At 41.4% G+C, this 140,048-nt stretch overlaps 5 protein-coding genes and 3 long non-coding RNA genes across 23 annotated transcripts; 5 read left to right on the top strand and 3 right to left on the bottom strand.

The window, feature by feature from the left end:
- Window positions 1-19,766: 19,766 nt before the first annotated feature.
- LOC116735033 (uncharacterized) lies at window positions 19,767-36,385 on the top strand. The gene is made up of 3 exons (XR_004342315.1): window positions 19,767-19,778; window positions 25,321-25,323; window positions 36,236-36,385. It is a non-coding gene; the product is annotated as an uncharacterized LOC116735033 (long non-coding RNA).
- wizb (WIZ zinc finger b) lies at window positions 30,044-65,870 on the bottom strand. Of its 8 annotated transcripts, XR_004342314.1 has the most exons (19): window positions 65,153-65,870; window positions 64,489-64,666; window positions 64,223-64,409; window positions 63,387-63,462; window positions 59,374-59,522; window positions 57,862-59,298; window positions 56,274-56,708; window positions 51,763-52,167; window positions 47,728-47,853; window positions 46,749-47,300; window positions 45,664-46,104; window positions 44,998-45,495; window positions 44,331-44,906; window positions 44,026-44,237; window positions 38,195-38,501; window positions 36,394-36,559; window positions 32,970-33,785; window positions 31,430-31,494; window positions 30,044-31,171 (listed from the first exon to the last, which is right to left on the bottom strand). XR_004342314.1 is itself a non-coding variant. In XM_032586618.1 (17 exons), exons 2-17 carry the CDS (start codon window positions 64,594-64,596, stop codon window positions 33,443-33,445), a joined length of 6,018 nt encoding a protein of 2,005 aa, XP_032442509.1. In that variant the 5' UTR covers window positions 64,597-64,666; window positions 65,153-65,870; the 3' UTR covers window positions 30,044-33,442. The 8 variants fall into 8 exon arrangements, 5 of the variants coding, with proteins under 5 accessions (XP_032442509.1, XP_032442510.1, XP_032442512.1 ...); XR_004342312.1 differs by having other exon boundaries at window positions 31,430-33,785; XR_004342313.1 differs by having other exon boundaries at window positions 30,044-31,494.
- Window positions 65,871-67,892: 2,022 nt separating this feature from the next.
- Window positions 67,893-72,789, bottom strand: pglyrp6 (peptidoglycan recognition protein 6). The gene is made up of 5 exons (XM_032586624.1): window positions 72,146-72,789; window positions 69,921-70,736; window positions 69,609-69,819; window positions 69,237-69,531; window positions 67,893-67,989 (listed from the first exon to the last, which is right to left on the bottom strand). The coding sequence occupies exons 1-5, from the start codon at window positions 72,210-72,212 to the stop codon at window positions 67,987-67,989; spliced, it is 1,392 nt and encodes a 463-aa protein (XP_032442515.1). The 5' UTR covers window positions 72,213-72,789; the 3' UTR covers window positions 67,893-67,986.
- Window positions 72,790-74,336: 1,547 nt separating this feature from the next.
- Window positions 74,337-76,968, top strand: trappc5 (trafficking protein particle complex subunit 5). 3 transcript variants are annotated; one of them, XM_032587662.1, is made up of 3 exons: window positions 74,337-74,439; window positions 75,307-75,582; window positions 76,461-76,968. In XM_032587662.1, the coding sequence occupies exons 2-3, from the start codon at window positions 75,313-75,315 to the stop codon at window positions 76,755-76,757; spliced, it is 567 nt and encodes a 188-aa protein (XP_032443553.1). In that variant the 5' UTR covers window positions 74,337-74,439; window positions 75,307-75,312; the 3' UTR covers window positions 76,758-76,968. The 3 variants fall into 3 exon arrangements, with proteins under 3 accessions (XP_032443553.1, XP_032443554.1, XP_032443555.1); XM_032587663.1 differs by having other exon boundaries at window positions 74,341-74,439; window positions 75,310-75,582; XM_032587664.1 differs by having other exon boundaries at window positions 74,358-74,434.
- A 1,029-nt stretch (window positions 76,969-77,997) lies between these two features.
- mcoln1b (mucolipin TRP cation channel 1b) lies at window positions 77,998-86,143 on the top strand. 4 transcript variants are annotated; one of them, XM_032587658.1, is made up of 13 exons: window positions 77,998-78,214; window positions 79,041-79,279; window positions 79,642-79,803; window positions 80,299-80,455; window positions 81,800-81,881; window positions 82,366-82,462; window positions 83,271-83,370; window positions 83,451-83,557; window positions 84,099-84,248; window positions 84,738-85,052; window positions 85,397-85,603; window positions 85,697-85,827; window positions 85,946-86,143. In XM_032587658.1, coding segments are annotated over exons 1-13 (1,791 nt in total). In that variant the 5' UTR covers window positions 77,998-78,171; the 3' UTR covers window positions 85,947-86,143. The 4 variants fall into 4 exon arrangements, with proteins under 4 accessions (XP_032443549.1, XP_032443551.1, XP_032443548.1 ...); XM_032587660.1 differs by having other exon boundaries at window positions 85,989-86,105; XM_032587661.1 differs by lacking the exon at window positions 85,946-86,143 and having other exon boundaries at window positions 78,000-78,214; window positions 84,738-84,839; window positions 84,930-85,052; window positions 85,697-85,865.
- A 10,460-nt stretch (window positions 86,144-96,603) lies between these two features.
- Window positions 96,604-96,994, top strand: LOC116735219 (uncharacterized). Its single transcript, XR_004342352.1, has 2 exons — window positions 96,604-96,831; window positions 96,907-96,994. It is a non-coding gene; the product is annotated as an uncharacterized LOC116735219 (long non-coding RNA).
- Window positions 96,964-125,130, bottom strand: LOC116735220 (uncharacterized). The gene is made up of 4 exons (XR_004342353.1): window positions 125,119-125,130; window positions 114,279-114,287; window positions 110,196-110,197; window positions 96,964-97,053 (listed from the first exon to the last, which is right to left on the bottom strand). It is a non-coding gene; the product is annotated as an uncharacterized LOC116735220 (long non-coding RNA).
- On the top strand, window positions 99,868-133,877 carry prr36b (proline rich 36b). Of its 4 annotated transcripts, XM_032586947.1 has the most exons (6): window positions 99,868-100,162; window positions 100,860-100,970; window positions 117,736-118,465; window positions 119,406-119,493; window positions 128,378-128,583; window positions 128,826-133,877. In XM_032586947.1, the coding sequence occupies exons 3-6, from the start codon at window positions 117,844-117,846 to the stop codon at window positions 132,128-132,130; spliced, it is 4,221 nt and encodes a 1,406-aa protein (XP_032442838.1). In that variant the 5' UTR covers window positions 99,868-100,162; window positions 100,860-100,970; window positions 117,736-117,843; the 3' UTR covers window positions 132,131-133,877. The 4 variants fall into 4 exon arrangements, with proteins under 4 accessions (XP_032442838.1, XP_032442836.1, XP_032442839.1 ...); XM_032586945.1 differs by lacking the exon at window positions 100,860-100,970; XM_032586948.1 differs by lacking the exons at window positions 99,868-100,162; window positions 100,860-100,970 and adding an exon at window positions 115,678-115,833.
- Window positions 133,878-140,048: the final 6,171 nt, after the last annotated feature.

The following is a 140,048-nucleotide window of genomic DNA, read 5'->3' as shown; positions in this document are numbered from 1 at the left end:
GAGACCAGATGCGGCAGAGTCAATTCTCCACTGCACATGTGAACCGAAACCCAACGGGTCACCAAGTTGTCGCCTTACCGGTCACTAGTGTGAGATAACCTGCTGACCACACACACGAGATTTGGATGGAAGAAGAGGATTACGTGGTTTTGCAGCATGAAGGGGACTATGGAAACTCTTTATGTGACCTGAGATGACTCTGGGTAACCGGAGATTCAGACGATCTTAGATTATCCAGAGTTCCATTCAAAATCATTAAAATCCCACAAATCTGACCATAGAACAGGGTCAGTTGGATAATAGCCTGATATTTTATGAGGCCTTGGGATTCCCCTGGAGGAGCTGGAACAAGTGGCAGGAGATGCATATTGTCAGTAAAGTCACCTCAAAAGATTTGCAGTTCTACAAAGCATTGGATGGGTGCAATGGGGTATCACACTTTCCAGATTTTATTTGCAAAACCTTATAAAAACAGTTAATACTTTGCCGTTCTATTACATGAAATCACAGTAGAATATACAAAATGTATCTAGTATGTTTGGAGTTGTATTAAAACAAAATGTGCAAAAGTTCAAGATGTACAAATACTTCTGACAGCCTCTTTAAAAATAAATTTCAATCCTGATAAATTGATCCGGTTTACGGTAATTAGAGGGTGAAAACAAGAGGGGAGGCCGTCCAAATCTCTTCACAGCATCAAAACCCCAGATTAAATCCTAAAACCTGAAACCCTCCTCCAGAAATTAAAGCTCACCAGATTTCTTTCTGTCAGCACTCTTTATCTCGCAGAACTAATTAATAGGTGAAGTGCTGTACTTAGCGTTCACACAAACCCATCCCCGGCCTAATGCTTGGGTAACATAAGCTACCATTTAAAGCCACAATCGATACCCTGACTGTAAATTCACCAACATGGCGGATATACTTCTTTGTATGTGCGTTTTAACTGTAATGCACCCTAAGCTTCACCCGCTAATGCAGACTGCCTTGACCAGGTGAAGTGTGAAGGCCGGATCATGTAGAAACACGGTCCTTCATGGAGCTGAACTCATTCAGTGCAAACAGCTGAGCACAATTGAAGGGTCGTATCTTCCCTAATTCCTTTAGTGTCCTTGAAATTTCAAACAGTAATAGTTGTCAAGTTTATTTTCCCATTCACCTTTTGGCACTTCCTCAGGACCTTGAGAGGTAGAAGGCAGAGAGAAGTGCCCGTTCCCTTGAGCAAAGCAAGAAGTTTGGCACTCCTCCAAATTTCCTCTGTTTTTATTCAGCCAAGACGGCCAAGAGCTTAGTGTAATTCTGTACACTCAGGAGAAAATATTATTGCACCGGTAGCAAGAAATGTTCTTAACACGAGGCTTAGAAGCAACTACTTAGAAGTCAGCTACTATTGATCAGCAAGGAAGAGCTCAGTAGCTGTGTTTCCATTGACTAACTAGCTGAGCAAATTGGAATTATGAAAATCTATTTGATTAATGGAAACACGGCGATTTAGAAAAAAATTCATGTTTTTTGATAAAAGGTTTTGGTGCTAGGATGAGGTGGCTCTCTCGAAATTAGCGTATTTCACAAAACTGCCATGGAAAAACTTTTTTCCCCATCACACGAGTCACTTGTCCACCTGCAGGGTTTTACTACTGGTGGAAAAGACGAAGAAGACGACAGGAAGTGGCTGGAAGATGATGACTCGGCATGTTTTTTAATGACGTCGCATGAACAACCTTGTCTGCTCACTCACTTACAGTATTTTTCACCCGTGATATTTTTTTAAACCTGTTCGCCGTAAGCTAAAAAAAACAGTGGTACAACGTTTGAGGCTGAAAACACAAACCTGAATACAGGATGTGACTTTGATGTCACATTGTGTTGACTTTTGAGTAATTTGAGTAATGGCCTTGTTTACCCTCCAAATGTCAAGAATCCTGGCGAATTCAGAGCATGACTGACGGACCAGAATGAGATTTGCACACTATTAAAACCTTTAGTAAAAAAAAACCAAACATGTTTTCATCTTTTAACACTATCAACCGTGAGTTAAAACAAAAGTGTAAATCATTGCTTTTATTTTAAACAACTGGTGCTCCATTGATCGGCCATTCTATTTTTTGTAATTTTTTAGATGCTGCTAACCACCAGGTTGTTCACATAGTCCTTCAGTCTCACAAATTGTGGTCTGTTTGTGAAGTAGTTATTGATTGGGGTATTTGTTGAGGCCTCCACCTGTATTCTAGAGTTTTTGACAAAGCAAATCTATGGGGGAATTTCACTGCCATAATTTGAGAGCACACATTTCAGTCTGAAAGCAGTCTTTGTTTGGTCGTTTCTTCCTACATCCAGTGGGCGGCACAGGCTGCTGCAATCAATAGTAGCCACACTCACTAGAAGGAAGCAAACGCACCCAGTATAACACTTTCATGCTATTGGCTGAGAGGTTGCCAGGCGATGGCACTTATTTTCTAGAGGTTGATAGGCAACCGTGCTTTTTTTGAGAGAGAGAGGAGAAAAGAATTCATGAGCGAGCAGAGAGGTTTGCAAGCGGAGATTTGATCCGAGCAGAGAGACGTTTTGAGCGCGAAAAGAACGGTTTGAGAGAACGCAGAGAATATTTGAAAGAGTGCAGAAGTTTTGAGTGAAAGCATTACAAGTTTTGAGAAAAACAACATGAAGACCTGCTTTCGGACTGAAAATGTGTGCTCTTGACTTATGGCAGTAAAATTCCTCTGTACAAATCATCCTGAATTGGGTTAAATGCACTGGAGAAATCAAAGAACGTGATCCTCACAGTCCAACAGCCCACTGGGTCGTCTCAACGGTACTAGCCTGGTAAGTCAACTTTCATTCACAGGAGCTCATCACACATTTTACTTACCAGGTCAGTCTACTTGTGGCTTTTGATCCTCTTCCACCAACATGATCTGGAGATGGGTTCACCTGCAAAGGACAGACATGGACACACAACTCACCACCCACCACCTGTCCGCCATTTGGTTCACCCACTTTGGTGAACTCTAACCCATAAATCTCAGCTCTTTGTTGCCAACAAAGCAGATGTAATTTCCTTCACTGGATGCAAATAGCCTGGAAAACTTGATAATGGTTGTTGTCAGCACATTCCGGATGACTTTAGCCGAGGAAGCACTTACTGCTCCAATTCATTAAATTATCCCACACTATTGAGACCATTTGTGCTCAAAGCTGACAAAAGTTTAGCACTCAGAAGCAATCAGATATGTCTTTGATTTTGGCACATAAGTAGCCCACTAATGGCTTTTCTGTGTTTCATTTGTAAGGAAATGGCACCTCTAGAACAGTCATCAGAAAGCTTAAGAGCTCATGATGGATGGAGGGGTATTGTTATCAGCAGTGGCTGTTGCTGTACCAGGGATCTCCAACTCCACTCCTCGAGATCCGGTGTTCTGCAACTTTTAAATGAGTCTCTTCAAGGTATGTCGAATAATGAGGTCAGTAGCAGGACTCCAGAAATCTGACTGCACAGATGAGGTAATTATTCAGCCATTTGATTCAGGTTTGCTGGAACAAAGACGCATCTAAAAGTTGCAGGACACCAGCCCTCAAGGCCTGGTTTGAAGACCCTCTGTGAAAGAACCTCCAAAAGTCAGTGAAAACAGCGAGTGAAGATCACAAGACATCAAAGACGCCTCACAAATGTATGAGAATGAATTACCGTCTGTTGACAAAGCTTGACAGAGTTCCTATGGAGTTTTCATGTGGTCTAGTGGCTGGTTTGTGAAACTGTCTGTCATTTTGACCAGATGTGTCATAGTGACCGCATGGAGGAACCGTGTAGTCACCCAAACATGTTATGAAAGAACTGGTCACTCAAGATATAACAGACAAAGGGAAGGGGGGTTCGTCACAAGCAGACACATCCAAACACCGGTCCTGCAGTTCTGTCTGAAACACTAGAATTAACCTTTGGGCTTTTATGGTGGACTGACTGAAATTAGATCTCTGTTTTGAAGTCATATTGACCCTTGCACTAGAGAAACATTCATCCATCTGCTCTCACAAACCACCACATGTCCATACGCCGATACTCTGGTCAGTAGATGCCCAGGGCACATTGCCTTATGACAGGAGGAAGCTGGGATCAAAACCAAGACTTTTTGAATGCAAGATCCCTACCACTGAGCCACAATAGCCTATTAGGATGGGACTAAAGACTGGATCTAGAGGAAAGGAACCAATGTTGCCAATAACATGATGGGACACAGCAGTGGTGCTCTTTTACTTATTGTTTGGGAACCCATAGGTTACGACTTTAAGTCAGCTTTGATTGGATTTTGGACAACCCTCATGGCACAGTGTCCAGCATCTGACCTCTTTCCCCTTTAGAGGCAGCACCACGATTCTGTCTTTCATGTGGAAACGTTTGTCTGGTGACATCGTTTCCTGAAACATAACATGTGATGGTTTAGCTTGAATGTCAAATTCAATTTAGGCAAAAAATCTGAAGGACAGTTACAAGTGCAGATACGGCCTTCCTGAGGGATGATGATTCAGCTCCACCCTGAATCACTGGCGTATCCATCCCAGAGCGAGTGACATATCATGCTGAGATGGAACCGTCACATCAGAAACAGACAGTTTCATAACCTTTGAAATGATTCAGTTTAATAAAAAAAAAATTCTACCTCATCAGACTGTGTTTTTGTAGAAGCAGGTCAAAGATGAGGAAATATAATTGGATGAAAAGGGAGTCCTTGCTTTCCAATGTCGAAACATGTTTTCTATAGAGGACGAACCCTGACGAAATTTACAATAAACAGAGAAATAATTAAATGTCTTGATAAAGTAATTAATGTGCCAAATATTGTATCCAGAAAAATAAAAGATATAAAGTCTCCAAACTTATTTTATTATTCAGATAGGTTTGGATGTACTGTCAATTTCTTTTTACTTTTTTTTTTTATTGTCATACATTGAGTAATTTTCTCCTCTAATATTTCCTCTTTGTATATTTTTTTGAAAAAGAAAGAAAATTGATTGTAAATTAAAAAAATATTGTATTAAATAAATAACCAATTTAAAACGAGAAAAAATATAAAGGATACTAATAAAGCAATAAAATATAATAGAAAATGAAATGATGATTATGTTAAATTAATATTGTCGAAAACTATAAACATTAATTTATTTTACACCTTATAATCAAATAAGTTTCGAAGATGTTTTTTTAATTTTTTGTATGCAATATTTGGTCCATTAATTACTTTGTCAAGCCATTTATGTATTTAAGTGTTTATTGTATAGCCCCCTAATTTAAGTGTATAGATTTTAAACAACAACAAAAAATACTTCTGTAACATGTTTCATTTGAAAATGGTACTTCGAAATATTTATCCAGGTATGTTTACTAATTCCCATATTTTGTCTGTTCTTGAACTGTTCATTTCAAAAATTTCTCTACTCTCTTAATATGATTGGGCAAGCAGGTGTCCGTCTCAAGATGTTGACCAATTGGGAAAAGCTAAGGCCCAGTAATGTAACCTATCAGGTTAGGGGGCGGGATCTTGAGTTTTGGTAAAGAGAAGGTGATTGGCGGCGCTTAACGGGAGATTTAAAAGTTTGAGCTCTTAGTAATTGGTTTTAATGTTAGCGCTTTTTATGTTGTGTTTTATTAGGCAGTACTTAGTGTAAGATGGAGAAAAAAATATTCAATGACTGGCGCCGAAGTTTAATTATGTCTGTAAACTCTGTTATGAACGAGACATGGACGCTGTTCCGCTAGCTTCTCAGTTAACGGATCAGCCGAGAAGCTTTGAACTCATGAACCAAAGGTTTCTGCACCGAGTTCTTCAGTAAGTAGAAATATTTCATTAGGATTTATTTGGGTCTTTGCAATATGCGTTATGAGCTAATTTGGGATTTGTATAATATCTAAATAGTGGACTATGATGAGCTGCCACTGAACCTGCAGCACCGGAAGCGCTCGAGAACGTTCTCTGCACTGCCTGAGGTTCATCTTTCCGCGTGCAGACAGCGGAGTGAAGGAGCCTGAACGTTCATTTGTCCAGACAAAAGTGGGTTTCCATCGGATCATCCTATCATAGCTGTGAGTTTTTAAGGTAACCGAGACTTACGCATAAAAAAACACACACACACACTTACGAGCTTCAACAAGCCCGCCAACACAGTGGTACCATCCATCCATCCATCCACCCATTTTCTTACACCCTTGTCCCTAGTGGGGTCGGGAGGTGCTGGTGCCTATCTCCAGCTAACGTTCTGAGCAAGAGGCTGGGTACACCCTGGACAGGTCGAAGGGCAACACAGAAACAGACAGGACAAACAACCATACACACTCACACACACACCTACCTAACTGTCATGTTTTTGGACTGTGGGAGGAAGCCGGAGAACCCAGGGAGAACATGCAAACTCCATGCAGACAGGGAGAACATGCAAACTCCCCGGGAATTGAACCCAGGACCTTCTTGCTGAAAGGCAACAGGGCTACCAACTGCTCCACTGTGCAGCCCCATAGTGGTACCAATAAATAGTAATAAAATCCTAAAAATCCCGGGTATTTTGGTTTAACAGTAAGAGGTGTGATTCTCCAGTATATGTTGTTTATTTCTTTCTTGGACAGTAAATATTGTTCTGCTAATGAGTTGAAGATTTGGGTTTGATTTTAAAGCAAAGTATTAACAAAATGTTTACGCATTTTTCTAAGGGCATTTATGGGAGTTTGTCATTTCTGTAAATATTGATTAGCTAACCCAACTATTTTAAGCACTTCTTTTTGTCAAAGTCAGACTTTAGGTTGGTTGAACTACATCAATTTGCATGTATATTGTAGACACTCATGTTCAGATGCATAACATGATTTATTTAACCTATGGTGCTTTGGGAAGATAAAAATAAAGTTGAACTGCAGTGGATGGTCTATCATTACACATTTTGTCCAGATTTGTACTCCATAGACTGTTGCGAAATCTGTGACTTAATGTAATTCTTGATTCGTCCACTGGGCTTCATATACTGAATTTCACTTGACCATATTATATAGACAAATAAAATTGGGATTAACTTAATTGAAAATGAATCTGACTGGATAAATGTGACGACGTATTTCTGTGACGCTGTGTCTGAATTTGACCCGTTTGTCTTAAACCGGATAAAGATGACAACTGTTGTGACGTGGCTCGATATAAATAAATGGAACTGAATTGAGTCTTTATTTTTAAAGATGGAGAGCGAGTTCAGAGCGACAATAACCCGGAGAAGAAAAAAACCCATTCAAACAGATGCCGTCGTTCCAGACCAAGTTACGACATGGAAATGATTTGACTTGAAAAGACACTCCAGCGAAACGAGGTGAAGCTTTGTGGAACGGAGCGCTCCATCCGCCTTGTCTTTTGCGAAACCGAAATTTAAACAAAGTCTCAGTGATGCTGCTCCTGTAGCAGTAAGCTGCGGCAGAAGTTTGAAATATGCGTTTCATGTTCGGCTCCACCAGACCCCCATTTTTTATTTTTTTTTTTTTTATCCCCCAGTCACGGTTTTGAATAGTGGAAAACATGATGTTCTGCTAGCTTCCAGCTATTCTAAAATTCAAAACATTGAGCTTTGAACTGTGGAAGATGAAGGTGGGATGGTGTTTATAAAAATATAATTCATGTATTTTATTTGTATTTATTCATGAAGATTACTTAAGAGATCAAGGCCCACAAAAGCCAGATAGACGAATAATTTTTGTTTGTTTACACGCCAAAGATCCTTATCAACATTTTGCATCTGTGAGTGTAAACATGTGCAGCAATAACTGTAGCCAGATGTTTTTGTGAGCATACTGGTATAAGTTTGTTTTTTTTTAGAATATTAGCAGTTGTTTTCAACAATTACACTCAGCAGTAAACAATCTAACCTTTTAAATATTAGTGAGTTTCTTACAGGGGCAGTCTTAAGTGTTTTCCAGGAACATAGTGGCATTTCATAGCATAATCAAATAACTGTACCTTTTAGTTGTTCCTGTATATATCAAATATGACTTATAAGAAATATGACTTCCAATTTTAACTCCTTGAAATTGGGTCTCTGTCTCTTTAAAAACTTCTGCTCTTTTTGAAACTCTGCTCTCAAGAAGCCTTCACATCATTGCTCCTCTGTAAACCTTTTAGCAACGTTTTTACCAGCGTTGAACTGAGAAGAAGCTCCTATAATGAGCTCATCAGGTGTTTGCTAATTGCTGCTGGCTAGTCTGAAGGAGCTGAGTGGCGGAGTCATTGGGGAGGGCTACTCTGTGAGTGGGAAGCTTGGAATTTGCAGCTCTGACGAGGAGCTACGTCTCGAAGGCGGGGTTAGGTCTACCCAGGCGTTTTGCAGAGCTGGATGGTTGCCTTGGAGATTAAAGGATTTATCAAACATTCATTAAAGAATCTAAGCAGCACTCCTTGCATGTTTTTGATGAGGGAATAACATTATAGCATGACATGAAGATCGTATTTAACTGAAAAGTGAGTTTTTCAGTTTTCCTCAATTGGGTTTTATTCAACAACCAAATATTTTTACCATCTTCTGTTTTGTTGATAGACTGAAAAATGTACAAACAAACAGCTGAACATTCAGAAAGATGGCCGTCTCTCCTTGTGCAGAGTGTGTCTGGGAGGGAGCTTGGATTAGCTCAAACTATTAAAATGGTTCTGTGGCATTTCCAGTCACAATTCTTTTTTCTTTTTCTTTAATGCCGCGATAAACAAGTCTGTAAATCTGAGCATGATGAATGAATGTAAGCAAGATTCTGATTTTATCTGCAAATTTTACAGGGGGAGTCAACTTGATACCCATTAGAGGTTATAAATCTCAGGATACAAAGGAAAACTAAACATTTATTTTTAGTTTCTTATCTCCTGGCTTCTCGTAACACGCTGTCAGAAATATTCTCAAACGACGTTTTCTATAGAATTTGGTCAGAATTATGGTTACGAATTCTACATGATCAGGACGGGCTTGGCCATGTGCAAAAGTATTCATGATTAACTTTTTCAATTTTTGCAAAATCACAAATGCCACTGTACTTAATCGAGATTTTGTGTTTATCCATTCTGAGATTCTGCAACCTGCAGCTCTTTAGACATTTCACATTTCTTAATTACTTTGGCCAGAAATCCTAAAAAATGTAGCAATGTTTGTGAAATGTAAAGGCCATTTAAAAAAATAAAAAATTCTAGGTTTAATGTGCATTTCCACAAAGAATGACACCAGTCAGGTAAGGAGTATTCTATTTTATGAAGTAATTATTTGACATTAGGTTGCAAAAAATTAAGTCTTATTAAAGCAAATATTATTTAAGTGAAAAATAAGAACAAGTTTCTTGTAGCATAAAAGTAATTAATTTTATTATGTCCTATAAAAACAAGCTATTTAATTTCTAGGAGTTGCTTTTGTGGCTTTGCACACGTTTTGTTTAGCTGGACTGAAGTGAAAAAATGGCTCTTAGGTTCATAAAGGTTGCTGAACCTCTGGTGTATCAGTTAGAAAAAACAAAGCATTAAATAACTGGGAAGTGGAAAGAACATTCTATATGGTTTTTCCACCATTTTTGCAAATGGAAAAACTAAAAAGTGTGGCGGGCATTTATTTGTGTATAGCAACCCTGATCCATTAGAGTCCAACCACCACCTTTTTCTGCAATTACAGATGCAAGTCTTTTGGTTTATGTCCCAACAACACCCACCTTCACCTCCCCCCCAAAAAACACACAAAAAACTACTGCTCCTATTCCTTTAAAACAGATTGGATGGAAAATACATAATACTTTCCCTTTAAGGTTATCAAAGGGGAAGGACCTACACAATGCAAATGGAGAATTTGGTAAACGAGGCACAAGTTTTCTTCCACATAAAAGTATTTTTCCACTGTTGGCAAGTCACATTAAATCCCCCCCCCCCAAAAAATAGTTTATTTTTGGACAAATGGGCAAGGACACTTTTGTAAAGTTGTCAAAAAAAACTTTACATGAAAGCACTCTTTCTCCTGTATCTAATTTAGTGTCCATTATTTCTGGAAGGCATTCTTTATTTGTTCTGACGCTGTTGCCGTAAGGAGAAGAAAATTTGCTCCACGACGACCCGCGAGCTGGAAGCGACACAAAGGAATTGCAATTTTTAAATCTACGACGAACTGTTTCACCTCTGTCTTGGGGGACTCAAGGGAAGTGTAAAACAGTTAAACAAGAGACCACCAACAATGGCCATTATGCTAGAACAATAAACACTTCAGAAGCAGACTGAGGCCAGCAGTGTCCCAGTTTTCCCAGCTCACTTTAGGACTCTCTTGTTCCGCCTACAGCACCAATAAGTCACCATTAATAATTCAACCTCCAGATATGGAGAGAGATTAAGAAGGCAGCGTCTGACATGTCACTTAGCACTTCAGCTCTTTGGTCCCTGTTGAGTCTTAAAGATCAGATCTTTAAAATGTCAGAACATGTACTAGTATGAAGGAGTACAAAACATTTCAGTGGAAGACAATACTACTATGACTGCCAGTATTTTGTGCACTTTTAGGAAAGCAATGCAGGTTTTATTTACAACATGATTAATGCTGACCAACTGTGCTGGTGCAGTTTTGTTTGGCGCTCACAGTTTGGGAATTCACTGAAAATAACCTTGGTGCAAGCAGGCCTGATGAGAACGATAAGACTTCGGGCCAAACTGTTGAGCTGCGAACCGCAAAAAGCTAAACAGTGAGCTGAGAGGTCCCAGGGGGCAAATTAAACTAAACAAATCCAATTGTCAAGCAGCAACTGCAACTTTCTCCCAGAATGAGTTTCTGCTGCCTGAACTGTGCGGTGATACTGGTGAAGAGGGGAAACTTCTCACTGTCGTTTTTTTCCCCCTACTAAACATGCTTCTCTGCTCGTGTGTTTGGATCCTAAAGTATTCCTACACATTTATCTTGATCTCATTTTGTCAAGTTAGAACCACAAACTTCTGTGGGATTTTATGACACCTGTTGCAACAGTCAACATTTGTATAAACAAAAATCCAAATGTGGGGCGTGCCGTGGTGGCGTAGGGGATAGCGCGACCCGTATTTGGAGGCCTTGAGTCCTCGACGCGGCCGTCGGGGGTTCGACTCCCGGACCCGACGACATTTGCCGCATGTCTTCCCCCCTCTCCTTCCCTGTTTCCTGTCAGCCCACTATCACATAAGGGACACTAGAGCCCGCAAAAGACCCCCTGGAGGGGTAAAAAAAAAAAAAAAAATCCAAATGTCCTGCCCTAGATTCTTAGTTAGACTTTGATCTGGTCTTTGACTAGGCCATTTTAGCTCATCAATATGCTTACAAACCACACTTCTGTTATAGCTCTGGCTGGATGCTTAGGTTCATATTCCTCCATCTTGGGTCAGACCTCAACACTTAAAAGAGGAAAAATGGATGTAAATTAAAAAGTTTAAAATGATAAAAAGTGATTTTCTGACGTTTTTGTTAGATTCTGTTTTTCGCAGTCGAGTTGAGGAAAATTACAAACCTCTCCATTGTCTGGAATCTTGGGTTGTTTGGGGATTTTTGTTTGCTTGTTTGCATGTAGTGTCCTCGTTTATTCGTTACCAGCCCCAGTTTCTATATTTACTTTTTAGCACCACACAGTTTAAGGCAAAAACATTGCTAAATTAAACAAATGTACACAAAAATGTCAAAACTCACACAGAAATGTAAAGATAGAACCCCAAATTCTATTGTCTATTAAGACAGTTTATCTGCAAAAAAATGTTGAGTCGAGGGTTGGCTACACGTTAAGGTTTATTGATGTGATGTGACACTACAGCTAGAGATTTTTAAAAAATTGTCATTCTGCAAGCTGCTTCTGTTTATCCTCAGAAATACCAAACTATCTCTATCTGGTTTTGTGTGCAAACACGGGAGATATTAATGAGCTGTGAGTGTGCGACCTGCTCGCTAGCATATGATATGATTCATATAAAACATTGCTATTTGTAGAGATCTAGCACTGACCGTAACTGAGGCCTCACCTCTTCCTCTGCATGTACTCTTTTAGACTTACATGGTGACTCTGTCTCTCCAACTTGATACTCCACACAGCTGCAAAGTCTCACTGCAGACCATGTCCCCTGCTCCTCCAGCGCATGAAACTGTCATAAAGTGAAAGCTGCAGGCTCCGTTAGTCTGAATCAGCTGCACATCATGTACTTCCTGTTTGACCGTTTTAGTGTCAGCACCGTGTAATAGTCTGGGGGAGATTTGAATCGGGAAAGGCAGAGCAATGACAAGTAAACAAAGGCTGCAAGTCGTCCAACTACAACTTTACAAACATTACGTGTGGCTGTCATGTCAGTGCATGAGCGGACCATTTCTGACTTTTACTGTAGGCGTAATATGGAAACAGGAACAGCACATTATGTAAGTTTTAACTTTGGAAAAATAAACAGGCCAGTGTGAGACTATGATTACAGTGTATTGACTTCAGTGATTATTAGTGTCTCTACAGTGAGGCTGGACTTAGAGCTGCAGTATGTAACTTGTATAAAAAGAAAATCATTTTTACATATTTGTTGAAACTGTCACTATGTCGTGACTCTATGGTATGAGACAAATAATCTTAGAAAAATTGAGTTTCCCTTCCTTCTCCCATGACTAACTACAGACAACCAATCGGAGCCAGTAGAAGGGTCTTAGTTCTGCCAATCTTGCTCGTGTACGCGCTGCTCACACACCCACAGCTTCTTTCTGATAGCAGATTCTGCCACGAATGCTAACGCTGGTTAGCATGGCCACAGATGACGGCGGATAAACGGTTTTCCTGTAACAGGAAGTAGTTTCACTGACGTTTGCACATTTAGCAGTGCGTACACAAGCGTGATGACGGTGCTAAGTCCCTCCTCCTGGCTCTGATTGGTTGTTTCTGACTGCATTTCTATAGACGACAATAGTGGCACATCAAGGAAGGAAGTGGAGGAGCTCAATCTTTTATCTGTTCTCCGTCTCATACCATACCGACTCAAAATGGTGACAGTTTTAACCACTATGTAAAAACAACAAACATATTTTAGTTGCATTCTGTAGCTTCTTGGCCCCTCTGATGAAATCACACAAAACTCTTAATATTACCATGGAAATGGTCAGAATGAAGAACTGTTTATACTTTCAAAAGAACGACAAAATCTCAACTAAGTTTGCTCAGTATAATTTATTGATGTATTGAATTCTAAATTCTCTAAATTGTCCTTTGGAGTGAATCTGTGCGTGCATGTTTGTTCGTCTTTAATACCTCCACTACAACACAATGAGATGACAGATTCTTTTTGTGGTGCATATTGGTCTTAAAATTATTTGCGTCCTTATTTACTGGAAGCCAAAAAGGCTAGTTGCTAGCTCTGGACTGGTCAGCATGGAGGTCTTGAGAAGAGCCGAAGCAATATTTAGTAATGGGCTCTTTGCACCTGCTGCGCCGACGTCTCAACCGCATGTGCAAATGCGGCTCTCTTTTTTTCCGCTTTGAGTTACCATGACAGCTAGAAAAGACAAAGTCTTATTTCAGACGCAAATAAAACAATACTATGAACATTGCTGTCTTCCTAATATAATGGGCTTTTAAGTTTTCATGGATTTCCAAGCGGTCCTGAATTAAGAAGACGGTGGCTTGTAAATATTCGTCGCTACCAGTTAAAGCTAACGCCGCACAGCAAAGTTTACAGCCTTCACTTCACTCTGGATCAACTTCTTCAGCCTAAAGAAGAAGGTAAAGGAGCCTTCTGTGTTATTTCCATGGAATCACTTCTGTATTCAGCCTGCAAGAGCGAGTGTACGGGAACGAGAGAGCAGACCAGAGCCAGACAGCCGAGCTACTGATCTGCCTGCACACACTGCTGTAAACACTGTCCTGCTTCACAAGAAGCATGAAAAACTAATAAAGTGAAGTAACACGGAGACCTTAAGGAACACGGCCATATTTTTCTAAAAGCAACAACTTTGAACCTGAACAGTCAGCTGAACTAGAACTCTGACACCAGAGCTGCTCTACTGTTAAGCTATGGGCTTGTTGTTCCTCAGGCTTCAGAAGCAAAAAGCCTGAACCGTAAAATCCCCCTTTACTTTGTCTCTGACACTAACGACAATAAACGCACGTAATATACTTGAAAACAAGGTAAAAACATTGGCCGTTAGAATGGATGAAAAATGTTTAGATACTTAAATAGCACATTTTTACAAGAAAAATGTCTAGCATAAGCTAAAGCTAATGTTAGCCACAAAGTTTAAAGAAAGTAAAACTCACCTTCGTATCTGTGTATAACGAGGCGAACATGTTAAAACCTTTCTCCAGCTTATTGTCGGGGCTTCGGATCGATGTACATCATTAATTGTTACCTTGGACAAGCCCTGCAGACGCCCAGTGTAAAGAGCCTTTTTCAATAGATAGGAAAAGATTGAGCCGCTTTTCCCCGAACGCGGAAGCTGAGGTGCAAAGAGCCCATTACTGGCATTAAACGTTACAAACCTACTCTCTTGTCGGTACCACATTTCTTAATAATAATTTTGTTATCTTGGCCATTTTTAACCTTTCCATACACTAGTAAAAAAAACAAAACATGTTGAACAAAACCCAAACAAAACAGAGCAAAACTAGTTCAGAAATAGATAAACTATTCAAAGTGTAGATGGAAGTCTAAATGCTGAACAAATAATTGCTAACCGAGCCAGTGGCGAAGTCATTAGTGAGAAGTGGTCATTATAAATCTTTAATAAGCAGCTCGAATCACCTTTAGCAGCGTCCACTGACATGTTGGGACAGGATGCAGACCTGAGAGAGACGTGATATTTTGCGGTAGCCAAAAACCCGTACACAACTTGCAAACATTCTGTGACGTTTTCAAAGCACCGTCACTTCTAATAAAGCTGTTATTTTTAATCTTCTCCCCTGCCCCCCTTCCTCCAGTGTTTAAGAAAAAAAATGAATAAAATCACCGTCCTGTTCCAAGTCACATTTAAAGCACTCTGACTGAAACGCCAAAAGCTTCCATTACAGAGCCATTAGTTTACATAACTTGTTATTCCCAGCAACCCTCACAGTCTCGCCTCTGTTTGGCGCTTCCGCTCTGAGAGACGCCGCCGCCGCATGTGAGGCAGGAAAATGACCCTCAAGCAAGCGGCTAACTACAAAGCGCTTCAATGTGTCGTGTTAGAAAAAAACGGACAAAGGATGTTTTAAGTTTCCTCCGTCCTTTAGGAAATCTCGTCTTTACAATTTGTGCCAGTGTCGCTCAAGTCAGCCATTTGTGATAAAAATCAAACATCCTTCTCCTTAAAGGAAGCTCTGGTTGGCTCCTCCCTTCCTAAATGCGGGTTAGTGGGGTTACCGGGAGTGTGTCAAAAGAAATGTTACTGAAGTGGCTTTATTTCTGACCAGTCCTCAGAGGGCTAACGTGAGAGGCTGTGCGGGAAGTTCATGAATCCCCCAGAGCCCGACTGACTCACCACTCCCACTGACAAAATCCACAAACATTTGGTAGGTTGAATAACATGTTAATAAAGTTTGATCAAACAGCTTTCGGTCAGACAGACGTGAGGTCAGCACTCTGATAAAGTCTTAATGAAGACGAAATTTTAGCAAAAGCTGATGGAAAATGTTTAATTGCAAAGTTTCCTTTGTAAATTTGGCAGAAAACCCGTTTTATTCCAACGTGATGACTAAACGTTTGGGCACCAGCTCAGAATGACTTCCACCGAGGCTTTAAATGGTTCAATCGGCCAAGGAGAGAAGAATGTGTTGCGTGATGATTTTGTTGTTATAAAAACTCCGGTCTGATTACATTATTAGACAACGTATGATGCAAAAATCCATTCATTTTTATATGTATTTAATAGCGTTTGAAATGTGTTTAAAGAAGCAGAGCCAGTTTCCAGGCTCGCGCTGATGCTCTTCGACACCTGGAGGTTCATGACGAGGAGAAAATGAAAACACCAATAAACCACATGTGTTCAATGTGTGTTTCTTTTCTTCCTCCCTGCAAATGGCCACAGATGGCTGAAAAGTCCAAAACCATAAAAAATGAGCTTGTAAAAAAACATTTAATAAAGCAAATGGAACCTGAAATTGTTAAAGCATTTTCCTTACGTTCAGACTAATATACACAGTGGTATGCCACGGTGCTCACACGTCAGTTTAATATTGTGTCTCACTGCAACCACAAACTTTTAAATAGTGGATGATGCGAAGTGGAAGGAAATTTTTAACAGAAAAATGACAAGAATTGCAAAATGAGATTTTATTCACTCCACTTTACTCTTATTAAAGTACATTCTAGTAAGTCTAATTCCCACATAAAGTTACAAAATTACTAATCGGTTTAATATGTTGGTAATGTTATATCAAAGGGGAATGTAAGGCAAAATCCACGCTTTTAGCCCGTAAGTACAGTTTTGTTTTTTTGGTATGTAATCTCAAACTACACACCAAATCTGGCTAGTATTAGAAGACAATACTACTGCTAATGTTGGCGCTGTGTGCTACGTTTTAGCTAATAGTTGTCATAACCGTGCTGCGTGTTTTGAATAGTATTGCATAAACAGTTTGACATTGTTTTTGTCTTGAGGAACAAATGATTATTCACTGACGATCTTTGCGCTAGCATTATCTCAACTATGTCAAGGCCTTGTCGACAGGACATGTTCATTTGAATCATGGTAGCATTTGCTAGCTCGAACACAACAGGCTGCTGTTGACATCTTTGAATCTATCTGACAATAAAAAGTTTCTGCGCCGCTAAATAATCATGTCTCTGCTATTAAACTGCAAAAAGTAGCCGTACGGGATGGAGTGCAACGCTCTGCAACCTGGATGGGGGCAGGGTCTGACGTTCCTCTGTAGAGTTTAAAGGGACAGCACCAAAACTGGTTGTTTCCAGATGTACCTCAGAACAGGGGTGAAAGAGGGGTCTGCAGAGCTACAAATAACGAGGAATTCAGACCAAAGCATTTCAGTTCCACTTGATATAGATCACGACTGAATGATTTAAATGTGAAAAGGAAGGATTTAAAAGCATGATACGTCTGGTTTATTCCTGGAAGGAAACCTGCCAGAATGTAGAAAGGATGTGAAACTGGAGTAAAGGTTCACAGTCTATCTATGAGGATAATAATCCTAAACACACTGCTAGAGCTACAAGGGAATAACTTTAAAAAATAGTCATATTCTAAAATGGCCTAGTCAAAGTGCAGACCTAATCTAATTGAGAATCTGTGCCAAGACTTGATGACTAATGGACACAGAGTTTCTGAAGACTGAAGAGGAACGATTCTAAAAGTCCCCGATAACAAGCAGCAGTCAGAGCTTGAAATAAACCTGGCTGTCGGACGAAGCGACCAAAACAGGGTTCCCTTGAGCTGGTTTAACGTAAACAGGAAAGCACACAAATCTACGCAAATAATCAAAGCAAGCAGCTGCAATTCATTCCCAGAGGAGCCGGTGGGTTAAACGCAACTTTAAACTGAATAGAACATCCCATGTTTAACCAAACGCGGTGTACACCCAGATTCCCATGCTTAACACATTTTTGTCAACATGGAGTTTGTGAGAAGAACTGCTGGAGGCTGTAATCCAGACGACAAATACAAATGTGTAACTGTGGCTAAAACGATGGCTTTTAGAAAGTCAGAAGGAAGCTGAACAGTGACTTGAGAGACTGATTCGGGAGTGTGTGGATGATAAACAGCATATGAAGCAATATTAAACAAAATAATTAACTTCAGATGTAAACACACTTCCATTCAAACCGTTTATGACCCGATTTATCACGATTGTTGATATAATGCTACGTAAAAGCCTGACTTGTTACGAAAACCAAGAGATTGCAATTAATCATAACTTAAAATTCAGTGTTGGGAAAAAGTCTCGGACGAGATTTGTAGTGGAACTAGAATCGGGAAGGGCGGCCATCTGCCTCCAACCGGTTGGGAGATGAAAGTCTGACGACAGACAACGAAAAAACCACCGGTCCAAAAAACTCTATTGAAATGCTCATTCCAGCAAAATTTCTTTGGCATCGTCTCTTTTCATGACGCCGTTTATCAGAAATCAGTGACTCTACCTCACAGGCCTCCGTTGAGTTTACCGGCAGGGCCGACAGTGGGAGCACTCATCGCCTTTAATGCATCCCCAGACTTCAGAGTGCATCCAAACGGATCGATACTGGCTGGCGGGGGTGAAAACATGTTGCTCAGGAAAATAACGCTGAAAGGGGCCTCAAGCCCTGTGAGGTCTCATAAAGCTTTATGTGAGTTTTGAAGGAAGAGACTCAAAGAAACTGAAGCAAAACCCTTTTTAAAATAAATAAATAAACCCCTAAAAACTATAATAGATCCCCTGTTTTGCTTGTACCTTTTGCAAAGTCAGTGAGCAACCTTTTATTATAATCATCGAGTGAAGCTGCAGTATGGAACTTTTCTAAAAATATATTTTTTCACACATCTGTTGAAATGGTATGAAATAGATATGTGGGAAAAAAATCGAGCTTCTCTGCCTTCTCCCAGTGCCAACTAGAAACAACCAACAAGAGCCAGGAGGCGGGTCTTAGCACTGTCAATCATGTCCACCCTCCTCCCCCCTTGGCCTTTGCTACGCTACTTCCCAATAGCAGTCTGTTAGCAATGCTATTCCCAGTTAGCATGGCTACCAATGATTGCAGATAAACTTTTCCTAGAACACAAAGATGTCCCACCTCCATTGGCATATTTAGCAGAATGTACAAAACATTGATTGACAGCGCTAAGACCCTCCTCCTGGCTCTGATTGGTTGTTTTTGGTTGGGAACTGTGCATTCACACAGACGGCAATAGTAGCTCAGTGAATAGGTGAAGATTGATCTTTTCTCAGATTATCTGTCTCATATTATGCTGTCACAACATGGTGAAAAATATTTTTTTTATAAAAGTTACATAATGTAACTTTAAATATCATATTTAAACTACAAATCTAATTGGTGAGATACCCCATTGGTAGCACATGTTAAATTTAGACACCGACACCACCAGGTCAAGCCCCTCGACCCTGCGCCATCTTGCTGATGTAATCTCCACAGCCTCCAGAGGTGAATGCTGATGGATCCATAAACATCTAAAGTCATGTCGTTTTTCTGAAGGCAGGGTTGAGACGAGACACTTTTAGCATGTCATTAATGATCTTTATTGCCTGAAAATGGCACTCGTTCCACAGAGAGCAAAGGCGGCTTTTGCACGACTTTCCTATAATTCTCCGTCACGGTGAGCTTTTACTAAATTAGGATGGGTTCGTCATCCGGTGACATCAGTCTCACCTCGTTTTCAAGCTGCTGACAGCCTCGTTCTGCAGGGAATAAATGATGTCTCTGGTTACCTCATGGCTGTTTGGAAATATTACTTCAAAGATTTAGAATAATTGTATGGTTGTTCTAAAAAATTGGCTAAATTATTAATGCCACTGATTTTTTCTTTTTTTTTTTTTTTACATTTTAGCTCAGTTAAAACAACAAACAAACATTTTTGTCCAATCTCTTTTAGCATAGCTTGATAATGTCTTTCAATTAGATCTTGACATTGACTGGACAGTTCTTTTACATCCTTGTGCCAAACATTAAGTTAAACTCTGTCTATTAAGAGTTGTCACTTCAACCCTGGCTAATATTTCTGGGTTGCTTTGGGCGTCTTATTCTGCATCAAGACAGACACGTTTCCCTCGGATTCTGCTCCTTTAGTCTGTGGGCTTCCACAAGGATCGTTTCTGGGCCCATTATTTTGTGTTTACATTTTTCCACTAGGTGGCAGTATTCTGCCTTTTTCTGATGTCTCCTATCACATCTATGTAGACGACATCCAGTTGTATCTCTAAAATGGCATAGGCTAGAAGGCTGTCCACTGTTGTCCAGTGTTTGTCTCAGATTACTGACTGGGTCTCCTGCAATTTTCTGGTTTTAAAAACAAACAAGGAAGAGACATTTGTAAGAGCTTCATTCTAAAATCAGACATTTGCTTTTTTTTTTTGCCCTGTAACCCAAAACAATGTAAAAAAAAAAAAATGTGACGTGAAAAACTTGCTTCCATTGCACACTAATTGCGATATGTCCAATTTTTGTTCTAGAATGGTTTATTCTAGAGACAAAAACCTTTTATTGTAAAACATGAGTATTTGTGAAATTGCCATGTTTCCATTAAGCAGATTCATTTTTGTAATTCCAATTTGTACAATTACATAGTCTCTGGAAACACATGTAGCAAGAGCTATTATCCTCAAAGTGAGTAAAATCGGTAACCTTCCAAGTTGTTACCAGTGGGATGAACTTGGACTCCTTTGATTCAACTGAGAAGGTGGATGTCCTCCATCACCTGGGTGGAGCACATCCACGTGATGGATGTCCTCCATCAGGTTGTTACCTAAGGCACAAGAGCCTGACAGCAAGTCGACCTCTGATCAAATTGAGAATCAGTGGTATGACCTTAAACATGTCATCCATGCCTTTCAATGTGGCTCAATTAAAACGCCCCTACACAGAAAAGTGAACCCAAATTTCTCCATTGTGATGATAAATGCTTAATGGTAGTTGTTGTTGGTATGGATGGCACAACCAGTTATCATGATGGGGCTATTACTGTTTCACCTCAGTGCAGGGAGAAGTAAAGTTTTTTTTGTCATTTAAAAATACTATTTTGTATTTACCAGTGTAGTCTTTGATTATAAAAACTGGTTTGATGATTTTAAACAAACAAACAAACAAAAAAAAGCTAAACCAGAAGGAAATTTGTAATGGGGCAAATGCTTTTTCACAGCACAGAAAATTGCAAACAGTTTGTCGTATCACTGCAGTATTTATGACACTCGGACCAGAAACTCGGTTCAGGTTCAGTTCAGGTTGAATTTCTTTTAAGTGGAAACAGAACTTGGTGGAACCGGCTTTTTTGGGTTTTTTTCCACTGCATTTTTTTGTAATGAGCTTCAAAACATCATAAATCTTCAGGCACTTTGCTTCTCTGTATGTTTTCAAAGCTTAATTGATCTTCAGGAAACTTGTACTGTAATGGTTTTGTTTTGGCTTTTATTGGTAATGAATTGTGCTGGATTTAGCTAGCATGGGTTCGAACAATAAACCTCCGCCTAATTTGTATGACGTTTTGACTTCCAGAGCTACATAGTTGTCTTTTTCTTCTTTTAACAATTTTGATTAGGATTAATGCGTGTGCCGCCATCGAATCCTTGGATGATCTATCTCAACAAGAGCTTCCCGGTTAACTAACTGCCTTATTATTATCCTGATCAAAATGACCACAGATCAGGATTGGCTAACGAAGCGGTAAATTGAGAGCTTTGCCGTTCAGCTCAACTCATTCTTCAACACATTGGCTGCAGATGAAGTCCTAATCTATCTATCCTTCTCTGATGCTCCATCCTGCCATCGCCCAAGGAACTAAGATGCTCAAACTCCTCTTGTGACCCCGAACCTGAGCTGGGTTTACGTCACACCCCAGTTAACAGTGTTCCGGTTGGCAAAGTCAGAGAAGTCAGGATTTCAAACGGTGATGCCCAACAAAACATTAGCTGCGTTTCCGATGACCATATAATTACAAAAATGTGAAAGTTTGAAAAATAAATATGCTTAATGGAAACTCGCCAACTTTGAAAAAAAAAAAGACCTCATGTTTTTCGGTAAAGGACTTATACGCCAGGATGAGCTGGTTTTCCAGCTGTATTGCAATTACTGTATTTTGCAAAACTGCAATGGAGACACTTTTTTTTGCATCACAAGTCACATGATCAACAACCGAATGTTATGGTAGGAGGAGGGAAGTGGTAGGAGGAGGATGGCGAGGCATGTTTTTTGATGACTTATTCCATGAACAAACTTATTAACGTGTGATTTTGTTTCTTTTTTAATGGAAACGTTGCAATTGCAAAATTATGTTTTTTCGACTTTAATCGAATACCAATTATTTTCCATCTCTAACTGATCTGCCCGTTCTCATCTGACATCAACATGCTCTTTTCTTCCAAACACCTGCTGCTCACTGGACATTTCCTCTTTTTCAAAGCTTTCTCTGCAAACATGAGAAATTGTTGTCTGTCAATCCCGTCAGTCGCTGAAATCCTCAGAGAATAACTGGCACCAACAAACAACAGACCCCTTTCTTTGAAATCTCGCCAGGCCTATATGTCTAAATGCTCTACTGCCTTTTGTTTGGCTGATTTGCTCCTTGTGTTAATTTAAAAGCTACATAAGCAACTGAACAGGTGTGCAGTGGACCACCAGTGTACACGAGGATTAGGGACCATACCCAAAACCTCCTCTAAAAACGCTTATAAATATCTATTTTAACAGTTCAAACATCAAACATAATATTAACTATTGTATTGTGTAATAATATAATATAAATACGCACAATGAAAACTGTCTTAGTACGACCACATACTCTAATAACAATCTTCTCCATACGCTTTTAAGGGTGCGACCAATCAGCATCAAGGAACATAAATGGCTGGAGTGGCTCTGTGGGTAAAGTTGTCTTGCAACTGGAAGGTTGTAGGTTTGACTCCTAAGTTGCCTACACTAAGTACCCAATCTGCGCGTGTGTAATGCAACATGTGAGCTTTAGTGTAAAGAGCTTTGGGTGGTCAAAAAGACTGGAAAAGTGCTATATACTGTATGTAACATCAGCCATTTACCATTTAAATGGCGCTCCGGCTTTGCAAACTTCAGGTAATATTGTGGAGAATCGGCAAATTTTGCGTGAATAATTTGAAGTTACTTTCCGGGTTCACGGTATTTCATGGCAACGATGGTATCATTAAGGTAGTTTAGGTGTTTTAACATGGAAACCTGAGTAAAGGAGCCTGTTCATACTTTCCGGCTTGTCTATATTTGGGCATACACAAAAAAACCAGAGTCCTTTATCAATCCCAGCATCGACTTCAGTTAAAATTCCTAAAACCACTTTCAAACGTCACAAAACGGCAAATGTAGGTCGGACATTATTCATGGCTTCTCATTACAGTCATTAAGGGTATTTTCTTTCAGCAGATATAAATGTTTATAGTGTTAATCTTTAGGGGATGGGGAGAAATCATCGGAAGTTTACACTGGAACGGATTATCAAATACAGGTCAAGATTTTCCAAAGAACGTAAATTGCGCAATGAATCTCGTGGGAGTCGGGACGTAACGGGACACCTGCAGCATCTCTTGATGATGATTCTGATGCCTTCTTTTCTGCTAGCATGAGAATGTTGGAGAACAGCGCAGGAAGTGTACCCTCAGTCTAGGACTCCACAAGCTTTACTTAAACTTATCTCCATTATGTTTAAGTATGGAGATAAGAATACCGGAGTAGGCCCGAGGCGTGGATGTTTCTGTTATCATCTAAAACAGGGAAGTGGTGATCCTAATGGGAGCGTGAGTTTCCGGGCAGCCAGAGAGAAAGCCAATGTTGCCCCTCAGGGAGCTATCAGTCTGCGGCCGCTGAGGCCCGGCAGATAGCTGCGGCTTCCTTGTTGACGTGCGCTCGCCGGCCCACTCAAATATCCCCCCGGTGATGAATTATATCCAGGAACATCTTTGCTCCGTCAGACAGTTTCTGGCTCGTCCGGGGACTCTTGAGTGTGAGGCTGTGACTTTTTAAAAGCTGACAGGACGAAACATGAAGACCAAGAATAGTTGTCCTCCTTTATTCCGAAGAAATGTTTTGTCTCTGTCAGACCTGACTCAGTGCGAGGCAAAGCTGTCTGAGTAGTGTTGACATGCTGCAGAAACCTTGTGTGCTTTTGGAGATTGTCGATATATATTTTTAATGTGTTTAAACATATTTGTGGCCTACACGTCATCACCTTCCTAAAATAATGGCCTGAGTAATTTTTTTTTTGCCAAGTTTTTTTCCCCCCCAAATCATCTTCTGGCAAAAAATGGCTTGTCCCTTTAATTTAGGAAGGTGATGATATGTAGCTTTTAAACGGGAAGGTGTCATGGATTGATCTGAGTACAAAGATTCTCCTGTTCCTCCTGATACTGTAGTTAGGACCAGCCTGGACATTCACACTTTGCCGGATTTTTGTCGCTGTGGTTTCTTGTGGATTTAACTTCGGCCCTATATAGTAATTGTGGCTTATGATCTCCTTCTAATTGGACAGCACACTAATGGCCAATCTGAATCTTGTGGCAAATTCGAAACAGTGCATCATGTTCTTATGGAGTGTAGTAAGTTTATTGTACATAGGAGAACCCTCTTCTCACGGATCTTCGATCTGGGATTTAATTCAGTGTCAATTAAGACTAAAGCTATCAATCGATTAAAAAAAAAATCTAACCACAAGTTAGAAATTGGATTCTTCCTCTCTCGTCTTTTCTCTCTAGCCAATAGTTGTACCACCATATCCGCCTCCTGAATCAGATATCATCTTATCTGCTTAGAAAAATACAAGTTTGCCTCTGTCACTTGCTTTGCTGTCTGTGGTTTTGAATCGATTCCAGCAGAGTGAGTCACAGCTAATCAGATGGAGGAATACAACCAACAGCTTGAGCACATCTAATCTAATGCAGCAACACAACTTTGTTCGGCTAAAAAAGTTATAGAAAAGTGAACAGAGCTCAAATCTGCTCATGAAAGTGTCAAATTGTACCATTGAGGAAATTTGGGTTTGATTTTTCTTTAGCAAATTCACTGCAAAAACACAAGTATTTGTGATCTAGTTTCTAATGCAAATATCTCAGTACACTTGAAATGAGACCAAATTAACTTATGAGTAACATTTCAACAAGATATAAGTGCTTGCTTTAAGTGAATAACTCCTTAGTATGAATTAAAAAGTACTAGTTCCATTGGTGGATTATTTCACTTATAGCATGGGAAAATATCTTATCAGAGCCAGTGATAATCAGTGGAACTTATACTTTTTAAAATCAATATTAAGGAATTATATACTCAAGACAAGCTTCTATATCTTGCTGAGAATCTGCATGTGTGTGCGTTTTAACAGCACATTTTTATGAGGTTTTTCTTGTGTGTAGTTTCGGGAACTGACGGTCTGACGGGATAGCCCCCCCCCTCCCCCCCCCCCCTGTTTTTCGGCTGTCTGACCATGACTTCTGCCGCGCCCCTCCTGAGTGTTACACTAAATCCTCAGGAGGGTTAAACTTCTCCTAGCTATAGAAATGTTTCCATCTGTACCTTGGTGGAGCTAGCATCCACACATGGAACTAGATCTCGTAAACCCAATCAAAGGATTTGTGAGCAAATGAAATCCCAAGAAGCCCCAATTCTTGGCCAGACAAGACTTCAAGGATACAGTAAATGATGAAACTAGATCCATATCAGATTTCAGTGTGTGTTCCAACAGGCCCAAGCCTGGAAGAAGTTCAGAATGAGCCGAGCAGCTCCAAGATATCGTGTCTGCCATCGGCTTCATCTGAGGGCACATTAAAGTCAAACTTTAATGCATATTGTAAAAAAAAAAAAGCATTGATCCTTCTGTTCCCCTGCTGCAGGAATGTCCAGTAAACACTGTTTCTCTGCCATATCTATGATGCTGTCCTTTTCATTGTTGTTCACTGCTTTTCCCAAGAAGTTGACGTTTAAAGTTTCCGCTTAGGCCTTTAAAAAAAAAAAAAACTCCTGGTGTTTCCTTAGGTTTTCGTACTCGCTGTGCCTTCATCCTGCATTGTTTAGTTTCAGTGTAACGCTAGGCTAACAATAGATTCGGTTTGGACATTCATGTGGCACTGCGTGGGGTCAAAAGATGTGAATCTCTCTCCAAAGAGAGGGATGCTTCCTGTTTTCTTTGCTCCCAATTAGTCTCTCTGAAGATACGGAAAGATACATTGTGGAGGAAATGCGAAAGCATCGGGATGCATGACATGCGATCGGATCCAAAGACGGTTTTAATGTCAGGCAATTGTCAGCGCGTGTGCGGCAAGGCGCAGACAGCTGCTTAAATGGTGCACATCAGAAGATTGAGTGATTAGAGCAGATCATTTACAGGACTTGAAATGATGATAACATGGAACATTGGCACAAAAAAGAATGGAAGGATCACAATTAGGAGCTTAAATATTGAGGCAGAGTAGCACATTTGACAGAATCAGATGAGCTAATCAGGGAATGTGGCTCAGTTGTGGCCAGGAAAAAGCAGGAAAACCAAGGGAGGGAGACTAATTAACACAAGCTGTGTTTCCATTGACCATATAATTGCGCAATCTGACATTTTGAAAATAAATTCGCTTTATGGAAACATGGCAATTTCGAGAAAACGTTTGTTTCAGTGCTAGCATGAAGCGGGGTTTGTTCGGCCATTTCGAGATTAGCTTATTCCGCAAAATGTGGAATGGAATGGACTTTATCCACATCACATGAGTCACGTGATCAACAACCAGATGTTGCCACTGGCACAACCCACGAAGAAGACCACAGGAAGTAGTTGGAGGACCACGGCAATGTGAAATAGCGTTTTTTTTTTTCCGACATTTGCGTCATATCGACAAGGTTTTACGCACATTTGTAATGGAAATGTAGCTGCTAAACTAAGATAGATAAAGAAAACAAAAGAGGGGGAAAAAACTGCAAAAGAGAAATTCAAATGTACGAGGAACAGAACACAATGATGAACTAAAAAGAAACGATAATAAGCACAGAGAATATGGCAACAACTAAATATCCCATAAGAAAGTAATCAGACACAATCAAAACCCAAACAACCAAAGAATGTGACGGCAATCTTCCTGTCCCTTAGATGGATTTTATTTGAATATTTCTGAGGACTACATTCGGTTATCCCTTTTCAGAAGGTGACAGTTTGAGTTTAAAGTCCTTTTTGCTTTACATTTTTTTCCCATATTTATGTAGTGTTTGAAAATAAGATGATTACCAACAATTTGGAGGAACTGCTTTACTGTGGCCGCAATGACTATCTTAAATGGAAAATTGGACTTGTCTTCTCTCTTGTGGTGTTTTCCATTTTTCTCATTTCTAGAGGGGATCCATTTAGGATTTTTCATGGTGGGAATTTATGATGCGTTGCAAGTTTTTAGACACAATGTCTTTGAAGATCATCATTGTCAAGCGCTTTGCTTTTTGTTTTTTTGTTTTTTTTGTCTTTGCACTTCAACCCCACAGCTGTGCGGACGTTTACACAGGAGAAACTCTGAGAAGTTTCTGTCGAGTATTAGAGTTCATCGTTGCATAAAACCAGTCTGGTGAAAGTTCCTGGCGATATTCTCGTGCAGTCAGATAACGGATCTCACCGCTGGATTTAGAAGAGGATCAAACTGTGCAAATAACAGCAGAAATGTTATTAGAAATGAGGAAAAACTGTGAGCGCTTAATGAGTTTGTCGGGAGCAATGATGGTTATAATTTCTGAAATCTGCTGGAAGGAAGGAAATAGTCAAACTAGCATTTAAAAGGATATTGGATATGTTATATGGGTTAAGCAGAGAACATTATACTGATTTAAGTGACTATTGGTTGTTGTACCATGCACCAAATAAGTTAGATAAGGAGTTCCACAAGGTTCAATGCCTGGAACCTTAGGTAATATATATATATGAAACCACCTTGTTAAAATCATTGGACGACATGGGATACATTTTTAACAAAACACTGATGATACTCTGCAATGTTTCTCCAGACAGCCCAACAAATCCAAAGCAGTTAGTGAGATTTCAAACAAATCTTGGAGACATTAACATTTTTACTACTCTAAAATCACACAAAATAGAGGTGGCCATCTTTTTGTTCTATTTGGCATCAGTTTGTTTTAAATGCCATGTGCAGTGTTGCACATGATCATGAGTGTACTTCACATTTTTGGGAACATGAATTTGTATATTTCTTATAAACAAAGACCAAGGAGGTAACGGACTATTTGATTTAGGTTTGATTTCAGACAAAAAATTATTTAGACAAAAAAGTCACTTTTGGCACAAAATGACTTGGTGCTTTTATTTTAGGAAGGTGACGAAATGAAGGTTTTGACCATTTATAATAAATGAATGAGAACTGGTTCAAAACTGAGAACATGAATCAAGTCCTTTTGACCTGGCTGAACTGAATTTTAGGACTAGTTTTTTAAAGAGTGAACTGGCACAAGAACATGCAAAAGATGTTTCCAAAGGATTTTGTCTTCCATTTAGGATGTGTGACCAGAATTATAGCTAATCTGTGAAAGAATGATGGAAAAACTGGTTAAAACGGTCAGTTATCCCATATTTGTTTCTCTTCTCTGGGATATTTTATCAATATTCAATATTTCAATATTTGTTTCTGCTATGTCCTGTTTGCTCCCAGCCAGTCGAGACATGTAGCTTCACCTTCTGAACCTGATGGCGCTCAAGTTGTCGTCCTGTTATAAGGAAATTGTTCCTCTCCACTGTCGTGCCGTGCTTATTCAAGACGGAGAATTGAGTCAATCTATAAAACAAACCGCCATTTAGGAAACTTTTTTCCTAAGTGGCATTTTGCAGAAGACTAAATCTGAATGTATTCTACTACAGTTAGATTTTAATACGATTCCTGCTGTGTTGCACTGAGTCACAACTGGAGTGATGAATTGAACTGAACTTCCTTAATTCCCTTGAGTCATCTCAAGTGCTTAGAGATGACTTCTGTTGTGAACTGGAACTGTATAAATAAGCTGAACTGAATTGCAGTTTATTCTAAGTTCAGTGGTGTCAGCATGCGAAGATCTTTTACCATCAGTTGGACTTTGGGGATTTGCTTTTAGTCTCAGAGGAAGATTTCAATCGGAAACAACAGATGTGTATATTCCGTTTAACTCTCTTCAGGAAGAGAGTATCCACATAAAAGTGGAAACTATTTCACTGGATTGTGGATTATCATCAATGTATTGATTGGTGGATGGTGCAAATCTTGGATGTCATGAATCAGGGACTTAACTCTAGTCCATATCAGTTCTGAGTCCCTCTTCCTCTTCCTGGCGAGTTCTACCTCCCTGAATGAAAACAGTGCGATCCGAACAGATGTTCCCGGGAACAAAAAGGCGTCTTTTTGTTCGCCGCCCTCCAAATAAAACACCATAACAAAGAAAACGTCACCACAAGTTACAAAAGGTTTGAGCCTGGGATGAAAGTTCACCTTTAAGATTAAAGAATGTCTGTGAGTTAGCATGGTCCAGTCAAAGTCCGACTGAGAATCTGATGTGTTTGGTAGCAGCTTCTTAATCAGGTTCTTTCCCAGGGATCTGCAATGGTAATCACTACAATGAAGGCTTGTATTGTGTCTCCACCTACTGGACAAAGTCATTTATTATTTAAAGGATTTGCAGATGCATATGACGGAGCGTTAGGGCCATTGTAGATGGAACAAAAAGGAGTGGTAAATTTCTGCCTCAAACTCAAGAATTTTCTACAGAAAACAATAAAATTTCTGAGCTCCAAAATTTTGAGATTAACCTAAAAAAATTTGAGTTTTTTGGTGGAAATTAACTATTTTTTTGTATCTTCAATGACCCTAAATAAACTGGTAATACTCCCTCAAACTCTTGAACTGACGTTTTGCTTGACATTCAGCCCTAAACTGTAAATCTTTTGTTTATTTTTCTATTTCTAGGCTTTTGTAGCAGGGTCCTGTTTTGTGATTTACCTGTCACATCAACCGTCTGCCTCTTGTTTGGTGTAGGCCACGATGTAACATATCTGTTCCTTTGTTACTTTCACGTCTTCAGAAAAACCAAATATTAGGTTTTCAGTATCTGTAAGCCACAATCATCCAGATAAATGTTTTCAATATGCAGCTCTGTCTGTGATAAATCTATGCAAGTTTGTTAATGATAAATAGAACTTCAATTATGTACTCATTTATTAGGACAGCAGTAATCCATTCGTTGATGTTAATGATACATATCTCCCCCTAGTGGAGAAAATGTGTTCCATCCAAAGGGTTTACATTAACCCCTCGATGGACTGGCGACCCTGACCCTGCAAAATGAAGCCCAGACAGTGGATGGACAGGTTTGCTCATTAACATTTGCCATAACAAAACCCGGGAAAATGTGTAAGGCTCCATTCCCCCCAAAAAGGAAATGGCAAGGTCTGAAATTGTAATCACATTTATTGTTTTTTTTCTGGAGTTGATTCACTTAAAACATTACCCTTTGTGTACAGTACTGTTTGTTCCTCAGCTGCTATTGTAACACTCAAACATAAAACATACACACACTCGCACACAGAACAGCAAGCCGCACCCGCCGAGGCTCCACCAGGTACACTCTGGGCCTTCTCATACTCAGAGAAAGGAGGATCCCACATCAATTGGCAAAGCGGTCCCCCTGTTTAAGTGTTCTGTGACCACCGAATGAACATCAGTCGCCACCATTCCCACCAGCACCAAGTTTCAGCTTGGAGAAACTAACAGATAACATAATAAAAATAATAATAAAAATTAAAAAAAAAAAAAATACCCCAAGAGTCACCTCCTCAGGACTGCAAGTACAGAAACGCACAGATCAATAAAAATACAAAGCATCAAATGTCGAAATCAAATCACAATAAAGGAATTTAAGTTCACTTTTTGTTTAACTACTTTGCTAACAGAGATGCTGACGGCTCTATTAGCACCAGCAGTTTCTTTAAGTATATGTAGTTTATATAGGTATGTATATAGTCCATAGAAGGATTGAGGAATCATTTGGATCGAACAGTCATTGTTTTAAGCGGACACTGGAACACACCATAAAATGTCAACAACCTACATGGTATGTCTCTTCACTTCTGAAACACGGTGACCTAAAACAAACAAAAATGAAACTGGATCTCGGGTTACGGCCTCCGGATCCAGAGGTTTCTAGATGTGGACTGGCGGCTCTCGAGAGCCCCGCCCCCTTGTCAACTCCTGTTTGGTTTGCAACTGGAATAAATAGAGCTCTACAGTAACAACGGTTTAAGTCCCATGAAGTCTTATAAGGAAGCAGGATTACTCCGAACGCCCCTCCAGTCCGTCGTTGTCCGTTGCGCGTGTGCTAGCTCTCCACCGTCGGGTCCAATGTAAACAGCTTTTACAGAGGCAAGACATGGAAGTAAACAGGCTCTTTGGCACATCCTTCACAACCATGGATGCATTTCAAGTCTTGACTGGACTCTACGACAAGACAGGCTCACACACGAGTCCGTTTTATCTAAGGAGGCGTCTTTTATTCAAGCAGCTTGACTTGAATTTTTTTACCTTTAAAGAAAAAAAAGGACATATTTGTAGTGAATGTACAAAAATGTACAAACAAACACAGGCGCAAACTGGTGACCTACTTTTTTTTTTTTTTTTTTTTTTTTAAATGATACTTTCGGCTTTAAACAGAATGAAATTTTCCACATTCAGATGCAAAATAAAAAATAAATAATTTGGGTTATGTAAAAAAAAAAAAAGGCAGGAAGAACATGGCAACACTGAATGGACGAACTGAAACGAGTAACCGAGGGCTCTGACCTAAGTCGTCAAAGGTCAAGGCTGGGAAAACTTCAGTCGCGACAGCAGGTGGCGCTGCTGTGGAGCTGTAACATGAAGACAGGCACAAACATCAGTAGAATCATAAGAGGGAGCAACGGTTTGGGGATTCATGTGTTTCTACTGTATATGGGGCCTTCCAAAAGTATTCATACCCCTTGAACTTATTTTGCTTTTATATTTTTCCATAACAACGTCAATGTAGCTTGTTTAGATTCTATGCTAACACAAAGTACTGCTTGATTGTGAAGTTTGCAGAAAACTGATATGTGCTTTAATCCTTTTAAAGAAAGAATAATATTAAAAGAAAAAAATTGCTGCACATTTGCACTCAGCCCCTCAAAATTCATAGGTTTTAGACGCACCTGATGCCGTAAGTCTTTTGTCGCTACCAGAACATTTTCACTAAATCTTTAATGTTTTACATTAGATGGAAAACATCTTTTAAAAAGAATCTTTCATCTCGACACAGATTTTCAATTGGACTTTGATCTAAGTTTGGAACATTCCTTGGTCTACGGTCATTTTTAGACTATAAGCTGTTACTTTTTTCAGAGGTTGGGACCATTGTGATGTGGCTAACATACAACCTTTAACCTGCGGATTTTGAAAGATTGGACAAGCTCAAGCAAATTTGCCTCAAGATGAATGTGAAATTGAGATGCGTTAAGTTTTATAGTGCACATGAGAAGGATGAAGATAGCAATCAATGTTTTTTACTGGTAGGGTACTATATATATATATAAATAAAATAAAGAATTATTGTAGATAGTGATGGTCACCTATGACTTATAGATAAGTGCGCCCTACATATGTACACTTTTTTTTTCTTTTCAAAGTTAGTGAATGTGGCTTATATTCAGTCACACTCAACAGTCCGCAGATTACGGTACATCATTGTCCTAGCTGGCATAGATATTACTCCTGGATCAGCGTTTCTGGTTTTTGTTTGTGTGTCTTGTCTGTACAAAAAGCCCCAGTTTGGCACACTGAGCCTGGTTCTAATGCAGCTTAATCCTGTTAAAGGGGATTTTTTTTCCTTTCTACTTTCACCGCATGCATGCTCAATAGGAAAAATTGGTGGAAAGTGAAATCGACCTGAATTGAATTAAAATGAGTGTTATTAGCATTGGCGATATTTGCGGAAAATTAAGGTTAATTTTCTTTTCACTTCACATTCATACACTATCATGTGTTGGTCCATAAAATCCCAATAAAATGCATTAAAGTTTAGGACAAAAATCAAAAAGTTCTAAAAGTATGCATACTTTTGAAAATGACTGTATGCGTGTCTGTGTATTAACATGTATATAAGATCGCTACATTCCAGCTAAATATATGTAGACTTTGGGGGACAGTATTACAACAAAAAGGTTCATCTGAGTGATTGTTTTTTTAGTTTTGTGCTTCTACCTGTTGTTCCAAAATGTCACTTTAACACATGTAAATTGTTTCATTAAGTGCAGGATGACAGTGTCAAATTTAAAAGTGCCTTTTTAACACCAAGTGTTTTACCACACACCTAAAAGTCTCAGCGGTGAGACGAGCATGATTAGAAATTCAGTCAGGATTCCCATCATCTCACAAGTCTTGCTCGTGTGAGGATGGAGGGTTGAGCTGTAGTAGACAGGGCAGTAAAAGTATGATAAAGGGTTCATGTTAGCCTCTTAGTGTCCCAGTGATTGGGAAAGGTACAGAAATATCTGAACATTCAGTATAAACAAGGCAAACACAAAGTAGTATTTGATCTCTCCTCATGACCTCGGACAGTTCCCATTATCACCCATCCCCTAACCCAAAGCGGAGCCAGGAAAGCTTCGTTCCCGTGGCAACAGGACTTAGGAACAGTCTAGAGATGCTTCAAAGGTGCTTGGGGGGCTTCAAAAGGGCTCTTATGATGGAGAAAGCTCCTCTCTTATTACAGTTTCTGGAGGTTGCAGGGAGGAAAAAGCGGTGGGCGAACAAAACAAGCGGTGACGCGCGAGGAGCTCGGGCTCACACCATCTGTGTGGGGAGAGGAATGGGAGTGGGGATTATGGCGGCCTGCTCCTCTGAAACCTGTGTGATCTCTTTGACAGTTACGGTGGGAGCGAACTCCGCCACGGGCGTGGGGGAGTGGCTGCTGGGGGCCGTGGAGCGGGTCGGGCTGGAGACAGTTCTTGAACTGGGGTCGGAGGCGTGGACCGGGGTCAAGTTGTTGTCTGGGTTGTGGCCGTCGGCGGTGGCTGCTTTTAGAGCGGCAGGCTTGTTGTAGTTCATCTTGAAGATGTGCTGCTGGAGGTGTCTGATCCAGTCCTCCTGCACCGACAGTGGGCCGTGGAACTCCACCTCGCAGAACCTGAATAACACAAAGAAAAAACTAACAGAACCGCTGAATATAACCACGATATAACAGAAACAGTTGTTGGAGTAAAAGAAATAAGAACATTGCAGCACGCAGTTGATGTTGTCAGGCCACTTTCTCCCTTGGGAGAAGTTAAATTCTTTAAGGTTTTTTTTTACTGCAGTTACATCAGAACCTAAGCACTTTTTGTGTTGCCGGAGAATCCCAAAAGGTTTACAAAATACTTCACACTGCATCAGCGGCTAAAGTGGAGAAAAGCTTTAGAGGCAGAGGAGGAAGGAACTGCAGTTTGAGGATTAAAGGCGCTATTTAAAACTCAGCCACACAGTTCTTTAACTGATAGTCTCAACATTACCAATATTAAGGGTGCGTCCACACCAAATCCTTTTTGCTCCGCTTTAATCTAACTCTAGTTTGTTGGCCTTCAAAATCCAGTTCGATTGGGGAGAAGGGAATGCGTTAAATCAAACTGTGATGAGGACCAACAAAGTGAACTCCGGTGCAGTTACAATGCAAATGTGAAAACTTAGCGGACCATAGACGACTTCAAAAGCAGGAAGTGTACTAAAGCACTGGGCATTCTGGGTAATTACAACCAAAACCAACGCAAGAGAATAGCGGACCGCTAGCAGTAGTCTTTTGCCAAAGACAAAAGAAAAATCTCCTAAAATCTGACTCCATTCTTGTTTACATTTTATGTACAGTTGTGTTCGAAATAATAGCAGTGCCTTTAGAAAAATGAGTAAATGTCAAAATTCTTCAAAGAAATTGTACTTTAATGAACACAGATACATTGGGGACACAGTACATTCTATTCCAAAGCAAAACAATTGCGCAAAGTCATCAAAACTTAAATGATAATAATAATATTTCAAATAAAGTAAGAAATGGCATGTTCAAAAGAATAGCAGTGTTGCCATCTTTCCTTGGAAACTCAAAAATGTACTGTACAAACAAAGAAATTCTTGATAAGTGAACCTAGCTGAGTATCCTAAACTAATATTTTGTTGCAAAACCACGGTTTCCGATGACTGCTACACATCTGTGGTGCATGGAGTCAACCAACTTCTGGCATCGTTCCACAGGTATTGCAGCCCAGGATAATTGCACTGTATTCCACAATTCCTCAGCGTTTCTTGGTTTTGCCTCATGCACTGCACTTTTAATGTCAGCCCACAAGTTTTCGATGGGATTAAGGTCCGGGGATTGTGCTGGCCACTCCATCAGTTGAATCTTGTTCATCTGGAACCATGCTTTTGCTCGCTTGCTGGTGTGTTTGGGGTCATTATCCTGTTGAAAGGTCCACCTCAAAGGCATTTCCTCCTCAGCATATGGCAGCATGACCTCTTCCAGGATCCTGATGTACTGGAACTGATCCATGATCCCTTGTATGCGGTGAATCGGACCAACACCATAGTATGAAAAACATCCCCATATCATGATGCTTGCACCACCATGCTTAATGGTCTTCAGTGAGTACTGTGGCTTGAATTCTGTGTTTGCAGGGCGTCTGACATACTGCCTGTGACCCTTAGACCCAAAAAGAACAATCTTGCTTTCATCTGTCCACAAGATATTATGCCATTTCTTTTCAGGCCAGTCAATGTGCTCTTTGGCAAATTGTAAACGCTTCTGCACATGTCTTTTTCTCAGCAGTGGGACTTTGCGGGGGCTTCTTGCTGGAAGGTTAACCTCAGTAAGACGTCTTCTGATTGTCACAGTACTCACTGTCAACTGAAGGTCTTGCTTGATCCTCTTGGATCCCATCATTGGCTGAGTCTTCGCCAGTTTGGCTATTCTTCTGTCCATTCGAGGGGTTGTCTTTCTTTTTCTTCCTCGTTTTTCAGTTTTTTGCTCCCATTTCAGGGCATTTGAGATCATTTTAGCTGAACAGCCAATGATTTTCTGCACCTCTTTGTATGTTTTCCCTTCTTTAATCAATTTTTTTATTAGGAAACGCTCATCTTCAGAACAGTGTCTGGAACGACCCATTTTCATTGTTTTTTCAGGAGAAATGCACAGCCAGCATGCCAGTTGTCTTGATCCTTAAATACGGATCACCTGTTAACACCCTTTTTTCCCAGAATACCCTCCCTAATTGATGCCCTCTCTAATTGGACTCACCACTGCTATTTTTTTGAACACACCCTTTTCAGTTAATCATTCAATTTCACAGAATCCACAGTATGCATGGCTGTCCTGTTGGGTTTGTTGGTTTTCTATACCTTTATTTTACCCCCCAGAAACTTATCTGGGGTATAGAGTTTGAAATGTTAATAAAACCAGTGATTTTCTTGCTGCTGTTGAGGCACTGCTATTATTTCGAACACAACTGTAGAAGGAAGTTGTGCTCAGTGTCTTCTTCTGAGGTTTTTGTATTGTTTCTTCAGTGGTTCTTTTGTGCAGTGCCTCCACAGGCAAGGAGATTAACAAGTAACTCAAAGAGTTTCGTTCCACAGTGCAATGTGAAAGAGAACCGCACCAGTTGAAAATGTAACAAATGTTGGTTTTGGTCCCCAGACTATCAGGTGTGAAAACACCCTTACTGCCCTGAGTGTTTCTTTCTTTCATGGATACAACTGAGCTCATAGGTTTTCCTTACCGGCACTTCAGGGTGTAGAACTTGCCCACCAGTTTGACCAGTGGGTAGGAAGGTGGCTTGGGTACCAGGGAGGGGACGGTTCCTGTGCGCGGGGGCTTTGGAGAGCCACTGTCCCTGTCGGCTCCGTCTGGGCAGGATGGGTGCTTCAAAGGCCGACGCTCAAAACCTTAGAGCAAGAGAACGCAGCAAAATTCATGTCTTTAATCACTTTGTAATATGGAGGAGGACTCCAGTTTTGAAACTTGTTGAAGTTACTAAGAGCTAACAGGAAAATCTATAACACATTTTTGGTTTGCATGTTCTGCCAGTAAGATTTCTATTATTTATGCATTTATTTTCTGTACACATTTGGTTTAGGCAAAATGGTCTTAAAGTTTCATCTCAATATCTTTGTGGTACTATTGTGATAACAATTATTTATGTTAGGTAATTGTTTGGCTGTGCCTGTGTGTCACAACAATTATAGTCCCCCCAAATACAAATACTGCTCTAGAAAAACATTCCCCTTGGTAGAATGCTTCTTTAGGAAACCTGTCACACAAAGAAGTGTGATTTGAACCATTAAACTACAAACAGTGAAGGCATTTAATCATATTTATTTAAATTGATTGATTTTAATTGATGCTTTCACTGAAAAAACTGGAGAAAACAGTAAAAAATGCCAACTTTTATCCAACATGTAGAAACAACAAAGCAGTTAACATCAAAGCTAACATTCTTAAGGATGCTCTGATTATCAGTATGGCTCTTAAGATAATTTTAAGAGATATCTGTGCTGTGTGTGGTGTGGTAAGAGGGATGTGGTCCACATGGAAGGACGACAAGAACACGGCAATCTAAAATCGGGGACATTCAACATGTTTGATCGTCTTGGCTCGATATCGCAGCATGTGAGGCAATCAACCCAGCCTGCATAATGTGACATTTGGCCAATCAGAAAGTGACGTGACAGAAACACGGTTGGTGAATCCAAAATACACAGAAGACAAAACAACTGCCATGACAGACCAGCAATAACAGTCTACAAACTATCGCCGTTGCTTCTTCCCAGTCGGCCAAAGTGGTTCATGCGTGGTGTGACATTGATAAAACGGCATAATTATGAACTGGCAAAATATGAACGAATAGCGGTTTTTGCATTTGAAAATTTCTCTAAATGAAATAATAACGAACATCTTTTCAACTTCATATACTTTGGCAGTACACAGAAAAATCTGCTTTGATCTAAAACATTACTTAAGCACACAACTGTTATCTTAAAAAGCTACAATTGTAGGCCTGCAATCAGTGGATCAATTAATGAAATGACAAATCAAAACAAACTCAAGGATTTTCATTTGCATAATTTATTGTCTTTCTTTTTTCTCTCTTTCTACCAAAACTGGATCACAAAAGTCTTCAATCTGCTGCAACCTGCCACTTTTATTAAGGATGAATCTGACACCGAGACTTCAGAATTTGATTTGTTGGTTTAATTAAGACATTTAAAATGTTTCAGCATTAAATGTTCATTAGAATTTAAAGTTCATTGATAGTTGATCATGTGTTTTTGCATTATTATGCCTTTGCCATTATATTACTTGAAAATGGTCTAAAAAGAACAATATTACCGTTTATCGCAATGACTTCTGGGATAATTTATCGTCCAGAAAATTTGTTATCATGACCGACCCAGTTTTGAAACTTGTTCAAGTTGCTACACCTACACCTGCATGTAGGTCTACCTGCATGTAAACCTGCATGCAGGTGAATATTTCAGGTTTGTGCACGATGCCACAGAGTGTTGTGTTTCCGTGCGTACCTCTTGGCAGGCGGACATTCAGCTCGCTGCGGGCCACCTGTGCTTGAAGGCTGCTGCCGAGGCGCGAGAAGGTGGGGCTGCTTCCGCCAGCCCTGGCCGGAGCCAACCGCGAGGCGGCCCCCGATTCCTCGTCGGCGGCCTCGGAGGAGCCCCGGCGGAGTTCCTGGCTCCGCGGCCGAGCCAGGCTAGCGGCCAGGGAAGAAGACCACTGAGAGGAAGAAGGGGACGAGGAGGAGTGGGCCTTCTGCGATGAGATTGGGAGGACATGATCAGAATCCACAGAAGAGGTGAGAGGTGAGCTCGTCTTCTGGAACACGGAAAAACAAGTGATCTATCAGCAGCGCTTTAAGGAAAACTATACTATCACTGCCGAAAGACGATGTTCTGAATAGACTTTATAACATACATGAGCTCTGAATATGATCAATATAAAACTGGGAAGCTACAACTGAGTTTATCATAGCCAGAAAAAAAAACGAGCAGCCAAGAATCAGATCTGAATATCTAGTCTTAACAAAACGAGACCAGATGGTCGTGCTTTTATTTAAGATCCCTCGTCTCCAAAATATGTTCAACCGTTAAAAAATAAATATATTTTCATGATCAGCAGCAGCAGGTGACTTTTAGGTTAAAACATGTTGCTTCTTATTATTTTTTAAAATTCATTTATGGACAGTTATGGTGGGTTTGGATGCCTTACCATGTTGGGTTAGATTTGTTCAAGTGACAGAAAATGGGATAAAGCAGAGAAAATAAATATTATACGCATATATTTGAATCAGTAAATACTGTATATATTGACATGAAATTCCCATCGATTTCAGCAGTGTCACTTAAATTACACCAAGCATTAAGTCATGTGTAATAAACTGTTATAAAAGTCATCTGAGTATTTAGAAAGCAATTCTGCCTCCTATCTGTGCTAATTAACAGACTGGTTTAGTAACAGGTTGTTTCTCATTAGCAGGTTATCACGAAAGACACACAAGTAAAAGCAACGAGCTTTCTCCGTACCTTCGCAACTTTACTGTTGCACAACATGCTGATGGGATTGGCTACAGGCATTATTTCTAAACTTCTGAATGTTCCAGCGAGCGCCGTTAGGGCCATAATAAGGAAGTGGTAAGAACAACATTTCATCATAACCCTCCCAAGTCCAGGTGACAGAGGAGTCAAGGAAATCATCAGAAGAGTTTCTAGAGCCAATTACAACTCAAGAGGGCCCGACGTATCAAACCTGTGGAAAATCTGTTGATTTGGAGATTTAATTCAGAAAGGAGTGTAGGATAAGCTCAAATCAGTGTGGCCTTGTAGAGAAAATCAAGCTGTGTCCAGGATTATGAGTCCTGAATACTTGTGCAAAAAAAAAGGTTTTTGGCAGTGTCAGCGTTCATTAACCTAAATATATCTATGCTCGTCTACTTATTTGATAGAAAATAACATTTTTTAGCCAGGTGTGGCAGAGTTAAGTGATGAATATGACTACGGGGTTTAAAACAATGTTGGTGCATGAATCTGGACAGCGTGTGGGATTAATTGCTAACTGTTTCCAGAGATGATTAAATACAGCTAGATCGCGTCCATTTAAAGAGTCTGCAGCTGTGGATCTCTTGCATGTAGTTACGAACTCAAATCAACACCATTTGGAAATTGATGAGATCCACTGAGCGTTTCAGAAGATGAGGAACAGCTACATGTACATAAATAGTGCGCTCAACCGTAGTTGCCTTTGTGAAGATTTACAGCGCAAGACTCCACTGCTGAAGAAAAATATTTGGAAAACACTTAAGAGGCGCTGGGATTAAATAAAGCTCAGTGAGTGTGTCCTATACTCAACTTTAATTATTCCACTTTATTACATAGAATTTAATTCATAAACCTTTCCTATCTCTTTTCATATCTCTGTGTGTGAGGATTACTTGGGCTGTTACTGATAATCTAATATGAATTTCGTGTCAATAGCCCCATGAGAAACATGTTTAATTAAAAAAAAAAGTTAGTCTGTTCAAAATGTATTTTCCCCGCTTTATTTCCCTCGATACTTACATTTAATCGCATGATTGTACAGCTGAACATAGCACAAAGTAGGTATGTTATTTGCTAATGAGGATAAATTTGAACTCTGTGAAAAATAAACGACAAGCCATTGTTTCTCTTGCTGTAGAATACAAACTACAGTTTTCAGCAAATGGTGTTGTGCCAGTTCCCAAATTGCGTAATTTATAACCATAAGTGAAAATGCAGGCGCCATCTGTGTAGCACGTTAAAAGGAACCTGCTGGTTTAGTTAGAGAGAGCGAGTTTGTGTGTCAGCTTCTGGCACATACCAGCCGCAGAAGAAGCTGAGTTAACTATATCATAGAAGTTTGGAACCTGTAGACGTGTTGCGTTTTCCCTTTCAGAAAAAGGTTTTTAAAAAAATAAAACTTTTAGTTGAAAGTGTAATCCTAAGTGTATCCTCGGCGTCTGTGACATGCTATGGGTAACTGTGGAAATAATGAGGAAAAAAAAAAGAAAAAAAAGATTTGGCACATGCACACGTTAGATAAAACTGAAAGTGAACTGCTGCCAGACAGAAAAGTAGTGCAAACGCTGCACATTCTACTAAATAGCAGCAAATTTCTGGCTGCGGACGCCAAATAGTTACTCAAGCCACAAGCGCAGAAAAATAGCGAGGCTTTAACAAAATTACAAGCGAGCCAAGGTGGACCTCAAAATCCTCCAAGATGGAGAAACACTCAACTCTCTGACCTGAATGTAAAAAAATAAATACAAATCATCTGACATTCTGATCGTGCACAACGACAAGGAATGCTAATGTGCAGGAAACAAAATGCATTCAAGTACAGGAAGATTTAACAGACTACACAGATAGCTTTATTACCTTATTACTACATCTGTTGCTTTGTATTTGTAAGATTTCAACAGTTTCTAAATCATGTTAAGAATGATTTAACTACAGAGTTAGCATGTTATCTGATCGGTATCATAAGCATTATTAATATCTATGAAGTGCAAATTGAAAGTTACAAAAATGACTTTGATTCAAAAAGAAGTACAAGGAAATCCCTCTTTACTCTGATACCCATAAATAAAGTCCAGTGCATGAAATAGCCTTCAGAAGTTACCAGTGTGTAAATTAATCTCAGTGTAAATAAAGGTGATCAAAACTGATGCTAGTAACTGCACACCTACCAATACATCCCCAGCATGGTGGTAGCATCATAATGTGGGGTTGATTTTATACATTCAGGACAGAGAAGCTGGCTTAGAGTTTATCTGAAGTAAGTGGAGATAAATTACAGAGCAAGCCTAGAAGAAAAGCGGCTAGATGAGTCTAAGCAAGCAGCCAAAGCTAAGATGGAACAGCTCAGAAAAGATCATCTGTGGTGAAACTTTAATTTGATGTTCACAGATGCTCTCTATTAAATCTGACTGAGTTCGACTATTTTGCAAAGAAGAATGGGCAAACATTTCAGTTTCAAGATGCTCCAAAGCTGGTGGAAGGATGGTTCTACAAAGTATTGACTCGGGTAGGACGAATACAAATACAAGCCTCAATTTTCTGATTTTTTTTATGTGAAGAAAACGTCTCTTTTGGTCTAACAAATAAAATGCCAATGAAACAGAGGAAAGATTACTGCAGAACTGGATCTTGGAAAGCCAAAAATCTCAACATTGAACATATGTATGGATTATGTCCAATTTTTTTATTCAGTAGTGTTAATTTGTTTTCATCCTTGTTTTTTTTTTTTTATTATGCGTGTTAACATCGACTTGCCAATGAGACGAACGATGGAAATTAGTCACTTGGCTATAATCCTATAGATTTGCATGTAAATGTTTGTTAATACGTCTTGTCCTATTTTAAAAAAAAATAAATAAACTTGACATTGTAATGTGACAAAAAAAAAAATGTAGAGAAAGGGGTGTGGATATTTTTGCAGGGCACTCAAACAAGTTTTAGTACTGTCTCACGAATGGAAGAAGCTCCTCTAGGACACATCATCCCTATTATTAGACAGACGGCATCACACTCCTCACAGCACAACCCCACCCAGCTTCACCCTGAAACATCTAATCAGCCTGAACACAAACACCGCCAAGGCTGTGGGCTATCTGCTCAGTAAAAACACAACTTTTAAAACCTCTGTGGTTCATTCCTTTTCAAAGTCTTACATGTTACTGTTGCCTCAATAACAACAATATAAAATAGGTTTCTAATTATTTTTACGTGTTTAACATTGCTGCAGTTTTGATACCTGCATATTAGTTGGGTTGAAAAAAAACAAAAAAACAAACAAACCTTTGTAATATAATCCCAAAGATATTTAAAGAGTAGTTTCTGCTCCATATGTGTTTCAAATCAGAGCTTGGAGAAAAAGGTGTGAGAGAGAGTGACGCAAATGCACCAGAAACTAATTTCAGAACAGGGGAGGAAAAAAAAAAAAAAAAGAGACTCGACACATTTTCTTCCATCAACAGCTCGCTATAATTTATCTGAAGATGAAACATAAGCTGCCAGGCACCCTGGTTACTATGGTAACTATCAAGTGAATAGCAGAGTCGTTCTGGCATCTGTCCCCACAGTGATTTTTTTTTTTTACAGGGAGTAAAGACACAGGATCAACAGTAAAGCTCTGAGCTGCGAGACAACACGTCTGCAGCTTTCTAGGACACAAAATGTCTGTCGTGCAGCCAGCAGAGGCCTGACTGATCTGAAATCAGGAAGGCTGTTTAAAGACCCTGGAAGGAGAAAACTGAAGAAACCGCACAGCAGGCTATCAGTGTTTACTATGTATTTACCTGGCTACTTGCTAAGAACACAAGGATTTTTAGCGCTGATAGTTTTTTTCTTGAACAAGCTCGTTAATCAAAAATCAAATCACACGTCTGCATTTAATAAGAACTGCCATTCATCTAGAGATCCTTATGGAAAATATTGGATGTGACGTTTATTTTACTGGGATTTTATGTGATTGAACAACACAGTGTCGCAGGTAAATGTGTATCGAAAGAAAAACCTGTGTACTGTACATTAGTTTTCCAAATACAGCTGTGGCTCTAAACAAGAGGTTTTTTGTCCATTCTTCCTGCAAAATCATAACTTTTGTGAGACTTGATGAAGACTACCTGTAATCAGATATTTGTAAGTTTTGCCACAGATTCTCAATTCAATCTGGGTGGGCCTTTCTGACACATTAATATTCTCTAATGAAAATAATCTGTTTTTAAAAAGCTATTATTGTAGCTCTGGTTGTATTTTTAAGGTTCTTATTCTGCTGGGAGGTAAACCTCTACATCATCAGAGCAAAACATAATAATTACCAGAAATAAAGTCTTGAAAACATCAGTATTTGTAATTACTGTATAGTGTGTGCTTCACTTATTGAACTGACACAAAAATAAATGAATTTTTATAAAATATTCTGATCTCGAGTTGAATATGACTGTAAACTGATAAGTTTACACAAAACTCCACTCAGGTCACTATTAAGGCAAACATTTCCACTAGATTTGATTTAACGGTATCAGAAGAAAGTAAGCTTAATACAAATGCAAAAAGCACACTTCAAATTTTAAACAAACTTTGTGTTGGTTTATCACATAAAATCCCCCAAAAAACCCCAGAGTTTGTGGTTGTCCTATTGTCACCTTCCTAAAAGTGATTTTTTTTTTTTTTTTTTTTTGCCAAAATCACTTGGCAAAAAATTACTTCAGAAGGTGACGATTTTGCAGAATGAGCTAAAGTTAAACAGGCATGAAAACCTTTGCCAGGCACTAAATTCTACCTCGGCGGTGCACTTCCAACAAAGACCGAGGGCTCCTTACCTTCTTCGGGGAGGAGCGGTTACCCTGCATGTAGTTGCGGTGCATCTCCAGGACCTTTTGTGGTCTGCTGCGTATCCAAGCGCTCAGAGTCTCGATAGGCGACCCGTTCACAGACCACTCAGTCACGCCAAACTGCCTCAGGTGGGCGCGCGCGTGGCTGGCTAAAGCCTTACGATTCTCAAAGTAGAAGCCGCACAGCTCACAACTGGGGTCTGAAAAACACAGAAAGGGATTAGAGTTCTTGTTTAGGGATGAATGATCGGAATTAGAAGGGACTCTGCATGAGCATGATGGCTGCAGCTTACCCTGGTGTCCGTGCTTTTCTGGTGAAGGTTTCCTTTTGTAGGAGAAATCGTGTGGAAGCGATGGGAAAGTCTTAAGTCGATGTGCGTGTGAAGCAACGGCCTCTGCTGACTGGGTCTTATCTGACATGGGCCTTTTGGCCAGAGGGGACAATCGGAACAACTTCCCTGCAGGCTGGGAGACAGATGGACCCACGGGGCCGAGGCCCTGCTTGAGCATCCTCGACCCGGACTGCACCAAACTGAGAGGAGATTTACGAAACTTGGAGGACTGGTAGCCTGAAACACCCAAACCATCTGAGCCACGGGCTCCTGCTGCGTTTTCCCACAGCGGACTGGTGGTTCCTTGCCTGGACTCTTTCTTCACTCCTTGGTCCAAGCGAGATGAGCTACTGGACCGTCGCTTGTGCATGACTTCCCTCAGAGTGTCGATGGGCGAGCCATTGACAGACCACTCCGTGATGCCCATTTGCCGCAGATGGGAGCGCGCGTGGCTGGATAGACCTTTGCGGTTCTCAAAGTATTCCCCACAGAACTCGCATCGAATGTCCCTCGTAGGCTCCACTTCATGGGCCATGGCTGAGAGGAAACCAGGAGGTAAAACAATATATTACAATTTTCATTAGGAAATGAATGTACAACAATTACACCTGAAATTCTTTCAATTTACCTAGGTTAAGGGGATAAACTTTGTCGGACTTGCTCCAGTTCGAGCTTGGCGGCTCAACCGGAAAACCTCCGGCTCTTCCCACAGACCCGGGTGCAGTGACCTCCACCTGCACTGGCTCCGGCTTTGGCTTGAGAGCCAGGCTGCTCGGAGACATCGATGGAGCTGAGCTGGATTTGGACATCACTGACTGAGGAGGACTGGATGGGCGTGCGAAGGTGAAAGGCAGGCGGCTGAGGAGTGGAGACGAGGAAGGCGACAGAGGAGAGCGAGGAGGTCCCGGAGAGGACGGTGGGGGGGATTTGAGAGGCTTGAGAGGAAGGGCGCAGGGCAGGCCTCGCCTGGTGATGATCTCCCGCAACGTGTCAATTGGAGAACCATTAACAGACCACTCGGTAATCCCCATTTGGCGCAGGTGGGAGCGGGCGTGGCTGGAGAGGCCTTTGCGATTCTCGAAATACTCCCCACAATACTCGCATCCTATTTCCTTTGGAGGTTCATCTAGCAGACAAGAGAATTCTTACTTTTAGACTTTTCTTTTCATTTCACAAATACACATTACTTTGTCTTTATCAGTAAAATAAAATCCTAACAAAAGGTGGTTGTAACATGTAGAACTTCAAGAGGAAGAAACATTTTTTGCAAGGTACTGCATCATGCGTCACTTACTGTGTGGAAGGGCCATCAGCTCCCCGCTGCTGAGGCGGAAGACCTGCATGGAAGAGGTCTTGAGACGCTTGGCAGGCGGACCTGGTAGAGACGAGGCAGAGGTAGTTTTGGACCCACCCCCAACTGTGGTCACTTTGTAGAGGAGTGATGCGGAGGAAGAAGAAGAGAGCGTTAGCAGCGACTGCTTTGCGGGGGAAAGCGCTGGGGACACGCCCTGAGTTTCCGTGGGACTGTCCAGCTCCAGCGCACTCGCCTTGTGCTTGAAGTCATCTGTGTCCATGAGCTGGCTCAGGAGTTCAATAGGAGAGCCTTTGGACTCTGAGTACTCAACGCCAAAGTGTCGCAAGTGGGCTCGAGCGTGGCTGGATAGGCCTTTACGAGTCTCAAACCAGGCGCCGCACAGCTGACAAACGATGTCCTTGTCGGAGTCCATATCCAGTGCTGCAAACAAACAGGAAATCATTGAATTAACACCAGAGAAAGTCAAAACTGTACTGAAGTACAGTTTTTGAACATTTGTACTTGAGTAGCATTTTTTGGGAAAACTTAAGACCTTCACTGCACTATAATATAATGATAAAATCATACTTTTTACTCCACTACATTTCTCCAAAGGCTTTCGTTACTTGTTACTTCCATTGGCCTTGTTTGTATAGTTTGTGTCTATTTTGTTCCACTGACACACAATAAAACTACAGAGTGTATCCCTGAATGAATAACGCATGAAATTTTAAAATGTCTTTGATCATCAAGAAAAGCTAGAAAAAGCAAGACTAATGCATTATTTATGATCTATGATTGAAGAACTGTACAAATTAGCAGATAATTTTTCCAACAATTCTTGACTACGCTGAAAAAACAACTTCAAAATTTGAGGTATTTTCAATACTTAAGTATTTTTGAAAACACATACTCTAATACTTTGACTTAAGTAATAAGTTGACAGAGCTACTTTTACTTTGACGTGTAGGATCAGTACTTTGATTTAAGTGATAAAACTGAGTACTTGGTCCACCAGTGAATTAGCACTGATAAGACTGAACTATTACTAGAACTCAGTCTTGGGCCAGAGTGATGATGCTTACTGAGGTTGAGAGGAGCATCGTTCTCCTGCGGAGCCCAGAGCGGTTTGGATGTTGCGTTTCCGGAGGCAGCGGATAGATTAGAGGTCAGGCATTTCAGCCCCCCAACTTTGTGCTCTTGTGAGCGCAACAGGGAAGACACGGGCAGTAGAGATGAAATGGGGGCTTTCTTCACTACTGAGGAAGGTGAGCTGGAATGAGCTGGAGCTGGAGAGGCACCTGGAGACGGCGTGGGCGTAGCGGAGCCGGAGGGCACCGCCTTCGCCGCTTTGGCCAGTATGGAGAGAGGAATGGGCTTCTCGTCCAACTCCATGTCCTCCATCTCTTCGGCTTTGAGGGAGACGGGCTGGGAGGGCTTCTTGGGCGTCAGCAGAGATGAGCTGATTTTGCCGTCGATGCTGCGCTCCACGGCTACCCGGTGGAGCAGCTCGATGGCCGACCCGCCACTCTCTGAGACGGTGAAGCCCAGCTGGCGCAAGTGAGCGCGAGAGTGGATGGAGAGTCCACGTCTGCTCTCAAATTGAGAGTCACAGACCTCACATTTCCACTTCTTGACTGTAAAAGACGAGAAATTGTGTCACATGTGTGGTTCAAATGGCCAGAGGTATTCAAAAAAGTTTTCACCTGTATGCAAAATGGGCTTTCCTTAACTATCCTGTCAAGGTTGAGGTCACCCCTTTACAGGTAAAAAGTTTTTACAAACTTTTTTTTTTTCACCAGACTTTTTCCTTTTACTTCATTTTCCCCTAGTATAATAATAAAAATAAACCAAGTGACTTTCTTTGGCAATTATCTAGAGTGGCGTAATCTCCTTAAAGAGGGTGTCAATAACAGTATGTTGGACAACTATTATAACATAATTTTGTCATAAACTGAATTTTAAGTTTCTAAAACACATAGAAGTTTGTGGTTGACAGAACGTGGAAAGTTCTAGCGGTATTAATACTTCGGTGAAGTAGATTTCTGATTTCTATGCGCTCACCCTTGCCGTCTACAACCTCCCTGAGGGAGAGGCTGTCCTTTTTTCCAGTACTGAAGCAAAGAGCATCCAGTGAGGAAAGTCGCAGACCCTCCTCATCCTCTTCATCGGCTGCTTCCTTGTCATCGCCTACACAAAACAGGAAGTTCATATAAATGTTGACGTTAATATGGCTGATCAAGAATTAAAATGGTAAATGATAATATATTGCAACAAACTATATTTTTTTATCATTTAAGCTAATAAGAACACATACATGTGACATTCATTGTGAATGAACTGTAACATTTCTTCTAACAACCCACCCAAAGTGATGTCAATTCAAGCCTTTGCTGCAGTCATGTGACATTGAGTTTATGATCATGATATCATTTACAAAACAGAGTTGTGCTTTTGCTCAGTGACTACAGTGGAATTTTTCAATAAAACTTCCCCTAATTAAACACATGACAGATTACAACACATTAGTGACATGTTATAGATTACAATTAACATGTGAAGAGCTTATTTTGAACAAATTAACATTCAACTTTAAAATACAGCTGATTCGCAATACATGAGGATGGATAGATACACAGATGGATAGGTAGACATGCTTTCTTGCGGTGACCCCGTTTACTCATGCACACTTCTTTTATCAGACTTTTTCCTTCCACTGAACTTTCCCCCCAATACAATACTGATAATAAAAATCAACCAAGTCCTGTTATTTGGTCATTATCTAGCATGGCTTAACAGTCACTACCAGTCTGCTGGAGAACTGCTATAACTTTATAATTTTCTGATAAACTCGGAATTTTGATTTTGATTTTGATCACGAAAATCAACAAAACTATATCTGTGTGTAATGACTGTTTATTATAAATGAGTTCCACTTTATAAATGAAAACAATAAATTTAATTTGCTTTTAAATATTTTTAATTTACTAAGACACCACTGTGTAAAAAAAAAATGTCAACTCAAAGTGAGCTCCCTGCCTGCAATATTTCAGTCCTTTATCAGCTTTTCTGCTGGAATGCACGTAAACAGAGATGATTGGAGAGATGAATCCCTGTCAAAAAGGTCATAATTGCACTAGAGCATGAGGCAAATATGGCAGACTCGTTTCTCCGCAGTCAGGCATTCCTGGGACAAAAGTGCCATTTTCTGCGACAAATCGGTAAATCAAAAGAGACGCGGAGACAGACAATGCTTTTTGTCTGGTGGGCGGCTCTGCGCCTGTCAGTTCATCGCCTGACTGTAAAAGAGCGGCGATGTGACACCTCTGCGTTACGCCATTATTTTTTACATAAAGACCATGTGAAATACTATTTCTTTTAAAAAAAAAATCAGTGTGTGTATGTGTGTTTGGAGTAAATGCTAACTAGACTTTGTCTACGTTAAGGCAGAGAAAACAGTGGGCGAGTCCGACACTTGCAGGTAAAAAAGTGACACTTTCATTACAGTTATCCCGATAAGTTGTGGTAAGATTATCCGTAAGCTCCCACTTTTTAGTCCGTTAAAGTTACAGCGTTGCCTGGATGATGTCTCGTACAGTTAGTTTTAAAATAAAGGCATACTTGAAAGCACAGCGTGTCCTCCCTATCAAAAAATAAAAGCACAGTAAAATGGCGAGGATTGGGCAACTGTAGGTAATTTTACATATCCCGCAGCAATGGACGTCATTCGAGCCGTGTAAAAAATAAATACCTCACAGTCATTAAGTACACACAAACTATGCCAACAAATTCACAACTGAAAAATGTGTCCCAATTTGTGTCGGAAAGCAGGACCAACTCTCCCCTCGTCCCCGAAACAATAACAATGACCCGCTTTATGAGCTCCTGACATGCATGTCATGGGCTACCTGCGTCTCTCTGCGCGACATGAGCTCTCTTTTCCATGGTCTTTTAGAAGAAAAACTGGGTTTTGTTTTTTTTTTTAAATAATCTTTTTAATGGCTGTTGTCTGGATACAATGTGACTGGAGATGCGGCGCGAGACGTGCCGCGCGACGCCGCCGCCGTTGTGTGATCCAAAGGGCACGCGCTGCGCAGGAATCAGGGCGCGCGGTACTCACCGGTCCGCAGTGCATCGGACTCCCGGCGGCAGAGAGCAGACAGCTTTTCCGCTATTGTTTGGGTCTGCGGGGAGGTGGAAGCAGCCATTTTGCCCCCATATGCACCGCGAAGCTAAGGCGTGACCAATCGAGAGGAGGCGGAGGTGGGGATAAATGCAGCGAGTGCCACATCAACTATGGGCATCAGGGGACACTCTCCTTTACACACGCATACACACACACACACACACACACAGTATCTTACCGGAGATGTTTTCTCACCATGCTGATTCAGACATTGCACTACTGTCACTCATCTTACACTGTTTTTCTTAGTATTAGCAGCAAAAAGGATGACTGTTCGGTTGCCTTATGAGCATGTATCTTCATGGCATTATTACAGGGTAACAAGTTCAAACTCCAGTCACTATCTGCCTCCAGATAACAACTGTGAAATCCATCAGAAGCACACAAAATGACCACAAAATAAACAACCAATGGAATGTTTAACACAATCCTGCTTTCAGAAATCCACCCTTCTTGGGAGACTTGGTGCACTTCATTTAAACTGAGTGGTTTCTGGCTTTTAAACACAATCTGCACATATTCTACAGCATGCAGTTGCGTCTATTCCAGAAACTGCATGATTTGCACATCCCAATACCAGTTCTGTTGTATTTGGGATCATTATCCTGTTGAAACACCAAATTGTGTTCAGGTTTTAACCATATAGCTGTTGAATTAAGTGTATGATGAGGAATTTGGAAGTATATTTTATTGACCTTGTGCATTGTGGAAAGCAACAGTTCCACAGTATGCTTCTCACCCCACCATGCTTGATAGTCAGTACAATTTTCTTAGGTTTGAAACGCTCATTCTAATTATTACAACCAAAACTTCATTTTGGCTTCAAGGCTCAATATTTCCTTTGGCTTAAAATAAAACATATTGTGTCTAGAAAGTATTTGGTAGATCAAGGTGTGTATCTGAAAAATTCAATCAAGTTTATATGTATCCATTTTTAAGCATACACATTAACAAATACAGGGGACGTCATTCGAGCTGTGTAAAAATAAATACCTCACAGTCATTAAGTACACACAAACTACGCCAACAAATTCACAACTGAAAAATGTGTCCCGATTTGTGTCGGAAAGCAGGACCAACTCTCCAACCCGTCGCCAAAACAACTGACTGGGTTCTTGCTCTGAACCCAGTCAGTCCACAGCAATGCAGAAAAATGCTTCTCTACATGTGTTTCTATTACAAAACTGTCAATATTCAGCTAATGTCGGACAAAATAAAATTTCGCCATTGCGGTATTTCCATTATATAAGAAACGCAGTTAAAATCACACGTGAATAAGTTTGTTCACATAAGTGACTGAGAAACATGCAGCGCTATCATCCTCCAACTACTTTCTGTCGTGTTCTTCTTCATGGTTTGCACCAGTGGCAACATCCAGATGTTGATTATGTGACTCCTGTGATGTGGAAAAAAAGTATTTCCATTGCAGTTTTGGGAAATAAACCAATTTTCATAGGACCAAAAAAACCACCTCATCCTAACGCCAAAACGTTTTACAGAAAAACAAGAGTTTTTTTTTTTTTTTTAAATGGACATGTTTCCGTTAGGCAAATTTATCTTTGAAATGTCAAATTGCGCAATTATATGGTCAGTGCAAATGCAGCTACTGTGGACAGGGACACAATTCATTGGACACTTTGAATAGCTAAACTGATGTCCTATCGGTTTAGGTGAGATAGTTGGTTGAAACTTGGATAATATGATTTGCTCTAAAAGGACAATGATTCCAAACATACACCACAAGACAAAACAGGCTTCTAGAAAGGTTTTCCCTAATGCCAGATCTCAACCTGATTGAAAACCCATGTCCAAGGAAACTAGCCAATCTAAATAAGATCCACCAATTTTGCAAGAAGAGATGCCTAACGCCCAGTCAGAATAATACCAGAGTGTATTTAACAATAAAAACTCACCTTCACAGTCCTTCACTCCTTCCCCCTTCTTCCTGCGTGGACGATATCCTGGAGACAGGGCAACAGAGTCGGAGGGATGGAGGGTCTTTTCACACGTCTCCCCTTCAAGCTTTACCTTAATAATTCCTCCATCTTTTGAGTCTCCCTCATCGCAATCCTCCTCCTCATCTTCCTCTGAGGAGCTCCCAAGACTGCGTGGGGGGTCCATAGGAATCACCAGATCTGGCCTGCTGGAGAACAACTCCCTCAGAATGTGGATAGGTGAGATGGTAACGTCCCAGTTAGTAATCCCAAAGTCACGGAGGTGAGCCCGGGCATGACTGGACAGGCCGGCCCGTGTGTCGAAGCCAGCGCTGCAGAACTCGCAGTGCATCAAGCTGAATGTGCCTGGGTCAAAGTTGGCAACTGAGGACAGAGGAGGAGGGAATGCAAGTGGAGGTTTAGGGACTCAGGCAACTTGTACCACTTGTTCTCTAAATCTTAGTCTATAGATGCTCAAAGACGTTAAAGTATGTATGTACGATAGGGAACATTTCAGCTGTAGAATAAAAAACACCTCTACACCACCACAAAAGAAACAGAAAATTTCCTTCCCAAGTCAGTTTGTAGCTCCATCTCTTTAGTCCTGTCAAGAATTTGTTATATTCAATAAGAAATAATATTGACCTGATTCAACTGGAAATACGTGAAAAGGGATTCAGCTTAACATCACCAACAGAGAACTCTGTATTGGTGGGGTGTATTCTTTTATTTAAGGAGCTTTCAATACCACAGTATTGAGGGGTGTAACAGTACATGCGTTCACATCAAAATTGCTTTGTCGAACAACTTATACACAGGCAGAATGCGGAACCAAAGAGAGGAATCCTACGTTTCCCAATGCAACTGTAAAATCCAGGACCAAAACAATGCAGGGAGGACTCCCAGGTATCTCTAAAGTCTGTTATTTGGGAACGTTTTGGTTCCTCATTTAGCTACATGGACAGTGGAGACAGGAAGGCGGACCAAAGTCTTCCCAAGTCTTTTCAAAATCCCTAAGATACGTATCTAGCTCTACGCTAAATATAATTACTCACCTGAAATGACATCAACCCAAATGTAAACGTCACGGGTATGAAGAAAAATAGGCCAAAGTCCAAACCCAGCCGCCTGTTGTCCAATCGGCTCCAAATACCTTTATGCAGATGTATGCCGGTACTGTAAAGAGGAGTTCTTCAGAGGAGAGGTTTTTGCAAACAAGATGCATGTATGATTCAAGCACAACTGGTACACTGGTTTGCCTATCTAGCAAAACAAGTCCAAAGTAAATTCAAGCACCTTTTACGGCCTTATTCAAAGGTCCATAAAACAAGAACACTGACCTTGTTCATCCCAAGGCAGTCCCATGCCAGAAGAGATATTTAGCCCCTCCAGTGTAATCTGGGTCTTCCCTGGTTTCTCATCCCAATCAGGCATACCCCAAAAACCTCCAGAGGGAGGCACCCTGGAGTCTTCCAGATCAGATGCCTCAACCACCTCAGCTGGATCTTATTAATTCTGTGGAGCAGCTGCTCTACTCCAAGCCACCTTCGCGTATCGCAGCTCTGCACCCTATCTCTAAGGATGAGCCCAGCCACCCTATGGAGAAAGCTAATTCCAATTCCTTCTATCTAAGGTTTTGTTTTTTTAGTCTTGAGTCATATCTTGTGACCATAGATGAGGCAGAGACGAGTCGGTAAATTGAGACATTTGAAATTTTTTTGCCATGGCAATAGTCCCAGCAGACGAAGCCTCAATCCGTCTGTCTCCTGCTCCATCCTACCATGGCTAGAGAACAAGACACCAAGGTACTTGAACTGATCTGTTTGAGGCAAAGATTGACCCCCAACCTAGAAGGTTTTTCTGTTTGAGAATTATACCCCACTGACTTAGAGGAACAGACTGTTCTATAATCCATCCAACCAATCCCTTGCTTTCTTCATTGACTGACAAAACTCAAGTGCAAGAACATCCTGCTAAAACTAAATAATCATTTAAAAAATTTAACACTCATTGTTCACTGTTGGGGAAAAAATATGCATTGTTTTTGTTTTTCTCGAATAAAACATACTGAAAGTTTCTTGAAACATGACTTTACAATCAAGATATGAACTGAACTGAACCATCATTTTTATGTACTGTTACACCCCTAGTAAACATACTATCTCAAGGGTTTAATTAGTTGCAAAACTTAATCATGAAAATTAACAGACATAAATGCTTAGGATACATCACAATTATACATAATGTATGTGTTTCACTTGCCTGTTTAAAAATACTTATGTGATTAACTTTTCAATGATGTTCTAAACTACTGAGATGCGTCTGTCATCCATTTTAATCAGGTTGCAAGGATATTTTGCTCCAATCAGATGATTCTGGCGTTCCAGATTGCAAGAGGAATGCAGTCAGAGTGATGTGACTGCATTTGGGTGCAAAGTTTCAGATTTAATTTAAAGCGGGTATATTCACATTTACAGCATCACTACTTGCATGCAAACAGTCAATTAGACGACAAGACAAATTGACTGTCGTTTTTGCAGCTCAGACTCAAATTCACATCAACACACAATGATAATTCCTGTAACCTTACCTGTCACTACCCTAGCAGACAAACGTAGTGGCCAATCTAAAACGACGAGTTGGCCAAACGTGTTGCTCTTTTCAAGAGGTATGTCAGCAAAAAGAATGTCATGTAAATGTCACGCGAGATGCATCAGCTAAAAGAATGTGGACACATGTGATCCTGATTAGTTCTCAGAGCTGCTATTGTGTTACCACAATTATATACTTTATGCAAGAGCCTTTAATCTGGTAATGACATTTATGACATAATTTAGTATTTAACTGCTTCGTTACAGTTGAGACAAAAAAATCCTACAAACGGGCATTGTAATGCAGCTACCGTATAATTTTTTTTCCAGGTTCAAACGACCATACAGTAAACAAATTCTTTCAAAAACAAGAATTCAGTGCACACATTTATGTGGATTTTTTAAACTCATATGTGGTGCAAATTAAGCATGCATGCAAAATGATTAACTCCCTTACAGATTTCTTTTGTCTTTAATTTTTTTGACACTTAGCATTTCTGGTCATAAAAAAATTACCTTAGAGATACAGTGAACCCTCGCTGTAACGCGGTTGACCTTTCACTGCCTCGCTGTTTCGCGGAGTTCTTTGTGCAGTTTTTTTTCACAGTGCATTGTGTTCTGTGTCCTGATTGGCTAAACAGTCTCCGCGCCTCTTCTCTACCTGTGTGCCAATAACGTTATGGTATTTAAATATACGTAATACAGCTTGGCAAATTTTGGTAAATATTTTTGCCCAGAAGAAAAAAGAGCGACAACAACTACCGATAACTATGTTCTTCTCTCGAAAAAACACACCTGTACCACAGGCTGCAGAAGAAAAAGCCACTAGAGAGCGGAGTCAGGCCGCAGCGTCACAGTCAGAGGAACAGAGAAATACACGAGTCACAATTTGTCCTACTGTGCTTCGTATTGATGATTAAAATGATTATTTTACTGTAGTTATTTGTAAGAAAGCGTTCTATTTGTTAAAAAAAAATGCTTAGGCCTGAAAACAGTTTTTGTTCTTTGGTTTCAATGTAGAGTATTTAATTATTCTGCATAATAATTGTAAAAAAATAAAGGTAACTACTTCACGGATTTTGCCTATCACGGGTTCTTTTTGGAACCTAACCCCCGCGAAAAACAAGGGTTCACTATAACACGATTTAATTTATTAAGAGCAAACGGAAATGTAATCTGTCCAGGATGACTTGCCATAACCGATGGGAACAATTAATTTTGCTCTTTAACGGAAAATCCTGCAGGAGAATGTCTGCCATCAGTCACCTCAAGCTCAAGTGCACTCGTGTTGTGCAGCAGGACAAGGGTCCAAAGATTGCGAGCAAGAATGGGTAAAGTCTTTAAGCAAGCTGTTCAAACTGAAAAACCCCAAATGTGGCAGAATAAAAACAAATCTGCAAAAAGTAGGCTTAACTCCATCACAGTTACAGTAAAAAGCAAGATTCAGCTTTTGTTGCAAATGCTGGATGGCATTTGTTGTCTCTAAGGCTGAGGGGACAATGCCTTGTTTCCACTAAGCAGTACAGGTCGGATCTTTTCCACAGCCTTTTGGACTCTGGGCGGCAGGCTAAGCCCAAATGTCTAACAAATGACTGACACGGTACTGCGACAACAAACGTGACACGCTACTATGTGTCATCCTTGTCGCAAGCTGTGATGTTTTTCTGTCCCCTAATCAATGAACTATGTTGTGTGACATCAGTAGTGCTGCCTTAACTGTACCGCACCAATGACCTATGAACCTACAACTGAAGCAGGTCCAGGAATGGTGTGACATGGATCAGTTGTAATGGCCATTTTTAGGGTCCAGACTTCCGGTTCTTATTCAGAACCACTTTGTGGGAAAACCCCTAAAAGACGATGGACACACACCAAAATGACATACAACGAACCACTGACCTTTCTTCTTCTTCTTCTGATACGAGAACTTCTTCTCAATGGCGTTGACTTCCTCGGGGGAGATGAAGTGTCGCACGTTGTAGCTGACGCCCACTCGCTTCAGATGGCCTCTCACGTGATTGGCGAGACCGATTCCGTTATGGAATCGGTCGGGGCAGTAGGGGCACTTCCTCTCCACACTCCTCAGCGCCTCCGAGTCCTCGTCAATCTCGTCCGCGGCTTTCTCGAAGACGCCCTCTGACAGGAAACACCGCATGTGCTCCTCGTCAGTGTCGTCATCGTCGCTGTCAGTTTGCGCCTGGGTTACTGTGACCCTGCTGCTTCTCCTCAAAAAGAAAACCTTTCTGTCTTTCGGCACCTCCTGTTTGTCTTGGTCCTTTGCACTCTTCTTGGCAGGTGTTGATAAGGTTGCCTTGTGTTGCGGTGACGACTCCGCTGTCGAGAAGAAAAAAACACGATGGAATGAGATTTACAGCCGTCAAATTCAACAATGTAAGAAATGACTTAGTGTTGCTTATAGATGGGCTTTGACTAAGAGCTCCAGCAGACGTTCTTTAAGAAGCTCTTACTGCATATTGGTTAGTGAAGGCAAAAGAAGTGGAAGAATAAAAAGTTAAAATGTCAACGTTAAAAGATTGTCATTCTACAAAATCAAACAGGTAACAAGGCGACTCAGATTTCTGTAGCTTTGCTTTGTCACCAGCAGCTAAGGAAAACGTCTGACCATTAGCAGCTAAATGCTACATTGTGTTTCCAGCTGATTGATAGCAGTTTGTTGTTACAGTGGAGAGGAGGTGTTTGAGCTTTGGAGAATTTAAATGTAAAACTGAGAGCTTGTCCTGTTGCCAGAGTTGAGGAGTAATTGGCTTTAAGTTCAGCATTTTTGAAACACATAGAATTTGAAGTTTTTTCCTTATTTTCTCTTTTTGAGCTAGTGCTAAAACAAAGTACAGAGTTTGGATTGAATTGCCATCAAATGGGCCAGAATTATTCATACCTCTTAGATATGAATAACTATGGGCCAAATAAGTATTTTTTTCAACCAAGGAGTCTGTTTGTGAAACGATGCAGACATTTAATCAAGGCAGTCAACTTACTGTCTGCCTGTCAACTTTCAAAGTCAACTTTGAAAAGAAAAAATAACTTAACCATTTTTGTTTACATTTAATTTTAAAAATCACATTAAATATTATTTTGACTTTTCTAAATATTCAATGGAAAAATATTTATTGGCAGTTTACAGCACCTTCCTATAATTGCTGAGCTTTTTGGATGTTTCCACTGGAATGCCAAGGATTTATCTATGGCAATGAGCTATTTGAGGTTGGAAGGAAAACATCACCCTAATATCTAGTTTCATTCACAGATTCTTCAACAGATTCCAGTCTGGACTCTGACTAGGCCACTTCGAAATGTTTATTTTACTTTCACTCGGAAGAAACATGCTGGTAAAACTGAAAGATTGCCTAAAGGCTAAAACTGCTGGGGGTATGAATATTTCTGGACTTCCCTGTATAATGTTGGTGAATGTAACTGCTGGAAAGTCTAGCATCCAGACTAAAGTGAGTGTTCTACCCTACAGCCTCACCAGTGTTGTGCAGCTTCCTTCCCACAGGTGAGCTTGCCTCTCGCAGGGATGGCTTAGGTTCATCGCAGAGATCCCGTTTCTGCTCTTCCGCTTCACTCCCAGGCAGCGTGACATCATCTGCCTCACGATCAAACTTTGACAGATCAGCACAAAGCTTCCCTGCTGTCCTGAACCTCCTGTCGGCACCGCGGTCTGATGTTGTACTGTCCTCGGAGGCAGTGATGTCCCCCTGGTTTGTAACGGGAGCAGCGTTGGGTGGGGAGCCGCACTCAGAGAGGTAGCGGCAATCTGGGGCTAGGTTTAATATTTGTGCATTAGACGTTAAAGACTGGCTGGCCTCATTGTCCTCCTTAGTTGACATCTTCCCAGGTTCTCTCAGTACTTTCTGACTGGGGTGCGGGTGGAGGATCTGCTTCTTTCTCTTGTGAATCTTGGAGTGATTAGCCAGAGCCTGGGACGTTCTTGTGCTGAAGTTGCACTCGGTGCAGACAAAGCGACGGCGGTGAGCCGCTGCTGGGCTTCGGACTGAACTCGAACTCGGGGTCACAGAGTCCACGTCGATGACGGCAGGGTCTGAGTCCTGAACTGAAAATGAAGCCGTGGACACAAGAGGAGATTTCCCCATATCTCCGTCTGACATTTCGCCTGTATATTGCGCAACAGTTGGGTCAGTGGACCCATGCCTCACTGCTCTGCTCTCCAGTGCGTCAGATTCTTTTGCCTTTTCGTTTTCGTTCAGTTTCTCAATCTCCTCCAGGATCTTGAGACGGGACTCCTGGTGCCTTCTTTGGTGGTCGGCCAGCGCCGGGCGGTTTGGCAGGTTCCATCCACACTCGGCGCATTGCAAGCGGCTGCCTTTGCCTGAACGCCTGCCTCCGCCTGGGGAAATCTGGCAGTGCTCAGTCATGTGCTCCTGCAGGTGAACTTGCTTTTTGAAGTAAATGCTACACTCCACACAGGTGAAGATTTCGTTACCTGCCCCCTGCCCGCTTTCCTCCGCCTCTACTTCCTTCCCGTCATTGTCTCTATACTTTGTCTCGCCATCGTCAAAGCTGACTTCCTCAAATTCGTAGACCTCTGCCGCTCGACTGAGCACCGCAGTATCGTCGGTTTTAGATGTTTGAGGGCTCAGTCCTTCCGACTTGTGGGTTTTGGGCGATCCAATCCCAGAGAAGGGTCTGAGCAGCGCCCTCTTTCTTCTGCACCGCTGAATGAAAGTGCAGTGAGCCCATGGAGCAGGAGGTGGACTCTCTGGGTCGGAGTCTCCAGGGAAGGTGTAAACATCTCTCTCAAGCTCCCTGGCTTCATTTCCCTTGGGCTTTGTCTCTCCCTCGTCGCTGTCAGCCTCCTCCTCCTTCGGGGAGGCTTGCTTTGGTTTTCTTTTGGACAGAAATGGCTCAGCAACCTCGGATACACTCCAGACTCTGTTATCTACTGCTGGGAAGAAAGCACGGCAATTCAGATTGATGAATAGAGAAGTATCAGATTCGCTTTCTACCTTATGGTACTCACATTCTGTTTGGCCAAGTCGACTTGTATTTGGCTCCTCTTTGTTTGTGCTCTCATTGTTGTCACTGCGCCCCTCTGCAGGGGTGGATGTGTCAGTCGTACTACTGAGGGAATGCAGTTTCTCAAATTCCTGGTCATCCTCACCATCAAGCCTATCGGAAAGGAAAAAATGACATGGCTTTTGAGAAGACGGAAACTGTGACTAGGCACTCTCTTTCATTTCTTTCTAAGGGCCACCGCTACCAGCAGGAATACTATAGTCATGAATTTAATGCTGCCCACCCTAACTTCACCGTTTGATGCAATGACACGGTGTATTAAAATTAGTGCTGTCAATCGCTAAAATTTTTTTAAATCACACTCATTGTGATTAATGCCTTCTTTGTAGGCTTGAAGTATAACTATACGCTCAGTTGTGGTCGATCCCCATGTGTCAAACCCAAAGACACAGAGGCTTTTAGGTCAAACTAGGTAGTTTGATTAATCTGCATTATGTAACAGTCACACACTAAAGTGTGTTAGGTGTGGATGTTGATAGCCCTAAATAAAATCCAACATCCAAATCAAATAAAGCACACTTTTGGAGGAAACAGATCAAATACAAAGTTGAGTAGAAGTCTAAAATTTATCAGGTCTCCTTCTCTGGAGTTTAAAGAAAATAATTTTACGGCTTAATTTTTGGTTGTAATACCCGCTGCTATTTAGGGGTTGAACAATTTGTAGGGATAAAGGAGAGGAATTTGAAGAAGGAACCCGGGCACATCCGAGTCCAACACCAGAGATAGAACACTGAAAGGTGCTTTACTTTGGGTCAGAGGATTTTGCTTATTTTCAGCGAGCTGACATGCATTTATACTCTCTATCCCCTCTGAATCTCTATTGACTTGAGGGATTTTGGTTTTCTGTTTCAACAGTGGTTCTGTCCCAGGGCCCAGCCCAGGTTGTTTGAATGTCTCGTGGCCCTTTTCAGCTCTACTAGACTCTACACAGTTCAAGTGCTTTTACTTTAGAATTGAGTAACAGCTCCAGTGGGTGGAGACGTCATAGGAGGGCGACCACAACACGATCTGCACGCAACACAAACACAATGCAACAATATAGGACATGGAAGAAATGTTGCACATTCTGCTCAGCCAGTGGCGTTTTTTTAGTCTCATGCCAATGTAAACAAATACCAGCGTCACAACCAAAAACATTTTTCCCAACGGCTTATTGACCCGGTGATCAGTCCTGATTCCAACTCGTTGAATAAATTTTCTTGTTTCTCTGACTCTTTAGTGCCTGAGCCTCAGTCAGACCTAAGCTATTCTCAGGCAGCCGTAACCTGAAGAGGAGACGTCACAAGGACTGATCAGCCAATCAGAGAAGAAATTAGGGAAACATGTGGCAACGCCACACTACACAGCCAATTAGAAAATTTGAATCTATTATATTATTACGTTATACTCGACTACAAAATATCTCACTGCCTGAAGCAGTACGCATTTAATACAATTATTTTTTGAAAGTTAGGCAAGGTAATTAAAACATACATATCTGGAAGATTCTATGATGCAGTCTGCAAGGAAAATGGAGTAATTTTAACCAGATCAAGAGTCAAGTTGAAAACACAGAATATAGCAAGGTGTTTTTAAATTCAGAGGTTTTTGATTGTCAATCAAACTCAGCATCTCTGACCTCAGATACAAGCAGATGGTAGTGAAAGCAAAGTGAAATATTTCGTCTTCAAACGCTTTTGAAGATTCTCCGGTCACTACGTACAGAAGAAACGGACACGAGTAGCGTTAGCAGCGCAGAGACTAATGCTAACTAAGGCAACATTTCTCGGGAAAGTTGTAGTCTTCAGAACGGTTTGGTCCGGATTGTAGATTTGAGTGTCTGTTTAAACTTGGCAGCACTGCCAAAATAAAATGAGGTTTAAATAGTCAATAAAACAGATGAACTGAGACACAATTTCCTGCCAACCTCCATAAAAACAGCCTTGGGGGGAAATAAAAAAGCTTGCATTTATATATAAAGATCCTCTTTACTTGTATGAAATCTTAATGAGATTCTGTTTCAGATTTTAATCAAAAACCCATTATATTAAAAAAAAAAAGTGTGAACCACACTGAATGTATCAACATTTCTCTCAGAAAAATTTACATTTTCACGAGAAAACTGTGACTGTGCCCAAGTAATTAATTCATGCAAAGAAATCAACACTGATTCTGCTTCATTAATTCCAGTATTGGACGTTGAAATGACAATAAAACTGTCATTTTTATTGACACAAGTATTGAAAACAAAGACGAGTTGCAAAAAGGCGTAGACTAAAAATCATCATAGGACTAAAAATCATCCAAAATCCGTCAGTATTAAGAAAGCAATCCTGTTTTCTGTCAGTTCACATTAATGCTAGCTGCTTTAGTCCCAATTCATGGCCTAGAGCAAATGTTTCTTATTACCAAGGTATTGCACAAGAAGGGTAAAAGCAAAGACTACACTCAAAACCTTTGCAACCTAAATGTTGCGACATACTGATGGCATTGGTTGCAAGCCTATTTCTAAACCTCTGAATGTTCCAGTGAGCACTGTTGAGGGCATAATTTGAAAGTGGGGGAAAAAAAATAATAATTTCACCATAAACCACCCACGATTTGCTGTTCCTAATATTTCTAAAAGTCTAAAGTCAAACAACTAATCAGAAAAATTGTCCGGAGGGTAAAGACTACTCACAAAGAGTTTCAGTAAAGAACGGAATTAGCATTTATAGTTATTTTAATGTACAAAATAAGTAATTAAAACACAACACTCAAGACTAAGTCCATTGAAAGTTTGCATTTGAAAGATTATACACCAGTCAGATGAGACAAAAATGTATTTCTTTGGATTCTTTAAAAAGGCAATGTACCAAAGACATAGCCAAAGAAACCAATAAAACTGCTTGAAACACTAGACTTGAATCCAAATTTAGTTTTATGGGAATAATCAGTCTATTGAAAACATTACCACATTCATACAGTAGTTGCACTGACGTTACCATTACTACAAAAAAAGTTTCTAAATGCCATTCCACTTTATTATATATAAAATCTTTTATATATCCTTTAATCTGGGTCGATAGTAACAATCGATATTTATTTCCTTCTTACTGCTGATTGTTTCTGGAGGTGGGAGGGAGGTCAGCAGTATTGTAATTTTTTTTAAGGTGTCAAAAGGATAGTGAAATATATAAAATGTATATGATATCAATAAATATTGGTTATTGGCCATAACAGCAATATTAATATTGGATATTGATATTAGCACACATTTTCCAATCGGTGCAGGCCTAGTTAACACAACCAGTAATAATTTTAGAATAAAATTGTAAAATTTGATTTTAAGAGTTTAAGCATTTACTGTGTGCTGCAGAACATGCTGGCTATGTAGCTGGATCCCTTCTTAATGTAATTATTTCAGCACATATTCATAACTTTGCATACTTCTAACACATCTAAACAACAGAAACTAATGAATTTGCGTGCGCACAATCATCTCAATGGGCTTTCATAGTCACACAAAAAGTAAAAACAACCCATAGCGGAATGGATGATTGTTTTGGTACAGTTACGCCTCTTAGCCTAAGATAAATCACCAGCAGAAAAGACCAGTACTGGTTTAAGATCGTTTGGTCATTTACTGCGTATTTTCCAAATATGCTGCATTTCATATGAACTCAGAAGTTGCTTTGTTCATAAACGCTGTCTGTAAACTGTTTATTTTCATTTCTGGTGATTTATATCTCGTTTGTAATCTGTCACAGACTAGAAGTCGAGGCAACGGACAAGACATTCCAGTTCACACATTCCATGAATTTAGACTTTGGACTTTATAACGCTTCAGACAATTTCAGTTTAAATAGTTATTGTAGAAATCTGACGTAAAGAGAAAACCGTGACTTCCCCTTTGGTTAAAGATTGCCAGATCTTACGTAACATCAGTTACCTTGTTTAACCTCTGATAGCTACGTGAACTCCCAGCCCCCTCCTCACCTGAGTCCGGCTGAAGGAGATCCCGGGCTGTGGGTGGCCAGACCGTGAGGGTTGGAAAAGTTCTGGAGCTCCTCCTCTGACAACATCACAGCAGAGAGAGCACACAACCACAGAAACATCACTTCACGGCTTAAGAAGACAAAAAAAAAAAACCCTGTTAAAACTACTGATTATACTCAGGTTGCAACTTGAAATGCAAAGACTTCTGACTAGAAATAACATCTATAACAGTAAAAAGACAAAAACAATAAGTAGAGATGCACCAGTCAGGCTTTTTCAACTACTGACAACATGTCTCTGAAATTCCAAGCAAACATTTAGTATTTATTTGCAGAAAATGAGAAATGGTCAAAATAAAGAAAACGATCCAGTCCTTTCAGACCTCAAATAATGCAAAGAAAACAAGTTCATATTGATTTAGAAAGAACAATACTAATGTTTTAAAGAGTTCAGAAATCAATATTTGGTGGAACAACCAGCTGGTTTCCAATGGGGTTCAGTGCAGTGGGCTCTTCATTTTTTCCAGAACTATATATATATATATATATATATATATATATATATATATATATATATATATATATATATATGTAAAGCGTGACAAATTCCAAATTCTAAAAAGTTCAGGGTGTAAGTACACATCCCTGCTGACTCCCAGTTACCAATAAATCAGTGGGAAAAATTTCCCAATTTCAGTTCCCTGCAGATTGATTGGTGCATCGCTAATGACAAACACACTGATGTTTTGAACTGTTTCTAGCTGTGTTGCAGACTGCTGCACTTTGGTGCTATTTTGTAGCTTCTGATACATCTTATAATTGTTACGAATGTGTTACCATCTAGAGCTTCCTTCTCTGAGTCCGAGTCCCAACTTAGAGAGGAAGGAAAGGCTGAGGACTTGAATCTCCTCTGTGCGTCCCTCTGTGGGTCTGCGGCTGCCCGCTCTGGGTCGTCCTCTCCATCTAGCCCCCATGCGCAGTCGGCCGTCATCACGCCGTCGCTCAGATTTGGAGAACATGAGGACTAGTTCGCACAAACATGGATCAGTGACGGCTGTCTGATGTTGGAAACGACATCAACAACGAAGAGGCGCAGGTCTTACCTCTAAGCTGCAGCTGAGGAAGTTAGCGGCGGTAGGATTTTGTGCTGAACCGTAGGATAGGGGCCCATTGCTGGTCCCTGGGGTTAGGGGCTGCCCATCTGGCTCCATGGTCCCCCAGAGGACAGTATGGAGTCCCACCGGCAAACAGCTTCCCTACATTGTGCAACTTCTTCTGAGTCTGGAAGCACAAAGTCAAACGCAACTTTTTGTTTGTTTGTCTTTCACTGCAAGAAACTTTCGTGCTGCAGGAATGTGCATGCATTGATAAACAGAGCTGCAAATAAGCATATGAACAATAAAATCTGCAGAATCTGCCTGGTCCTATTCCCCCAGCTCCAGTTTTTTCGTGCCGTCTGACCTATTTTTAACAATATGTCTGGTATTTAAGAATCAAATGGGGCGCCCAGATGGTTACATAAATAAGTGGCCTTTATATTCAGGCCCATGTCCTCCCCTTGCCTGCTGCCCCCTCTAGAAAAGCAGGGAAACGGATCGAGACGTCCCCTGGGTTTCGCCTCTGTCGCCTCCGAAGACGTGGCTCGTATCGATCCAGGCGGTCAGGTGATTGGGACAACAACACATCCGTGCAGACTTTAAAAAATAAAAATAAAAAATAAAAAAGGAGAAAGAAACTGCAGCTGTTTTCTTAAGAGCGACTACTCACTGAAATCGGCCTGGTTTTGCGGGTCGCACAGCGAGGCTGACACCGTCTTAAGCGCCGTCCGTCATAGTTTCTGGGCCGGGATCCGGAGCTTTACGAGCCGCGCCGATGCTCGCGGGAGGCTCCGACGTGCTCCGCGCAGACCAGCTCGCCCCCTGGTCTCTAGTTGCCGCTCGGGTTTTTCGATAGGATCCCTCCTCGGAGGTGCCAGGCGGAGGACTCCATGTTATTCAGCTCGCAGGCACGCCACGGCAGCGTGCGTAACGTCAGCGGGGAGGGCGACGGAAAGAGTTGGGAGAGGAAACCCACCGGGGGGGCGACTTTAATTAGTCAAACTTTTACAACTGTAGGTCTTTACACAGATTATGTGATTAGATATGTTACGTGCGTCTTTTTTCAAATGTCAGGACAAATATTTTCTTGCTGGCGAATAGCTATAAAGTTAGCAAACCTAGCGTCTAAAGTGATGTTTCTTATTAATGTGGATTTTTTTTTTAGGTGACGTCAATTGTTAAACTCTGTTCTTCCACATTATGTTGAACTTATAACATGTATCTCATATATTATAATGTAAGTACTCACATATACACATTGTTGGACACATAGTTGTCCCTCGTTTGGCGAGAAAAGCATCTGCTACGTCTGTTTTTGTCGATAAATTGGTTTAAAATAAGTACAGGCTGGAAATCAATCAATGTCTGATTATTAGTCGGTGCGTTGGCTCCCCCTACTGGCCGCCGAAGAGGCACAGCTCCTTTAATACATGTAACTACAAGTAAAAGTCATGTTTTAGGGAGTTCGTAAACAGTGGCGGTCCTTGCAGGAATAGCGTTCAGGGCGAAGGCCTCTTTCACCCACCCCAAACACAACACACACACACACACACACACACACTTCATAAATAAAACCATCCATCCATCCATTTTCTTCCGCTTATTCGGGGTCGGGTAGGAGGAGTGGGGGGGAAGCTGCTTAAGAAGGGAGACCCAGACTTCCCTCTCCCCAGCCACTTGTTCCAGCTCCTCCGGGGGAATCCCGAGGCGCTCCCAGGCCAGCCGAGAGACATAGTCCCTCCAGCGTGTCCTGGGTCTTCCCCAGGGCCTTGTCCCGGTGGGTCGTGCCCGGAACACCTCACCAGGGAGGCGTCCAGGAGGCATCCTGACGCCTCCTGAGCCCTTTCTGCAATTAATAAGGAACTAAAATATTTTATTTGAAGAATAAGATGGAATAATTAATGGATCTATATATCTATAATTCTGCTACATAATATGTATGATATAAATATGCTATGTGATCTGCTTTTTCTCTTCTCCTTGTTCTAGCAGTAAAGTAATAGGTAACTAGAAACACACATAAATTCAAATAAAAAACGACAGGAAAAAATAAGAGAAAAGTACATCACACTTTTACAAGAACACTGAAGATTAAGTAAGAGGATTAGGGCTGCTGGTGAGGAGAGGGGGGATTTAATTTAGACGTTTTTTAATCAAAATTTTGAGGAAAGAAGTCAGAGTTCTAAAAATAATTTTAAAAAAGTTTTTTGTTTTTAAATTCTTTGGTAGTTTTTTTTTTTTTTTTTTTTTTTTCCAGTTGCGCTAATTATCTTCTGTAGAAAATTTACCAGCAATGAGCTAACAGGAAATGTATCCTAAAATATATACTTGTTTATTGGTGAAATTGTGCTGCTGTATATTTGTGCTTATTAGGCTATGCACAAAAATACAAATTAATGGTTTTGCATTCAAAATATCTTCACAATTCAAAATGCTTTAAATCATACAAGTTTGACATCATTATATCCAAAAACCTAATTTTAGTGCCACAATAAGACTCATATCCTTACCTAATTTCATTTGGTCATATTTAAATATGCAGAGTTCAAGCCAATGCGTGTAGATGGTGCCATCCATACGCAGAGGACATAAAACTGACACACTGTGGTGAGATTTGTGTCCATTTAAATTAAAATTTTTGCACATCTGAGCATCAGCGGATGTGCAGATCGGTGCAGTCTGAGCCAAAAAGTCAATGATAACAGCAGCAGAAGCGCTGACGGAAAAAGAAGTTTGTATGAGATACAAGATTTCAACACGGAGTCAGCTGGGAACGTTTGCAACTGTTGTTATAATAGTGCAATCAGTGGAAGGCCGTACAAATGTTTCCAGTGCCGAAGGTTTGCCTAGGAAACAGACTGTCTCCTCTCTACGACGCTGAAAAAGGCAGCAGAGTTTTTTTTTTCTCATGAAAACATCAGCAACGACCAGGGGAGGTTGAGAGAAAGCGATCCGCTTAGAGGAGGCAGTAATTCATCTGTTATAACAGGAGACGTGTTGGTGCAAGTCTTGTTAAGCTACGTTTGGGAATGATTATAGTAGCTCTGCTGCCTCAGGAAAGGCTTTGATTCTATCGCATCATATGGTCTGAAAAAATGGGATTTGGAAGGACTTTGAATTTGCACGAACAAAATAATGACATCCTGCATCTTTAAAGAGCTCGCAATTGCCCAAGCAGTTTCTAGAACACGGTTTAGTCACTTCTGGCCCTGTAGGATGTGGGTTTCTGTCTAAAACTTTACTGGATAAAAAAATTAGCCTTTAATATTTAAGCATTTCCTTAAAATACCCCATAATCATCAAGAAAATCCATAAAAATCCATTTCACATAGGAGGCCCTGCCAAAGTGCTCACACCCATTGAATATTTCATACGTTGTTTCATTTTACATGTTAGACCAGTACAAAGAATTACATGATTAATAGGAGCAGAAAAACTCTTTATTGTATGTTTCTTTTGTCTTCATTCTTCACCTTCCCAAGCTCATGGTTTTTGTGTCTTGACTTACTGTAAAGAAGAAAGAAATATGTAAGAAAATATAAGTAAACAGAACAAATCTTTTACTTTTAAGCAACACTGTAAAAAACACTTTAATGAACGTTGCGTTCGCGAAGACTTTATGACACGAATTGTGCAAATGTGAAGGGAATATACAAGATTCTTAAAACTATGGTGCGACTTCAAAACTAAGCAAAGTAGAAAAAAAAAATCCAAGTCCTCTTGTACAAATATTTTACAATGTCTCTCAGTATGGTGAGACTTGGAAACTTCAGTATCTACTGAGGTGTTTAAGAGCTGCGGCATGAAACAGAAACAAAACATTGTGTCCGAGGAATCGATTCTCTTGAGGCAACCTTGAACTTTTGAGTCGGCTCACTCTGGTGAAGAGACGTCCAAGACTTCTGCAACTAATGTTTTAGGGCTTTGAGCCTTTCAAGTGAAATAGTTTTAATAAAATCCCAATGGACAAATAAAGTAAATATCATCCCAGAAGAATCTGTATCATTAACTAACTTTAAGTATGAAGGAATAAAGTATAGAGTTGGCTTTACATACAGAAGAACAGTACATTCAGACAATAAACCAATAATGATAAATATCGCAATAGACATGTCGTCAACTGCAATAGATAATACATCTTGTACAATATTCAATAATTTCACTGATCTCCAATCCATAACTGCACAGCATTCTGGGAGATGTAGGCAGAGGAAAGAGTTTAGCCACTCAATCTCTCAAGGCCAGCTAAGCTAACTCTGTGGCATGAGCTAACTCACTCATTGGTTACCTAGCAACAACTTGAGTAACTTGCTATTTAACGTTTTGCCACCATGCCTCCTAACTGCGTAAAAATAAAAAACAACAGTGTGAAAACTGAGGATAAAACAGCAAAGAACACGTCACCAGACTGGTAGTATTTCATAAATATAAAAAGAAAAACTAACCAATAATTATTAATATTGACTGATGTGAAACTCATATGTTGTTATACGTTTATCATCCAGCCCTATGCCACATTATTCTGATTTTTATTTGTGGACATATAAATAACTGCTAATTGATCAGCTCTATCTTATGTGGCTTTGGTTACTAACAACTAACCACTTTCAAGACTCATTTCTGATGCAGTTAAAAAAAAAGAAAACCCCGCAACCATTATGTTTTCAGCTTCATTTCTTAGAGCTCACAATTTCCTGTTTCACGTTTCCTGTTCCTAGAGACACTACTTAGTATAATGGAGGATTCCTACGTACCCCAAAGTGTTCCCAGCCACTGATTTCTTTGTAGAAGGCGTCTCCTGGACAGGTTGTGCTCACCACATCTCTGTGCCCTTTCAGGGTGTAGGAGGACACTAGTCCACCTCTGTCTACTGCACAGGCTGCCAGCTGATCTCTCACCAGACTCATGGCATGCTGAGACGGCAGATTGGTTTGGTAGTTCCCAATAAAGGACACGCCGTAGCCTCTAGAGTTTTGTCCGGAGGTGTGGGCTCCCTGGATGTCCCAGCCCCGGCCCTCGTAGATGTACCCGTCAGAGCCAGCAACAAAGCTATGAAAGGATTTCATTGTAAGATTAGTTCCAACCTTTGGCATGCAGAAGTAATCTTATAATGCTGTGGAGTTTACCTATATCCAATGTCATCCCAGCCTCTGTCTTCTTGGTGGTAGCGCTGCATTGCTCGCATGTCCGCAGAGCATTTCTCAAAGGTCAAGCAAGGCTCGCTTGGTGTGTCGGTGTGATGGATGAACAAGAAGGGCAGAGGCAAGGAGAGGTAGGTGGGTGTTCCTCTGTACGGCTCAGCGCCCCACGTACATCGAGAAATGATGGGCGGGCAATCTATGAAGACATAGTAGGCACTAAATGTTTACTTACAACATTCTTTTCTGTTCTTGAATTCTTTCAAATCTTTCAGTTTGTTGGTCTGATCTCATGCTTACCCAGGTACATCTGAACAAACTCTTTCATTGCCTTTCTCACCACAGCCCGCAGCTTCCTCTTAGTCTCCAACTTCATCTCTGGTTGTCCTGTTAGCCTTTGTTGCAGTTCCACGGTCGTCATCGTCTTTTTCATCAGGGGAGAAGGGAAGACCAAAAGTTGGAAGTTCTCCCTGCGACGTTGACTGATGAGACGTGGGGCACTGTCCATTCCCTTCCCGTCCAGTCGGTGGCTATAGTACTCCTTCAACAGACTGCTGAGCTTGAGAAGACGTCTGGAATTGGCTGAAATCTCCGTCCCCAATATCATGCCGTCCATTCTTCCATTGATCTGAGCTGTTGTGAGCAGATTTGGTTTGCCGGAGAGCGTGAAGACTTGAGGAGACGTTACGTTGTTCCAGCATCCATCAGGCCCGAGGAGATGTGTGCCCGAAGAATGACGTCTGAAAGAAACATCAAGATCTTTGGCAAAAGTGAGATGGAAGTGAGCTTGACGTTTAGTCTTGAGGAGGCCCGCTTCGATGCCCAAGAGGAGCGGTGCGACGGTTACTGTGGTACCGTCTGGGGTCAGAACCACGCCTTCTTCTTTGAAATCTTCCAGCACCCTGTGATGCACAGCCTTGCGAAAGTATTCAGAGAGGTTAGCAGGCATTTCAGAAGCAGCTTGAGCGTCTGGAAGGAAGTGTCGGATGAAGGCATCATTTAGGCCAGCTGCTCTGCGCAACCTCTTCAACACAGTAGCTGGATCTGAGCCAGGGTCCTCATCTTCTATCTGCTTTACAGCCCTGATGAAGTCTTCCATGTGGTATGAAAAGGAGGCTGGAGACAAAAACATTTCTTTCACATATTAAAATAAGCACCTTTTGATGACCATCAATATGGACTCAATATATTGATAACCATCAATATATTGAGAACTGAACTGAAGTTCTCTAAAGACGGACGCAGTTAGCTAGCAATGTCCTGGAGTAGCTTAACACCGGTCTGTGAAATGGCTACTTAGCTAATGTTAGCTTGTTGTTGAACCCTATTATCTCTTGTTCCAGAAACAGTTTTCTAAGTATATTATTCCTATAGCATATGCAATACAATTGGTCAACCTTTCTGATAAAGACTTTTCTAGGGGAAGGCAACTACTAATGGGACAAACTAATTTGATTGAAAAACACATTTTTTAACATGTATTTTAAGTTTTAACACTGGATACTGATTAAACTAAAAATAAATAAGTTAAATATCTTTTCCAAGTTTTAAGATTGAATGCGATGGTCTTGACAAAAACTAATATAAAGTATAATTTCCCGCAAAAACAGACGCTCTAAAGATGTGTTTTAAGTTTGAACACTGAATGCTAACTAAAGGTGATTTGTTCTTTTTGAAATAAATAAATACAAAATTGTTTTTAATAATTTTAAATTGAAATAGTGGATGTTACTCTTTAAAAAAAAAAAAAAAAAGAAACTGAAATCTTAACAATGAATCTTCCTGCATGAAGCCATTTCTGGTCAATGAAACTAATGAACACATTTACAGTAAGTTTCTTTAAAGTTCCACTTTTGGGCTGTCCACAATGAAACAAAATCTGACAGAAATCATTTTTCTGGGGTCAGCAAAATTTTCTTCCTCTGTCTGAGGGAAATAAGGCCATTGACAAAAATATAAATATAAATCATTGTCTAAAACCTCACAGGAAAAAGAATAGCGGTGAAATCTGGTCAGATCAGAATCCCAAGTCTTCAAGAAAATGTTGTTGAACATTTTATAACATTACTTATAAAAGTAAAACTAAAAAAAATACAAATACGTGTGCAATAGACTCATAGAAAAATTATAATTCTGACTTTGTTCAGGTAAAGGCTGAAAAACAATACTGGTTATTCCCAGCATTAAATTAAATAGTAGTAAACTTTTAGCTTCCAAATCAAAATCTGGGTGAGTAACATCTAGTCAGATGCCCTAAGACGCCTAACATAATTTTAGAGGATTATAATCTTCCCAATCATGTTATTTTTAAGCAAAGCTGACCTTGAGTTTTGCAAAAAATAATTTTAATTACCTTAACACAATCATCCACTTAAAAGTGTTTTCCTTCATTATGGATCAAGAAATAATAACGAATGAGCCAGAGACTGATTTGATCACAAAACACAGTGCGTGTAAAAAAATAAATGAAATTTAAAAAAAAAAAAAAAAGAAAGAAAAAGTGAAAAGAAGCAGATAATGTTTACCTTCTGCATACTTGCTGACCAGCAGAACCAGAAGAGCGAGGGTCAGTTTCCACCAGCCTTTATCCATCTTGAGCCGTGCACACTTTGAGGTCCAGGCTCCAAATGCGCTCACCTTGGTCGTTTCCCTCTCATTTATAGATGTGGCCGCACGCGGAGTGTGGTTATGCAACAGCCTCGCGCGCGCTCTGGATGGATTATGTTTGCTATTAATCAACCCGTGTCCGTTGATATAAGCAACGTGGGAAACGGTCACCTGTGAAACGAGCCACGGGCGTCGTTCTGAACTGAGCGGCGGGGAAAACAACACAGCTGAGTCCAGCTTCTGTCACAACGGACACGGACATTGAGAAAGTTGCCATTTCTGTCATAAATCTCAGTCTGTGTCGTTAACGTGGCCACTGTATAAATTAGGGCCGCTCCTCTCTGAGGCAACAGTGTTTGCTCTTGTTAATAATAATAATAATAATAATAATCGCTGGGGGATGCAAAGGTTGCCTGCAAAACCGAGGAAGTTCCAAAATCATAAATCACGTGTTCCGGTGTTACGGCTGATTTGTATGTGCGCACTAAGCAGATGTTCCCTCCGCAGCACTGTGGCATTAGCGAATGTGCAGAAAACCCAGAAGTTCCGCGAAGATTGTTAACGCACCGACTTGCAGAGGAGAAAGGGAAGTGCGACGTTGCCTGGGTGATATGTAAAGTCCATCTGTCTGTCAGACGGATGTCCGTTTACCGTAACCTGTAACAACGTGGACGTCACGACTCGAACAAAGCGACGTTTATGAGAATAAGCTGAAAAACATAAACATGTAGGGAAGTTTTATTGGTATTTTACGTGATAAACCAACACAAGTTATTGTAAACTGGATTTAAAAATATATACAAATACTGTACAAGAAAAATCTGGAGAAAAAATCCCCTTGCTAAGCTATAAGAAGTTAGTCTGCTACAGGCCATGTAAGGAAAACTGTACATTTTAAAAGAAGCTGCTCTGATTAGCCGAGACAAAAATTGGCCTACATGTAAAGCATGGTGGTGGCAGCGTCATGCTTGGGAAAGAGTTCACCTTCCAGCAGGACAACAACCCTAAACATAAAGCTAGCTAAATAGACGGACAATAGGATGGCTGGGAGGGACACAACTGAGATGATAAAAGGGCTCAGTCAAAGTCCAGACACAAATCAAAAATGTGCAAAGCTGGCAGTGAGGACACACATGGAAAAATGGGGCTGAATGGAAATATATGCCACACCTTTCAGATTTTGGGGGTTTGTTTAAGAAAACAGACCGTTTTACTTTTTCTTGAGTAATATATAAAAAATGTTTAAAAACTATAAATATATATAAGATTTTTTATTCAAATGTCTTCAGGATCAGTGCTATTTTTTAAAAAAATAAAAAGCTCCTATATTTTCACACCAATCAATCAAATATCTACAACCAATATGTTTTTTTAAAAATCTGATAATTATATACAGAAGTGGGTGCTAATTACTCAGTTACATACTTGAGTAGCTTTTAAAAAAACTACTTCTAGGAGTACTTTTGCTACATTCTACTTTTTACTTTTGCATGAGTAACATGACGCTACCACTGCTTTTACTTGAGTAAAATGTCTGCATTCTCTACCAACTCTTACTAACTTCTGAATGAAGAACAAACACAAACACACACCTGGAGTTAATGTTAGAGTGAGACCTCTTGTTCGTGTTCTAATGCTATTTTCTGTCTGCTAAGCCTGTGGGGTCATTTAGAGGTCACGGTAAACGCCATACGTTGCCACTGAAAATACTTAACCCAGTTGTAACATTTGTAAAACGCCTATTTTAACGCATTGGTTTCATCACTTTTATGTTGGAAAAATATATTTAGAAATGTTTCCCCTGCCTGAATTTGTTATTTTATTATATTATTTGAATATTTTATATTATTTTTAGCTTAGCTTTAAACCAACAGAATATGCATAGAATTTTAAATGGTCTGATTTACGTAATTTTAAATTAATGTTAATTAACACTTAATCTTTGTACCAAATACATTTATACTCTTACTTAAGTAGTTTCTTGGATGACAACTTTTTACTTTCACTTGTGTGAAGTGATGCACTAAGTCTACTGGAGGACAGATTTTGGTTAATGTATTCACCTCTGATCAATAAAAATAAAGCGCATCAAATTGTTTGGCTCCCGCGCACTAGGTGGCGGAATACAGTTAAACTCTAATACGTCACGACAACAGGAAGAAGAAGAAAACGGGAAGAAACGCTTCAACGTAGCTGTTTTAGCTTCAGTAAGGTGCGTTTATGTCCTTAAAACATTATTCATACTTAAAAGTTTTGAAAGCTAATGATGTACTATACGTTTTTCGAGGAGTGTATGGTTTTACCTCTGGGATATATTTATAGTTGGAGGTGTTATTGGGCTATAGCTAGTAGCTAAGCTGCTAATACCTATCACCGACCAGCGGGTAGATTTAGGTTAAACCATAGATTTAAGTCGAGTCGTATTTTAACATTTTAGGTTGTTTAGCGTCTAACTCGCAACTGAAACCCTAAAGTTGCCATATTTGTGGTGATTTTTTGATTTTTCCGATGTGAAAATGCTGTTCCTTATTCCTACAACTAGGGTACAAATGAACTATCATCCTGTTTGAATTCTTGGGGTTTACGTAACAGGACAAAATAAAATTGACCTGCTTTTTCCAGCTCTAGATTCTACTCGGTCATTATTTTTGATATAAAAGAAAAATTTAAAAGCTGTCTGCTGCATTCAACAGCAGACAACTTAGCTCGCGTTGCTAAGTGAAGAGGTTCAATAATTTATTCAATTCAAAAGTTCTTATTGATCTAAAAGGGAAACTAGATGTTTTAACTCGTATTAATCAAGATTCTTCAGAGAGTTGCTGTAGATTCTCATGGTAGTGGGCAGAAATGATCTCCTGTAGCAGTCTGTATAACAGTGAATCTGAAAAAAGCCTCTGACTAAAGACAGCCAAGTTAGTGAGACTTTCTGTAGATGACACTGGAAGACCAAAATAGAAACGTTTGATATAATGTTCAGCGAACTAGCAAAAACATGTCAGCAGTTACGTTTCGACTTGCGATGCGCCTCAGTTGGTCGCCGTCATTGAGACCTAAATGTTTGGATGCCGCCATTCTCCAGCAGGAAATGGACACGCGGTTCACTCGGGGAAAGTCCACCATTCTGGAGCGACCGCTGAGCCGGCCCAAGACAGAAGTAAGCCTGAGCGCCTTCGCCTTGCTGTTCTCGGAGATGGTCCAGTACTGTCAGAGCCGCGTGTACTCGGTGACGGAGCTGCAGATGCGCCTCGCCGAGATGGGTCAGCGCGTGGGGGCCAGCATGCTGGACGTGCTGGTGCTGAGAGAGAAGAACGGGAAGAGGGAGACCAAAGTGCTGAACATGCTGCTCTTCATCAAGGTCAGCTGCTTTTTTAAACGTGGGTTCGGATTGAATTAGGCGCAGGCCGGGGTGATTAATTAGATTTTTATGGTTTTTGAAGATTTAATTTTTGGAAAATGTGGATTTTCTTAGTTTTTTTATTTCCACCAATGCACTTCTTGGGTTTCCATCGTTCTCAGTGATGTCAGCACGCTCAGAGCCGCCATCTTGTTTGACAGCCATGTTTTAAAACTTCTGTTTATTTGGATTTTGAATTCATGCCACCTATATTACCACAAAATATTAGGGACAGGCTACGATTTTCTTCTTTTGTTTTTTTTTTTTATTCAGAGAAAGAAGTCATAATATTAGAAGAATACAGTTGTAATTGTAATACAGTTGTAAAGTAGCAATATGAAAATGTTTGAGAAAATTAACCAAAAATTAAAATGACGAATGCTGAGCATCTTGTGAAGTTATACCTTGGTATAAGTTATACAGGTGATACTGAATCTATTAACACATTGGCATCAAATTATCAGTCACAGAACCAAACAATCATACAAACAACTGAGTCCATTTCGAAGGAAGAACTACACAGACAAATCCTGATAACTGAGCTTTTTCTCATCGTAACGACTTTGTTCTTGTAATTTTTTAAATGTTTTTTCTTGTAAATGTCTCCTTTTGCTAATTTTATGACTATATTGTCCAAATTACACTTAAAAGATTCTTGACAAAAATAAAAGGTACTTTTTGAAAATATTTTCTGCCATTTGTACTTATCGATTAAAAACTGGGTCTGGTGTCAGACTCAGTAATTTTTTGTTGTATGTTTTTTATTTTTAAGCCACATCACCCCACCCTTGTTTGTCGATCTCTATAAGAATAAATCAGATTTCTCTGTCCCCCTTCAGGTTAACGTGTGGAAGTCCTTATTTGGTAAGGAGGCCGACAAGCTGGAGCAGGCCAACGACGACGACAAGACCTATTACATCATAGAGAAAGACCCACTCATCAACGCGTACATCTCTGTGCCCAAAGAGAACAGCAGCTTGAACTGCGCGGCCTTCACGGCCGGCGTGGTGGAGGCCATCCTCACACACAGCGGCTTCCCCGCCAAGGTCACCGCTCACTGGCACAAGGGCACCACGCTGATGATAAAGTTTAACGAGTCGGTCATAGCCAGGGACAAGGCTCTGGACGGGAGATGAAGACTTACAAAACAGAGCTGCAACGGTTCTGATCCAGGAAATACTCTGATCCTGGTGTACAGAGGTCCAAAGCTGATTAACTGATGTGATGTGAAGAGACGAAAAGAAGCGTTTTGTTGATCATCTTTAGTGTGTTGTACTTATTTTCATGTGTGATTGTTTGTTTGCATTCTGAGTCTTATTAAACATAAAATAAATACTACAATGAATATTTTACTTGATTTTTTTTTTTAAGCCAGACATCAAATTTTAATAATGTGCTGTAAATACTTTTTTATGCTCCCCACATCATGCATTGCAGATATCTTAATACTTCACATGTATCTCAATCAGTGTTTGGTACCAGTTGTCAATTGATCAACCAGCATCAGTGAATAGCTTTTTTTTTTCTTTGCAAATCAGTAAATACGTTTTTTAAAAATTACCATTTTTAGTTTAAAACTGCATCCTTAAAAAAAATAAATACTTTTACTCAAAAAGTGGATGAAGTAAAAGTATTACATGTAAGTTAAGAGACATCTACTGGTGCAAAAATGGAGATAATTGTTTGTCCTGTCAGACTGTCAGTTCCCAGAACCACTCACATAAAAAAAGACTCAAAAGCGCACACAGAGTCAGTGCAACCTCGCTGGACTTGGTAAAAAGATCGTCTCTTGAACACAAGGAAGGGCTTTAGAGGAACTGCAACAAATTAAACTTTTTTATTTGCTGCAGTCTTTTGGAGTAAAAAAGAATAAATTGGAATTTATCTGCTTTTCTGGTTATGCTATAATTTGACGTGGAAATATGCTTGTTTTAGTTTATTCCTGTTCACTTTTATAAATTGACCTGAGTCCAGAAATATTTTCAGCAAAATTCTGAGTTTCACATTTTTGAAACTTAGAAAATTTCAAAAAACCTTTTCAACTTACGAAACTCTGAACATTTTCAAGATTTTTCTAATTTTTTTTCTAGTAATTTCTGAATTTACTCTCAAAATTTCAGATTTTTTTTTGTTGAAATTTTTGAAGCTCAGAAATAACTTCTTTTTTTTCCAGAAAACTTCTGAAATCTAATATGCTGTTGCACTCTTATGTTGCAGATAAAACAACAAAGTGTCTGTTCATTATATCTGCTTAAATAATAATATATTGTTAGGCTGAATAAACACATTTATAGAAACGTAAACAATAAAGAGCCATGATCTCGATATTAATTATACCTGTGTCTGATCCTTCGTCCAGCATCTTGTTTTCCTCTGTGACGTAGCTGTGGTCACGTGACAACCAGGAAGCTGCGGCGGTGTTTACCTTAGCACTGCACCACCGAGCATCCTCAGTCTGCGGTGCAATCAAACCCGATCTGAGGAGATGGGTCCGTCCTGATCGCCGCCTCTCCGCTGGTACTGAGCTGTCCTGTCGCCTCCGTCAGCGCCATGGCGTCTTCGGGCTACACCTGCGTCCCGGACAGCCCCGCAGGTCGGTCCCGCTTCCCTCTCAGCCTTTATTCATGATCGTTTCTCTGCTGATTTTCAGGAACAACAACAAAATAAAAATAAAATAAAATCCTTCGGGTTCCACCTTTTCTTCGACCGAGTGCTTTGTGTTTTAGCTGGATCTATACTTGAGAACAGCCTGTACAGGTGGATAAAAGCTTAAAGGGACATTCTGTAGATTTAACGCTTTAGAGGAGTGTGGAGCTTGGATCTACGTCATAGTCTGTTGCTGTGATCAGGTGTCCTTTCCGTGGTTATACAGGGTTTTTTTTCTTTTATTCCAATATTCTGCTTATGTGTGTGGCGTCTGAAAGTATTCACACCCTTGCCATTGTACGTATTCTGATGAAAGCAACAGAATATTTTATGTTCCGAGTGGAAACATATGAAAACATGTGGGCCAGGTTTTTTTTTAAATGTAAGCTGAAAAATAAAAAATTGTTTAATATATTAAGTGAGCCAAAGAGCATCTTGGAGCTCCAGAGACGCAGGTTCCAGTTCTACAGGGGGCCTGGTCCCTGTTGGCCCTTGTCTAGCACCGCCCATGTCGCAGCCTCCAGTCTACCCCGGTATTTCTCTACAGAGTCTCCAGCTTTTTCAGAGTATTTTCTGCCATTCTTCTGGAAGCACGTCTTACTAAGAAACACATTAGGGACTGAGTTATTTTGCCAGATGTTTAGAGGAGTTCAAAGCTAAAGCACACTGTAGGAACTTTGAGGGACGGTGGTGGCAGCAGCATCCTAAGGGTCTGTTTTGCTGACTCAATCTAATACCTTAAAATTCTTCAATTCTTCTTTTGTTTTTCTTAGAAAAGCGTAGACTGCTGTCCTCCAAGTCCGGCTACGGATCCCAGGATGTTCTCGGATGCGCTGGCCTGGCGGACCCCCAGTTCCGCGGGCAGCCACGGGATGAAGACGAGGAGGAAGAGGCTCTGAGAAGGAAACTCAAGTACTTCTTCATGAGTCCTTGTGACAAGTACCACGCCAAGGGGCGCAAGCCTTTCAAACTGGGGCTGCAGCTGCTAAAGATCGTCATCGTGACCGTGCAGGTAGACGCAGTGGTGACCCACGGGAGCACCATGTGGTGAGCAGAAGGGGTGCACCGATGAATGGGCTCCGGCTTCCCTAGTTTTGGGAGATCGGCCATGTGAAACTGATCCTATCTACCTCCACAAATCAATAGTCACCCCACTTTTGCCAATTTGTCGCTATATTTAGCGACTTTTCAGACTAAAAAAAATGGTTTTTGGCCAAAGTCAAAATGTGCACATCAGGGTTTTTACACATCGGGTATCATCCAGAAACACACAATCGGTGCACCCCCAATCCTCAGACGGCCCTTTTGGTGGCGTTGCTGCGTAATCTCTGTCCAGTCTGTCGTAGCTAACGGTGTCTTCCCTTCGCCTCCCAGTTGGTGCTGTTCGGTCTGAGCAACCAGATGGTCGTGACGTTCAAGGAGGAAAACACGGCGGCATTCAAGCACCTGTTCCTGAAGGGTTACCAGGACAACCGTCCCCAGGCTGTCCACACTCAGTCGGAGCTGTACAGCCGCATCGGCTTCGTCGTAGAGCAGGTGGCCCGGACGTTCCCAAGACGGAAATTTACAGTGCCTTTCAAAAGTATTGGCACCTCAAAACGTCAATGATTTTTACTGAGGTTTTTATCAGATAAACCAACACAAAGCTGTGCGTAGAAAAGGGTGCCTTGTTTTAAAAACGTTTTAGGAATAAAAGTATGGCATTCATTTTTGCTGAGTCTTTCTAGGACAATCTGTTCCTATACTGAGATCTGCAAATCTTTTGGGTTTTGGAATCTACCGGCACATCTAGAGAAGTTTTCAGCCTGGTGCTTTTAGGGTTTCTTTTCTTCCACTAATCTAAATATTACATTTTGAAGTTGCGATCTACAATGTTTAGACCTAGACGTTAAGTGCACCAGAATGTCCAGCCTGACAAACGTCTGAGGGCCCTTGGGGTGTGAATACTTTTAAAAACTGAATGCAGGTTCGGCGTCAGATTCCTGGTGTTACATTCCGCTGCGCTTTTCCGTTTTTCTTCTCTGTCGACAGTACATGGCTCTACCGCAGATCGCACTGGGCCGGTATGCATACGTGAAGGGCGTGGGCGTGGACGGGAGCGCTCTCTCCCTCTGCCAGAGGTACTTCAAGACGGGCGCCATCGATCCCGTCAACGACACGTTTGACATCGACCCCCATGTCGTTACAGGTAGGAGCAGTTTTTCTCTTTTTGTAGACAGCAGTATTGAAAATAATAAAAGAAAAAGGCTAGTCCAAGCTCAAAAAAATCTTTTCAAAGACCGGTTCGAGATTAGGTGATTTAGATCCCCAGCCGACTGCCTGATAACCTCTGGTCTGCTCTGTGGAACATCTCTGCAGAGGGTGAAATTACACATTAGAGTGCACAAAAGTGCAAAATTTCTTATCTACCCTTAAAAAAAGGCTAATCCTAGACCAGAAAAAATGAAATACTGATCCAAGACCAGATCATTTTGACCCCAAAACCAGACTGCTATTCCAAAATTGGATACCTTACAGTTCTTGACTGCTTTCTAAAGGATCTTTGTAGAGAAAGAAATTACACATCAGAATGCGTTCGAAGTGCGAAAATTCTCATTTAGCCTTTTTTTTCTTTGAAAATAGACTAATCTTAAACCAAAAAAGTTTTAAAGACTAGTCTGAGAGCAGATAATTTCATCTCCAATCCGATTGCATATAACATCAGGTCCCAAAACCAGATTGCTAATCCCAAATTAGCTTCCTTATAGTTCTTTATTGCTTTATAAGTCATTGAGTGCATGCAAAGTGCAAGATTTCTTATTTATCCTCTTTGGGTTTTTTTTTTAAAAGGTTAATCCTAAACCAAAAAAAATGTTAGACTGGTCCAAGACCGGATAATTTCAACCCCAATCTGATTGCCTGATAACCTCTGATCCCAAAAGCAGATTGCTAATCTCAAATTAGCTGCTTTATAGTCCTTGACTGTTTTATAAAAGTTCTCCTCGAAGGGTGAAATTACACCTTAGAGTTCATAAAATGTGCAGCATTTCTCATTCATTTACGGAAATTACAGCACATAGAGCAGGACAAGCTGTGTGGATGCAACAAAACCTCATTCTCCATTTCTGTAGTTAACACCAAATCAATATTTCCATGGCGCTTGTGGAAATCTTTTCTCTGTGTCACACGACGCTCTGCAGCTCTGTCCTCCTTTTTCAAGACTTGTGTGCTCTTGGCGCAAACACGTGAACTCGGTTGTTTTCCCACATATTTGCAACAAACCAGGTGTCTTCTTGGGAGCGGCGCTATTTGCACACATCTGCTGACTCTGCAGCGATTGCGATTTGGTGATCAAAATAGCAAGGCAAACGGAAATAAAAGTCCGGCTCCATGTGGGCGACTGTGCGCTCCAAAGCTTTAGGGAAGTGCAGAAATTTCATGTTGGCTTCATGTGATGTGGAAAAAAACCTGACGCCTGTACGGCTTTGAAATGGGACTTCCTCATTCGGCTTTCTCGGTTCTTTCACGGCTATTTTCTGATGTCGTTTTCCAGATTGCGTCGGCCTCGATCCGACCGCTGACAGCCCTGTGACGAGAAACGGCGACTACAAGAATTTCACCCTCCAGTTCTACAAGTTAGATGATTTTTTGTTTGTTTTTTTTCTCCCCGCTTAACATTATAATTTCCCTCCGGAGCTCTAATTGTGCACCTCTTAGAAAATATCAGCATTTCCGTCCTTACAGATTTATGGAGTTTACACACTTTCATGTTTCAGATCATCAAACAGATATTTTACGTCAAAGATAATCTGAGTAAATACAAAAAAGGCTGTTTCCACATGATGTTTTTTATTTATTTGGGGAAAAAAACATTATTTATTATTTAAACATTATTTGGGAAAGTCACTCCAGAACCTCCATTTTCTTTCCTTTGTCTTTTCTGCTTACCTTTGGCATTAGAGGCCAGGTTGGTTCGGATCACATTTTTCTCTCAATACATAACATAATCATTTGAAAACTGCCTTTTTAATTTACCGCAGTTGATTTTGTCTGGTGATAAACATGATGAAAACAGAAGAGACGTGCTTCTCCTCAGCACCGTGCTCGTTTCCCTTCCAGGCTGATCAATGTCACGGTTGATTTCCAGCTGAAGGCCATCAACATTCAGACGATAATCAATAACGAAATCCCCGACTGCTACACCTTCGCCATCACGGTGAGCTTCGTTTTCTGTTATTTCTTTTCAGCTGCTTTAACCCTGAAATGATTCATTATGAAACATTTTCTTGTTCTGTCTTGCTTTATTCATTTTTTTTTATTTATTTCAATCTTATGCAAAAGGAAATCTTGCAGAAAAATCTGCAGAAAAGCAGCTGGAGAGAGAAAAAGCTTGGAGTTTGTACAGCCTCTTAGCAGCTGCCATGTTGCTAAAAGCCTGCTGGCTGATGGACTAAATCACACCAGCGCTGATGCTTGACATCTACGGAAGACGATTAGTGCCACTAAGCTTAGTTTCTTCTCAAAATTCTGAGGTGAAAAAAAAGTCCAGAATAAGACTTTAATATCAGATTTCTGACTTTAATGCAGATGGACACTTGAAATAAAACAAAACTAACTTGCAAGTAACTTTTCTGTAAGCTATTGACTAATTATTTAAGGCAATAATCCCTTAATATTGATTAAAACACTTGTAGATTATTTCACTTATCACAAAAGGTTTTTTCCGACGTTACAAGTAAAATATTATGAGTGAAAAAGTTACTTGTAAGTTAATTTTGTCGTATTTCACGTGTGCTAAGATATTTAGACTAGAAACTAGAACAGTAATGGTAACATTTTGTGTTTTTGCGCTCTGTGTTGACCTGGGACAAAGATGTTTAAGCTGAAGTTGAAGTTCCCCAACAGTCTCGGCTGAACAAAGAGAAATGTGACGGGGACATTTGGTCCAGCCGGGAAGAGCTGCGACCTGCTAATGAGCGAAGCGTTTCCTGTTAGACTCACCCGGGTTCTCGCTGTGCTCTCAGATCGCCTTCGACAACAAAGCTCACAGCGGCCAAATCAAGATCCTCCTCCAGAACCAGGCCTCCATAAAGGAGTGCAAAGACACAAACGTGTCCGGACACGGTGAGCCACAGTTGAAACGTTTCACCAAAATTTCAAATAAAGGGCTTTAACTCGACTCGTTTCTCCCCTCCCCCGATCAGCGGAGAGCTACGCCAGAGAGTTCTTCGACGTGGTGGTGGCGATCGTCTGCCTGCTGTCGCTGCTGCTCTGCGGCCGCTCCATCCTCAGAGGAATCCTCCTTCAACGCGTAGGAAACAGAAGCAGCTCTTCTCTACTTTTCTTTATCCCCCCACTCAGCTCCTTCAGACTAGCCAGCAGCAATTAGCAAACACCTGGTAGAAATGAGCATCAGCTGAGCTCATTATAGAAGCTGCTTCTCAGTGAAACGCCGGTAAAGACATTGTTAAGCCACGTTGTGACGACTACCTGAAGGCGCAGTTTTCAGAAAGAGCAGGAGCTTCTTAAAGAGACAGAGACCCAATTTCAAGGCATTAAATTACAAAGTTAAATTTCTTTTAAGTCATACCTGATATATGTAGCATTTTCCTAACAACTGACAGTAACATAGAGACTTGATTGTGCTATAAAATGGCACCATGTACAGCGGATAGATGAAGCTTTAGGTCGTTTGAAAAACGTGTAAATGGAAGGTAAACAGATAGCTGCTGTTGTTGCTGTAGCTCCAAGACGAACACAAAATATCTGCTGCTCAACTGTGTCATCAATATCTGCCCTCATATGTAACTGGGATGTTTGGAGTCCTGATCCTGTTCCCTCTCCCGAAACAGGAATACGTTCAGTTTTTCAAGCACAAACTGGAGCGCAAGGTGAGCTGGGGGGACAGGATGGAGTTCATCAACGGCTGGTACATCCTGCTCGTCATCAGCGACGTGTTTACCATCGTCGGCAGCTTCATCAAGATCGGGATAGAGTCCAAGGTGGGTTCAGCGCGCCGTCAGGAACACTCTGGGTTCCTGTGTGGTCTGGGAACGTGTGGAGTGTGGAAAAATATGATCTTTCTTCTTCTCCTGCCTTCATTGTTTCTTACTACTTTGTCTTTTCTACCTTTCTTTATTTCTTGTTCTCTTTCTTTCTAAATCTTTCTTTGTAAAACCTTTCTTTTTAAATCTTTCTGTCTAAATCTTTGTAAATATTTCTTTATTAGATCTTTCTGAATCCTTCTTTTTAAAACAAATATTTCTAAATCTTTCTCTCTCCTCATAAAATGGCTACTAAATGCTGAGAAATCCCAAATTTTGATCTGGACATTGTGACGGAATCCTCAACGGATCACTTTCCACCCTGCACATGACGTGTAAAAACAATAGATAAAAAAAAAAAGTCACGTTTTGCCACAGTAGAAATCCTTCCGTACCGAATGACATCCGTACTTATTTCCTGACTAACTGCGATGCGTCGCGTTGCAGACGCTGTCGTCGTACGACGTGTGCGGGATCCTGCTGGGAACGTCCACTCTGCTGGTGTGGGTGGGAGTCATCCGCTACTTCAGCTTCTTCCAGAAATACAATGTAACCGGACGTTTTCTTCTACAAGAACCAGGACGTCGCATCTTCTCTGCGTGTCGGACGCTTATTAAGCTGACGTCTCTCTCCGCACAGATCCTGATTGTGACTCTGAGAGCTGCTTTTCCGAACGTCATCCGCTTCTGCTGCTGTGTGGCTGTGATTTATTTGGGATACTGCTTCTGTGGATGGATTGTCCTGGGCCCCTACCACGCCAAGGTAGGCAGCTCGCACTCTGCCGTCACGAGTTTATTCTAACATTATTTCGATGATGAACATCAATTCGTTATTGCGCAGCGATTCGCTCGGAGAGTCGTCTGATGCGTTCGGTTTCTCTCTTTTGAAGCAGGCCAGCAGGCGGAAACTGTCGTTGTTCTTAACATTTCATCGTTAATGTACGGGATTTATTGTATCGTTAATCGTGTATCGTTATAAAAAAATAAAAGGTAAGAAACGGAAACTCTAAAGCCCTTCCGCTGTAGAGTTTCCGTTTCATGCTTCCAGGTTGTCGGTTTGTAGAATCTGCTGAAAGTTGCCGTTTACGGCGGATTGCGTGTGTGCAGTTTCGCTCCCTGTCCATGGTGTCAGAGTGCCTGTTCTCCCTCATCAACGGGGACGACATGTTTGTGACGTTTGCCGAGATGGAGCAGAGCGGCACCCTGGTGTGGGTCTTCAGCCAGGTCTACCTCTACACCTTCATCTCCCTGTTCATCTACATGGTGCTGTCCCTCTTCATCGCACTCATCACCGGCGCCTACGACACCATCATGGTACCTACGGCTTCTCTTTGAGCCACGCCCACGGCTGCGAATAGAAATGTCGGGATTTTCCTTCCACCTTCAGCCTCCTTTTCTTCCCCGCAGGCCCAAACGAAGGAGCAGGTTCCGGAGACGGACCTGCACGCGTTCATAGCGCAGTGCACAGACACGCCCAGTTCCGGCAAATTCCGCGGGCCGGACGGGTCGTCGTGCTCCTTCCTCTGCTGCTGCGAATGGTGAGGAGGACGACAAAATGGATACACACACACACACACATAAAAAAGAGGAGTGAGTGACATCTGCGTCAAAAAGCAAAAGGCTATTACATTTTTTTTTTTTTTTAAATCTTCAAAGACCCACATTGCCTCTCCGCTGACAGCTGCACTCCTTTCTCCAGACGCTCAGCAGGGACGCTGGAGGCTGGCGGAGCGAACCGGCTGACCTTGGGCCGCTTTTGTCCTTTGGTGCCAGCGTTTCAGTTTTGGATTCAAATTCGTTCGGCACAGTCGCACGTCCAATTAACCTGCCTCCGTTTTTGTACTGTATGAATAATCTGCTGCCTTTCGCTCAGTCTTCTAGGCCTTAGGCTGCCAGACCCGTAGCGCCAGGAAGCAGAAATTCATTGCTTAAGACTGGAAATGGGGTTCATCAAGTGGAATCAGGGCAACGTTTTGCTTGGTTCGTTAACAAAGGCTGGTTTGCTTACTGGTGAGAAAAGAGCAAAGAGAAACACTATCCACAGTGACACGCCCAGAGGCATTCTTGTCTGTTTCACCTGGTTGCTATTAGTTAGCTAACCAGGCTATATTTTGAATCAGGCAAATGGTTGTTTATTTGGTTTTTAATTTAAAAATATAACATTTTACAATATTTCCACTGTGAACAACCTCAATCAGTGAGACATTGAATATCAAAAGTGAGCAATTCTAGTATTCAATAACATGGAAGCTTTTATTTTAAGCTAATTTGCTCTCAGCATCAACCTTGGCAAACATTAGCTAGCAGTTAGCATGTTAGTAACTTTGGAATGATTATTTTATTCTCTCTTTTTTTTAAAAAACATTTTATGATACTTTGTTACTTTAAACGGACAGAGAACATGTTACTGTCTTAACTCAGTTTTGGACAGATCTTTGTTTTGGGTGAATATTTGTGGAAGTTTTATAGATTAGTTTATGTTTATGAGTAAGACGACCTGAACCTATTTGCATTTGATTTCGACCCTTTTTTTTTTTTTTAAGTTGTAGATTAAACCTACAAAAGGAAAATCCTATTGCTGCACTTTTAAAATTGATCTTTATTATTCTGTAACATATTTTTTTAAAAAAATGTAATTTAAGCTAGTTTGCGATCTCATAGCGTTAACTTTTCCTAACATTAGCCTAGCTAATTTAAAAATGTGTTTACTCTGTGAAATTTTTACATTCTTAGTCTTATTCTCTTTTTGCTCATTTTGTTGCACTTTTAGAAAAAAAAAATGTTTTCTCTCAACTGAGTTTGTGTTCAAATCTATATTTTTTCCATGTTGAGATTTAACGTAGGCAGTTTTGATTATTCTGTTCGTTGTTTTATAGTTAACTTGAGAAAGTGTGACAGCTCGTTATTTCATCTGTATATGAAATGCACTCCTTTGTATGCCTTTAAAAACATTGTTTATGGAAACTTTTGAAAGTGTTCTAATCATTCCAGGATTTTTTTTTACTTGTTTTCTGTCGTTTGTGGTTTTTACTGCTTTTTTTTTTTTTTTTTTTGCACTTTAATTTAAATACATAAACTTCTTTTACAATCACAAAAGTAATGATTGTAGTTTATTTATTTGCACAGAAATAGTATTGTAAAGCTTTACTTAATTTGACAGTGGCGCATCATAGTCATGAACAACAAAGCGAAGCATTGTAAATGTAATGTATCAGCCAGTCTGTGTTTAGTTATAGGAAGGCGTCCGGATTTTGCTGTGGTTTAATGTTGGCAGCCATTCCTCACTGTGTTTGTTAGCATGTACTTCTGCATTTTTCATTTTTACCTCGGTTTCAGAAGAGACAATAGCAAAAAGGGAAGCATTTAGCATGGAGCGTTTTGCAGGGTTCAACTCGGTGTTCTGTACTGATGCTGTCTTAATTATATCAGTGCACATTTCACTTAAAGAAACCGAAAAAAGGATGTGGACTGCTGTTGTTTGCCTTTTATTTACCGTTTCAATGACCACTCTTACATATTTTTGAAAGAGTTGTTATTATAGAGCTTTGACCTCAATGTTAGGTGAGTTTCAGAGCTTAAAAGATGGAGAGGTCGTTCTCATATTGGTGGTACCATCATAAGTTTAGGCATCGGCTACTTAAAAGGCTAAATACTTTTAAGTATTTATGTTAAGTGTTTATGCATAGTGTTTATGCTAACAACTATTAGCATCAGGGGCGCAACTTTGCACTTTCTGAGGTGTATGCAGAAACATTATAGACGTGCCGCTGCTACAGATCACGTCATTAACACATGCACAAACCTCTGTCACATAAAGAAAAGTTTGACTGTAGAAATAATTTTTATGCCATTGTTTTGGCGCCCCCCTCTGCGAATAAGTACTAAGTAGCAATACAAGCTAAAAACACAGTGTCTGTATTTAATCAATCCAAACAATAGGAACATTTTCACAAATGAGGGCTGCACATCTATTTTGGTGTGGTTAAAAGATTAAGTAGCAGTCTGGCAGAAGTGCAACAAAAACGTATTCCCGTTTTGATCACTTTAAACTCATGGCAGCCATGTTGGATTATGTGGAAGCATTACATTTATGAAGAATTAAAGAGGCTTTTATTTACTTTTTGCAATCTGTAAATCTTTTATGTTCAACACACAGAACTCATATTTTTGCGGTGCTTTTTTTTTTCAGATTATATGTCCTTAAAAAATAAAAATAAACACAATGCGGAAGCTAGAGCTGACAGTTGAAAAAGGATCACATGTTTTGCTGTTCTAGGCTTTAATGCACAACACACTGGGCACCAGAAGTAGGAATAGTTACGTATCCACCTTTAGTATGAATTTATGAGACAAAGATTTTAAACAACAAGTGAGGAGGAGGACTTGTGGAGAAATGTCTGTGAGCAGTAGCTAGGAGACGAAGTAAACCCAGTCTGCCTGTAACTCACATCAGTGGCTAATGACTACTTTCGACAAAACTGTAATTGTAATTCAAAACATGAAATACTGTCAGCATTACACCATTTCTGCTTTAGTTTTGAGCTCATTGTGACAGCGCCTCTTTTTATATTACAGACAACAGCGGCTTTAATTTCGGGATTAGCCCGAAATTTAAAACCGCCACGTTTTTGCCGTCGGTTGAAGGAGTTGCTGCTCTGCGTCAACATCCCTGTTTCACTCCGCACGGTGAATGAAAGCTCCGGAAAAACAAGTTCAAGGCTAAAAAAAATAAATAAATTACTAGACTTGTAGTGAAAACCTGACTAACAACATGCCAGAATCCATATTTGGAAGCGCTTCCTGTTTTGAGTGGGTCCGCCTGATTCAAAAAGCCCTGCATTTGAAAAGTTTGCAAACCCATGAAGTTTTGGGGCACCCACAGGTCTCCTAGCAACAGCAATATTCGCTTATACTTCAGGCTCCGTCCATCATGTTAACTGGAGTCCAGTTCTTAGTTTTGTATTCTCACCTAACTGTGCTTTGTTAGTACAGTTAGCCACCGCTAGAGGGGGGAAGCGTGCTCTTTCTCCTACCACAAGCAAACCAAACCCAGGAAATCAAAATGAGGGGCACTAAAGAAATGTCTGGAAGAAAAAAAAACCAAAGGCACTTTCCAAAGGAGGCCTGGTAAAAGATTAGCCACATTAAAAAATAAATAATGTAGCAGAAAAGTGCTTGAGCTTCAAATCTACTGTGTAAATGGAAGTACAGGTCAGCTGCTTCAGCAGAAAAAGAAGAAAAATAATGTACCTAGGTATTGTTTAGAAGCAACAGACATCAAGGCAGTCACTCCCTCATGTGCTGGAGTGGTACCGCTGTCCAATAAGAGCAGTATGTTCGTGCATTATTCAACAGAGGAAGGTACCAGAGCTGATGAAGCAGCACTTACACAGCGACAGGTAACCTGATGACGTCAGCTTTCAAAGCTGGTTAACGCCATCTTTAATAATAATAATAATAAAATCTTTCTCTTGCAGAAAATAACAGATTCGGAATGCGAGGTTATTTGTAGGGTGGCGTTTGTAAAGTTGCACAGTAAAACATTTATTTAGCCTGCTACAGAGGAGGGGAAAAAAATAGATTTCAGTCATATTTTCTCCATGTTACTCATACATTTATAAATGCCAGAGTTCCAGACTAAATACTTAACTCACAAACTTAATATTTTGTTCCAAGCTAAATGCTTAAATCTGAGTACAGTATCTAGCTTCCAAGCTAAGTATTTCATTTGCAAGTTAAATATTTAGCCCCAAATGAAATATGTATTTTTCTAACTAAGATGTTAGTTAAAGATGATTATTTTTTCACCTAAACATTTAGTTTTCGAACTAAATATTTAATTTGAGAGCTAAACAGGTAAATATTTAGCTTGTGAATTAAATATTTAGTTTGAGACTCTAATAGTGATTCATGTATGAATAACATGGTGAAAATATGACTTTGAAAAATGATCCAGCCCACATTTTTTTCTCTATAACAGACTGAATAAACTTTACAAACGACACCCTTTGGGTAAAACATATTTACATTAAAGTCTCCATTGTGGTCAGGGAGCATCGTTTTGACCCACATGCTGCAGTAGGGAGCGCCGGAGGGCATGATTAAAGTCCATTAATTAGACGTTTGTTGCCTTCTTTTGTTCACACGTTGCTTGTCAGGGAGTGTGGAAGCATCCTGCATGCTAATGATATGTGGTGTGGTTCTTCAGGGAATCCATGCTGGGTGCAGAGAGCAGCTGCACTGGCGTGTGCTAACCTGCGCCAGCCAGCTCGCTATTCGTACACACACACATATACACACACACACATTCACCGGATTTCTAATATAATGCTCGACTTATTGGAGTGTGAACGGCTGCGTGTGCAGAGGCCTCCTCGTGCTCTCGGGGGCCACTTGTGGTAATGATCCAGGGTGTCTGATGAGATGGGTGTGTCTGCGGGAGATTCAGACCTGTGTGCAATGTGACTCTTCATGCCGGAGTAAATGAAACACAAGGAGAGCGTGCCTGTGTCTGTATCTGCTGCTGGCTAAATAACTAATGTGTTGAGCAAAACTGGAGGCCAGGTTTTCAGGGCTGACTGAGCGCCAGGTGCCAGTTTTTAAAAGAAGAATATTCTGTCTGTGTGTGGGTGTGGGTGGGGGGCGCGTGTGTGTGCTGTGGCCACCCCAGCTGGACTCCGAGCAATGTAGAAAAAAAAACAAACAATGAGATAAATAACACGGGAACTGCGCGCTGGGGTACAGTGCCCTGCCCCTTCCTGTCTCCACTGCCTCCATAACCACCGCCTGTGTGGCGAAAAAAAAACAAACAAAAAAAAGAGAGAAAAAAAAACACCACCTTCCTCTCTTTGTTGCTCCCGGTTGCCTGTGCCAATATGTCCATCAGTCTCTAGCGAGCAGGCACTAAACGGCCCAGCTCACACCTTCTTCCCTCTCAGGTTCCATTGCTTGCACACACACCTGCACGCAGGCACACAGAAGACGTCCCTTTGACCTCTACACAGTCTGAACAGCAGGTTAGCTAGCTATATTTAGTGCCTTGTTAAAGTATACATAAAAATGTACATTTTGTAAATCGTGTCAAGCAATCTGAGCCACTGCTTATAGGAATCCTAAACTATCTGTCAGGAGTTGGGTTTTTTTTGTTTTGCCTTTTTTGTTTTTTTTCATTCCTATGGCTTGCCATCGCCACCAGATGGCACCATGGAGGCTAGGATAGGAGGACTGAAGGGCTGACGTCACCGTCACACCGGTTCCCAATCCACTCGTCAGCGGGACTTCAAGAGACGGCGACTGCCAGCATACCAACGCTTGAGTGTTAGCCTGTAATGGTAACCCAGAGCCCTCTCCAGCGACCTAGTCGAGCTTCCTGTCGATTCTGAGCTAACGCCATCTGTTGTTTGGATTTTTTTCAGCTGTTCCTGCAACGTCAAGTCTGGCTGTAGTCCCGAGTTTCCCTTGCGACGCCGTCTGGACCCTATTACCTGTCCGCCCTCCACCGCAGCACAACCTCCACCTCCAGCGCCTCCACACCTGGCCACGCCGTTGTTTATTCTCCTCCCCGAGTAAGCATACACTTTAGAGCTCTGGAAAATCCCCACGGTCCCTGAACTCACCTCCCGATCTGTTGTTGTTCCCAGAAGTCCTGACTTACCTGTCTGTCGCCGTCCCTTCGATGACTGAGAGCCTACCCTGGAAATCTTTTGTAAATAAATCACTTTAACTGATCTTTCGCGTCCCGAGTTGTGTTCTGCATGTGGGTTCGTAGTGTTAAAGCAGATATGACAGAACACTCAAGCCAACAACCGAACCCAGCAGACACAATCAGAAGGGCTTTAGCTGAACAACAATCAGCGATTCAGTCACATGAAAAGGTCCTTCGCGATCTTAGCGCCAGTCAAGCAGAAACGAACCGTCGGCTTGAAGAAATAGCTAACTTTCTGCAGACTTCATCCCAACAGCCTCCAGTCGCCGCTCCGGACCCTACTCCCGATCCTGCTCCAGTGAGCCGCGCCATGTATTCGGAGATCCGCCCACCCTCGCCAGAAAGGTTTGATGGTGACTCTAACAAATGTAAGGGTTTCATAATGCAGTGTTCATTGATTTTCAATCATTCTCCTCAGAGCTTTCTTAACGATGGGGCCAAGATTGCATTTATAATTGCTCACCTGTCAGGTAGAGCTCTTAGCTGGGCTGAGGCGAAGTTTCCTGACCCCACTAATTTTGCCTGTACATTCACAGAGTTCTTGGCGGACTTCAAACAGGTTTTCACTTGTGACCCTGACAAGACCGCTAACTCCCGAGAGTTATGGTCATTAAAACAAGGACAAAGATCTGTAGCAGACTTTGCAATTGACTTCAGAATAGTGGCTGCAGCCTCGGCTTGGAACCCGGCAGCTTTAAAGAGCGCTTACTTTCACGCTCTCAGTGACTCGATAAAGGATGAGTTGGCAACGCTCGATGAGCCTGATTCCTTAGAAGATCTGATAAAATTAACTATTCGGTTAGATAACCGGATCAGATCCCGTAACAGGGAGAGGAGCCGCAGAACTTCATCTACCAGAAACGTACAGACTTCTGCTCCTGTGACCCCAACCCTTTCCTCACTCAACTCACCTGAACCAGAACCAATGCAACTTGGACGTACACGGTTATCCCCCGAAGAGAGACAAAACCGGATGAGGTCTCGCCTTTGTCTATACTGTGGCGCGCCCGGACATTTCATTGCTAGCTGTCCGGTTCGGTTAAACCCCCTAGTCCGCCAGTAGAGGGGGGAGATCTGGTGGACCGACATGTTCAAGCTTCTCCTCGCTTTTCGATAATTTCAAACCTTAGTTACAATAACCAGACCATTCCTTTGACAGCCCTGATTGATTCTGGTTGTGAACGAACCTTAATTGACTCTGAATTGGTTAAACAGATGTCAATTGAGACTGTCGAGTTACCAGTTCCTCTTAGAGTTTCTGCTCTAGATGGAAAATCACTTCCACCCATAACTCACAAAACCAAACCGCTTCTCCTGGTTAGTTCAGGTAACCACAACGAATTGATTTCTTTTTTTGTTTTTCCCACAGCCACATCATCTGTCGTCCTAGGTTTTGATTGGCTGGAACTACATAACCCTCACATAAACTGGTCAGATAAGAACATTGTTTCATGGTCCACTAACTGTCACTCCACCTGCCTCCGGTCTGCTGTTCCCCCAGGTCCGCCACCGGCAGAGCAACAAGAAGTGGATCCTTTGGATTTATCGTCCATCCCTGTTGACTACCACGATTTGGCTCCTGTCTTTAGTAAGGCTAAAGCTCTTTCTCTTCCTCCTCACAGACCTTATGATTGCTCCATAGATCTCCTCCCAGGGGCCCCGTTACCCTCAAGTCGACTGTATAACATCTCACGGCCCGAGCGGGAGACTATGGAGAAGTATATTAAGGACTCTTCGGCAGCAGGTATAATTCGACCTTCTTCTTCTCCTCTGGGGGCTGGATTTTTTTTTGTTGGCAAGAAGGATGGAACACTGAGACCTTGCATAGATTACCGTGGGCTAAACCAAATCACAGTTAAAAATAAATATCCTTTACCTCTGTTGTCGTCTGCGTTTGAGCCTGTCCATGGTGCCACGGTCTTTTCCAAACTAGACTTAAGAAATGCTTACCATTTGCTTCGCATTCAAAGGGGTGATGAGTGGAAAACGGCCTTTAAGACACCTCTGGGACACTTTGAATATTTAGTTATGCCGTTCGGCCTGTCCAATGCTCCAGCTTGCTTTCAGGCTTTGGTAAATGATGTTTTAAGAGACTTTTTGAATATATTCGTGTTTGTATATCTGGATGATATACTCATTTACTCCAAGAATTTAACTGAACATAAACACCATGTCCGCCGGGTTCTGCAACGACTACTTGAGAATAAACTCTATGTGAAAGCAGAGAAATGCGAATTCCACAAATCATCAGTGTCCTTCTTGGGCTTTATACTTGAGGGCGGACAGGTTCGCCCTACGGAGGACAAAATTAAAGCAGTTGTGGAATGGCCGACCCCTGATACACGTAAACAGCTCCAAAGATTTTTAGGTTTTGCAAACTTCTACCGAAGATTCATTCGCAACTACAGTCAAACAGCTCTTCCTTTAACCGCTCTAACCTCCACAAAGTCTCCATTCCTGTGGACACCCACAGCTGAAGCAGCGTTTAAAAGACTCAAGTCTCTTTTTTCTGCTGCCCCTGTCCTGATTCAGCCCGACCCGTCCAGACAATTTATTGTGGAGGTTGATGCGTCCGATACAGGAGTGGGAGCCGTTCTGTCCCAAGTATCTAGCACTGATAATAAGACACATCCTTGTGCCTTCTTTTCCCGTAGGTTATCCCCTGCTGAACGGAATTACGATGTGGGCGACCGGGAACTTCTGGCCATCAAGTTGGCCCTGGAGGAGTGGCGACATTGGTTGGAGGGTGCCGAACATCCAGTGCTAGTTTGGACTGACCATAAGAACCTCTCCTACCTTCAATCCGCAAAACGCCTCAATCCACGTCAATCCCGTTGGTCTCTGTTCTTTTCAAGATTTAACCTGTCCATTTCCTACCGCCCAGGCTCACGCAACCCGAAACCAGATGCTCTGTCCCGGCAATATGCTGCTGATAACTCAGACAAGACTCCTGCGACCATCTTGCCCCCCAGCTGCACCGTGGGTGTTGTCACCTGGGAGATTGAGGATCTCATAAAGCAGGCTCAGTCCTCTGAATCTACACCTGTTGATTGCCCAGCTAATAAACTTTTTGTTCCCTCAGCTGTCCGAGCCAGATTTCTACATTGGATCCACGCCTCTAAGTTTTCAGGGCACCCAGGTACGAGTCGCACCATTTCTCTAATAAACCGCAGGTTTTGGTGGCCATCCATCCATAAGGATGTTAAGGACTATGTGCGAGCCTGTGTTGTTTGCTCCCGGAACAAGTCCTCTCATCAGCCCCCATCAGGACTCCTTCAACCACTACCTGTTCCCAAGCGTCCGTGGTCTCACATTGCCATTGATTTTGTCACTGGGTTACCTCCCTCTAAAGGGATGACGACTATACTCACCATCGTAGACCGTTTTTCCAAGGCTTGTCATTTAGTTCCCCTTCGCAAGCTCCCCAGTGCTTTTCAGACCGCTCAGTTGATGATTAAACATGTCTTCTGTTTACATGGCATCCCAGTTGAGATACTTTCGGATCGGGGTCCACAGTTTGTGTCCCAAGTTTGGAGACATTTTTGTGCTGCTCTCAAGGCCAAAGTAGTTCTAACTTCTGGTTATCATCCTCAGACCAATGGTCAAGTGGAAAGAATGAATCAAGAACTTGAGTCAGTCCTCCGCTGTTTCTCATCCACCAATCCATCTGACTGGAGTACTTTCCTGCCATGGGTTCAGTATGCACACAATAGCCATGTTTCTGCCGCTACTGGTTTATCTCCTTTTGAGGTTTCCCTAGGATACCAGCCCCCACTTCTTGCCGCTGAGGAGGATCTGATCTCCGTTACTTCTGTCCAACACCACATCCGGCGCTGCAAGAACGTCTGGAGATCAACCATCAACGCCCTCAATAGAACTTCAACTCAGAACAAGCGTTTCGCTGATCGCAGAAGGATTCCGGCTCCGGTGTACTCTCCTGGTCAGAAGGTTTGGCTATCCACTCAGAACATTCAGTTAAAATCTATGTCAAAGAAGCTGTCCCCTAGGTTCATTGGACCTTTTGAGGTGGAATCCATAATCAATCCGTCAGCTGTCCGTCTCCGTCTCCCAGACTCGCTACGGATCCATCCCACTTTTCATGTGTCTCAAGTTAAGCCTCTCCAGACCAGCACCTTGTGCCCTCCACCTGAACCCCCTCCTCCCGCCCGTATCATTGACGGGCACCCCGCTTACACTGTTCGCAGGATTGTGGACTCCCGTCGGCGGGGTCGGGGGTGGCAGTACCTTGTTGATTGGGAGGGCTATGGCCCGGAGGAGCGCCTCTGGGTCCCTGGTTCGTTCATTTTGGATTTGGATTTGATTGCTGATTATCGCTCTTCTTTGCCTGCCAGGTCGTCTCGGCCGCCAGGTGGCGACCGTTAGGGGGGGGGTACTGTCAGGAGTTGGGTTTTTTTTGTTTTGCCTTTTTTGTTTTTTTTCATTCCTATGGCTTGCCATCGCCACCAGATGGCACCATGGAGGCTAGGATAGGAGGACTGAAGGGCTGACGTCACCGTCACACCGGTTCCCAATCCACTCGTCAGCGGGACTTCAAGAGACGGCGACTGCCAGCATACCAACGCTTGAGTGTTAGCCTGTAATGGTAACCCAGAGCCCTCTCCAGCGACCTAGTCGAGCTTCCTGTCGATTCTGAGCTAACGCCATCTGTTGTTTGGATTTTTTTCAGCTGTTCCTGCAACGTCAAGTCTGGCTGTAGTCCCGAGTTTCCCTTGCGACGCCGTCTGGACCCTATTACCTGTCCGCCCTCCACCGCAGCACAACCTCCACCTCCAGCGCCTCCACACCTGGCCACGCCGTTGTTTATTCTCCTCCCCGAGTAAGCATACACTTTAGAGCTCTGGAAAATCCCCACGGTCCCTGAACTCACCTCCCGATCTGTTGTTGTTCCCAGAAGTCCTGACTTACCTGTCTGTCGCCGTCCCTTCGATGACTGAGAGCCTACCCTGGAAATCTTTTGTAAATAAATCACTTTAACTGATCTTTCGCGTCCCGAGTTGTGTTCTGCATGTGGGTTCGTAGTGTTAAAGCAGATATGACACTATCAGACCTTACATTAACGCTTAAAGGGCCGGTATTGTGTTTTCTAGGCACATAGTGCCATTAGAGCACAGTCAAGTTATTGTTACCCTAAGTTGTTATTAAAATTTTATATACATCAAATATGACCTAAGAGAAATTTCACTTCGTAATTTATCTCCTTGAAATTGTGCCTCTGTCTCTTTAAGAAGCTCCTTCTCTTTCTGAAACTCCGCCTTGAGGAAGTCGTCACAACATCACTAACAGCGTTGCACTGAGAAATGGCTCCTATAATGAGCTCAGCAGACTCACAGTTCCTCCAGGTGTTTGCTAATTGCTGCTGGCTAGTCTGAAGGAACCGAGTGGGGGAGGGCCGCTCTGTGAGGGGGGCGCTTGGAAGCTGCAGCTCAGAGGAGGAGTTTGGTCCTCGAAAGCGGGACTACGTCCACCCAGCTGAGTGGTTGCCATGGGAGATTAAAGGATTTCTCAAACATGCAAGCAAGAGTCAATTTTACATAATACTGATTTAAAATACTCCTTTGAAATTTAACATAGACGGTAGATCTGAAATCTTTACATTTATATTTTTTGAGAATTAGAATATGTTTACATTTGAAACGATGGTTTCTTAAAGATCGGTAATCGGTGGTCGGCTAGAACCTGATTAAAGAGCAGAGAACACAAGCCATCGGTAAGTCGGTAAATAATGCTCAGCGTCCTCAGGTTTTCTGGAGGCGAATTCCTCCAAAATGTGAGCAAAGACGTCTGAGATCAGCCCGCTTCAGACAAAGCTTCCTCTGGCTGCATTTTACATATTCAGACAGATGAACATGCACCTCGAACTCAAACAAGAAACACACAATCTAATCTTGCACTCTGCTACACCACTTAGGGAGGAGAGAGAGGGGGGGGGAGGGGAGGGGGGGCTGAAAATGAAGAGTGGATGACAGGCATGACATGAAGAAAAAAAAAATCCCATCCAGAGCAGAGCAGCACACAAAAGCCTGGCTCATGTAGACAGGGGACGGCAGGCGGCTGCTGGGGGCTGAGCATGCAGCGCAGCAGACAGGCAGGCAGACAGGCAGACAGACACGCAGACAGACAGACAGGCGGCGTGCCCACCCAGACAGTCTCCAATGAAAAGCTGTGTTCTGCAGAAACAAAAAGATTCAGCAGAGATGATTCAACACCATGTGCTACTACTGCACTCTGACGGGGAGAGAACTGAAAAAAAGACAATCTGTGCACACTCTGCACACAGTCTTTGTGTCTGAAAGCTCGCTTTTTTTTATTATTATTTTATTTTAGCTGCACATGGTGGACATTTGCAAACAGATACACATCCTGTTTTAAGACATTAATATATATATATATATATATATATATATATATATATATATATATATATATATATTAAAAATCAACAAGTTTGAGATGCATTCAGGGTGTTCTGCTGCAACAGTAGCACTGAAAGCGGACAATACAGCCAACTTGATGCATGCGGCGCAACCCTGCTTCACCGTGCGGGGTGTGTGTGTGTGCGCAGTGGGGCATGGAGAATGGAAAAAAAGAGTTTGAACAGTCGAGATAAAGGGCTCTAGGGGCCTGGACGAGGAGGTGGAGGGGTAGAGGGGGGCACCAGACAACTGGGAAAAACTCGGACGAGAGAGTAGGGTGACTCGCAAAGAGGTGACATCATTCTTCATTTGAATAATCCCCCATCACCACCACCCCCCCCCCCCCCCCCGACCCCCCTCCAGAGTGGAGGGGATTGGTTGTTTTCAGTGGAGAAAAAAAGAGAAAGAGAGTTTCCCGTCTATTTGCTATTCACTCTCTTTCAATTTTGCCATGCTGCTTCTGTCTGGTGAATGCTCCATTCACGGACTCGTAGTAAAGAGACAGTTTTTTGTTGTTGTTTTTGACAGGGCAAAAAAAAGAAAATGATCCACTGTTAAAATGCACTATCCATTTTAGAGACAACTGTATCCACGTACGATGGCTTGCAAAAAGTATTCACACCTGTTGAGCTTTTCAGTTTCCCCAGCTTCAGTTCACATTAAGATTTGGAGGCACAGACTGGCACGGTTGTGAAGTGTTTCGTTTCCTTTTCTTTTGTTTTTCTTCTTACAAATGAAAATCTGAGAAGTGTGGCATGCATATATAGAGTCAACCCTGCTGAGTCAGCGCATTGCTTGCAAGTCTTGTCTTATTACAACCGCAAGCTTCAACGCGTTTTATTAAGGTTTTATTATGCGATACCTCAACACAGTCAGCCCACAGCATGACTCTGTCACCACCGTGGTGATTTTGTCATCGCTGTTGGGAAGATGTACATGTCACATATTTATTTTCTATTTACTATTCACTAAACCCAGTTAAATTATTGGTTTGTTTATGTTGCCAGCAACAGCGTGTTGTCTTCCCTCTCACAACCAGCTTTCCTGTCTGGCCAGCAACTATACGATAAAAACCCCAAATCTTTTAATATAGATGTCTCTTTGAATAAATCAATCAAAAGATGGGATCGTGATAATATTTTCAGTGTGAAAATATTATTATGCTAATAAATTCCTAAAATGCTTATTAAAATAATGCTACGGTTTTTTTTTTTTTTTTTCTTACACACGTTTCCGCTGTGAACAACATTCATGAAGTTCCAGTAAAACAAGAATCCCACCTAGAATTTATTTATATAGTCACTGAATTTGGTTTTTGACAATAAGTAAAATATATCACCGGCTACAACATGGCCAACATTTCCGAGCAGCACGCGAACGCACCAGCCTCTCCTCCGCCCGTTCCATCCCTCCGTTCGCCGGCTCCAGTATCGCGAGTGAGTGAGTGAGTGAGTGAGTGTGCAGCGAAGTGAAGCGAACCGTCTCTCTCCTCCTTTCTTCCTTCAAGGGTGCGCGCATCACTTGTGGGAAAACGGCGCTCGCGACTCACAAGTCCATTGTCCGTTGGCTCGGTTCGACTTGCCTTCGCCGTCCCCCGGTGCCCTCCTACTTCTCACTCCAGCTTTTATCTTGCAATTTCATCCCCACTTTCCGACTCGAGAGGCGGCGGACTGGCTAACACCGACTGGGCGTACAGCTGGTGAGGATTTTGCTAGCTTGCAGTGACGCTAACCGGTAAGTCCCAGATTGTTTTAGCTTTAGCTAGCGTGCTAAAGTCGGTGACAGTAAGTACGCGTAAATAAAAACAACGGTGGCTTAAAATTAACGTCCTGTCTGGTGGCCGTTGAAGACGTCTGCGCCATTACCGTTTCTCTTACATTTGAAACAGATGTATAAAGTATTCGAATTACAGTTGCTGTTTCTTTTGAATGGGTATTTATGTTAGACGCGTAAAATAAAATGTGTATAAGCTTTGTTTTGGGTGTCATGCCGCCTTTGTGTGGTGAGGCGCTCCGTTTCTGTGAATGTGACTCGAGTGGGGCGGTGGCAGCCAGGCTGCGTGGTCGCTAAACTGCCCAGCAGACCTGTTAGATACAAACTGGTACAACTAATTAAATCGCTTTAACGTGTTTCTTGTCCTTACGTGGAAAACATTTTCCCTCCTTTTGTGAGCATTTTGTGCGCCTTTTCACCCTAAACTTTTTTTTTTTTTTTTGCCCCCTCTTTTCCCTCTTCTTGTCTCCCCTCCTCCATCCTTCATCGCGGATTCCCATTGTTCTGTGATGGGCAAAAGTAGTGTGAGAAGCGAGAGATGTTTTAGCCGCCTCTGGGGGGGGAGGGAGGAGGAGGAGATTTCAATTTTTCCTCCTTTTTCTGTGTGTGAAAATGAATGAGCAGGACAAGCGTCTTAATTCTCATTTTTTCTTCATAGAACATTTCCCCATCAGCATGTTAAGGCAACGACCTCTTCAGAAGCCGAAGGGGACGAGTGAAGCTGAAATGTCTCGAAATAGAGCAGCGCACAGCTGTGATATAATCAGAGGTGATTAATGTCAACCCCTCTAAAAGTGATCGGCCATTATGGTATAAGGCTTTAGGGGGTTTCCCACTTCCTGACCTTTTTTTTTTTTTTGGCAAGTGAGCAAGAATTTGTTGTATTTCAAAAGAACACAGCAAATAAGGGATCTGAAAAGACAAACCAGTGCAATTCATACACAAATCATAGGGATGAAACAGTCAGTTATATATCAGAATGAAAACATTTTGTCTTGATTTTGTGATCAGCAAACTAAATACCTAAGATCCTATTTATTTATTTCTTTTATTCTAATCTTTATGTGTGTGTAAATTTGTTAATCATTTTCTGTCTACAAGTGTTCCAACTAACAACTTAAAATCAGATAAATTTGAGTAAGAATTTTGTAATTCTTTCATTTTTTCTTGGATTTAAAACAAGATTACATATTTCTAAAAAAAAAAAAAAAATGTTTTTTTTTTTTTCTTCTTTACTATGATAAAATCCAGAGAATAAAACTTTCCACACCAGACAAAAAAGCCAAGTCAGAGCTCAAACCATGCCAGAAATTAGCCATTGGCTAAGAAAAGCCTGACTGGTGCATCTCTGATTTATGTAGGAAAATGTGATGAGATTAGCTTCATTATTTAAAAAAAAAAAAATCCAATCATATAGACTGACTCAAATTACCTTGAGTAGCTACTTACAGCCTAATTAAATCATGATTCTAAAATATAGATTAGGGAGGCACCTTAATTTTGGGAGCTCTGTGATCAGCTGACATTTACGTACATGTGAAGCCTATCTTAAAGAGGTTTGACTGATAGGTTCGCAGTTAACAATAGTCACCCCACTGTTGCCAACTTTGCGACTTTTTTCATTATATGTAGCAACATTTTAAACAAACAAAAAAAATCAGTACCAAAAACCCCTAATAGAAGTACACTAGTCAGGTGTTTGTGAAAATCAATTTCATGGATTTCTGGTTTTCTTTGAGGTCTGAACTGATAATAGTGAAAAAAAAATGTTTTTCAGGTACTTTGATAGAAGTAAAAAAAAAGTGAATCAATCTAAGCAAGCCCAGGTGATTGAGCATGAAGGAAATTTGACTTTCTATGGTAGAATAACTGCTAGAAGAAAAGAGTCGATCCTCAAGTCTTCATGGTCAGCCCACAGCCGTGTTCTGTTCCCTTGCGGCAGTGCAGACAACAGCATAAACAGTCTGAAACCCCGTGGGCAAAGCCAGATTGGGTTGGCCGGCAATATGTGGTGATCCACCATGATGTTGATGTCATCCTGAATAAATGGCATCCCAGGGCAACGAAGATGAGCTTTTTTTTAAGAGCTGCCCACGCTGGGGCTTGGAGGCTCTCCAGCACTCCTAAGTCAGGGGTGAGCCAGACTGCACCCCCCCCTTCCCTTCACCCTCCTCACACCACCAACCACATCCCCACGCCACAGGATGGATGAACGAATGGCTGACTCACTCTGCTTCTGGGATGAGGCTGGCCCGAGCTTGATGCAATCATTTGAAATTGAATTTAGCCGCCATTAAAAGGCGCACCGTTTTGAAATGAAGTTATTTGAAAAAATATTACTTAGAGCATGGTGATTAAAGTCAGAGGCGTTCTGTTTGTAGAGATGATTTATTGGAAATCAAACAAAAACAAATTAAAGTGACCAAGCATAAAGCATGTTTATAAACTAAGTGCTTTGCTTTCAACACTCTAATTTTTCCTGACTAGCGTTTTAGACGCATGCTGTTCTGTTCTGTCCCTGCTTTTCTTACTGAATATCAGTGGAAAAGGTTAAAAACTCTTAGCTCGTCAAAGGAAATCCAGAGTAATAAACTGATCATGCTTGGACATGGGCTCCAGCTTTATGATCTGAAGCTGGAGCCCAGAGGTATTAGTACTGAGGTACTAATACCTCAGTACTTAAGGTATTCAACATGATTGGAAGCAGTTACTTTTTATGTCAAGTGATTAATCTCTGACTATTTGGATTAGACTCATCAGTCATCTGAGAATGCTAATTTTTACTCTCTTGTGTATTTAACTTGCTTTTAAGTGTTCTGTAAAGTGGTCCGCTTATAAAATGGATTTATGTGATCTGATGTTTGGGCCGTTTTAAATGCTAATAGCTAATTTAGCCTCAAGCTGCCCTCTTGACCCCTAGCGTCGGCTCTGAGAGGAGAGGTGATGGCTGCGTTAATAGACACATGTGTCGTCGTTCCTCTAGCCTAAGGGCTGGTGTTGGTGGGAGTGTGACTCACAATAAAATCCCCCGCCCCCAGATCTGAACTCCGTTGTGACAGGGGGGAGTTTGTGCCTCTGGTCATCAAGCTTTTTTCAGCCTTAACCCAGGGCTCTTGCTCTCCTTGGCATCATTACAAATTATTGTAGCTCTCTTCTAATCCATTAAAACCACACAATAGTTTCTTGTTTTGAGATTATCTAAACACCAACAGAAACAGTCTTTTTTTTTTCCAGAATTTCCCCCTGTTGTCCCGGCGATAGGCGCCTCAAGGAAACCCGCTCTGGGCGCCACACTACATTTGCAAAGTGACGATAAAGCGGAGATAAGCCCCGCTGTTGTCTGTGCTCTTGGTTCTGATAGTAGCCGCGGTCGGTAGTATCGCAGTTGTCCACGCACGCAGTTGGCAACTGGTGGTGCAGTTTGGAGATTGGGTTTGGCAACAGCTGCAGTAATTTGCTGTGTTTGGACAATCTAAATTCCCCTGGTGGGAGCATAGATAATGAACACAGTTCACAGATCAGTTGCTAGGCTTCTGGACTGGATTTCTTTTTTTCTTTTTTTTCCCTTTTTCTTCACAATGCGTTTGTGGGGCTTAGTCTTTTGTTGCTGGGCAGTCTTGGAGATTGTGATTATTGAGTCCATTGAGTCACTGTTGGCTCCCAGATAAAATAGAACTCATCCTTACTTTGTTACTGCCAACGTCAACCCTTCACACTGTTGTAATAGAGATGACACGCAGGTTATTGTAATGTATTTTTAACTGTAAAATTGAGGTTTATTATTTTTACAACAGAGATGTTGTAAAAATGTTCCTTGATTTTGCTAGTAGCAAATCAAAGTTTCTCTTCATGTTTTCTGAACAATGTAGTTTCTTATCTTTATTTATCCCCAAGTATAGACACCAGGAGTGGAGAAATTCCACTCAAAGTAGCATCCAGAGTCTAAATTACTTGGCACCTGAAATATGTATTTAAACACATTAGAAATATTATACAGTAGTAACAAAGTAACATTTTGATATTGATTCACTAGTTTGTATAGCTGCAGTCCATCTGTGAGTAGAAATTGCCGTACTGAGACGGAATACTGCTTTTTTGTATCCACGAAACAGTTTGGGACTAACAACCAAAAACTCAAGTTCTTGAAATGAAAAAGGAACCTGTCAAAGTCTAGCTATCGTAGCATTCTGAATGAACAACAAACATGCCTCTCTACAAAGTACAGTTTCCTTTGACGTAGGTAGGGCTGGTCGATATGACTAAAAAATGTATCACGATATTAGCATTTTGGATGTTAATATCGATAATTATTGTAGAGTGTTTTTTGTTCTACAAATCCAAAATACTTTCAAACTGGTGATGTGATCTTTATCCACAATTTCCTCTTAATCTGTTGCACTCATGTTCTATTTTCACTTCGTTTCCTACAGTCTGCAAGTTTGACGAGCTAACCGGGTGCCTAGTCCCATTTCTTCTACATCATAGTAGCCACCTTACATCTGTTAGTCCTGCACAGTCACTACCCATTCTTGCGACCGGTTGTGTTGACTCTCAGCATTATGAACTCAGTCACGTCAAAACAGTTTGATGTGAACACAGTTTCATGCCAAACAGTTTCCTGTGTGAGTCTTTGAGCCAAAGAGTATGCGGTTGTAAAAACTGACCTTTGTGCGGACGTGTCTGGCGAACTTCTGCTTTGAGTTGAGTGCAGACCTCCAAGGAGTGAAGTATGGCCGTGATTGTTGGGGGCAACATGAAAATGCTGCTGCGCATGTTAATCAACAGGTTCTTACCAGAGTGAGTGAGTAGTTGATGTCACCAACCTTGCTAAGTTGGGCTGTGAGAAGTAAAGCTTAAAGCGATTAAAGCTTTTCCTTTTTCGATACCATGAGATTCTGGATTGAAGTTAAATTAAATTATCAACATTGATATAGTTGATGTTGATATTGATTGCATGTTTGATCACTCAGTTCTACTCTTGTCAATTTTGCTTCCTGATTTCATTTTTACACACTTAACCAATACTGAAAATAGCTAACTAGAAGTCATCTTCCTTCAGTACCAGCGTACACACTTAAGGACGCTGTTAGCCTAATCTAGTAGCGTTTGGACATGGTGAGGTTGTTTTGCATTCTGACCAGCTGTGTTCACAAAGCATGGATCAGATCAACCGCCCAACCTGTTTCACACCCTGTGAAAGATCAGATCCCATCTGGAATGTGTCTTGTTCCACTACAAACAGAAGCATAATCCTCTTATGGACTCAGTTGTTCTTCTTCTTGTACCCCGCAAGTGGGTGTCCATACCGCCCTGCGCAATCTGGTAGGAACGCCGGAGCCACCCGGGCGGGTTTTCGCCATCCCTTCCAGATGCTTCACTGCTTCCATCTCTGAATCTGCTCTGTCTGGTGTCATTGATCCAAGCCACCAGCTGGTCCTGGCCCGGCCTGATCTCATTTACCCCCAGAGAGGAGCTTGATTGTGGGCAGACAGCCTATTATGGAGATGATCCAGCAGCTCTTCAAGTTACAAATTAGCCTTGGTCGCTCTGCTGGATCCTAAGTCTACCTTCTTATCTTGTTGGGGTTTTTTCCATACCATCCCTTCTTGTCTGTTTTTATCCACTCAACCTTCTTTTGTCCCCACCTAAAACCTTGTCATTACTGTCTCCTTTATCTCCCAAGGGACAGAGCTAATAGCATCAGAGGTACCTGCCTTACTAATGCACTTCCTCTGTCTGTGTCTGTCCGTGTCCTGGCCATCTGTGGGTCTGCCTGCCTGGCCGCCTACTTTCTCCACTGCGATCAATATCCACAAAGTTGAGCTTTGCACTGCCCTGCTGCTCGTCGCTGCAGGCGGTGGAGTTCAGCCAGACTATAGCACTTGCGTCGGGGCTGCGTTTTGTAGTCGTTTTCTGTCTCTATCCTCCATTGTTATAGGAGGGATGATGGAGCGAGGCCTCCCCTTGGTATTGTCTCCTTTCTGGGGCATACTGAGTCCTCTGTTGCGGCTACATATACCTCCCTTGTTCTCTCTTCTTCCCCTTCCTCACTCTCTCCCTCTCTGTGTGTCACTGCACAGTTAGAGGACAGCCGAGGCCGACTGTACAAGATTAGCATCTCTCTTTGTCCAGGGTTAACGAGGTCTGTCGTGTGTTAATCTGCACATCCCCATGAGGTAACAGGGGGTTCAGGCCACAATATGGGAGCGCAGAGTTTAAGTGTTCATGTGCATTGGTTTTGACATTCATAAGAATGAGAGGGACAGGTAACCTTGGCGAGACGAATGACTCCTGCGATGTTTGGACTTTGGTGGTAGACTAATATTTATTTACAATTATTGTGAACAATTCAGTTTTATGAAACTATTATCTCTGAAGTTACCACTTGAGGATGTTGTAATGTCTTCGTGTTTGGCTCCAAAGGGTTAACGGCAGCTTTTCTGACCACATGTTCTTGTCATTTATTTTGCCAGCTGGGTTTCCTTTACAAACGTGCGCAAAACTTTGTCGATATTCCACTAATGTTGAAAAAACACAATTTCGCAGTTGCGATTCTTCCGATAAGTAAGAAAATCACACATGAATAAGTTTGTTTACGCATTAAGTTATTTAAAAAATCTTGTGTTTTCTGGCAGTTGTAGGAACTGGTCATTGACCATACGACTAGTATGATGCAAAACTGTGTTTCCATTGCAGCTTTGTGAATTAAACCTATTTCCATATGGCCGAGAAACCACCTGATAACTAACAACAAAAACAAAACATCCAACAAAAACTTTTGTCTTTTTGAGATTGTTGTGTTTCCATTAAGCAAATTTATTTTCAGAATTAGAATTTGCGCAAACATGTGCTAAATGGAAATGCAGCACAATCTGCATCTTCTCTGACATATGCTAGCAGCCCAGTGATGATGAGGACGATGAGGATTTTCTTCTTTGTTCTGCCTTACTCTCACTCCATACACCTTTGGTTGATGGAACCAGGAGCAATCAGGAGTTCAGGTGACATCCAGCGATGCTTACTTTGGCCCTCCCTGTTGTAAATGGTCTGTCTGTATTGGTTTTTCATGTCATAGTTTAAAACCTCTAAAAAAAAAATGTCACTCCATTTTTGTACCCTGGCAGTGGTAACCACCTCATCCCTAAATGGAAGTTGATTTATCTAAAAAATCTGTACTTATCAATTCAAAATGACATGCAACATGGATTTATTTGACAAAAACTTCTGATTTTGGGATTCCCTGTGTGTCTGCGATTCTTTGAAGGTAAAAGGATGATTGAAGATTCTTCTCTTGTTGACCCGGTTTCAACAGAACTCCTCTCAAGCCTTAAAAAGAGTGAGTTTCTTTGTAGGGAATGCTAAATGCACACCACTGCAAAGGCAGTTGGTGTGTTGAAATAAAAAGTACAGAAAAATGGCAGTTAGGTTTGGAAGTAAAAGTTTGAATTGACAATGTAGATTTGTTTTATTTTTCTATCACTTTGCTGCTTCCTCTTTCATGCTTTCTTTCTCAATCATGCCTCCGCCTCGGTCCAGTGAGTGAGCGCCACTGGGAACAGTGGGGATTGGTTGCCGGTTGTTTTTTGTGGAGGAAGTCTGAGCCAGGTTCCTGACCTCAACTCTGGGAATGTTTTGGAAGTGTGTGAACTGTGATTACCGTCGAGTTAATGACATCTGCAGCTCCCAACCTCCAGCTGGCTCTAGCTCAGCGTTCAGCTGCCATCAACAGCAAGTCGTGCCGTTGGTTGTTAAAGCGAAATCAGCGGCAATGATGTACACTAAAACTGGAGCACATGTGTAGGGGGATAACAGTTCAAAGTTCTGTTAATTTTAAAAGACTTTAAATAATTAAAAACAGTGACTCATTACAAGAAAGCTTACTTATGTGTTGAACTGTTCAAACATCTGAGGACCACTTTTTTTTTGTTTTCATATTCTGTTAATAGAACGGTGACTGTTGCAGCTGTGGGTCTGTTGCTGGTGTTGTGCCAACTTTGGGCTTAGTCTAAATGAAATATTCGACTGTGGGGCATTGCTGACTGTCATCTCCATCTTTCTAACTGTGTTCCCTTAGAAATATGAGCAAAGTATCTGATTCTAAATACCGCCTTGTATTCAGTCTTCTTTTACTGAGATGTATCTTGTTACATTCCTAAATAAATTCAACTTAAATGTGGCCTTATATATAATGTCCAAGGTGAACATGTTCATTTTTTATTAAAACGCTTTGCATAGAGGTGCAGAAAAGATCACGACTCAAACTTTCTACAAACCCCACACAGCATGATGACTCACATTAAGTTCTTAAGGGTGTTTTCACACCTGCTAGTCCGGTAGACTCGGTTCGATTGGCAACCAAAGTTGCAGCATCTGTTAGATTTTCAGCCGCTGCGGTTCCATTTCACGCTGCATTGTGTCAAACAAAATCAAATTATTAAAAAACCTGTTCACCTTCTTGCCTGTGGTGGGGCTGCAAGAACTACTCAAGGAAATGACACAAAACCTTAGAAGAAGACGTGCACAACTTCCTTCTTCAAAAATTGTCAGATATTAATGGTTGAATTATTTCTTGTTTGTCTTTGGCAAAAAAAAAAAAAAAACCAAGTCATTTCTCCTGCTAGCACTAGACTAGCTCATTTGTTTTGCGCTATAGTCCACTTCCTGCTTTTGGAGCAGTCTCCGGTCCACTTGCATCCACATCCATTCGGACCGCACCAGAGTTCACTTCAACTGAACCAAGACCTGGGTTTGCTATTTTGTTTCGCAACAGAGTTTGATTGCCTATTCACACCTCCCCAAACGAACCAGATATTCTGGAAAAACAAAATAAAGTTTGATTAAACAGGGCTGGTGTGAATCCACCCTTAATTGCAAATGATATCGTTTCACTTGTGCTAAGGAATCGTGAAACTAATGTGAGGCTCATGGAATAGTCAAATAAGCGGCTTGTTTTTTAGAGCTTTTCTTGTTTCTGATTAAAACGCAGAAGATTCGGTCAAAGCGATGACTGCTTGCATTGTTTCAGCGAAAATATCCATTTCAAAGCATCTGAATAAATGGAAGCAATGAGTCCAACTAGCCCTGAATGGGCTGTAGAAGTGACTGAGACAACTGTTGTAATATGGAGTAGGCTGAGTAGACAATCTGAGGCTCTGTTCCAGCAAGTGACATCTTAAATGTGACATTCTCCTCTTTGTCGAATGCAGCGAGGAGGAGTACTCATGCTTGGATACATTCCACCTTCTTTGGTCATTTCTGGTCACAGTAAGCAGGAAAAATGGCATCAGCTCCAAAACACTTTGTTTTTAGCCCACTTACTGATGTCAGATGGTTTTGTAAGCAAGACAGTAGTAAATAATTTAAGCAGAACGGCAGAGTTGTATTGGTTGAACAGACAAATTTGTGCCCACTGAGACGCCATCAGTCTAAGAGACATTAAAGGGGCAATGATATGTATTTCCCAGACATATAGTGCTATTCTGTAGCACAATCAAGTAACTGTTGCCTTCAGTTGTTAGAAAAATGCTGTAAGTATCAAATATAAAATTTCACTTTGTGATTTAACGCCTTGAAATTGGGCCTCTGTCTCTTTAAGAAAGTCCTTCTCTTTCCAACACTCTTCCTTTTTGGAAGTCATCACAACATGGTTCCTCTAACCCCAGATGATGCGCAGTTCCACTAGGTGTTTGCTAATTGCTGTTGGCTAGTCTAATTACAAAATGTTTTGAAAGACAGCAGGTTTTTTTTTTTTGGCACACTTCTGTTGGTTTATTCTTTTAAAAACTATATACAGTTTTCTCATTTGATCAGATTTCCAATAGATTTTATTCCACAAATGATGCATTGCACCTTCTTAAGTATAGTGAGCAAGGAGTGTCCAAAAGCAAACAGGTCAGCTAAGTGCCTTCTGTTTGCTCCTCGTGGAGACAAAAATCTTGTCAATTACAAGGTCAAAGGTCATTCCATGCTTGTCAACGACACCTTGGTAACAAACGGCTTCTACTTACAAACATCAAGCTACGTTTCTGGTTTTCAATAAACTTCTGCAGTTTTTAATAATTCTGTCTTCTGTGGATTTGCATCATGCATACAAGCTCACTTTCTCTTTCTTTTGCGTCTTTTCTAGAGTCTCTTATGGCCCCACCCCCAACACCATCAGCACTGCTTCCTTCCCCCACAATCACTCCCTTATTTAGAGTAGACCCCGGGGACAGAAGCAGGCTCACTGAATGCATCTGTGTCTGTGTGCACACAGTTGTGTTTGAAAGCAGAATTCTCTTCTCCCCCCCCATCAACAGCGGTTCATACATCCTCATGGTCAGTTGGTTGACTTTGAAGACTCTCTCCTGGGATGCAAAGATTTTTCTTTATTTTCACCCAACGACTCATCTAGTTAAATGTGAAGCCTTTAAACAGATTTGATATTAAATTAAGTTTTTACTCAATTTGCATCAGACCAGTGGAAAATCTACATTCACATTGGCCTTTCAGCACTTCACTCATGCTAACCACCGGCGGTATTTAACATAAGCACACAGTACTTATGTTTTTATACAAACATAAATACACTTTCTGTATTTATACAATGCAGAAAGTGGGTCTAAGTGCTGGTTTGCTATTTAAATATGATGATCTGATTATTCAGGAACTGCATCCTTTGTGTCTAGACTCAGAAAGGCTGAGGTCTCTCAGAAGACCTGGATGCCTCCCAGTTACTGACAGTACTGACCTTAACAATGTATTGCAGCTGCCTAAGTGGGAGCATAAGTACACTTTGTTTATATCCCAGTTGGGGTATTAGGAGTGGATGATGCCTTAGAGGATGATGTCACCTTGCCGAGTTGGCGTGCCAATCATTAGCATGTAGTGCCTGAGGCAGTGAAAGCATAACACAACAGTTGTGATGTAGCAGTGATGACCGAGGACATGTAGAGAATCACTGGCCCAGGGATGAAAAGATTTGCACATGGCCATATGCTGAAAAATAGAGAAGATGGAGTCCTTGATCTTTTGCATCTTTCCTGATTCTGTGCCCTAACAACAGCTTTATTGTTTGCATAGCTCAGTATTTGCGTGGGTTTTGTTTGCTCTCGGTTACTGGTTAGCTCACCATTGAGGCTTGCGGAGAATTTGGAGTAGGACGCTGCTTGGATTTTGGGCACATGACTTAAATGAAAGGATGCAAGTTGAATTATGTTTGGCTAACTTAACAAAAACCAGGATACAGAAATGAAAACTACATAATTATTAAGGGTGTCTGCACATCCTTAAAAAATTAATGTACCTAAAACTAAGGCTTTAAAATGTCTTAAATTCATTTAAAAAAGTAATTTAGCCTTAAATACCTTGTGGAAGGACTACTCAATTTAATACATTTTATATATAGGTTTCTCTCATGGGGCTTTTCTGCCAAGCAGACATTTGCTATGCATGCAGGCAACTTCATTGTGTTCTTTGACTTGAGGCTAACTAGCCACTAATATAACCTTCCTAGCTAGCTATTTTGCATTAGTTGTGAGTAAGTACAACTTTATCACCAGTTAACTGGACGATGTTCGATTTAACCAAAGGCTCACAATTGTTACCTGCACAAAACGCACAATGTTACATGTATAATGTGCAAAATTGTTTGGCATCCTGTGCAAAAAGCATGGGACCATGGGGGTTAAGGTTGTAAACATCATCGCAAAATATGCTATTTTTCTCCTGTAAACCTCTGTTGTGATAAAAAATTAAATTTCATTCATAATGATCATAAAAAGTCTTAAATTTGAGTTGGTAAAACCTGCAGAAACACTGCACTATGTTTTTTTCCGCTCAAATTGAATAAACTTTTTATTAACCTTAAATTTTCCTAATAACATTATTTGTTTAGTGTCATGACTGTCCATTTCAACTTTGATCAGTGCAAATGTTTTAGATTTTGAAGTAGAGGTGATCGAAAAAACAAACAATAAATTAAAAATTGTGAACCAGCCCTTTTGTTAAGTGCCTATAGAAAGCATTGAAGGGGATGCTAAGAGATGCTAATGGTTAGGTGGTTGCAGTATTCTCATAATGCATGCAAATCAATCCAGTCTTGCCAGTCACTCTCTGTACAGTGCTGAGCATACTTTGCTTTCTCATTTACAGTCTTTTCCAAACTCTGACTGATGGACTCTGACTTGCTGTCACTGAGCATTAACAGAGCTGGCTGCCTGTACCGCTCTCTGCAGAACCGCTTCATTCTGAGTCTGGGCTGACTTACTTTCCAGTCTATCACTGTAACTGTTCCTAAAAGCTACAGAGAATCCAAAATAAAAATGATGACTTTTGTGAGCAACTCTTTACCTGTTAGCTGACCTGAAATAATGTTTTTAAAACCCACTGGTCTTGGTAGTAACTCTTACTGCTTATGTTTTCATCAAGACTATTAATGTCTTAAACGCTTAGCAACATTACTGAATGTAAACATTATTAAATGAAACTTAATGTGGCTGAAAAAACCATCTGTTTCGAATCATAACACATTATGTCTTGGGTCGTTGACTGCACTCTGTCCCTAATGGTTTGACAGTGCCAGCTTGTGTTTTATCTCCTGGGCTATAAAGGGTTTTTCCATACCAAGTCAGGTTTTTCAATATTTTTTTTGTATAATACCAAAGTGTTAAATGTTTAAACAAATATTTGCATAATAATAAAAATGAAATACTCCAATCCCATTGTCTTCCTTTAGAACCAACTGCAGCACTGACAGTTGAAGTTTTGGTGAACCAGAAAACATTTAATTCGTGGTTGATTCAGTGAGGCTGCTGAGAGGAAACAAAAGCCGTGCCCCACACTCTGGTTCCTCTTTTGGTGTGAAAGACAGGTCAGAAAGATGGAAGTTCCCTCCAAAATCCTCCCCACAACAAATGAATAGAAAGGAACTACAGTTTGGACATTTTTTTATTACAGGTTTTATTGGCTCTAGTGGCCTTTATTTGAAAGTAGTTTGACAGGAAACAGGGTAATCAGAGAGGGGGAAGACATGCGGCAAATGTCACCAGGCCGGGAATCAAACCTGCAACCACCGCCATGAGGACTAAGGCCTCAATTCGTGGGTCATGCTTTGCCCCTGCGCCACCACCGCACCCACAGTTTGAACATTTTTACTGAAATGTTTAGTATTGCTGGTGGCAAACATAAAGTGAACTTTTGGATGAAATTGCTTGAAAACATCAAGTCATCTCTGCACGTTTGCAGTTAATAGTCATCCCACTGCTGCTTTCTTGCTATAGTTAGACATTTCAGACAAAAAAAAATTGGTATTGGCCAAAATATTAAGTGATGGGTTAGGCTTTTTCAAGATCGATAATCGGCCAGCAAACTTCAATTGGTGCACCCCTACTGCTGATGGTTCTAATTAGGGATAAAATGCTGAAATTATTCAGCTTGGACTTCTGCTTGAATTAGGAAAATACCATAATTAGAGCAGTGGTTGAACCTAAAATCTAATCTTAGAGCTGAAAGATATCAAACCACAATTTAATGGAGTTTGAGAATCGTAACACGTCAGCTCAGTAGACATCACCCCAAAGCTGAACTTTGGGAAATTTACTTTGGCAGGAGCCTAAACAGTAGTTCTTCCATTTCACCGACTCTCTGAAGTGTGTTAATATTGAATGTTCTGCCTTCATTTTTTATGGAGGAGAAAAAAAGAGCAGAGATGTGCATTCTTGCCTGGTTTTACTGCCCATTTCTGACTGATTATCCTGATGACGTGGAGCCGAGGAGAAGTGCAATCTCACAGCTGTCTGGAGACTTGCAATGGAACCAGAAATGTTCTTCTGGTCATGGATATATGAATTTATTACACACACATACACACACAGTGAGTGTTTGGGACTTTGCAGAGGAGTAGAGTAATGAATAGTGAGGCCACATGCTTTCTCCTGCTGTGGGAAGATCGGGAGCCGAGCAGTTTTAAAGAGAGAGGAGGGAATTGGGCTCGGACATGGTTTTATTTCCTGGTTGAGTTAGGTCATTGCGTTGATGGCTATAATGGAGTCAGAGTAAAACGGTGAAGTGTTAATATTAACGGCAGAAATCATTGTACTAACTAAAGCTTATGTATTTTTTATACTAGGTTTGTTAACGTTAATGCATTAACACGTGATTAACCAGAAAAGTTTAACGTTACTATCACATAATGCAGATAATCACATTACCTATTTTGACGTAAAAGTCTCAGCTGCGAAAGGTTGCTTAGTTCAAAGCAGAAAAAGTGTGTTACATGGTCTTCTACTGCGGTCAACAATGCAACAAATATAGATATTGCTATCAAGTCGGTATCAGTTTCAGATTGATGCGTTTAGTTTCATATTCCCTCTTGAAATTTATTTAATTTTTGTGTTGCAGTTTCTCAACTCTATCTAAAAATTGTGTTTTGATTTGCTCTCAATTTATATATATTTTTGCTTATTTAGGAAAAAATACGCATATTTTTGTTCTACTTTTTCTGTTCATCGTGTTATGTTTTTCATCAACTTTGTCATAATTCTTTTCTGGATTATAGCAAAAATATTTCAGTGGAAAAAACCCATAAAAACTCCTAACGTTCAGACACTTGATATAGCAAACAATAGAAAAGTATTGGTATCAGTGTCGATATCAGCATCGGCAATATTTGTCCTGTATTTACTTGTCGGATTATCGCAAACCTCTAGTTTGAATTCTGTCCTTGGTTCCTTTACTATATGTCTTTCCCCTCTTTGTCCACTTTCTGTCAGAGTACTGTCAAATAAAGGCCACACTAGTGCCAAAAACATTCTTTAAAAAAAATTAAACCACAAAAATAAAAAGCCAGTGATGGTCATTTGGATAAAACCAAGGCAGTATGTGGCCTACTCATTACAACCATTAATTATCCTTCCACTGAAGCACAACCAGTTTTCAGTTAATATTTCTAAATTATGTTTGAAACAAAGTGACTTCTTTTAAACCTTCCTGAATATGAAAAAACTGGAAAACATGAGATGTTTGGTTTGAAACAGTAAAAGATTTTCTAGAACACTTTTTGAAAACGTGCAATTTTATATTTAGTTAATCTGAAGAATACATCTTTTGAACAAATCCCAGCACTATTTTCCATGTACGTTTTAGAACTCTTTGAAACAAGAGGAAAAGTCAGCACTCAACTTCTTCTAACTCCAAAGTTGGAAGTTTGTTAGCATGAGTCACTCTTAGCAGCTACCAGTCAGTGTTTTGGTTGCAGCCTGTTGCTCTAGCTATGTGGGTTTTGGGATACATGGAACCATTTTTTTTTTTCTTCCCCTCTTCGTTTTCGTTCTTTCCCCCTCTGGCCCTGCTCAGCTGCTCCAGCCATCTGCGCCGTGGCAAACAGAGAACAGAGAGATCGAAGCAAAGCCGAGGCAGTGGTCGGGGTGGGGGGCTGAAGGAAACAGAGGATGTGGTGGTGGGACACAGTTAGGAGAAAGGGAGGATCAGTTCAGGATGAAGGAGGGTCTTTTTAAATGTATACGATTTGGTCTGGAGGATGAGCAGAGAATGACTAAAGAGGGACAAAAACACGATGAAGCGTTTGCTGGGGGAGTGTTTCCAAGAAGCTAGCGGAATAAAGATGATGTCTGTCCTCGTCTCCAAATAGAAGTGTGAGTCTGTGCACAAGTTTAGGACAGTGGAAACTAGGAGGAATCACGATGTCTGGATTTTTAAAGTGGGACCAGGCAGCCAGCAGTGAGCTCATTTTATGCCTTGTTTTTTCCTCGTCTCGTCAGTCCTCCGTTCATTCCCACCTTCCCGGTTCTGTTCCCAGGCTCCACAGGCCAAGCGTCTTCCTCTTCGCTGGCCTCAGGATTGCCTGAGTGTTTGTCTCGCTGCTTAACTTCCTGCACAGCCGGCTGCTAAAGCTGTTTGTAAACTTCGACAGGCCAGCTTCCTGTTACCCCTCACGCTCCCCTGGCTATGTGCTGTACTTGAAGCAGCTGGGCCATTTCTGATGTCTCAGAGCATACAGTGTTTGATTTTATTTATTTTTTTGCTCTCGTGTGCTGTATGTTCTTTTGGTTAATTCTTCTTTTCCTGCAAACTTTTCCTACCTATATCAAGGTATAGCGCGTCCTGTAAAGTCTTAAATGTATCTAAAGTTAAGGTCTTAAAATGTCTTACTTTCATTTTATAAAAGTTTACCTTGAATATGTTAATTGCAAGTCTTAAATTTGGTCTTGACAGAACTGTTTAATTTCTTATGCTCTATGAATTGTTTTTCTATCAGGTAAAAGTTTGAGTCACACTCAGACATCTTCATTTTTCTGTGACTCAAGACAGTTTAGGCTACTATTAACTCACTGCTAATATACCGTTCCGACCTAGCTAGCATTTTGTGTCTAAAGAAGTAAATGTGCAAATATATCACCAGTTGGCTGGATGTGGTTTGTACATTTCTGTGGAGATAGAGGTGTTAAATTCAATTCATAATGGTCTTTAAAAGTCTTAAATTTGAGTTGGTGGTAAATACACATGTACTGCCTTTATAAAAATGTTCATAGCCTCCTTTGTTCACTTTGTTGCACTACAATTAAAAAGGTTATTGTGGTTTTCTCAAAATTTTGCAAAATAGATCAACATCAGTAGCATATTACTGTGTTGTCAAAAGACAGAGGTATGTGGTTTGCAAAATGTTTTCTAGATTAAAAAATCAGAAAATTGTGGTGCACACTTGAATTTAGTCAATACTTTACTTCTTGTACTCCCGCGCTCTTTCACTAAGCACTTTTCAAATTTTATTTAAAAAAAATTAAAAATCTAAACGATTCTCCCTCTACTTTATAATTGTTTCCTCCATAAAACACATTACAGTTTACATGTAAACATGTTGACAAGGCGCGAATAGTCTTGCCAGGCACTGTAATCCTAGAAAACTATTTGATACTAGTGACTCCTCTTCCACTTTGTACAGAAAACGAAGAACACAACCAGTGAGCGCAACTTTTGCCAACTGTGTCGCTGAGCTTTTTAAGCAGCACACTGGGGGGGTTGTTCAGCACTGCAGTCCAGTTGGCATCGAGATCAATGTAGACAATTTGTAGAATAGGCTCGTTCTGTTCTGCAGCAGACTTGTTGCCCTTCTTGTTGTTCCCCCCTTTGCCCCATAAACGTATTGATCTGACAGGTTTACACCTCTTAAATGTAGCCTTTAAGTTTCACCTATCAGTTAAAAAGCCTTGTTTCTCTTTCAGATTTGTCCTATATACACTCAAAATTTTACAAAAAAGCATTTAAAAATACTAACTTGTTTTTTTTTTGTTTGTTTGGATGTTAGTTAACTCATTAGGCTTGTAACTTACATAACACTACACACCCAGTTGATATACTGTATATGTACAATATGATACATTTATGTGTGCGTGGTGGTTAAAATGGCACCACCTGCCTTATCTGATTCCTGAAGCTACAAACATTCCTTCAAATCCTGATAGTGAAGCCAGACGTGTTTCATGCCTGGTCTTGTTGTTGCCTAACTCTGCTCTAAATGTTCTCTATTCTTTTTCCAGATTAGTCCCCACACTCTTCAGAAAGTCTCCTGAGCTGTCGTCGTCCTCTGAGATTCAAGTCAACCGGTCTTGCCCTGCGGAGACGAAACACCATCATTCGAAGGGGAGATGAAGCCGGATGGGGTTGCCACGGCAGCACTGGAGCCAATGGAAACATTGGACTCGGATCCAGCAAATGAGCCGGCCGCAGAGCCAGAGCCCAACCTCGTAGACGTCTCAGCTGGGGAGATGCTGCAGCATCCAGCTGGAGATGTGAGTGAAGCGAAGCCACCGGCAGATCAGGGTAAGAAAACCCCAGCTGCCAAGACTGTCCCCAAGGCCTCCGGCGACGCTAAAGCCAAGGCTACCAACAAGGCCACTCCCAAGACAAAACTCAGCGCCACGAGCTCACCCAAGACTCCGTCCGGCCCACGTTCCAACGTGTCCCGTCTGTCGAATGGCACGTCGAAGCCTCAGACGAATGGCGTTGTTAAGAAGACGACACCTGCTGCAGATAAAAAGAGCACCCCGACCTCTACTGCCACCAAAAAACCAACCGGGTCAGCAGCAACACCAACTTCCAAGACCACGACTAAAGTTGGGGAGAAAAGGGCTCCAGGGACCCTCCCTCATACTAACAGCACAAAGTCAACAACTGGAGCACCAGCAGCCAAAAAGACAACATCCAGTACTGCTAATGGGGTAAAATCCACTGCTACTGCTGCTGCTGCTACTGCAAAGAAGCCACCAGGTTGGTTGTGTTTCTATGCTAATTCCAACTTGTAGGGTGTTTTGTTGTTGTTTTGTTTTTAGGTTGCAGTGGATTGCAAAGGTCCATTACAACCTTGAATGTTTTTATTAGGATTTTGTGTGAAGATGCACAGATTTGCATAGTGGAAGGATTTCCTGTAAGACCTTTTTTTTAATACTTCCAAACATATCTGAAACATAAATTGGGCTAAACTTTATCAATTAACCACCTTACAATCGTTCAAATGCGTCATACGTTAACATTGGCGTCGTTTTCACAGACTTGAACTAAAACTGTTCAACTCAACCTTCCTTGGGTACCTTTCTTTCACTTTTTCTCTCTCTCTTCTTTAACTGTCTAATTTTACTTCACTCCTGAGACCAGCGCAGCGCACAGTAACCAACTTCACAGGCAGCCAGGTGCTGACTGGGTTGGTTTTCAAAATGAAATCAATTTTAAGATTTCATGATATTTAAATTTATCTTAAACTCTGATTATGGTTAGTGTAAGTGTGCAAATATAGGCTATATTTGTTTCTATATCTAAAAAATAATAAATACTCCATCCACTTTACAGCTATGTGCTACTTTGCAACATAAGTTGATGTGAAAATTTTAAAGGGTATGATTTCGTTTGCAAGGCTCTGTAAGTATAATCACACATTTTTCTGCACTATTTAAGCAAGCATTGTTTAGTGATATGCAATAATACAATACCTACGCGCTGCATGGATTTTTATGCACATTACACATGTCAAATTGACTGTTACTGAACAATAAAGGCTTTGCCTGAGATCGCTTTAACAGTCTATAAAAGAAAGACTTTAGGTCAGGCAGATTTAGGTCTGCCTGACCTAAATCTGTGACTTAAGCAACTATTTAAGTCCGCATTGTTGAATAATGTCCTCCCAACATTAATTTCTCATCCCTGTCTCCTCCAGCTCCCAAACCCACCTCTGCAGCTCTAACCAAGACTAGCTCCATTGCCTCGTCCAAGATGGATAAACCCCCGGTTTCCAAAGCAACCAGGTAAAAATGATTCAAGCACTATTCAGGAAAATTAACTTTTTCTTCTACAAATCAATAAGTCCACCCCTCTGATAGAAACAATCCAATTTCATTGGCTGAGAGACTGACACTTATTGCAGTAAACAGCAGTTGGTTGAAAAGGCTTGAATTTGGCTGCTGGTTCAAAGAGGATTCTGTTAAAGAAAGAACTCCCTGGAGGAACGAAGGACAATGATCCCCCACATAGAAGCCAGGCATAAGTAGGCCAGCAGGCCAGTGTTGGAACAAGCCTGAGAGGAATGCCTTGCAGAGTTTCATCAGAGCGAGCATTATTCAGCTTTATTAATAAAACAAGTTTTTGGAGGGAGGAGTTTAAAACAGGATGGGGAACAACAGAATCCTCTCAGCGGAGCTGCTTCTTTAAACCCAACACTTGTTGTGAGTTCTTGTGGGGCGGCGTGTTGTTTTCGTGTGGCGATCAGACCAACATGTGTTCCTCACCTGAGTCACACTGTGTGCATGATGTTAGATCCTGAGGTGGCTCCGTGGTAGGTGAGGACATGAGGCTGAATGAAGTCTTTGTCCACCTCTGAGTTATGATCAGATAGAGCCTTGGGGAGTCTGGCTTGTTTGGGAAACTAGTGACTTCTGTTTTCCTCTCTGGTATGTTATTTTGTTGGTCTGCGTGTGTGTGTTGGCACATTGTTGAACTAGATACCGATTAAGAAAAGAAAATGGAGAAAGTTTAAGAATTCCCCACAAATCACTCACGGTTTGAGATTTAAAAAAAATATTCTATTAAAATATGCCGTCAGCTTGTTTCAATGAAAGACTCATAGAACCTCATGGCACAGTAAAGAAGTATTGCAATCATTTAAATTGCACTTTAGCATGGTGTGTTTACTGCTCAGAAAGAGAGTTGGAGTTTTCTAACTTTGTGCCCAGAAAGTAATCGGTCAAGACAAATCTGGCTTTCGGAAGTTACATTTCTGAAGCCATTGTGCATTTCTACAAAAACGGACAAAAACTGTGAGCAAATAACATGTTGTCCACTTTAATTATATTCACACCAGTAGCAATGTCCTCAGTGAGTTTAAAAAGATTTCAGAAGTGATCTAATACACACCCGACTTTAACTCTTCAGTTGCTTTTCATAGCCATTACCCAAAGTGTAGTAAGATGGAAAAAGTTTAAATTGCTCCATAAAACATTTTAGATAGATCTTCAGAGATAGAAGTAAATCTGCAGTTATAACAGAAATCATCTAGCAAGGTTTTTCAAATGCAGAATAAAAGTTATTGGTATAAAACAATGAAGTAGAAATAAAGTACCCTAGTGAAAATGTGGAAGTGTTTATTTTATTTGTGTTATTGTTGTACGCACCTCCTCTAACTCACACTAAGTAAGCCCTGTCACCGTGAGTCCGCTGTTTGAAATCCCTTCCCCTCCCCTCCTTTCTCGTCTCCTTGTCCTGTGTAGCAGCTGGATTGTGGAGATTACACTCAGATTACTGCTTTATACAATGGTTGATGTGCAAACATCTCATTAAACAGAATTATACAAGGTCACGTTGGTAATCGCTTGTGTAGCGCAGAACCGTAGCTGAGCAGCACATACAAACTGTCCTGATGATTTCACTCCGTACGGCTGAAAAGGTTATTGTGTTCCTCCAGTATTTGTCCCATTATCGTCTGCTCATTTGAAAACTAGGGTAGCTTAAATGCTGATTAGTAATGTTTGAGACTAATTCCAAATCTGCCTTGAATGGCTGAAAAAGGACCGGACTCGTTAATGTACTTCCCCCAAAGAGAAATCAAATAAATAAATGCAGAAAAATGATGCTATTTGCTACTCTGCTGGTTACCTCATTAAACAAACAAACCAACCCAAGACTATTCAGTTGCTACGGACTTAAAAATAAGCACAGATTGTCTAAAAATGCTAAGCAATCATAGTACATATAGGTCAGCCTCCACCTTAAAGGAAAAACAACCTGGTGGCACACACACGCACACACACTGTTTTTGTACACATATAAAGATGATTCAAGTGATGTAATTGGTTCTTACCATGTTAAGTTCTGCAGAAGTTTGATATTGATTCCACTCGGCCTTTGCTTAATACAAAGTATGCAAAGGCTGTGAATACTTGCGAAATGTGATTTTTTTTGTGTGTGTGTGTTTTATAATAACTTTACAAAAACCTTAAAACCTCCCCCCACCCATTGTCATAACGGGTACTTGTGAAGAATCTTTTGGAAAGAGATTAATTTGATACAGTTTGGAATAAGGTTGTAACACAAATGTGGAAAAAGTGAAGCGCTGTGGATACTTTTCAGATGCGCTGTATATTTAGACCCAGAGGAGGATTTTCTTGCTGCTGACCTACATCCCAAAGAGAGCGACATAACTACTACTGATGGGCTCCTCAAACAGCCCTGTACACCCTTGAAGGCACTCTTGGCGTGACGTGCGTCAGCTTTTGTATCCTGTCATGGGCTTTGACAGGGCCATAAATTTCAGCTTTAATTAGATTTTGCCCTTTTTTCCTAACTCACTCGGTTTTTAATTCAGGGCCGTTATCAGACAACTGAAGATGAACTCTGAGCGTCTGTTTGCTTAGTCTTCCTCTGAAAGTGCAGCTGATTTAATTTAATCCAAAGCAGGTTCTCGTTATCCAACAGATAAAAGTGCTTAGCTCCAACAGGTTCAATAAGTGGCATCAATCTAATTCAAAACAACTCGCTAATGTTTTAGGTTTTTGTTTAATTTAATCGAGTTTATGCCTTGAATAGATTTTACTGGTTTGCATTTGAATAAGAGCTCAATTTTCGTACATGAAGCCTTTTGTGTCGATTACTTCTTCAATGCTCTCTGTCTGTTTTTGGTATTTATGTTGAGCTGAAGGGATAAATCCTGCCTAGCTTACAGAGACAGCAGGGTTCTCGTACAATACAGAGGCTACAAAAGGATTCTCCCGCTCTTTGGCGCTGTAGACAGGATGTGTGGTGCACCTGCATTAGAGGAATAGAAGCCAATTACTATGCAGGGCATGAGTTCATCTGCCGGTGTAATACTCTGCATGATGGGAAGGCAAAGGTGGGGGAGGGAGGCAGCCGGGCATGCTGGCTCTCTGGACGCACGGCACAGGGGCATTGAAGTCTGTCTTTGGATACATCCAAGCAAATTGAAATCCAAATGGTTGCATGAAAGGAAGAGAGCTGTAGAAGGGAGAAAGAATAAGGAAAAGATGCAAAGCAGTTTAGAGAGGAAGGTGAGGATAAAGCGATTGTAGAGCACAGGATACCAGGGCATTCAGACTTTAATGTGCAAACATCGCCGCCCATGTTCCTACATTAGTCATGCTCTTTTTCTGCACTGATGGTCCCTGAGGGATGATACATTTTTATTGGAGTGGATTGAATGCCGCCCTCATGAGTCAACAAATTAAGTTAATGTAATGCTCTGACATCGGTGAGTGCCTGGTAAGCAGCAGCAGCAGGAAGGGCTTCTTCTTCAGCAGTCCACCGTCAAGCAGATGCCATGTTGCACAGGCAGTAAATCTCCAGTCCTACCGTGGGCGCGGCCAGTAACTCTGCGACGCAGTCTCGCTCCGGGGCGATTATTTCAGGATGCAGCCGCAGAGCCAATTACTAAATGGATTAGGTCGGAATGAATTGGCACACTTCTGGCTGTGACAAAAACAATGTGGGCGTTTCACTCGAACCGCAGACATAACTGAGATATTCAGGACAGGAACCGCTAGAGAAGATATGCTTTTATATTTCTGCTTGAAATATAAGCTTAACATTTACAAATTATGTACTTTAATGTACGGTTTTCCTAATTTATTTGTCAATTTAAAGTCAACGAAGCGATTCAGACCCCTTTTACTTTCACACCAGTAATTACAATCCATTATAACCGACTTCCTTAAAAGTCACATGGTAAAAGAGCGTGGCACAGCTGAAAACCTACCAGCCTATGGGCGTCCACCTAAACTGACTGCGTGGGCAAGGAGAGGACTAATATATGAAGCAGCCAAGAGGCCCATGATGACTCTAGAGGAGCTGAGTCATGTACTCCATAAACCCGGCTCCCTTGGAAGGGTGGCAAGAAGAACGTCCCTGTCAAAAGAAAGTTAGAAGTCCCCGCCGCAGTTTGCCATGTAGGGGGCAATGCTAACCTGCGGCAAAAGGTGCTCTCTGTTCTACACCCAAAATACCCTGTCGAGAAAAACTAACGTGCGCCTAATTGTGAATGGTGAATGCACCATTTAGAGAAACCACTCAGAGTTGATCTGAAGATGGATGGCGCTAAATACTGTGTAATCCTGGAAGAATACCAATTTAAGGTGACACTAAGCAGGTTCTCACCTGCAGGAGCGTCGCTGCAACCTAGGGACGCAGATCTCCGCGCGCTGCAACAGCGGAGTCCAGAAAAACAGTGAAATCTGACCAAAACGGTGTTGATCTTTGACTGTTTGTTTTCCATTATGGTTTAAAAGCCATGGACAGCCACTCCGAACTGTGAGTACACTGATTTTAAACGATCCAAAGTGAATGAGGAAGTGCTCTATTTGGGATTAACATTTGGTTCCAGATTAAATTTTGGCTAATTTCATAGTTGCTAACTGAATTAAAACTAATTTTAACTTGGTTTGTAATAATCCACAGATTTTTAATAACTGAAGTGGAAGTTTCTCTCATAAGAATAAAAACATACAGCATTCATGTCTGCTCTATTCAGAGTTAAAATCAGTGGACAGTTTAAAAATAATTAATAATTACACATTAGTTTCATTTAAAGTCTAGTTCTACAGATATTAAACTTATATTTAACTTCAGGTAAAATTGTAATATATGATCCAATTTAAAGCCAAAATAAAGATAAAGCTATTGTGGTACTAAACATTATTTAGACAGTTTAATTAATATATTGCCGTTGTTATATTTGTTTCTGCTGCAAGGAGATGCCTTAAGTCTTAGTTTTCTTTTACATACTCATTCGCTTCGGTCTCATTTTGTGGCAACACAGAATTCCCAGCAGGCAGCCAGGTTCAAAGTCAGCAGTACATATGCAGCTCTTTGAAAGCGCGCATGCAGATCTGCATTAAGCTAAAATGTCGTCAGCGATCCTGAGGCGAACAAGGCGAACTTTCAGTGTTCTGCTCTGTGCATCAGTGGGCCGGGAGCAACTAGCTGACTGAGTAATACATGATTTTTCAGCTCCAGTGCCTTTCTGGGTGTTGTGTTCAAAATTAGCTTTAACCTCAATTTATGGTGCGTCTCTATGGAAGGTCTGTGGTAAGATGGAAACAATGAAGACAGATTTCCCTCTGAGGTAAGACCAGGTCCATAATTTAAACAAAACGCTCTTGGGTGCTTGTCAGTCACTCAGTTGACGGTGAACTTAATTATAGAGTGAAGCATCACTGTATTTGGGCTCTATGTAGCAGTTGCTGTGAACTGCTTCTAATCTCAGATTACACAACATGTCAGTCTGCGACGGTCTGCGGCCAATTCAGGAGTCATTAGGAAATAACTGATTGAAGGTAATGTAATGAGATTATAGGTTTACTGGAGCTGCATATGGTCGTCATCATGACATAAATATCTATGTATGTTTTAGGGTTCTCTACTACCACTCTTAGCTCTGACTACACATCCAGACTGACTTCTCTATAGGAGATGCAGTCAGTGCTCCACAAAAGACCGTTGCTATGAGTTGTGCTTTCTTTTTATTAGCGTCCTTTGACTTATGACGATACTGACGGTTCCCATTGCTGAATAAACTTTTAACATTTATCCACAGATGACGGCGTCCTTATTGCTTCCGTTAGCAGAGCGTTACTATGTTACATCTTCGTTCTTCTTCTCCACCTGTGGTTAATTTTCTGTTTAATTCAAAATTTTTTTGTCATGCTTACAATTTGTGTGCATTTAATTAACTGAAAGAACGGTTTACACGTCCATTCCTAATAATTAGCCGTCATGAAACCAGAAAGTGCTAAATGAGCTTTAAAAGTCAAAGTAAGGCTTAGATAAAGACCCCCCCAAAAAACCAAATGAACATTTCCATAATTTCTTTACTGACATAGGGAAGAAGTTTTCCAAACAATGCTTATTGGAAAATAAAATATTCAGGAAAACGGACATAACCTTTTTTCAAGGTGTGGCTGCAGAAGCACATAACGGTCTCTAGCTCCAGTCTATCAGGCATTCACACCACACAGCCAGTTAGCCAGAAAGAGCAGCAAGAGTAAAAGGTGGAGGACTTGTGGTGTAAACAACAGATGGTGTAATCTGACCTGAAGATATCCCTGTGAAGATGAGGCTGTGTCCGTGACATTGAACCATTAGCTGGGTGTTTGTGTGATCGCTCACCTCCTCATCAGATAACCTGGTACAAGGTTCAGAATACACAATCCCAGTGCTTTTAACTGGACTGTTGTCACTGTAATCTGCTCAGCTCTTTTGTCTTGCATTCAGTTGTACAAACACTGGTAATAGTTAAAGACACATGTCAAAACTAATGAAAAACTTTAAAACAATGATAGTTAATATTTGTCATGTCTTAAATGATTTTTTTTCCTCCTTTCTTATTGTTAATAATTGGTAATTAAAAGCAAAATGGGACAAAAGTATGGACTAAATGTCACATTTTTTTCATGATCCAAAGGAAAGAGTGTCCTTCTCTTGCCATTTTCTCTCAGTGACCATGTTAAACCCAGAGCTTCTTATAGTCACCCGACCTGTCTGGATAATCTGTATTCCCTTCATCGCACAGATTATTATGATTGCTCTTCCTGAATATCCAATTAGCATCCTTCATCTCTCATGATGCCAGTTTTTATCTTCTTATTGTCTTCATTCTTCTAACCTTGTAACTAAAGATTTTTAACTTTCTAATTCTAGTGGCACAAATAAAATTTAAAAAATCACTCAATTGAAGTTGAAATTTTAAAGTTTCTATTTTGTTAACAACCAGGTTCTTCAGTTCATTGTCTGTTCTGGGTTTTCAGATTTAGCAACAAAGTTTTTTGTCCATTCTTTGAAAAATAACTGAAGCTGAATACAGATCCTCTGTCTGGACTTTGATTGGGCTGTTCATTGAACAAAGAGGCCTTCATATTACTACTTGTAAAAATACATTTTGATGAAAACCATTTAGCTCTGGTTGCATGTTTAAGGGCCATCCTATCCTACAGTGTCAAGTCTTCTGCAACCACTTACAGGTTCACGTCCTGAATTGCGTTCAGGGTGTTGAACAGTGAATGAATATTGTGAATGAATCAAGCCTTTGAGGAAAACATGACCATTTGTAATATTGGGATTAACCCACATTTTACTCTAATTCTTATCTTTTAGGTCATTGAAAGCCGACCAAGATCAGCTTTCTGATCTTGGTCAGTAAGAAATGACATTAGGGGACAGTGAAGTGAAATTGGTTGTACTGATAAATCGAAACCAATTTTCTTAATTCTGGGGGGTTGGCAATTGAAACCGATTTTATCCACCGATCTTGTATAAAAATCACTGTCTCCTTTTGCTCTGCCATGACGGAGGACTGACTATGTTCAGAGACTTTTCAGACAAAATCATAATCTGTGTTGACCAAAATTGGAATCGGCAGGTCAGGCTTTTTAAAGATTGGTTATTGGCCAGAAAACTTCAATCAGTGCACTTGTAAGTGAACGTCGATCTTTGGGCCAAACTGTATGCTAGAAAAAGTAGTCCTTTTAATTTGGTATTCAGTACTAAAACTGAATACCAAAATTTTTCAGTACTAAATTTTTCGGTACTAAAACTTTTGAAAGACGCTGCCTCTAATCTACTACTAATTTACTAATACTTACTTATGTGGATCATTAGCAAAAATCTTGCTTGAACTTAGGCATTAGCTGCCTCCTGCCATCTGTTTGTTTGGTTTTAGATGCATTTCATTGCTTTTGCCTGGATGTGAGGAGAACCCAATAGCTTTGCTTTTAGAGTAGTGTTCGTGTCTAACTGGGAGGACTTCAAAAGGTTATTTTTGTTCTTCTTTTAGTATTAAAAATTAACGTAGTCCCAGCCATCTTCTCCCTACCTTCCTCCTGTCGCCTGTTCTCTTTCTGCCAGCGCTAACTCACTTCTTTATTTAGAAACAGGCAGTAAGTGCAGTGTGGACCCAGGAGATGGCACACCACAGCCTTGTCAGGACTGCTAGATGTAGGTTACTTTGCTCAGAAGCGACATACAAGCCAGCTTCTAGGCCAGGACGGCTGGAGCAGGGTGGCTGATGCATCGCGCCCCACGAGTCATTCCCCTTGTGGGGAGGGAGGGAGGAGTGCCGACTGAGCAGAAGAAGAGAATTGCTGGGGGGTTAGGATGCGTCTCTAGGCTCTGTTGTGATTCATCTTCCATATAGCTTTTCTCTATCTCTCATGAGAGTGTGTAATGGGGCTCAAGAAGAGTCAGCTGGGTCTTACTGGGCTCTAAATCAGTGCTTTAATAGCAGATTATCTTTAGACGACGGCCCTCCTGATGTGCAGTTTCATTTTCCTTCAAATGATTTATCAAACTTTAGTAGCCTTTCTTCTATTTAGTAAAAAACCCTTTGCATAGGAGATGACTAAGTAAAACTCAAGATAAAATTATTTTACTTTAAATAATTTTTATTGTATTGCAAGCATAGATTGACTTCAAAATAAAAAATTGTACTGGTGAATTACCAAGATAGTTGAAACAAGGTCAAGGATATGGGAGGTTGTAGAACCAAACTGTTCACAGTACTTTAGACATTTACAGGAAGGACTGGGTTGTTCAACAGGTTAAGATCTAAAAGGAAATGAAATCAGTGAAACAACATGGAAATAACTGATTTTCATGCAGAGATGGTAAATGGTCTTCTTTGTGTTTCCTCAGGGCCACAGCAGCTTCATCTCGACCGGCTACCGGATCATCTCAGTTAGCCAGCACACCCAAGAACTCCACAGCTACATCCAAATCTGCCACTCCTAAAACTGCCCTCTCCTCTGCCAAGCCTGCTACTCCCAAATCAACCACCACTACCCCCTCTGGTGGCAAACCTCCTGCATCACAGTCAAGAAATGCAACCCCTGTGAAAAAAGGTCACAAAACAATTAATTTTGGTTATTTGACACATTTGTAAACATTAAATTTGTTAATTATTTTTGCTCTAACATAAAAGACATAATACATAATATGTAATAGATAAATTCCAGAGTGTAGACTTTAACCATATAGTGTTGTATCAAAATAGAAAACCCAAGTCTAACATCTTGTGGTTCTGATCAAAATATTCCTTTCACCCTACTCATTGTCTAATTCCTACTCGTGTTGTTTTTTCCAGATGTGACCAAACCATCCCCTCCAGCAGCCAAAAAATCTGCAGAATCCCCTCTCGCTCGCCCTCCTGCAAAGAAGCCTGCTAAACCCGAGGCCCCCAAGACAAAATCAGATGTTGCCTCCAAAAAGCCTCCCACAAATAAAGCTGTTGAAACAAAGACACCAAACCGCTCCAAGCCACAAGAGGGTAAGTCCACACCTTCCAAGGATGTCTCCAGGACCCCAAGCACCAAAACCATTACAAATAAGGTCCCCAGTCCCAAGAAGACTGTGGGAAGCACCACTCCTACTCCTGTCAAACGTGGTCCTAAAGTTGCAACAATGATTGAGCGAGGAAAAGAAATTGCTGCAGTAGTTGCCGCTGCTGCAACCATCGCTACTGCAGCCTCTGTCTTCGCAAACCCAGAGGAGTCTCAGCCTCCTGCAGAAGAGGATGTGGAGTCATCTGAGCCCACTATTAAAGCAGAGGATGAGAAAAGACCAGAGCCTGTACGGGAACCATCTCCAGAGCCTGTGCGGATGCGGGAACCGAGTCCTGAGCCCGTGCGGAAACCAACACCAGAACCCGTTCAGCAGCGGGAACCAACACCCGAGCCCATTCAGATGCGACAACCAACACCTGAACCTGTGCGGGAACCAACACCTGAACCTGTGCGGGAACCAACACCTGAACCTGTGCGGGAACCAACACCTGAACCTGTGCGGGAACCAACACCCGAACCTGTCCGGGAACCAACACCCGAACCTGTGCGGGAACCAATACCCGAACCTGTGCGGGAACCAATACCCGAACCTGTGCGGGAACCAACACCCGAACCTTTGCGGGAACCAATACCCGAACCTGTGCGGGAACCAATACCCGAACCTGTGCGGGAACCAACACCCGAACCTGTGCGGGAACCAACACCCGAACCTTTGCGGGAACCAACACCCGAACCTTTGCGGGAACCAACACCCGAACCTTTGCGGGAACCAACACCTGAACCTGTCCGGGAACCAACACCCGAACCTTTGCGGGAACCAACACCTGAACTTCAAGAGCAAACTCCTGAGCAAGGAAGTGAAGCAGCCACCGGTGTCCGGATGTCACCTCAGATGATCGCTTATAAATTCAAAGACGACAGTTCGGTTCCCTCCTTGGGAACAACTGTCATGTCTCCGCCTTGCTCCCCGCCAGTTCCTGCCTCGCCTGTTAGAGAATCACAAAATGCCTCCTCTCTTTTGGACTTTGATGCTCCGTCTGATTCCTGGAACAGGAACCAGTCTCCTACTGGTCTGGCACCCCAGACGTTGCTTAATGTGATGACATTCCAAGCAGAGGAGGACAATGTAAAAGGATACGAAATTCAAGGGGTACAAGAGGACGAGAAAGATGATGATGATGATGAGGAAGTAGATGAGGAAGCCCTGTTTCTCTCTACCTCGACAGCTCCAGGGTCTCTTTCTGCTGTTGGACAACCTCACAATTTTATTGCTTTGTCTTCAGGTGATTTTATTCACAAGGACCTTGTATCTTCTCATGAAAAGGAGGAGGCGGTGGAAAAGGCTGATGAGGAGATCAATGAGGATGACGATGATGAGGAGGAATATGAGGAAGAGAGGAGACCAGGCCACCAGCTTTCATCCTTGGTCACTGACATGAGTACCTCTCAACATTCGGATGAGTTCCAGGCACGGTCGTCAGCTTTTGGAGGTTGGCATGGCGATGACCTGCTGTCTGGGATGGACTCCGAGGACATGAGCAGCTGCACCAGCAGCCGGCAGCAGGGGGTGTCCGACCTCAGCAGCACTCAGCACACCGCTATCTTAGAGGGCACCCAGAGCTCAGACGCCTTGATCGACTCCAGCCTCAGGGGCTCCGAAGGAGACGGTAATCTCATGGGTTCTCCCAATGTGGAAACCCTTGCCAATGAAGAAGAGGAGGATGAGGACGATGAGCGGGTGGATGATATGGACTTGAGCTCTGAGCAAGCTGAGGAGCATTACAAAGTGTTCCAGGAGCACAAACAAGACGAGGAGGAGGACGAAGACGTGGAAATGCACAGCGAAGGCGTGACGGAGAGTGGCGGGAATGTCGATGATGACTTTAACGAGGAAGAGCACTTGGATAACTTGACCCACTCTGGTCTGTTGTCTAGTGCTGCCCCTGCATCCTCCTGGGGTCAGACAAACCCTTTCTCAGATACTTGGACTCAACCAGTGTCCCACCTCGCTGTGTCCACCCACAGCCCCGTGTCGGACCACGACGCAGCCGAATCCGAGACGCCAACCCAGTCTCCCGCTCAAGCGTGTGTTGACGGTAGCGCCCCGTCATTCCCCCTGCAGACAGAGCAGATTCCCCAGCACCATCATGACCTATTCACCGCTCCGGCTGTAGGCATGTCCCAGGCCGACACTCCGACTGGGACCTCCCAGCCCGCTCACAGCGGCAGCGAGACTAGCACTCCTGAGGACCTCCGTGACTATGACAGCAGCTCTGGAGTAGAGTCCCGCTCTGAAAAACAGCATACCCCGGTACCGGCGTCACTTCAGCCCGACGTGGATCAGGATCTAGGCATTCACTTGGAGAAAGGTGATGGAGAGGAGGAAGAGGCCGAGACACTTCCTGCTGATGAGGTGCTAGGAACAGGACCCCCAACAGCTCCTGCGTCAGTCCCTTCGTCCCCGTCTACCTCCGGTGATGAGGCCAGTGACACGGAGGGGGAGATACAGATTAATGACCCAGAGGCTCCGATGATGATGGATGACAGGGCTGCAATGGAAAGCCCTCCTCCCACCGGTAGCTTGCCAGCTCTGGAGGAGGATCAGGAGGCAGGAGATCCAGCTATTGGAGAGGGTGAAGAGGATGGAGGTGGAGCTACTCCTCAGTCAGCCAATTCTGTGGCATCTTATGGCTTCGACTGCACAACATCCAACTCCAATGCCCACTCAATGGCAGAAAGCTGCGGAAAGAGCCCTGGCATCTTCTCCCTTGAGAATGAGGAGCAGCTTCCGGAGGAGGCCAAGGACCCCTCCCTCATCAAGGAGCTGACCCTGCCTTCACCTGCTGCTGCGGCCCTGGCTGAGGATCTCCTCGGCAACCCCGTGGACCTGATCCCTTTGGGTCACCAGGGAGACGACTTTCCCGGTCTGAATGAGCACCACCACTTCCTGCTCGGAGGAAACGCTGCAGATCATCGGGAGAAGGCGAATCCACTGGAGGGCAGCGACGACCTGGTGGACCAGGAATGTGGAGACTCCGACAACCTGACACCGTACTTCTCCACCATATGTGATAAGACTGATAGTTTTCTGGAAGGTAACGTATAAGACCCCCTATCATCCCTGGAATGCACCTTTTCCCTGCAACCCTACCCGTTTTCCCCCTACGTTATTTGTTCTTCTCTGGTTAGACGTCATAGCAGAAAAAAAAGGAGACCAAGATTGTAGAAAACAATTTTTGAAAAATGATCGAAGGAGACGGAAAAAAATGACTGTAGCGATTTTTAAATGAAGCCTCCCTCTTTCTTACCGTTCCGGTCCATGTTTTGAGCGTATGGCTAAAACTCTGTAATGTACCATAGCTACTACCTTTTCTAGTCGAATGTTCTTTTTAAGTAACACTGCATATTCTGTTGCCCCTTGCGGGGTATTGACTGATTGGTCCGTTGTGACTGGGCCTGTAAACTGAGAAAGAAGAGTAAAAAAAAAAAAAACGCAGATAAGACGATATGGACTCATTGTGTATTTATCCTACTGTTTTTACCGAACAAATGTCAATGATTTTTTTTTTGTATTTACTTGTTTTGTTTTTTTGTTGTTGTTTTTTGTTTGTTTTTGTTAAACCTGGTCCTCCCTACCCTGTGTGCACACTTTGTGTTCTGCACCATAGCGATAGTCACATATTCCTTTTGAAAACTTTCTGTTCTTGTTCCAAGACTTTTAGCTATATTAACAATAAAGGTTAGGTATTAACACTGCTGGTTTTGCCTTTACAGTTGTAATGAGGTAGGTGTGGGAGGATTAGAGATAGGGCTGACCCAAATGCTTTGTTGTTTTGCCGCCATTACTGATGTCCAAATTTGGACTTAAATACGTGGATTCTATGTTTTCCTTCATGTACTATACCACTAAAGCTGAGATCAGGCTATTTATGCTTGCAAGTGTTGATGTGAGTTGCTAATTCAAGCGTTCATAAGTGCATCCAGACAGTGGCGGTTCTTGGATGAATGGTACCCTTGGCGAGCCCCTTCCTCTGCAACGTAATCAGTTCCACCACCACAACTAATGCGCTCTGGTGAGAGAGAAGCTTCTCAGCATCAAAGGTTCTGAAATGTTGATCTAATCTGCACTATATCGTCAGAATAATCGAGTTCAGGTTTGATCATTTTTATCTAGAGCTAATTAAAGGAATTATAAGTTATTTTAAAAATTGTGAAATGATCCTTAATTTAGTTCCAGATGGTATTAATCAGATACCCATCTCTGTAATAACCCACTGCCTGGACATCGCACAAAGCAATAGAAAACTCTCTCTTGGAACATGCTTTTCTGATTGGTAGTGCTGCCCTGGGTGAAGAGCCACATCGCTCCATATCAAGAACAACCACTGACTCCAGATCATTTTCAATAAAGGTTTGAAGCCTCAAAGACTGTATTTGGGACAGCCCTAGTTAGATTGCAGTTGGTGGTGTTGTATACGTGTGCTTCAAGAGGTTCTATGCTTATTGTATTTGCATAGGTTGTTAAGGTGCAGTCACTTCCAGTATCTGCTTCAGGTTTTCTTCAGGCCTTTTGTGTAGCTCATCATTTTGTGTCTTAACAGGATAACGAGTAGCGCATTATTTAATAAAACCCTGCATAACCCTACATGGCTACCACAGTTTAGCTTTATACTCGAGCGTTTTCATGCCAAGCTTTTGGTTTACTATTTCAACAGTATATTGCATGTTTAACTAACAAAAAACACTCTGTAATACCTGAAGTTTGAAACAGTTCAACAGTAGACATGTTCAGGACCGAATGGTTCGACACTAGGTTATCTTTCAAAATTCCATTAAAGCATCATTGCAAGGCATTTTGTTCCTGTTTCTTACTTTCCCAATGGGTCCAGCATGCCTGAACTTTGTGTCCTTGTGTTCCAGTGGCCGTGTGTGTTTGTGAAGTGGTGTTTGTGCAACAAGATTCCCTCCCCCTGGTTTCCTCTGTTCTTCATCTGGGAATAATGGATAAACAGGAAGCGATGCCACATGATACAATGGTGTATCTGAAATGGAATTTTGGCCAAATCCAAGAGGTAATAAAGAGGAGTCACAGTGGATTATCTATCATGCTTACAGGGAATAACGACTTCTTGTAATGTCACATTTAGTTCTACTTCAACGCCACTAGAAGTTTACGTTGTATATTTGTTCAGTCTACTGTTAATGTTCAATCAAGAGTACAACTCCAGAGGTAAATATTGATCCATTTAGGGCCATCAGCTCTCGAAAATTGAACAAAGACACCGCTCTCGTTAAAAGGTTTGTGTTTAAATACAGTAGTAACTCCAGAATAACACCAGTTTGAGTGTCATTCCTATCCAGCACACTGGGAAGCAGGACCACATCCTCTGTGTTCAGGCCTGTGGGACACATTCAAGTGTTAAAGCACAAACATTTCCTCTGACCTGCCCACTCTAGCTCATTAAGACCGTGAACCTTGTCCCAACTCTCCTGCAAATATCCCCTTTAGCCGAACTTAATGCACTAGTGATGGGAGTGCCTTGCAGACGTATTCATACCCTTCTACTTTTTGGCTTGTCACCTTACAACCTTCTAATGACATTTGGCTCGTGCCCGCTTCAATGCATCAACTATAGATTTGACCTCAGACGGTAACTTAGGTGTATGGTTGACGCATTGAACTGGGAGGATTGGCTTTTTCATCATTTGAAATCTTAAAACCCATTGATCTGTTTTATTCCGTGTATGGTTTGTGGTGTCTTAAAGCCAGTTAAATTTTAAAAACTCCTATTTCTGTTCACATTTATACCTCTTCCCTCATGTCCAACTTCTCCTCGGCCCCCTTGTTCCACCACCACCTGTTCTGTTTGATGCATGCATCTCTGCTAGATGCTTCAAGTGATCCTCACTGTCTCACAGGAGACGCAAAGCCCTCTGAAGTGGACGAAGACTACAAGTGGCAAACACACACGCAGGAAGACAACCGCAACCAGAACCACTCTCCCGGTATTCCAATAGCCAATGGCCACTACTTGGCGTTGGTGCCGGGTAACAGGAGACCCATCGATCCGGCACTAGCGGAGCATTTCTCCAGAATAGCACCCCCTCCGTTAGCGCCCAAATCCAGCGCTGGGAGCAGCTACATAATTGAAGAGCAGCTGAGGAGGATGGAGCAGCACCGTCAGGAGCAGGAGAGACAAAAGAGGCAGTGGCTGGAGGAGGAGCGGCTCAGGCTGGAGCAGCAGAAACAGCTGGAGAAGCAGCGCCGAGAGCTGCTCCAGCTTCAGCTGCAGCAGCAGCAGCAGGAGCACCGTCACCGCAGGCAGGTTCTGCAGTGGCAGCTGGAGTTGGAGCACCAGTACCGCATGCAGCAGAAGCAGATCCAGCAGCAGCAGCAGCTGAGGAGGAGCCCGACCGGCGTGATGCTCTCCCCGTCGTCTGGCCTCTGCACCATCTACGAAGCCATGGAAACCAGCGACGAGGAGGACGAGGTCAGGGGGGAGCCGAACAGGAACGTTCTGGTGGGACGGAGGAGGCTGCTGCCTTCCCAAGCCGTCTCTCAGGGCTTCCAGAGGCCCCCGCGTCCAGTGGCTCCACACGACCTGGAATGGAACAAAAAGGTGGACATAGTCCAGCAGCTCATCAACCAGTCCCTGATGCTGACCAGCGATGGAGGGTGCCCCCCGCTCCTGCTCCTACCCGTAGGGACCGGGGGAACCCTAAACCCGCTGAAAAGCAGCATGTGGCCCAACCTTCCTCCACAGTTCAGCCCTCCTACGGCCACAGTGACCTCCGTCAGCAGCTACTCCCCAGACAGCCGGGGCAGCTCCCCAGCTGGAGACTGGACCGTGGTGGAGGTGGAGACCCAGCACTGATGCAGCTCATCATCTCTGACTGTTTTTGTTTTCTAACTTCACAAAACAATACTACCAAAAATATCACTTTACTATTTATCACAATACATCATCATTGGAGAAAATCTTTTTTAGTTTAATCTAAATCTGATTTCAATGTGTAGTCTAATCACACAACCATTCAAACTTGAATTACTGATGTTTTTGTACTGGTGTGATCCCTGTAACCCACACAGACATGCATTGTGTCCTTGTTCTGCATCGTGTTACCTTTACACAAGAACTTAATGGCACTCCAGTGTTTTACTGTGAAAGGCACTGTAGCTACTTTAAAACATTCCTGTATTGTAGTCTCGTATATCGTTATAAGAATCTAAAACCAAACACAGTGCCTTACTAACGTGCTCATACACCTTGAACTTTTTCAGAACGGAAGAGTGACAAAACGTAAGCCATGAGGAGTCTCATGTTCAACTTACCACAAGCCATGTTGACAACACAACCAATATGAAAGAAAAAACTGCATTTAAACTGCATCATTCCTAATATAAAATCTTCCCCACGTCGTGTTATCATGTGGGGGAGGCTTCAGCAGGGGAACGGAAGCTCGTCAGACTTAAAGGGAGGATGGATTAAGATAAAGAGAACTAATTCTCGTTGGAGGTGGCAAAAGACCAGTTGGTGCGGCAGCTACATTGGGACTGTCGATACCAACGCATATTCATATGTTAGAATGGCCCAGTCAAAGTTTAGAGCTGAGAATCTACAGCTAAACTTCACAATTGCTCCACCTGGATGTTCACAATCCGATCTCACTGAGCTGCAGTGGTTAGTTACACTTCTCAGGGTTTTATTTATTTATTTATTATTTTGCATTTTCCTTCTACTTCATACTTAGGCACTACTTTGGACTCATCGCTGAAATAAATCTACCACTTAAATCTTAATCAAAAACGTGTACAATGATGCAAAGTGGAAAAGTTCAAAGTGTGTGAATACCTTTGGAAGGCTCTGTGTTGGTCTCCCTCGAGAATGAGGGATTGAGCTATGACAAGTTGCACTAAAGCCAAATGTTTATGTCTTCCAACGTCCTTTTGCAAGCAAGTGGTTGCACCGTTAACAGATGAATATATTTGTGAACTTTTTTTTAATTCTTAATCCCTAATAGTAGGATATCCAAGGGGGTGGGATGGGGAAATCTTTATTTTGTCCCTAGCAACACTTTTCTTCCTAGTACCCACAGTGACTTCACTGGACGACCGGGTCCTTAAGAGATCCGTCAGTCATGGAGGAACGCCGGGAAAGGGAGCGAACAGGAGAAAGGAGCTCCTTGTTCTGCTCAGAGGAAAGACTTCAAGGGTGACGGAGAGAAAGGGCAAAGGGGCGGCGGGGGGGTGAGGGAGCATTCATCCGCCCTCTTCCCTCTCACATTCCAGGATCGTAGCCTCATTTCCTGGGTCGGTCAGTATTCGGGTCGTCTTGGAGGGTACAGATGATGTCATGGTGGCAGAGAAAAAGGATGTTATGAAGCCGGTCCGGATGGGCCCCACGCTGGTTTGACGTTATCGACAAGAACTAAAACCAGGTTTAGTTTAGTCACCTCATTTGTATTTTCTATATAAGTATCTTCCTTTGATGTGTTTTATTGTGATTGGTGCAGTTCATGAGAAATATGTTTGATAGTTATACAAACACAGGCCAGTAAATCCAAGCATGATGCGTTATTACTGAAAATGGATAAAAGCACCTGTTCTCTCTTTGTCTACCCAGAGTAGGTGATTTCAGTTAGAAATGTCAGAAGGAAACACTGACACCTGCTGGTGGCGTGTGTGAAGCACAACACCACAAGGATACGTTACATCAAACCGATTTCATGTTAGTTTTCAACATCCTGTTGGTACGTTGCACTTTTCATAAGATTAAACAGTTATATAAATGATATTAAATTAATATTTGAAAGATCAAATTAAAAGCAGAAACTTAGTTTTCTAATCTATTTATACTCCAATTATTGTGCATGACAAATGAGATTGTGTAAAGAAGTATGCATTTCTCTACTCTTGTATGCTGCTACATTTGATATTAGAAGTTTTTACCTATTTTACCACAACACTGCTATGTTGCATGCAAATATCCACCCGTGTTGTTCAGGAACAGCACAGTGCCTGATGCTCCTTTTCACTGTTTTTGTCTGTTAAACCTCTTATATTGCTACTGTTAATATGAAATGTGACCGTTTACAGGCTGCTGTTTCTGTGAGGGTTAGTCGTACTTTGTGTAGTGAATAATTTGCATGGTGAAGAGCTAAACTCGATTACACTTTGAAAATTAGACAAAATACCATATCGACTGTTTCATTAAATGCATTTTCTCACATTTGTGTCGTTCGCTGTGGTGCATTTGAGTGACCTGAACTTCCTGTCCATACTCAAACAAAAAAAAGGATTAGCTTTGTTTCGTTCTAGATCTCAGGAGTTTCTCAATTCAGTTAGTAGAACGTGTTTCCTCTCACGTGTGGAGTTCCTCAAGGGTTACTTCTCACTCCCCTGATTTTAATTTGACCTGCTTATAAAAACCAAAAATTTCCTTCCATTTCTTGGCAGATGATCTCCAGTTTTACATGCTTTCCAAATGTAAGCATTCATGTTCAACTGTAGAGCTACTGCTAACCATTATCAGTTTGGTTATCTACTGTAGTTCCTTTATGACTTTCTTTCAGTAATGGCAGTTTTCTTGGTCACCTCTGAAGGCCAGTTTTATGGAGTTTTAACAAATTCGTCTGCGTCTTTGATTAATGGAGTATCTCCTAAGGATATCGGTGCATAATGGGGGACAAAATATATGCTACACTTTTCAAATTTGTATTAGTATGACAGGCTAATTCAAAGATAAACAACAGAAAGGCAAATCTGTGGGAGTAAAGCTTTTTACATCCATACTTTAATAAATGTAATGTTTAAAAATATCTTTACTAAATGTGTGAGCTTTCCTTTGCCTTCTTTTGTGATTTCCACATTGATTAGTCGAAAACCATGTATTACTGTTCTTCACGGTTATGCTCCTGCTTTGTGTTGATCTGTGTCAACGTTCCAGATAAAAAAAAAAAAGAAAATTAAAGTTTATGGTTGTAATGTCACAAAATGGGAAAAATGTGCTTACCTGTCTGTCTTAAAGCTGATTTTTCAACGACCACATTTAGTCATCACAGTGGTTCACGAACATTCAGTCTGTTTCATAGTGAATAAATAGCCGTGTGGGACTTGGTGAATTTGCTCTCCATGTTTATGTGTTGGTCCCAATTCCTCTAACAGGATTCTGAGACACGGAGGTCGTATTGATACCGCCGCCGTCTTTACTCTGCGAGCCAAATCAAACTTTCATTCGCGAAGCCAATGTTGTCATTTGTCGGAGTGCCTCAAACGTATTCGTTTTAGTATCATCAAGTAATTCATTTAAATAATTGAAACTTTTCCTTCACTCTAAGTGTTTAGGAAGAAAAAAGATTTCAAAGGATGAAACTCTGAAATGTTAGTTTTAGACAAGTGACACATTCAAGTGAGGTTGACACAGAGGAACTGGTCAACTGTTACAAAGAAGAAGCCCTGTGTTGAAACTTTCAGGAAGCACAGCCAGTTTCTCTGGCTCCACCAACGTCTGGATGGACCTTCACGCAGCACACAGATGAATCGGCATTCTGTGATGCTTTCCTGGACATTAGCGGCACCGTCCAACCACTTTCACAGTCCAAACCTGTGTTTTGTTTAATTGGTTAACATATTTTCATCATACGAAAGGATACCTAACAAATGTCAGATCACAGATTCTAAAACTAACACAATTTCTACATATTGTGCATCATTGAAAGTTTTAAAATGTGCGTTCAGAAGGGCTTTAACGGCTAAACCTTGTCAAAAGAGCCAATAGAACCAATTCACAGTGTTTCTGTGTAGCTCTCTGGTGTGATTTACTCATCAGTGTGACAATTATCATGGGTTTTGTCTTAATTCCCCACATGGGAACAGAACATCGGGTCCTCCTTACCTCTGCCGCGCCTCAAATGTAATTAACTACTCTTTGTTTACTTCTGAAACTCCCTGGCACACAAATCTCCAATTCCTGCTTTTCCATCCCCTTAATCAACATTCAGAGAGGACCTGTAAGGCCTGCTTT

Source organism: Xiphophorus hellerii, chromosome 16, assembly GCF_003331165.1.
Source record: "Xiphophorus hellerii strain 12219 chromosome 16, Xiphophorus_hellerii-4.1, whole genome shotgun sequence".
Classification (NCBI taxonomy): domain Eukaryota; kingdom Metazoa; phylum Chordata; class Actinopteri; order Cyprinodontiformes; family Poeciliidae; genus Xiphophorus; species Xiphophorus hellerii.
Note: the sequence above shows the minus strand (reverse complement) of the source record. Positions and strands in the feature narration are given on the sequence as shown.

Bases quoted from the DNA above. Each gene is read 5' to 3' on its own strand.
- mcoln1b (XM_032587657.1), top strand. From the start codon at position 78,172: ATGGCGTCTTCGGGCTACACCTGCGTCCCGGACAGCCCCGCAG. The intron at 80,456-81,799 runs GTAGGAGCAGTT...GTCGTTTTCCAG, and splicing joins CGACCCCCATGTCGTTACAG to ATTGCGTCGGCCTCGATCCG. The intron at 84,249-84,737 runs GTGGGTTCAGCG...GTCGCGTTGCAG, and splicing joins AGATCGGGATAGAGTCCAAG to ACGCTGTCGTCGTACGACGT.
- prr36b (XM_032586945.1), top strand. From the start codon at position 117,844: ATGAAGCCGGATGGGGTTGCCACGGCAGCACTGGAGCCAATGGAAACA. The intron at 118,466-119,405 runs GTTGGTTGTGTT...TGTCTCCTCCAG, and splicing joins TACTGCAAAGAAGCCACCAG to CTCCCAAACCCACCTCTGCA. The intron at 128,584-128,825 runs GTCACAAAACAA...TGTTTTTTCCAG, and splicing joins TGCAACCCCTGTGAAAAAAG to ATGTGACCAAACCATCCCCT.
- trappc5 (XM_032587662.1), top strand. From the start codon at position 75,313: ATGGACACGCGGTTCACTCGGGGAAAGTCCACCATTCTGGAGCGACCG. The intron at 75,583-76,460 runs GTCAGCTGCTTT...GTCCCCCTTCAG, and splicing joins ACATGCTGCTCTTCATCAAG to GTTAACGTGTGGAAGTCCTT.
- wizb (XM_032586618.1), bottom strand. From the start codon at position 64,596: ATGGAGCCAGATGGGCAGCCCCTAACCCCAGGGACCAGCAATGGGCCC. The intron at 64,410-64,488 runs GTAAGACCTGCG...TGTGCGAACTAG, and splicing joins TCCTCAGCTGCAGCTTAGAG to TCCTCATGTTCTCCAAATCT. The intron at 38,502-44,025 runs GTAAGGAGCCCT...TCCGTGTTCCAG, and splicing joins ACCGCTCCTCCCCGAAGAAG to AAGACGAGCTCACCTCTCAC.
- pglyrp6 (XM_032586624.1), bottom strand. From the start codon at position 72,212: ATGGATAAAGGCTGGTGGAAACTGACCCTCGCTCTTCTGGTTCTGCTG. The intron at 70,737-72,145 runs GTAAACATTATC...TTTTGTCTCCAG, and splicing joins GGTCAGCAAGTATGCAGAAG to CCTCCTTTTCATACCACATG. The intron at 69,820-69,920 runs GTAAGCATGAGA...ATGTCTTCATAG, and splicing joins GTTTGTTCAGATGTACCTGG to ATTGCCCGCCCATCATTTCT.